This window comes from Heloderma suspectum, chromosome 16 (genome assembly GCF_057233095.1).
Source record: "Heloderma suspectum isolate Gila_16-S chromosome 16, 16-S_ref, whole genome shotgun sequence".
NCBI lineage: Eukaryota > Metazoa > Chordata > Lepidosauria > Squamata > Helodermatidae > Heloderma > Heloderma suspectum.
In genome coordinates this window covers 19,633,593-19,755,211 of record NC_139473.1, presented here as the reverse complement: position 1 = coordinate 19,755,211, position 121,619 = coordinate 19,633,593, and the positions used below count along the sequence as shown (strand labels likewise).

The window sequence follows — 121,619 nt, the reverse complement described above, 5'->3', positions numbered from 1 at the left end:
GTGCCGAAAAGATGACAATGTCGGCATGAATCAAGGGGCCACCACCGAGAAGGCAAACTTTGTAATTTCCCTGTGATAGTTCTCTTTTTCTCAGGAGGGGGGAAAAAAACAGGATAAAGGTTAAAGAACATGGCCTTGTGAGCCAGTATTCAGGTTGTCGAGTACTAAAGGGGCAGGGCGGTGGAGGTCAAATGAAGTACAGCTAGCCCAGGCGTTAAGAGATGTGTATATATGCTGTGTATGCCTTTTGCTAGGATGATGCCAAAGACTACGAGAGTACCAGAAGCATAGGAGCAATGTAGACCTGAAAATGTGGTGGTAGTTGTGGCAAGGCAGGAGGATGACGGCACCGTCATTTTGACGTGGTCTACAAAGAACCTGCTTGATGCTACGATCTCTCCTGGAATTGTTCAAAGCCCCCTTGTAAAGCTAACGTTCCCAGGGTTCTTTGACAGTCTAGAAGAAAATGTAAAGACACAGAGACATTAAACACACACACACACACACACACACACATAGTAGACACACACACAGAGACAAAGACACACACACACAAAGATGCGTGCATGCACACACAGAAAGACACACATGGAAAGACACACACAAAAAGACACACAGAAAGACACGCGCGCGCACAGAAAGACATAGCTGAACACACGCACACAGAAAGACACACACACACAAAGACACATACACACACACACGGACACACAGAGAAAGAAACACACAGAAAGATGCACACGCACACAGACACAATATCACCATTATTGAGCACAGCGTTTACAAAGTACTGGAGTAAAGGCCTTTGCCGCAGGGGGCTTCCAATCTATACTTTTATTCCAATTATTTATTATTTTAAAACCTTATACAGCCACGTATTTCTGAAAAAGAACTCAAGGTGGCTTACAACAGCACAAGATCCTAAGAATATATAAACCATAAAAGTCAATGTTACATAAAACAGTCAACATGAGAAAGCAGCAGTTCACCTAACAAGCCCAGATCAAGTAACGGGGTGGGGGTGGGTGATGGGGAGACGTTAATAATGCAGCAATCAAAACTGGATACTCCGGGGTTTGTAAGAGACAAGAGCAAAGGGAATAGGAAGAAAATGCGCATCCCAAAGCCTTCCTCAATGGCCAAGTTTTGAACAAATGTTTGAAGATGAACTGTGATGGGGTTGGGCGGGTCTTGTGTGGAAGGGAGGCCTTGTGGGAGCCAACATGGAGAAGGCTCCAGCTTTCCCAACCTGTATTTCCCAACTGCCAACATCCTACTGCCCCTATACAAATCTGTGGTGCGACCACACTTGGAATACTGTGTACGGTTCTGGGCACCACACCTAAAAAAAGGATATTATACAGTTGGAAAAAGTGCAGGAAAGGGCAACCAAAAAGATCAAGGGGCTGGAGCATCCCCCCTATGAGAGAAGGTTGCAACAGCTGGGATTGTGTAGCTTGGAAAAAAGGGACGGTAAGGGGAGATATGATAGAGGTGTACTGAATTATGCATGGTGTGGAGAATGTGGAGAGGGAGACCTTTATCTCCCTCTCTCAAAATACTAGAACCCGGGGTCATCCCATGAAGCTGATTGGTGGGAGATTCAGGACAGATCAAAGGACTTCTTCACACAGCGCATAAACTGTAGAATTCTCTACCACACGATGTAGTGATGGCCACCCATTTGGATGGCTTTAAAAGAGGGTTGGACAAATTCCTGAAGGCTATCGATGGCTACTAGTCCTGATGGCTATGTGCTCCCTCCAGTACCAGAGGCAGTGAGCATATGTACACCAGTTGCTGGGGAACATGGGCGGGAGGGTGCTGTTGCGCTCATGCCCTGCTTGTGGGCCAACAGCTGGTTGGCCACTGTGCGAACAGGATGCTGGGCTAGATGGACCCTTGGTCTGATCCAGCAGAGCTCTTCTTATGTTCTTATGTTCTTATCACTCCCATAACCTCCGCAGCCACGACTCTTCCTTGGCCAACAGCTGATTCTCCTGCAGGCTCATTTGAGACTGAGCTTCTGATGGGATTTCCTCCACATTTCATTGGTAGCTGTGGAGCTAGGACTCCTTGGGGCAGATTTGGCCCAGGGGCCTGGAGTGACCAACCCCTTTCCTGCCAGCCCCAGAAAACAACACAGTTGAGATTTGACCCCTCCTGTCCCTGATCCTCATCCAACCCTCTGACTCAGGGGTCCCCAACTTGATGCCCTCCAGATCTCTTGGCCAGCCTGGCTGGGAATGATGGGAGCTGTAGTCCAACACCAGGTTGAGGATGGATGCTCCAGCCACACACCTCGCACACTCAGAAGCTTTAAGGGTAAAATCCCACATGAGTCCTACGTAGAGTAGACCAACTGAAATGAGTGGGACTTCAGTTAGTCATGACTAACTTAAGTCCTATTAATCTCAATGAGTCTACTCTAAGTAGGACATGTTGGATTTTACCCTAAGCACCTTTCTCCTAAGTTGAAGGTGAGTTCAGAGGTTTGAGAAGGTAGATTAACTGCTTTGGGAAAGACATATCCCAAATCCCGGGAAGTACTAGTTCCCCTCTACTCAGCACTGGTTAGGCCTCATCTGGAGTACTGCGTCCAGTTCTGGGCACCACACTTTAAGAAGGATGCAGACAAGCCGGAGAGGGTTCAGAGGAGGGCAACAAAGATGATCAGGGGACTTGAAACAAAGCCCTGTGAAGAGAGACTGAAAGGACTGGGCACGTTTAGCCTTGAGAAGAGAAGACTGAGGGGAGATAGGATAGCATCTTCAAGTGCCTGAAAGATTGTTCCAGAGAGGAAGGCCAGGATCTCTTCTCGATCGTCCCAGAGTGCACGACACGGAAGAATGGGCGCAAGTGACAGGAAGCTGGATTCTGGATGGACATCAGGACAAACGTCCTGACTGTTAGAGCAATGCGACAATGGAGCCAATTCTCTAGGGAGGCGGGGGGGCTCTCCCACACTGGAGGCATTCAAGTCAAGGCTGGACAGCCACCTGTCAGGGATGCTGTGACTTGGATTCCTGCACTGAGCAGGGGGTTGGACTTGATAGCCTTGTAGGTCCCCTCCAACCCCACTCTTCTATGATTCTATGATACACCAAGGGGTGCATAACCACTTTCAGATTGAGGGCCGCATGCCAGGTCAGGAAAGCTCTCAGGGGCCGCCTTCCAGTCGTGGATGGGGCTCAAGGTAAAGGGGCGGAGCTAAAGGCAAAATGGGGGTGGCCCAAAATGGCAGCGTATTTTGGCTTCAGGCTCTTGCATCAAGTCACTCAGCCTTAGGAGAGGCGTCTTAACCCTTTAGAATGGGGATGAAATGGTGCCGGAGCCAGGAAAGCACCAAATAAAAGGTCTGGAGCCAGGGGAAGAGAGCCGCAGGCAGGCCGAATTTGTCCTCAGGTTCTTCCCCCTCATGTGCCCCATCCTTTGGGAGCCTCACAGCCAGTGGAGGCTGGTGGCTCTGGCGCCAGTGGGGTGGTGAGTCCGCTCCAGGTTTCAGTCACAACCAGTCAGACCTCTAAAGGAGCTCTCCAGGGTGCTTCCACACCTTTAGAGTTCTGACTGGTTGTGACTGAAACCCGGTGTAGATTCACTGTCCCACCAACACGGGAGCCCCCAGTGCTCACAGCACCAGCCGCCTCTCCATAACAGTGCTGGCATAGCATACCCCACAGAGCACACACACAATCTTCGGCGTCTTATCACAACCCCTTAGCGCACGCTGAGAAAGATCAAGTGAGCAGCTCAGGCAGAAGGCCTTGCCACACAACCCCTGTGTTTCCATTGGCTGTCCTAGTTGGGGCTGATGGGACTTGTTCCTCACTAGGGAACTCTGCAAACTGTAGTTCCATGACTGGGCCAGGGAAGGGGGGGGGGCATATTCCAAGAACTAGGGATGTCCATCGCTAGGAAATCTGGCTCTTTTTTGGCGTGATGGAGTTCCACAGCATGTACAACTCACTTTGTGTCTGTGAGCCAAGCTGTGGCCTGTTCCCCAAAGTCCAGGAACGTCTTTGTGCATTTGGGGCAGGGTGGGGGGAGGTTCTGTGTTTTGCGCAAATTACAGCTGAAGTTGTACAAATTGTGGCTGTATTTTGGCAAATTACGCAAATTAGGCCTCAATTTGCAGAATGTGGGTGAATTCGGCTGTAATTGGGGCAAATTTGGTGGTAATTTGTGCAAATTGCTCAGAAATTAGTGCAAATTGCAGAACCTTCCAGAAATAAAATGCAAAATTCCCAATCACTGCAGAACGCCACACGGGAACCAAAACAAAGTCTGGGGGGCCGAGCATGGGAAAACTTGTCACTCCCCGCCCCCCTCAGATGGATTCCCACATCCCTAGCTAGAACAGACTAAGAGAGAATTCTTAGCAGCTTTGGTGAACTACAGTTCCCAGAATCCTTCAGAGAGCTCTGGCTATTGGGCAGTATAGAAATGAAATAAATAAGCCATGACAGTTAAAGTGATATAAAACCTGTATGGATTGGTTGTGTAGACAGGGCCTGAGAGAAACCGGCTGAGTTAGGGTGGCCACTGATGAATTACCGACACAGAGGAAACGTATCACCCAAAAAGAGGACAAAGGAGGACCTCAATTTGCATAATGCTTAGGCAAATATCTAGGTGCCAATTTAACAATAATTGCTATCATTTAATTAGAAATACAATTTATATTAAAATAGTGTGGAAGACTTGTAGCCAGGTGACCTTTTTGACTGCTCCATCTTTTGTCCGCCTGCTAACTTTTGCTGGGCTGCTTCAAGGCCCCTGTCCTCCCACCGTCTGGTTCTTTGACTTCAAACTATACTTGGACTGGACAGTCCTTCAGACAGAGGACACCTTTAAAGAGAGGACTATCCTCTCCAGAATAGAGGGCTGTCTTCTTGTAAAGGACACCTGTTGTGACTCAAACTAGGGTGACCAATTTTGAATTGCTGAAAAAGAAGACACGCCCCACCAAAAAGGAAAAGAAAAGAAAAGCGGAACATATTTGCGTAAAATGTGCATATGTTGATGTATATGTACAGCTGCAAATCTAGACACCGTTATTATAATTTAAATAGAAAGACAGTTCATCTCACCACAGTGTGGGAAGACTGTGACCAGGTGATTTGCGGACCTGCCTGTTCAGGCTGCTGTCCAAGTGCTGTTCATGGGCAAGACCAAAGGCCAAATCTTCCATCTGATGGTTCGGTATCGTTGAACTGGACTTGGCCTGGACAGCCCTTCAAATATAGGGTGGTCCTCTGCAGAAGGGGACATAAGGCTATCCTAGATCAGACGCAGAATGCCATGGCTTTGCAACTGTTAAGGCTCAATCCTATGCATGTTTGGACATAAAAAGTTATATAATCCTATGCATGTTTAGACACGGAAAAGTTCTACAATCCTATGCATGTTTAGACACGGGAAAGTTCTACAATCCTATGCATGTTTAGACATGGGAAAGTTCTACAATCCTATGCATGTTTAGACACGGGAAAGTCCTACAGTCCTATGCATGCTTGGACAGAAAAGAAGTCCTGCAAATCCCAGCATTCTCCAGCCACCTCTGCTGGCTGGGGAATGCTGGGAGTCGTAGGGCTTTTTTTCTGTCTAAACATGCATAGGATTGTGCCCTTAGTTTCTCAGTTGTTTGGAGATCCTGCCTGGCCAACAAACATCTCTTTGTACAGGGATATGGGAAATTCTGCTTTTTACCACCGTTTAGTCCGATCGCCCTGACTGTATGATGGTGTGGTTAAAGGGGATTAACAGTGGGTAACGAATCTGTGTTAAATGATCCCCCACCCTCGGATATGGGCTCTTTGGTACTGCCGAGGAAAAGGGAGATTCTTGGAGCTGTCGAGAGACTGGTGGATTGATGGAGGAGTGAAGAGCTGGTTAGAGAGCTCATTCCAGTGGCCTCCTAAATTAACATATCGCTGACTTGATTACATCGGAAAGATCCGTACAAGCAGATTACATTAGACACGCAAAGCAATGATATAACAGAGGGTTTCATTAACTTCAGCCACGCTTGTGTTTATTGATGAAAAACCAGCCGTTGCTCAGTGAAAATGAGTTGAGAGGGAAGGAGTTGGGTTGCCAACTTTTTCTCTGCTAGTGCTCCTGTACCTTGAAGAACAGGCAGATATTCCACAGGTGATGTTTACCCTAGAGACGCACCAAAGGGAGGGGCTTCCAGTTTGCTTTTTGCCTGTCTGGCTGCTGCTAACGGCATGGGCGCTCTGGCAGAAAGGAGAGGGAGGAAAAACTTCTCCGTGGTTTCTTCCAGAGTTTCATCTGCAAGTTTCTCAAGAACCAACTGCTAACTGTTCAGGCCGTTGGCAAAATAACATCGCCTCCCTTTCTTTGTTGCTGTTCTGTGTGTGTCTGCGTGCATGCTCTTTCTTACCCCAGCCTTTGGACAGATCCATTTCCCTTGCATGGACCACCACGGGTGTCTTTTAAAGTAATAATGTTATCTGCGTGGCCCCACTTTCAAGTGGTGAGAGGTTTCAGGGGTTCCTGCACTTTCTCAGGGTTCAGTCTCCTTGGAAGGCAATCCCTGGAGAAGTATGGTGTTTATCTGATATAAGGTTTATTTACACATATATACAGGCTGAGCATAAGTTCACAACATTTGCTCTCCAAGACATTCCTGCTCCCCAACAGGTGTCTAACACAACCCCAAGTAAGGATGTGCACATTTTGTAAACTCCGTTCTCTCTGCATTTCGTGGATTGTCAGCTGCCTTTTGTTCCGTTGTCCACTCATTGACGGAATTGGATTTTTCCCAATTTCCCAAATTTGCGCAAATTTGCATTTCTACAAGTTCACACGTATGAAAATGCGCAAATCCCCCCCCAAAATGTGCAAATCCCTCCCAGCACATGTTTATGCTTTAACCTAGGGGGGAAATGCACATTTTTGGTCAGTGTTTTTTATTTCATGCATTTTTCTATGACTAAATTTGCATAAAGTTCTGTAAAGTTAAAAAAAAAAAAAAAGGTCCACTGCGGAATCTGTGGGTTGGGTTCATAGAAATCCAAAGTCATTTGATTCTGTTGCAGATTTCTCCTACATCCCTAACCCCTAATGCCAGAGGATTTCTTGCAGAGAGCAAAGTCAGCTCTCTGCCTCCTTTTCAGACCCAGTGTAGTGGTAAATTGAAGCACAGCTGCTCGTCATGACACTCCCCCTAGCCACTGGGACTTGGTCTCCCAGTGACAGACCCCCAAAGAAAGCCCCCCAAATCCAGGCAGCAGTGTTGATCCACATGAACAAACCAGTTCTAGCAGTTTCCATCTACACCAGGAGCTGGTCTTTTGTAAATCAGACAGGTCTTAATTGCCCACTCAAAACCAAGCCACCCCAAAATGCCACAGGCTTAGCTCGCAACAATGAACAATCTCTCTCTCCCCGCAAGCCCCCCAAATCCAGCAACTGTGAGGATTGCAGCTAAACTCAGAGGAAACAAGGTATTCTGCCCTTATACAAATCTATGGTGCGACTATGCTTGGAATACTGTGTAGAGTTCTGGTCTCCGCACCGAAAAAAGGGTTATTGTACAGTCGGAAAAAGTGCAGAAAAGGGCAACTAAAATGATCAAGGGGCTGGAGCATCTCCCCTATAAGGGAAGGGAAGGTTACAACAGCTGGGATTGTTTAGCTTAGAGAAAAGGTGAGTGAGGAGAGACATGAATCAAAGAGGTGTACAAAATGATTCATGGTGTGGAGACTGTGGGTAGGGAGACATTTGTCTTCCTCTCAATACTCGAACCTAGATGGGTCATCCCATGCAGCTGATTGGTGGGACAGATAAAAGGAAGGACGTCTTCACCCAGCACAGAGTTAAACTATGGAATTCTCTACCACAGGATATCGTGATGGCCACCGATTTGGATGGCTTTAAAAGGGGGTTGGACAAATCCATGGAGGAAAAGGCTATCAATGGCTACTAGTCCTGATGGCTATGTGCTCCCTCCAGTACCAGAGGCAGTGAGCCTATGCACACCAGTGCCCAGGGAACGTGGGCAGGAGGGTGCTGTTGCGCTCACGCCCTGCTTGCAGGTTCCTGCTCAACAGCTGGTGGAATGTGTGAACAGAGTGCTGGACCAGATGGACCCTGGTCTGATCCATCGGGGCTCTGCTGATGTTCTCCCCTTTTGACACGATTTCTCTTGGTCTCCCAGTGACAGGCCGAGCCGGTGAGGAAATGGTTCCTGACTGTGGCTGAAACCGCCGCTGCTGGAATATGCAGCCGGGCAGCCTTCCTGGCAGTGCAAAGGCAGCGGGCTGCGGCGAGAAGCCGATCGCCACGTCGCGCAGGGGGCCCGCGGCCGGGAGGCATGGTGACAACTTTCAAGATTGCCGTGCTGGGTGCTCAAGGGGTCGGGAAGAGCGCCATTGTCCGCCAGTTCCTCTACAACGACTTCAGCGAGGCCTGTGCCCCCACCAAAGCCCGCCGCGTCCACCTGCCCGCCGTGGTCATGAATGGCCACGTCCACGACCTACAGATCATGGACTTTCCGCCCATCACCTCTTTCCCAGTAAATACCTTGCAGGTAGGTGCCTCCAGCTTGGGCCGCCGACGCTCCCGAAGACCTCCTCTGAGCAACGGGGCTGAGCAACAGGGCGGCACTGTTTGCTCTGCAGCCCTCCAGCTGGTTGTCTTTGTATGCGCCGAGTTCGGGAAAAAGCTGTGCCTGCTCTCTTCCAGTGCTAGATTAAAAGCTGCCATTGACCCATTGTCCACGATAAGAACATCGGAAGAGCCCTGCTGGATCAGACCAGGGTCCGTCTAGTCCAGCATTCTGTTCCCACAGTGGCCATCCAGCTGTCGACCGGGAACCCACAAGGAGTGCAACAGCACCCTCCTGCCCATGTTCCCCAGCAACTGGTGCACATAGGCTCACTGCCTCTGACACTGGAGGTAGCACATAGCCATCAGGACTAGTAGCCACCGATAGCCTTCTCCTCCTCCAGGAATGTGTCCAATCGCCTTTTAAAGCCATCCAAATTGGCGGCCATCACTACATCTTGGGGTACCCAGCTCCATAGTTTAACTCTGTGCTGGGTGAAGAAGCCCTCCTTTTGTCTGTCCTGAATCTCCCACCGATCAGCTCCGTGGGAGGACCCCGCTGGGTTCTAGTGTCATGAGAGAGGGATCAGTCTGTCCCTGGGTTTCTGTGCGGAAAGCTATTCAAGTAGGTATGCAGGCATTGGGTGTGTGGGGAGGGTCACATCTTCTGCCCCCCCCCAGTCCCCCAATTTCCATGTTCATCAGAAGGTCAGAATCAATCCCTATACATGTAAGCCAAGACCGTAGGAAGAGCCACCAGCAACCAGCTCCCTGGGACGGCCACGTTGGGTTCTAGTATTATGAGAAAGGGAGAAAAACCTCTCCCTATCCCCCTTTCTCCACGCCAAGCAGCGTTTTCTTTTTATTTATTCTTTACTGATTTTAAGGAGGAAATATTCCAAAGGAAAAAAGATCAACAACGGCGTACTCAGCAGCCCAATTATACTAAAGCTTCCTCTTCCGTACATCAACAAAAATGGGTTCCCAATCAGTATAATTGGTCCAAAATGGTTTAAGCAGTTTCCAGCGTTGCATAAGGCCTCCCTCCCCGACTAGCGCTAATAATTCAAGTTAATTTATTTTGAACTGCCAAATCCCATAGCTTAATATGCTGCTCTCTAAGGGCACCATCTTGTGCATGTTTAGACAGAAAGAAGTCCTACAACGCCCAGCGTGCCCCAGCCAGCTGGGAGGTTTAGAACTCTTTCCTGTCTAAACATGCACAGGATTGCAGCCTAATTTTTAGGATTTGGTTAGATTTCCAGTGCTTCGCATGTACTACATAGGAAGCTGCTTTACACTGAGCCAGATGAAGGGACTTGGTGCTTTCTCCAGGAGGCCAACAACGTCACCTTTCCCAATTAAAATCCCTCTCCAATGCAGTCTTGCCATCCTGATGCCCTCCAGATGTTTGGGACTTCAACTCCCATCAGCCCCAGCCAGCATGGTCAATGGCAGGGAGTGCTGAGGAGTATAGTCCAAAACATCTGGGAGGCACCAGGCTGGGGAGGGAATATGGGAACTGCCTTATACTGAATCATACCCTTGGTCCATCTAGCCCAGTATTGTCGACGCTGACCTCATTCATGCAACATGATAAGCCAGGATATAGTTTGGGTGTGGGTTGTCACTGAATTGTGGGTTGTAGTGTTGTGTGAACCCAGGCACCCTAACAAACCATGGCTGGCTGGGGAATGCTGCGAGTTGTAGGACATTTTTCTGTCTAAACATGCATCGGATTGTAGGATTTTTTTCCGGTCTAAACATGCACAGAATTGTAGGATTTTTTCCTGTCTAAACATGCATAGGATTGCAGGACTTTTTCCTGTCTAACCATGCATAGGATTGCAGGACTTTTTTCTGTCTAAACATGTAGAGGATTGTAGGATTTTTCCCTGTCTAACCATGCATAGGATTGCAGGACTTTTTCCTATGTAAACATGCATTGGATTGTAGGATTTTTTCGAGTCTAAACATGCACAGAATTGTAGGATTTTTTCCTGTCAAAAGATGCATAGAATTGTAGGATTTTTTCCTGTCTAAACATGCATAGGATTGCAGGACTATTTTCCTTTCTAACCATGCATAGGATTGCAGGACTTTTTTCTCTCTAAACATGTAGAGGATTGTAGGATTTTTTCCTGTCTAAACATGCATAGGATTGTGCCCTACATATGACTTCACCATTGGCTGCCCTTTCATGACACCTAAAATCAGATGCCTCAGGCAGCCCACTCACTCTGCCTAATGGTAGGACCAGCCCTATTGCAGTGTGGCGGCAAACATCTTTGTTGCTAGGCTGGCTTTGTGGGCTGAAGGGTGAAGATCTGGAGGTCTGTTACTCTCCTCTGCCAAGGCTCTGCAAAGGAGAGAAGGCCGCCACATCCCCCGGAATGGAGGAGGGCGACAGTGAGGGCTTGCGTGCGGAGAAGAAAGGCCAGCAACCGAGGCAGGTGGAAATCCAGCAGGGGATACATGATCCAGGAAGGCATACGGCAGCGGCTGGCTCTGCCTCGAGATGCAAACCGAGGAGATGGGGGGGGGAGCAGATGGAGGCCTCTTGGGGAGGGAGAAGCTTCCCTAGAGATGCAGAAGTTGTCAGGAAGGATCCTCAAGAGAGACACAGAGAAAGAAGGGGGGGAAGTCCTTCACGTGGATCGACTGACTGTATTTGTATCCTTCCTCACAAAGCTCTCAGGGCCCTTTAGTACCCAACCTGCCTGCCGGAAGCATGGGCTAATCGGCAGAGGGCAGTTACCGCTTTGTGCTCACAACAACCCTGAAGAGTAGGCTGTGTCAGGGCTGGCGCCAAGGGCAGCATGGCGGGCACCCGCTAAAGCTTGCTCCCCCGCCTCTCGCTGTGGCCCAGGCAGTAGGGGAGGCGAAAGGAGAGCCGGAGAGGCGGCAGCCCGGTTGCTCGCTGGCTCTCTGCATGTCCGGCAAGCGAGTGGGAGCCACGAGGAGAAAGAGGAGGAGGAGGCCGGAGCACTGAGGGAGGGGCCCATGGGAGGGTGTTGCCCAAGGGCCCCCCAAACCTACCGGGTGAGTTGTGGGCTTGGGAGAAGATCTGAACCCAGGGCTCCCTGGTCCGCTGCCCAAACACAGGCCTACCCTCCCTTTCTCCCCACAACGTTATTCATATATCCAGACGCTCCCTATCTGCACTGTGATTGTGTATTGGTTTCCTACCACATTAACTGCATCGCCACCACCCCAAACCTTGGGATCTCTAGTACGGTGGAGTGCTGATAACTTTCTGTCCAAGATTCCCTGTCACAGCAGCTCACAGAGCGACGGAACCCGGGCTTCTCCAGGACGAAGGCACGGCTGTGCCCAAACAGTCGGGTTTTAGGGGCGGCTTTGCTTTGTTTGTTTGATTGGCTACTAGCACTCCTTCCCCAGCCTGGTGCCCTCCAGATGTTTGGGACTCCAACCCCCATCAGCCCCAGACAGCCTGACCAATTGCTCAGGAGTGCTGGGCCCTGCAGTCCCAAACATCTGGAGGGCTAGCAACAGCAGAGGGTGATGGCTTCGATGTCACTGGGGTGAGGAATCCGCTCAGGTTTGGGTCAGAACCAGTCAGAGCTCCAAAGGAGCTCTCCAAGGTGGGAAGCTTTAGAGTCCTGACTGGTTCTGACTGAAAGCTGGAGTGGATTCAGTACCCCACTGGCACCGAGCCACCAGCCTCCACCGGCTAGCAAGTCAGCTGGGCATCGTCGTGGGACTTCAATTGGGGAGATCTGGGCTCAAATCCTGGGGCAGCCTCAAAGATCACTGGGTGACAGTGTAGCAGGAAGGATCAGGGCCAGTTTTCCTCAACCCGGCACCCTCCAGATGCATGGGACTCCAACTGCCACCAGCCCTGGGGGCGATGGGAGTTGTAGTCCAAGGCATCTTGAGGGAAATGGGTTGGGAGAAGCCTGAGTTATGCAGCTGGGATGGGAACCTGGCAGAGGGATACGGCCCCTTTGCCCTGTAAACAGGGGCAAAGCCGGCCAGCTTTTCCAGCCTCTGCCTTCTGCTGGGCATAACTCCCCAAGTATCTTTCCAGCAGCTTGAGAGAAAGAGGCCCTTGCTTTGCCTCATTCTGCATTGTTCTCATCCACTGGGTTCTACCATGACAGAAGAAAGCTATAGCTGTTAGCAGGCTCAGGAGAAGCAATGGGGCCGTTCTTGAGAATCCCAACGTTCATTGTAAACAAACAAATCAAGTGTCTAGCCCTTATGGCTGCACAGATGTGCTTGTAAGCATTTGATGCAATGCAAGCTGAAATCGCAGAAGCCGGAGAAATGGCTGAAATAGACATACAATGCTGGGTTTTAGAGGGGGTGGTGGAGCTAGACACCTGACTTCTACCAGGGCAGGCCATCGGTCCATTTAGGCTAGTACTATTTATTGTGACTGGTGGAGGTTGTCCAGCGACTCAGGCAGAGAAGGCACAAGGACAGGATGGGGAAAACATGCCTTGGCAGCAGTGCATGTAAATAGGACCTAGGTGTCTGGCTGGATCACAAGCTGAATATGAGCCAGCAATTGTGATGCAGCAGCTAAGAAAGCGAATGCAATCCTAGACTGTATTAACAGACACATACAGTCCAGGTCATAGGAAGTAATCATTCTACTCTATTCTGCATTAGGCAGGCCACATGTGGAGGGCTGTTTGGCAGTCTCAGGAGGTGGTGGGTTCTCCTGAGCAGGCGACACTTGAGCAGAGGCTGCCTCACAGAGCCTGCATCAAGCAGGGGGTTGGATTAGATGATCTCCAAAGTCTTTTCCACCTCTGTGATTCTATGACTGAACCTGGCTTCACGCAAAGCAGGGGCTCCATCAGTGAGCTACAGCCCCTCTCACTGCCCTGCAGAGCTCCTCCCCATCAGCACAAGATTCAGTTTTGCAAAATAAGGAAGACGATGCATATTTCCCCGACCCCCCGCCGCCACACTCCCAGTCTGAACCATGTATACAGGCCACATAATAATGAATTTGCATTTTCCTGGGTGCAGAATTATGGGCTTGTTTTTTGTTGTTTAAAAGTACAGAGTGCGTAGCACAAAATGACTTGCTAAACTCTAGGACTTTTATTGAACCTCAGACCTGGCACCCCCGGAGTCCTAATCTGGCCTTCTAGAGTGCTCCATAGGCCACGCCCTCCCTTTAGCTCCTCCCCTCTCCTCCCCTCAGCCCCACCCCCTTCCCCCAGTCACCGATTGTGGGTTTCCCGGCTTTTGTGCAGTTTTTTCCCCATTCTAAAAGGTCGAAACGCCTTTCCAAGGGTTGCTGGCAGGAAGAGCTTTAAGCAAAAATATGCTGGTCTTTTGGGGGTTTGGCCCTGCACCCTTTGCCTTTGGCCACACCCCCTTTTGTATTCACCCCCCCCCCCCCGAGAGCATCTTCGAAATTGAATTTGGCCCTAGGGATGGATGAAAGAGGTTTGACGTTCCTGTTCTAAATGATCCTGTTCTAAATGAAAGAGCGGGCTCTTTTAACTATCTAATTAATTAATTAGAATGAAATGTTCCTGGTACGGCTGAATTGACACCTACAGACTCCAACCCTGGGGCTATTGCAGCTTAAAAACGTTATCGATGGAGTGGGTCTGCTACTGGGGTCAGCAAGACAAGTTTCAGAGGCTTGTAAGTGGACATACATTTTCCACTGCTGAGCTGGGCTCCTGTGTTTCCCACCTTCACCTGCTTCATCAGTGGTGCCAAAGGGCCCTTTCGGCAGGCGTTCCAATGCTGCTTTCTTCCCCAGGTCACAAGCAATCAAATGCAAACGCGCCTCGATGGAGCCACTCATGAGCGCCACAGGCATATGCTCATGTCTAGTTCCGTTGGCATGGTCCGTCTCTCCTGGGAGTGATTACCGGCACAAATCAAAGTCTCCCTGTTTTAAAGGAATAAATGCAAATCATGGAATCACAGAATCATAGAATAGTAGGGTTGGAAGGGGCCTGTAAGACCATCAAGTCCAACCCCCTGCTCAGTGCAGGAATCCAAGACAGAGCATCCCTGACAGGTGGCTATCCAGCCTCGTCTTGAATGCCTCCAGCATGGGAGAGCCCGCCACCTCCCCAGGCAACTGGTTCCATTGTCGTATTGGACAGTCGGGAAGTTTCTCCTGATGTCCAGCCGGAATCTGGCTTCCCGTCACTTGAGCCCATTCTTCCGTGTCCTACATTCTGGGATGATCGAGAAGAGATCCTGGCCTTCCTCTCTGGGACCACCTTTCAAGGAGTTGAAGAGCACTATCATACCTCCCCTCAGTCTTCTCTTCTCAAGGCTAAACATGCCCAGTTCTTTCCGTCTCTCCTCACAGGGCTTTGTTTCCAGTCCTCTGATCATCTTTGTTGCCCTCCTCTGAACCCTGTCCAGTTTGTCTGCATCCTTCTTCAAGTGTGGTGCCCAGAACTGGACACAGTACTCCAGATGAGGCCTAACCAGTGCAGAGTAGAGGGGAACTAGTACTTCCCGGAATTTGGAAGCTATGCTTCTATTAATGCAGCCCAAAATAGTATTTGCCTTTTTTGCAGCCACATCACATTGTTGGCTCATATTCAGCTTGTGATCTACCACAATTCCAAGATCCTTCTCGCTTGTAGTGTTGTTGAGCCAAGTTACCCATCTTGTAACTGTGCATTTGGTTTCTTTTTCCTAGGTGCAGAACTTGGCATTTCTCCCTATTAAATGTCATTCTGTTGTTTTCTGCCCAGCGCTCCAGCCTATCAAGATCACTGTGAATTCTGTTTCTGTCTTCCAGGGTATTAGCTATCCCGCCCAATTTTGTCTCATCTGCACATTTGATCAGCATTCCCTCCACCTCCTCCTCCACGTCATTAATAAAAATATTGAAGAGCACTGGGCCCAGGACTGAGCCCTGCGGTACCCCACTCGTTACCTCTCCCCAGCTTGAGAAGGTCCCATTGATAAGCACTCTTTGAGTCCGATTCTGTAGCCAACTGTGGATCCACCGGATCGTTGTTTCATCTAGCTCCCTTTGAGCTAGTTTGCTGATCAGGATCAAGCTTCACTGACCTTCTTGGAAACTGTGGGGAGTAGGGATGGCGGAGAATTCCGCCACAGATTTCAGTGAAGCTGAATGCACTGGCATTCGGCCCCCCGAAAACCGTGGCGGAATGGCCTCCCACCCCCCGCCACCTTGTGGAATAGCCCCAGAACAAAACTTACCTGGGGCTCCGGCGGCAGCAGCGGCGGCGGCTGGTCTTTTGACCGGCCGCCGCAGCCGCCATTTGCGTCTGGCGAGGCTGCGGTGATAGGCTACGTAAGTATTTACGTAGCCTATCGCGGCAAAGAGCAGGGACACAAACGGCAGCCGCTATGCCATTTGCGCCGCTGCTCTTTCCGTGATAGGCTATGTAAGTATTTAGTAGCCTATCACAGTAAAGGCACCTACGCAAATGGCAGCCACTATGCCATTTGCGTGGCTGCCTTTACCATGATAGGCTACGTAAATACTTACGTAGCCTATCACGGAAAGAGCAGCGGCACAAACGGCGTAGCGGACGCCGTTTGCGTCCCTGCTCTTTGCCGTGATAGGCTACGTAAATACTTACGTAGCCTATCACGGCAGCCTCGCGGGATGCAAATGGCGGCCACTACAGCGGCTGCCATTTGCATCTGCAGCAGCCCGTTCGCGGCTGGAACTCCGGCTGCGGACAGCCCTGGCCAGCGGCTCCACGGAGCCACCGCGGAGCAGAGCTGGCCAGGGAGGATTCTGGCGGGAGGGACAGAGCACCTCTCCCCCCACCGCGAGTCACATCTGTGAAAAGGTAAGTGACTTTCGTACATCCCTAGTGGGGAGGGGGGAACCTGCATGGCCTAATATCAGGGTTTATTGAGATGTAGGGATTTGCTCCTGCATATTTCTGTTTACTTATTTATTTATTTAAAATGTTTTTTAGGCCGCCTTTAATGGTAGAACCCTCTCAAGGCAGCAAACAAGATAACATCAATCCAAAATTATGTGAAACAAATGCAATAGAAAAGTGATAAATAAATATTCAAGAACATATGCATATGTTAACATATATATATATATATATATATATATATGTGTGTGTGTGTGTGTGTGTGTGTGTGTGTGTGTGTAGGGATGTAAGGACTTTGTAAAATCTGTTCCATCTGCATTTTGTGGATGGTCAGGGGCTTTCCATGCTGTTTGCTCATTGGTGGAATCCAATTTTTTCCAATTTCCCGCATTTGTGCAAATTTGCATTTGCGCAAATTTGCACTTGCGAAAATACGAATATCTCTGCAGATGTGCAAATCCTCCCCCAAATATGCAAATCCCCCCCCAAATGTGCATGTTCATGCTTTAGTCTATGGGGGAAATGTGCATTTTCAGCCAGTGTTTTTTTTTATTTTCCATATTTGTCTACAACTAAACTGATGTAAAATTCCGGAAAATTAAAAAAAACAAAAACATGCTCCACAAGTCCATGGAAATCCATTTGATGTGGGAAAAGCCAATCCACTGTGGAATCCATGGGTCAGATTCATAGAAATCCAAACTCATTTGGTTCTGTTGTGGATTTCTGCGACATGTATATATATATAAAACATATGTGAATATGTGTGTGTGTGTGCCTATATATACATATGTAATATAATTTTCAAATTAAAGAGATAAAATTGGTGGTGGGGGACCTTAAAATATAACCCAAAGTCGCTTACATCCAAACATCACACACAAAAAACCCTTCACATTAAAATGCACAAGATCAAGTTTCAAGACTAAAAACCAAAACATCTTAGACAAGCAATTCCATCACAGAATTGAGGAGAAAAAACAATGGACCAGGCAGGTCCATTGATATCAAATTGTATTGCTTCAAAAGCCTTCCTGGAAGAGCCTAGATTTAATTTGGTATATGATGGTCCAGAGTGGCCCTGCATTGTCCTGTAGGAAATGGAAGGAAGGAGAGGGAGGGAGGGAGGGAGGGAGGGAGGGAGGGAGGGTGTGAAAGATAGTAAACAAGAAGGGAGGGAAGGAGGGAGGGAGGGAGGGAGGAGAAAGATAGACAGGAAACAAGGAAGGAAGGAAGAAAGGAAAGGAAAGGAAAGGAAAGGAAAGGAAAGGAAAGGAAAGGAAAGGAAAGGAAAGGAAAGGAGCATTAACCACTAGAAGTAACATAGTTACTCTGATTTTCCATTTTGGACAAGCTCCACCCTAGTTTTGCTCTCGTCATCTCTACTATGTTCTCATTGTAAGATATTAGTTGAGTTCCAACAGTGATTGGCTGATTTCCCCTGATGCCACAGTGTCTTTCTGCCATTGGCTTACCTTCTCTGATGTCACAGATGAGGCAGAGAGGCAGCCTAGGGACCGGCAAGGGCGTGCTGGGAGAAGCAGAGCCAGCAAGCTCAGATGGTGGCCTGAGCAACCAGCTGGCTGGCCGTAAGGCCTTTTGCCTCCCACCTTGCCTCCGAGAAACAGCTGTTGAGCCAAGGAGCCAAAAAACAGAGCAGATGGGGAGGGCGCCATCCCCCTCTGACACATGGAATTGAGATCTTGCTGAATTGGGAAACCCCTGGCTGTTTGCCAAATGTTCTTTCTGCAAATTAAAAATGAAATGCAGCTTATGAAACAGGAGTGTGCAAGAACGGTGTTCCTCATGTCCAATGAGCCATGCTTGAGATGTGATGGCCACCCTGAAGCCAGCAAGGGTGGCCATAGTGAGAACACCTGCCTGCAGCACAGAAAGACCAGAGGCAGAAGCAGAAGAACTCGCTTCTCCTGGCCACAGCCCCACCCAGGCGCTGGGTTTCACCTGTGTGGCACTCTCCTTTGCTGAACCAGAATTATTGCTGGCTCGGGTGCAGGCAGGGCTGACTTCTGACACTGGCATCTTCCAAAGCCAGCAAAAAGTCTGCCACAATTCTGTCTGAAGCTGGGAAGGTCAGCGACAGCTCGAGATGGCGGAGAAATCCACAACGGGATCAAAGGCATTCGGATTTCTATGAATCCAACCCACAGATCCTGTAGTGGACCGGCTTTTCCCGAGTTGTACGGATCCCAAGGAATTGCAGATTGTCCCCCCCCCCCAGAATTTTACGCAAATTTAGTTGTAGAAAAATAGGTAAAATTAAAAAACAACAACCAAAAATGCACATTCCCCCCATAGGCAAAAGCATGAAAATGTGCCTGGGGGGGTTGCACATTTTGGGATGGATTTGCGCATTTTGGCCAGTGTGAATTTACACAAACCTGGGAAATTGAAAAAAAACTCAGTTCCACTAATGAGCAAAGAACAGAACAAAAGGCACCTGATAATCCGCAAAATGCAGACGGAATGTATTTCACAAAATCTGCACACCCCTAGTGACAGCATAGGCAAATTCTCAGGTTGTTCACTCCAGGTTAGGTGAGAACCCATGGTGGGACTAGGGGTTGGGGAGAAATTTGTTTGGTTTGCCATTTAATGCAAAAATACCTAATTTTTCATTTTCAAACCAATGCACAAACTGTCTTTTGAAATTCACACTTCTTCAGATTTTGCAATGGAGATCTCCAGTAGAAGAGGAAAAAAGTGTGCACAAAATGCATATATCAGGGGGAAAGTGAATGCAATAAAGCATATATTTAAAAATTACATCCAAAAATGCATTCTGTTAAGAACACTGCATGCCAAAATTGTGTATATTAGGCAACATTATGTACAAAATGCATGTGTGCGTAATTTTAGGAGAAAAGAAAATTTTTAGGAGAAAGTGTTAGGAGAAAAGTGCACCAAAATGCATGCCAGTTTTCATGCAATCTTTTTTAAAAACAACAACAACAACATTCTCAAAGTTTGGGGCAAACCAAATTTAAGACTAGAAAAATGAGAATCTGAGAGAAACTGAAATTGACGGATTTGATGGGGTGTTCACAGGAGGAACCCCAAAATTTTGATCTTGTCCTGTGTATGGGTTGAGGCCAGTTCAAGCAGCTCTGGGGCTTTCAGCAGGGCAGCTCACCAGGGCTCTACAGCCCCTGCTATCATCCCTAGGGGATTATGGGATGCTTCCACCACATCTGGTGGTATGAAAATGTCTTGACAAATAGAACCACATATGATAGCTCTCAGTATAGTCTACCATGAGCCCCGTCACATCAAAAGTAGATCAGATTTGGTTCCCGGAAGTACTAGTTCCCCTCTACTCTGCACTGGTTAGGCCTCATCTGGAGTACTGTGTCCAGTTCTGGGCACCACATTTTAAGAAGGATGCAGACAAGCTGGAGAGGGTTCAGAGGAGGGCAACAGGGATGATCAGGGGACTGGAAACAAGGCCCTATGAAGAGAGACGGAAAGAACTGGGCATGTTTAGCCTTGAGAAGAGAAGACTGAGGGGAGATAGGGTAGCGCTCTTCAAGTCCTTGAATGGTTGTCCCAGAGAGGAAGGCCAGGATCTCTTCTCCATCATCCCAGAGTGCAGGACACAGAATGATGGGCTCAAGTGACAGGAAGCCAGATTCTGGCTGAACATCAGGAAAAACTTCCTGACTCTTAGAGCAATACGACAATGAAACCAATCACCTAGGGAGGCGGTGGGCTCTCCCATGCTGGAGGCATTCAAGATGAGGCTGGACAGCCATCTGCCGGGGATGCTCTGACTTGGATTCCTGCATTGAGACAGAGGGTTGGACTCGAGGGTCTTATAGGCCCCTTCCAACCCTACTGTTCTATGATTCTATGTAGGTTCTGTTTAGGTGTTCTAAACACTAAGAAGGATGCAGACAAGCCGGAGAGGGTTCAGAGGAGGGCAACAAAGATGATCAGGGGACTGGAAACAAAGCCCTGTGAGGAGAGACTGAAAGGTCTGGGCATGAGAAGAGAAGACTGAGGGGAGATGGGATAGCATCTTCAAGTGCCTGAAAGGTTGTTCCAGAGAGGAAGGCCAGGATCTCTTCTCCATCATCCCAGAGTGCAGGATACGAAATAATGGGCTGAAGTGACTGGAGGCCAGATTCCGGCTGGACATCAGGAAAAGTTTCCTGACTGTTAGAGCAATACGACAATGGAGCCAATTCCCTAGGGAGGCAGTGGGCTCTCCCACACTGGAGGCATCCAAGATGAGGCTGGACAGCCACCTGTCAGGGATGCTCTGACTTGGACTCCTGCACTGAGCAGGGGGTTGGACTCGATGGTCTTGCAGGCCCCTTCCGACCCTACTATTCTATAATTCTATGATTCTGCGAGATCAGGGATGGGTCAGGGTCATTTCTGTGGCGACTTCAGCACTGTGGAACAATTTGCCAGTTGAGATCCACCTGAGCCCCCTACAGGATTTGAGAACGGAGCTTAAAATGGTCCTTTGTGAATATGGTGCCATCCACTATGTGTGCATTTCTAAGGGAGCAATCGTATGGCCCCCAGAAAGGGGGGGTAGGATATTTTGGATTCCTGGATCCGAGGCCAGAGATAGCACTCTGACATTGGACCCAGGAATCCGAGCTCCCCTCCCCCTCGGAGCCAGCATGGAGAGAACTGAGCCAGCTGCCTCTCTGAGGTCACAACAGCAACCTCGGAGAGGGGCTAAAGGGGGGCGTTCCTGTGGACGGGGAGGGCAGGGAACCGGAGAGGCCAGGTTCCGCTGTGTCCCCAGGCCTCTGCAGCCTTCTTCTCTCCCCCTCCGCGAAGCCTCAGCTAGATGGGCAAAAAACCCCTCCCAGTCTGCACTGGGTATTTGGAAGCCTCTGAGTTTGGAGGCTTAAGGATCAAGGGCGGATCACATAGGATTGTGCCCTAATGTTATTTCCACCTGGATCCACTGTGAATTCTGAAGATAGTTATTGTATCTTGTTGAACTATTGCTGAGTGCCCCCCCCCCCGCCATGGGCAACTTCGTTTCATTTCTATACCTCCCAATATCGGAGGCATTTTGGGCAGTTCCCAAAAGTTATAAACCATCAAATACAATGACATGATAAAACATAATATAAAACTTTGAAAAGCTTGAAAACTATAATATAAAACCAAGGTAAAAATCGGCAGCGATGCAAATATTAAAAAAATGCAATACCACCTTTCAGAACAACGCCAACTGAAGGAGTAAAATAAGGATGTGCAAGAAAACGTTGCACGAAGCAAGCCTCCCTAGGACAGCATTCCCACAACTGGGTTGGTTCTCTTTTCTGTGCTATACTTTTCATGGGCGGTTTTGGATCTTAAAGAAATGGGATAGGAATATGAAGACAGATGAACTGTGTGTGCGTCTGTGAGTGAGTCAGTTCCTGAGTTTTGTCTCTTGGTCACTTCCCAACATGACCCGGAATGGGAACTCAGGGCAGGGCATTATATGGGACAATCTGGTAACCTAGGGAGTTACTGTGGTGTCACCAGGGGCAGGATGGGGTGGCGTCCTGACTCTAGAGCTGACTTTTCCCAAAGCACATCCTTTATCTTCTCCCAGAAAAGTAGATTGCTCCAGCCATCGTTACGGGAAAACACAAAAGCACTGCATTTCAGGACACTACTGCAACATGAGCAAAGTCCATCACCTGGACTACCGTGTGGCAAGGTGACCCTAATTCTGCGTCAGGGAAAGCTGGATTCTGTGACCTGTATTAAGTTCTGCACTTTTGCGTCATTCCCTTATCTCACAGAATATTATCCTGCCATTCTTCCAGTTTTGTTTTTCATAACTGATTGTGCCCCAACCGACGGAAATTTTATCCCCCCCTGGCTTCTGAGAGATTTTAGCACACATTGCCCTCACACTGTCAATCCTGGCTTGGCAATCATAGGGACCAGAAACTTATTTTGCAAGCAAATGTAAAGCTTAATCCTGCAGCCAGTGTCGTGCTCTGTAGTTTATTCTGTGCAGTTCTTCAGTACCAGCTCCAGGTTCTGGAGGGCCCTTGGTCAAGACACCCTCAATGGGCCCCCTCCCTCAATTAATCTGCTTTCTCACCACCATTGCCACCAGCTGATATTGCTCCTTCCCCTCTTTTGTTTATATTATTGTTGTCGTTGTTACATGTATATACTGCCTTTGCCCGAATATACCTGCCCTTGACACTGGCCCTGGGTTCTCTGACCTGGCATCCACCGAGAGAGACGTACAGCATCTCCTTAGGCTGTCTCCCACACATCTCTTGCTGCTTCCTCTGAGCCCCTGAGCACAGGCACAATTGAGCCACTCAGTGGGAGTGAGCATCACCCCTCCTCGGACCACGCTGCGGGTGTGTGGGCGGGCTGGGTGGCACCAGTGTGGCTCTGTGTGCTGCGTGTTCCCTGATCCGTCCCTCTCTCTGTCTGTCTTACAGGAGTGGGCGGACGTTTGCTGCAGAGGCCTCCGGAGTGTTCATGCTTACATCTTGGTCTATGACATCTGTTGTTTTGACAGCTTTGAGTATGTCAAAACCATTAGGCAGCAGATCCTAGAAACAAGGTAAAAATATGCCTCCGCTTCATCCCACCTGCGACCTGACTGTAGAAGGAAGGAAAAGGGAAATCCAGAGGTGGATTACAGGACCCTTGAAAGCAGCATGGCTCCCGTGGATATCGAACACGCAGTCCACCTGTCGCTCTTGCCCAGATTGGATTCATGGCTGGTTAATTGGAGCCCCCCCCCTTTTAGAGCACTTATTTATTTATTTATTATTACATTTATATTCTGCCTTCCCCCCTGCCCCTCTTGCAAGCAACCCAAGGCAGCTCACGTGGTCCTTCTCCTCTGCTCCGTTTGATCCTCGCAAAACCCTGTGAGGTCGGTTAGGCTGAGAGTCAGTAACTGGCCCAAAATCACCCAGTGAGCTTCAAGGACAAATGGGGACTAGAACCCAGATCTCCTGAGTCCCAGTCCAACACTCTAACCACTAGGGACGTCAGCGGAATCCGCAACAGATTCAAATGAGTTCAGTTTTTGATGAATCCAACCTGTGGATTCCACAGCAAACCGGCTTCTTTGGAGTCACGCAGACTTGCAGATGGTCTTTTCACTTTGAGGGGGGGGATTCACGCTAATGCAAATTAGCAGTAATGCGCATTTGCAGAAGTGCACGTTTACGCTCATGTGCAGTTGCGCTGATGCACACTTGCACTAATGCACATTAGCTAACGCAAATTGGCACAAGCAGAACCAAATCCTGCTTTAAAAAATCCAGTTCCATCAATGAATGGATGACAGAATGAAAGACGCCTGACATTCCGCGAAACACAGACGGAATGGATTTGACAAATTCCGTTTGTCCCTACTAACCACTATCCCACACTGGCTGTCTTGTGAAAAGCAATGGCGCTGGTCCAACAACATGCATCAAAGCAAGTAGCACTGAATGTACAGAGCCCTTTTGAAAAATACCGGCGTCCTGCCAATCAGCAGCCAGTCAGGAGAGTGAATAGCTGATCAGCAGCGTCCTGGTTTCAAGAGCCTTTTTCTGTGCAACGTTCATTTGCTGGATGGGCGAGGGAGCGGTGTGCGGCGCCTGGGTACTCAGTGGCACAGCACGCGCTTTGCGGGTGCAAATCTGCGGTGCAGCCGCATTTGGCGTACCGTGTGCCATTCTGGCCGCCTCGCCGCAAAAAGCCTGTGGTGGAGGAAAAGGTACGGAAAAGGCCGACACAAGTGATCGTGGGAGCAGAGAGGACCTTCCCTATTGCATTGAGGGCATGGTGCTGCCCCCTCCAGGATGCCTTGGATGACAGGTCCCATCATCCCTGGCCATTGTGGCAGGGGATGATGGAGGTTGTACTCCAACATGCCTGGGGGGCACCAGGGGCATTGGTGTAAATGGCCACTGCCTGAAACCTGGGGAACCCCCGTCTGGCAAGGTTGGCCCCGTGAAACCAGCACTGCTTGCTCTGACTGGCAGCTGTGGGTTTTTGGTTTGTTTCTTAATGGGCCCGATCTGGGCAGCTGGTTTAGAACCAACGTTCCCACAGCAGTGCTGGCTCCAGGATTGTGAAGGCCCTTGGGTAAGCTTGGGGCCGCTCCCTCGGTGAGCCCACCTTGCCACCACCATTGTCATCAGCTGCTCTTCCTCGTCTTCGTCCTCCTGCTCCGCCTCTTCATCATTGCTACCAGTTGCTCTTGGCAGGCCAAGAGCCCAGCAGCAAGGAGGCCACGGCATCTCCTCCTCCTCACCACCACCGTTGTCCGGGCCGGAGCGAGAGGCAGGTGAACGAACAGGTGGCCATGGGGCAGGGGAGGGGCCTCTCCTAGAGGCTCTTGTCAGTGGGCCCCTGTGGGGTGCGGGCCCTTGGCAGGTGCCCAGCAATGCTTACCCCTGACGCCAACCTTGGCCCACAGTTGTACCGGGTTATGACAGGGCCTCATGACAGGAGTGGAGAGAGGTGAGCTCTTAGGCTGGCTGATGTGCTCAGCCTCTTGGAACAGCATCTGTGTATCCAGCGTTCCCAGCGCAGGCGCATCTCACACGTTGACAGCAGGCTGATGCTACTTTGAACTGTGACGGCTTCCCTCGAAGTATCCTGGGGATTTTCATGAGGGGAGGATTCCTGGACTCCTCTCCCCTGTCTCTGCACCACCACAGATCACAACTGAGAACAGAAGAAGGCCCCTTCCGGACTAGACTGAAGGTCCATCTGGTCCAGCCGTCCCACCAGTGCTAAACCAGATACCTCAGGGAAGGCCACAAGCAGGATGTGAAGGCAACAGCCTTCTCCTGATGTTCCCTTCCAAACCATTAGGACTTGGAGGTAGACTGCTTCTGTACCTGGAGCTTCCACTTGGCTTCCATGGCTGATAACCGTTGCTAGACCTCCTCCTTGGACTTGTCAAATCCCCCATTAAAGTGATGTGGCCATCACTGCCTCTAGGGGCAAGAGATGTGATCATCGTACGGGCATTTCCAAAGGATCTGACCGGCTACCACTGGAAACAGAATGAACCCTGGGTGTAACTGAGTAGGTCTCTTCTCGTCATCCCATGACAGAAGTTGCGAAGCATTCCACGGTTGCAGGGGTCCCCAGGGCTCAAATTATCTTTTGCGGTGGCCCCTTTGCCTATTGTTTTGGGAAGTATGGAGGGCATAATTTGGCCCCATGCCTTTTTATTCATTCATTCATTCATTCATTTCATTTCTATACTGCCCGATAGCCGACGCTCTCTGGGCGGTTCACAAAAATTAAAACCACAAAGCGCAGCATAAAACAATATCAGACACGGATGCTTAAAACCACAATAGAACAGCACAACCAGAATAAAACCCAGCAGCAATGCCGAGATGTAAAATACAGATTTAGAACACCAAAGCTGAAAGACTAGGAAGCTAAAATGCTAAAATGCCTGGGAGAATAAAAAGGTCTTTGCCCGACACTGCAAGGAGCATGATGCAGGCACCAGGCGAACCACTCTAGAACCTCCCTCTTTGAGGCCAGCCTGCCTGGATCTCTGCCTTGTCTCCTGGTGGCTCGAGGCCTGAGTGGTCTCCAGCCCTGCCTGGCTTCCTTTGCTTCATCCGGCTATCCAGATCCACCCAGGTCCAGTGCTTGGATTACAACTGGAGGCCAGGGGGGGCCTGGTTGGCCCTTTTGCAATGGCCCCCTCTACTTTTTTTCACAAGGCTACAGGGGAGCTATTTGGAGGAGAAGGCTATCAGTGGCTACTAGTCACGATGGCTACCTGCTCCCTCCAGGTTCAGAAGCACGAGGCCTGTGTCTACCAGCTGCTGTGGGACCCGCGCGGGAGGGCGCGGCTGCCCTCGCGTCTTGCCTGTGGGTTTCCCAAGGTCAGCTGCTTGGCCGCCGTGCAAACAGAATCCTGGACTAGGTAAGCAGGGCTCTTCCGATGTTCGTATTATGATGAGCTGCTTAGGTGGACCCCCAAAGGGTTGTGCAAATCAACTCCCAAACCTCCCACCACAATCAATCTGCTAGTCCTTAACAAGCCATAAGATCCAGCGGAGGCAGGTGGTGCCGATTTCCGTGGGGCTGTGGATCCATTCTGGGTTCCAGTCAGAACCAGCCAGGACTCTAACGGAACTATCCAAGGTGCTGAAGCCTCCCCCCCCCCGAACAGGTTCATGCCCCGAATAGGCCAACAGGTCCGCCCCCAAGGAGTAGCTCTGTGACTTCTGCACACGGCGCCCAGTGTCTTTAGGGCACCTTCAGAAATAACAAGGATGTGATAACAAGCCACTCAAGAGGGTCAAAATGGCTGACACGCGCCATGGAAAGAATTTGGGGTAACCATCTCTGGAGGTTCAGGGACTGCCGTGTCCCTTGCCAAAGCCCCCAAATAGAGGATCCGGGTCCACAACGAGAAGGAGATGGGAGGCTGAGCAGGGAGGGAACCCCCTGAGAAAGGAGAGTCCCAAATGCAGTCTTCCCTCACCAGGGTCAAAATTAAGCCATCTGTCCCAGGAGACTAATAATGAGAAGAAATCACTCGGGCTACGTGGCAGTCGAACACGAGGAGCCAGGAAGCCAAACCCTACCGAGGGCTGGGCCACAATCCACAGTGACCTTGAACGAGAGGAAATGAGCCGGTTTGTGTTTACCAGACAGTGTGGTGTAGTGGTTAGAGTGTCGGACTGGGACTTGGGAGGCCCGGGTTCTAGTTCCCCACTCAGTCGTAAAGCCCAATGGGTGGCTTTGGGCCAGTCACTGACCTTAACCCACCTCACAGGGTTGTTGTGAGGATAAAATGGAGAGGAAGGTCATAGGGATGCTCTGACTTGGATTCCAGCATTGAGCAGGGGGTTGGACTCCAGGGTATATAGGGCCCTTCCAACACCACTATTCTATCATTCTGTGATCTATTTTGCCACGGTGGTGAACTTCGTGGGGGTTGGCAGACAAAATGCCCCCATCTCACTGCCTGCAAACGGGACAGTGACATTGGGGTGGCTGGGTCATTTCACCTCACCACTCGTTTTGGTATTCTTTCTTTTAGAAAAGGTGTGTCCTGCCTTTCTTGTACAAGAGCACTCAAAGCAGGCAACAACGTCAATTTTTAAAATGATCCTAGAATACCAATAAAACCATCAGATAGCAATCAGGAAAACACAGAGGTATACCCCGCACAAATCCCATAGGATTGCGGTTTTTTCAATATGGGGCCAATGAACGCCAAGGCGCCCGAGGAGGCCTAGAGCAATATGACCATGGAACTGATTCCCTAGGGAGGTGGTGGGCTCTCCCCCACTGGAGGCATTCAAGACGAGGCTGGACAGCCGCCTGTCGGGGATGCTGTGGCTTGGACTCCTGCACTGAGCAGGGGTTGGACTTGATGGCCTTGTAGGCCCCTCCCAACCCTACTATTCTATCATTCTATGATTCTGTGTGCCACCTTGAGCTTCTTGCAAGAACAAAGGCAGGATATGAATGTGACAATGAGAATGATACTAAAGATGATAGTAATGAAGGTCATAATAGGAATAAATCCACCAGTCTCTCTGTCTCTGTCCTTCCCGGCAGGGTGATCGGCACCTCAGACACGCCCATCATCATCGTGGGGAACAAGCGGGACCTCCAGCGAGGCCGGGTCATCCCACGCTGGAACGTCTCCAACCTGGTGAAGAAGAGCTGGAAGTGTGGCTACGTGGAGTGCTCAGCCAAGTACAACTGGCACATCCTTTTGCTCTTCAGCGAACTCCTCAAGAGCGTGGGCTGCGCCCGCTGCAAGCACATGCACACCGCCATCCGCTTCCAGGGGGCCTTGCGGAGGAACCGATGTACCGTTATGTGAGGCCCTTACTGACAAGGCCCCGCCCCGTTCTGCCCCCTCCATCTCGATGGGTGTTCTTCCTCCACCCACCCACCCACCGATCTGCCATGTGTACAGGAGTCTCCTCTCGATTCGGGGAGGGGGGGGAGCCAGAGATCACAGGCAACCCTGTTTTCAAACAAAGCCGCCCCACCGAGGCGGCCTAGTCTTCTGTTTTTGTGTTGTGTCCTGCCGTGTCCTTGGAGCGCTGGATTCCAAGAGAAGGCTGGGCTCTTCCCGATGCAAGACGCCTTCTCCTGGCTTGGGCCGTGAACCGGAAGGCGCCGTTATCTGCTGTCAAGGCAGGAGCTGCTGAGAGTTGTTGGAGTTGGAGCCTGAAAAGGGGCGGCGGGGGCAGGGGGGGGGATCTGTTGGCCCGGAGCAGCCAAGTGTGGGATTTTGGTGATGACTCTGTGGATAGTGGGAAAGATGGTTGCAAATCAAGGTGGGATGCCGCCCACTCGACCATATAGGAGGGCCGCCCCGCTGAATCGAAATCCCTGTGGTTTGCGGTCGCTTGCATCCTGGCTCGGGGCCACCTGGGGGTGTTGGAGGAGGAGGAGGAGGTGGTAGCAGGAGCCAGGATGGAAATGAGAAACTGGGAGGAGCTGGGTGACGGGCGACCTCGCCAGAGGTTGGGTGGAGCTGGGAGTGCGCAGTAAGAACAAGGCTGGGAAGAACGGACAAGGGCAACAGATGTGAAAGCATGAGAGAAGTTGCACGTGCGTCTGCTGGACATGTCTGCAGAGGCACCCTGGGCTCCATCAACCCGGACAAGCCCAAACCTGAGCTGAAGCTCAATGGGGCCCCACCACCGGTTCCACGATATGCATACATGTACAAGGCATGTGTGGGCTGCATTCACATGTTCCATTTCCAGACACGCGCAAAACATCTTTGGTGTGCACCTCAAATCCATGATGAGTGAAGTGGCCTTGGTCCCGGAGGACTCCCCATCTGTCTGTGGGGCACTAGGAGATTATCCACAGATCAGCACAGGATGTTTAGTTTATACGACCTTTGGGATGAGGAGTTCCTCTTGGGTGGGGGGGTCCCTTTCCCATGCTCCTAGCTTCTTGATTAATTTTATTTCATGCATAGCTCATCCTGTCCCAAGGGCTTCAGGTCGTTAACAATACATTCACTGCAAAACCTTCAGTTATAACATTGTGAGCTCCTTCTGGCTCAGACATACCTTATCCCTGGCCACCAAAAGTGAACTGGATTACTTGGCCCTCTTCCAGATGTTGTATGGGTTCAGCTGTTGGCTAGGGTGGCCATGGGTCTGACTTTACAGAGGACATTCCTCTATTCCAGGGGTGCAGTTTAGCCTGGGAGCCAAATGCTGTTTTGGAGATGCTCTTGGGGGCTGCATTCCAGTGGTGGCTGGGGCCATTGGCAAAAGGGCTGGAGTCAAACGTTATGCCTATGCCCGCTTAAAGCTCTTGCTGCTCGGCAGTAAGCCAATTCAACTTTTTAGAATGGAGAAAAAACGGCACGAAAGGAAGGACACCAGCCAACCATCACCAGCTGGGGGAAAGGGGGCTGTCTGCAGAACCCCTTTCCCTGGGTTCATTACCTGGGGAGGTGGTGGGCTCTCCCACACTGGAGGCCTTCAAGACGAGGCTGGACAGCCACCTGCCAGGGATGCTCTGACTTGGACTCCTGCATTGAGCAGGGGGTTGGACTCGATGGCCTTGTAGGCCCCTTCCAACCCTACTATTCTATGATTCTATGATTCTAACCCAAGAGGGTTGGATTGGAATGCCAGGCAGGCCGGATTTCGTTCTGTACCCTTGCTTTATTCGAAGGGCCCCTAGTCCTCTCTTTGAAGGCATCTTCTGTTTGAAGGGCTGTCCAGTCCAAATCCGGTTTCAAGATCAAGAATCATAAGGAGGGGAGAGCAACAGGGGCTTTGAGGTTGCCCATCTCCAGTTAGCACCTGGGCGACAAACCAAGCAGGTACACAGCGTACCTGGTCTCTGTCCTCCCCGCTAGAGGCGAGAGGTATTGTGTTTCTATTTAGATTATAGCAACAATGTCTACATGTCCACCTACAGCTGAACATGAGCTTACCCCAGTTTCACTTAAACCGGTGTCTTTTTTGCGTCTCCTCTTTTGCTTTTGCGGATGCATTTCCTCTTACTCCCAAGTGGCCACTTAGCAAGGGTTACTCTCCTGGGAGGGGGAAAAAATTCCCAAGGTTGAAGGGCAGCCTGTCAGGATTCTTCCATAAGCACACACTTGGAGCCTAGGGGGTAAGCTTAAGAAGGTGTACCTAGTCCATCTTAAACGGTGTAATGATGGAACGTAGTTACAGATGGGGCACGCTACGACCCCTGTCTTCTCACTGGAGTCACAAACTTGCTTCTGGGGCTCTACCACTTCAGACTTTGGGGTGTGGGTCTCATGAGGGAGTGCTCCTCTATATAAAAAGAATTCCTTGTGCATAGAAAACCAGCTTATCAGGAGGAGAAGGGTTCTAGCCTAGAGCACAATACCTGCTAACTTTCTATGTGCGTGGATATACCTATTTTTTAAAAGTCAGAGCATTCTATCACGTAAGTTGCCACTTGCCCTCAGAAATGGTGCAGTCCAGGCATGCAGCTTTACTAGTGAAGGCTTTGACCACTACAGACTGACTTACCTGGCTCATATCTCTTTAAAGAAAGCAACCTGGTTGGACTCATGCTAACTTACAGAGGGGTTATTTTCCAGCCAAATAAAGATGGCGAGTGGTTTTGTGATTGGCTTCCTGTTACTGGATTCCAGTGTTTTGAGAGTTGTGCTAAAATCCTCCTAGGGCAAGAATAATCTGAATTATTTTGGATTCTTTCTCCTCCCCCCGCCCTGCTTTCTTTGGGACTGGAACGGCTCATCTAACATGAAATATTTCCTACCAATCCATTCCTTTAAAGCAAGATTAATTCAGATATGCTGGGCACAGACTGTTTAGGATAAAGCCATTCCTTTATATCTCCATGCAGACAAAAGCCTGCTAAGTCTCTCTAGCTGGCTTCTTTTTCAAATAGATGTTTGACTCACCCACAAGAGTAGCATGTTGCTAGCGCTATAAACAAAGGCCGGAAGTTGTTAATTCACACATTACTTTTTTAAGGTGCACAACAAAGTTGTTTTCAGTGTACAATTGAACATGTGAGGCCTGTACAACAGGGGTGCCAAACCTCAGGACAAGTCCAGCCCACCTGGGTTAACAATTTGGCCCTGTGGTTTATCCAGATGGCCCTGCCCCCTCTCACTGGCCCCACCCACTTCCCCCCAACCACCAATCGTTTGGTGTTTCCCCAGCTTTTGCAGTCTTTCCCCGATTCTAAAAGGTTGAACTGCCTCTCCTAAGGCTTGGTTGCTGGCAATAAGACCTGTAAGCTAAAATAGGCTGGCATTTGTTATATTTATGGCCCTGCCCCTTTTGCTTTAGCCCCACCCACCACTGGGATGCGGCCCCCTCGTGCTGAAAGAGGTTCCTCACCCTTGTTTTAAAGACGAGCACTTTTATCCTGGCGGAAGCTTGCGAAGCCTCACGGTCCGCTTGATCGGACGCAAGGGACTGTGTCTGATAATGCAGGCAGTGTCCACGAAAGCTGATGCCGTAATAAAAGCGTGAAATCTTTAAGGTGCCACAAGACGCTTTGCTGCTTTTGCCGCAACAGACCAACCCATGGCTACCCCCCACCCGCCCCAGAAGTTGCAAACTTAACTGCCGTTCGGAATGTCATCTGCTCAGAAAGGTAGAACGCAGAAGGAGGTCATTTGCTAGTAACACAAAGGAGGGCGAGATATGCCCCTTGTTCTTCCTACAGTGGCTGTTGAGGTCTCTAATTCTCAGATGCAAGGGAAAGGACGTGGTGCAATTCTCAGGTTGGGCTTACAATTCCGTCTCTGCCACCATTATCCAAACTCTTCCGCTTCCAGGCTGTTGTTCCTGCACCATAGGCTCTGCCCAGGTATGGGTGGACGTTGCCTCCATCCTGGTCCCCCCACACACATGCTTGTCCTGCCTTTCCACCATAAGGAGAGATAATGATGGTGCCAGGACAGAGATCTGATCTTGACCCCGTCTATTGCTCCAAGCCTGATCTTTTTCCCACGAGAGAAGGCAAACATGGGAAGGGGGGCAGGTAGCGCCCACACAGCTTTCTGCCAGATCGGCAGATCGGCCTTTTCCTGAACCCAGTGCCCTTTGGAGGTGTTGGGAGTACAGCTCCCATCATACCCAGGCCGTGCTGGCTGAGGATGATGGCAGTTTTAGTCCAACAGCTCCAGGGCAGGAAAAGGCAGCAGGGAATGATGCAAAAGATATGTTTGTTCCTTGTGCCCATGAAACAGCTGTCTACACGAACCTCTGTGCCATAGCAATTCTTTTTCAGGGAATGGATGGAGAGTGTGGCCAGTAAATTGTTACAGGGAAGGGCGCGTCTTTGTTTCAAATGAGGGTTCCCAAGGACCTGACAATTTGGAAAGGATGTTAATAATTTTATAGACCTACTGAGCAACCCTATACGCGACTCCTCCAAAGTAAGTCCCCTCGAGTTCAAGGAGGTTTACTCCTTGGTCAGCGAGTCGAGGGTTGCAGCCTCAATTATTCTGTTTCATACTGGGTTTTGTTTCTTTCTGGGAGTTCCCGGAGGCCTCCGCCAATCTTGTAAAACACCCCCTGTTATGAGATGGAGATAAAATTCAAAGACAAATCAGGCCTGTTTCCCTTTGTTCTGCAATTCCGTCTCTGTGTTGTTCTTCCCCACGACCCATTTTGGGGACCACACCTCAGCGGGCTGCTGATGGGCAGGCTGGCCCCTGAGCAACCGCCCTTCTCCCTCGTGAAATCTCCCCCTGCCAAGACATCCAGCCGGCGGTGTAGTGGAAGCAGGGCTCGGAGGGCTGAAACACCAGAACTCTTTTATTAGCAGGGCTGCTGATGTCCCGCTGATGTTTTCTTGGCAGGGACATCTTTATTAGCAGGGTGTCAGGAGCACCCTAGCTGCCTCTTGCAGTCCCCTCCAATAGCCAACTCAGGACACAGACAACAAGGAATTCTTTCCGAGACTTTATTCCTTTATTACTTTATGACTCTTTCAGATACTAATCACTAGTGACAAAGCAAGGAACAGCACTGGGGAGAGATAGCAGAGTAGCCTAAGCTCCAAGTAAGGCAGTTGGTCCCCGTTTGAAGGAGAACCATGGGAAGACTCTGAACTTATGGGCTAGGGAGAGATCCTCCCTCTTTCCCTTGGGTCCTTGGGACGTGACTGTTGTTTGCACACCAAACGAGCAGAGCACCTCCTCTCGGCACCCTCCATCTGTCGTCGCTCCCTGCGTCTGCGCCGAGCATCCAGCAAGTCCCCCTCCAGCACTCTCTCGCTGCCAGGGTCACTATCTATCCCAGGAATGCTGGCAGGAGGAATCTCTGCCAGCTGCTGTGCTTGTGAGAGATGAGCGAGCTCCTCTCCCACGGATTGCTGTTCCTCCTCAGAATCAGAACTGCTCTGGGGCTCTATGGGCTCAGTTTCCACCCTGACACAGGGTTGCTGGATTGCCTGTTCCCTGTAAGTTTAGCTGCAGTCCTCAAAGCAGCTAGGAGGGAAATGAATTTTTGCAGCAGCAATATCTTGTTCCCTCTTGTAATGCAAAGTATTTGGGGGTGGCTTGGTCCTGAAGGGGCCATTGAGACCCATTTGCTTTACCAAAGACCTGCTCCTGGTGGAGATGAAAACTGCAAGAACTGGTTGGTTAAGGTGGACCAACACAGCGGCCTGCATTTTTGGACTCCCCTTGGGCGTGCAGCTAGGGGTATTGCCATGATGAGCACCTGCACATCAATATTTACCACGACACCACTGTATCCTTCCACGGCGGCTGCCCCACCCCAAGTCAGGGACATGGACCCTGCAATCTCTTTCGAAGGATGCCCTCTCCTGTCATTCATACAAACCAATAGAGATGCTCTTGTAACATCCACATCTTATCCCAGTTGCTGTTCAAACCGTCTGTCATCCATAACTTCTCTGTTCCCCCAAGCTCGTGCCCTTCAAATGTTTGGGGTTGCAACTCCCATCAGCCCCAGCCAGCATGGCCATGTCTGGGGGTGATGGTGTTTGTAGTCAAACACATCTATAGGGCTGCAAGTGGGAGAAGGCTGAGTTCAGATAAAGAGGGTTTGGGAAATGTCCCTAGAGCTCACTGGAGGCAAACCACTCCTTGTGCGTGCTGCTTATTTATTTGTTTGTTTTATACCCCCCCCTTTCCAGCCAAAAATGGCAGTCAAGGCGGATATGTAGAGGAAATGGTGCCACCAGAAGGATCAACTGGCTCATGGGAACCCCAAGGGTTGCAGAAGCACAAAAACATCTTTAGAGGAAAAAAAACAACTAAGTGGGAGGTAGAACTTTAAAAACAGCCCAGTGGAGACTGACTGTGCTCAGAGGCCAGATAATGTTGACAGTTGGGGGGTGGGGGATGGAAAGCAAGGTGGGAGGAATGGAATAGAGTATCCGGAAGAAGTGCAGTGAACAGGAACACTCCTCATACTGCAACATTTTGTTGCAGGTCACACTTGTTCTCGCTATTTCCAACGTTCAGGCATGTGTGCCAATGGCTATGTAGCCAAAACAGCACCACGCAGGTACAAGAGGGAGGGATCAGCCCGCTCAGGGGGAACCCCAAGTTTAGCAGAAGTACAACAAAAAAAATGGGGGGGGGGAAATATCTAATTGTGAGTGGAACCTAAACAACCCAATGAGGCCAGAACATGCCTTGTGGCCATGGAATTGCTGACTGGCTCTTGGGGAAAAACTGGGTAGGGGAGAGAGAATCGAATGGAGGGTCTGGAATAGGAACAATTCTATGCTGCAATATTTTGTTGCAGGTCCAAACTTGTTCTGCTTTTATAAGCAGAAAATACAGGCATGAACCCCTCATTAGAAACCCTCCCCTGCTCCTGTTTCCACTAACACCTTTATTCAAGAAATTAGCCCAGGCATGGAGAGTGGTGCAGGACAGAGCTCTCTTAAGCCAACCCACTTTCAGGCTGGATCCCTCCCAGCCAGGATGCTGTCGCCCATTAATTAATTAACTACATTTCTATCCTGCCTTTTCTGCTCCTGAAGGAATCCCAGGCAGCGTACATATTCCTCCCCCTCTCCGTTTTATCCTCACAACAGCAACCCTGCGAGGCAGACTGGGCTGAGAGTCTGCCACAGGCCCAAAGTCACCCTGTGAGCTTCCATGGCCGAGTGGGGACTCGGACCCGGATCTCCCAGCTCCCGGTCCAACACTCTAGCTGCTACACCACACCGGCTCTCGGAGCCCTTTCCCCCAGAATGTGGACCGTGGAGAGTTCCTCATCATGAGGAAGAGAGTTCCTCTTCCTCATCATGGCTCCCTCTTGCTTGCTGGACAGGCAGAGAGGCGGTGAGCAAGCAGGCCGCAGCATCTCCTGCTCCTCCTCATCCCCACCGTTGTCTGGGCCAGAGCGAGAGGCAGGGGAACAAGCAGGAGGCCATGGGGACGAGGGGGAATGGCTCTCCTCAGTGGGCCCCACCTTTGATGCCGGCCCTGTCCACAGAATGCCTCCTTTGAGTCCCCAGTGCCTCTCCCCTCACTGAATGGGGAGTCTGAAGGACGGTGGTGGGGGTAGAAAACATGAGTTTGGGCAGCCGTGGCACATGGACTGCTAGTTGCACAAGCCCAAGGTCAGTCTTCCATGGTGCCCTCCAGAGGGGTTGGACTACAACACCCATCACTCCCTGCCAACCCCACTCGGGCAAGGCTCAGGGCCTGCGCACGGCTCCCGCTTCTCGGAATTCCAGATGACGTCGTCTCCATCGCCAAGCTCACATCTGTGCCAGCCCCCATTTTCCGCCGTCCCCCTCCGAAACGGCTTCATCCTTTTTCCCGCTTGGAAACTATCGTTAAATTATGGCTTGGACGTGCTCCCTACCGAGAGGGGCTGCGCTACCCTTTCTGGAGGAGGAGGAGGAGGCTGGCAGAAGGAGAAACAGCAATGATGACTCATGGAGAATTACTGCTTTCAAAGTTCCCCGTTTCAAGACACATCGCAGCGGCAATTATAGAAATCAGAGCAGGCTGTTGAAACTGCAGATAGGAGTGCTGAGTGCTCTGAGCAAAAATCTCGAGTCCTGTATCCCGACACACACATCCTCAAATAGTATCCTTTCTCCGCTGCTACCCTCTACCTTTGGAATTCTGTCCCAGAATACCGCAGCTGGGGCAGGGGATAGATTGGAAGCTACCGGTAGATCTCTGGGTGATCTGGAGATCTGTAAGGGTCTCTCTCTGAGTCCCGCTTGTCTAACAATAGCATCAATTAAAATCCTTCCTAAATTAGGTTGCAGGGAGTGGGAAACCGTTTGGGATGTGGGGGAAACAAGAGTGATGTTTTGTCTGGAAAGACGTGTGGGCTTGGTTCTGGTGCCAACCACAAATCCCTGGGCTGAGCGTATGCTCAGAGGCACCCTGTTCCTTAATTCTTAATGGATGTCCACCCACCGGAGCCGCTCTTTTGCACTCGGCTGTGGTCGGTGGACTTGGGGTTCTAGTCAAAACCGATGTGACTTGGCGGGCTCAAAGTCTCTGGCCAGTTTAAAGAGAAAGCATCATCAGAGGGGGGAGAAGGCAGATGGGTCTTGAAGTTGCCCATCCATATTTAGCACCTGGGCGGCAGACTGAGCGAGGCACGCAGCTCACCTGGTCACCGTCTCCCCTTCTAGGATGAAATGCGTTATACTGCTATTGAAACGAGATAAATTATTTCAGTTTTGCATCTCTAGATCTATATTAGCATATAGATTAGCAACTTGTATGCACATTTCTGTCCTCTTTAGTCCTTTTGGGGGTGAGGCATTCCCTCTTTTTTGGTGACCCATCCCACTAAAGGGTTTTCCCTGAATGGCAGCTTATGAAACTTTCAAGCATTTAAAAAAAAAAGGCTCCAGGTTTCTCTCTTCCTTCAAATCCCTCCTCAAAAACCACCTTTCCCCAGAAGGCTTTGACTTAAGCCAACCTTCTCCAACCCGGATCCCTCCAAATGTGTCTGACTACAACTCCCACCATCCCCAGCCAGCGCAAACAACGGACCGCCCTGCTTTGTATCGGCTGTTCGACATCCTGAGAACGTCAGCTTTCATTTAAAACAGGTGGCCGTCCAGCCCTCTGCTTAAATTCCTCCAGCCAAGGAGAACCGGCCACCTCCTAAAACTATCTGTTCCGCAGATGAACACCAGTGTAATGGAGCCGGGGCTCACTGGGCTGCAGCCCCAACACTTTTTTTATTAGCAGGGACCCCAATGTTATCTGCCCTTCTCTGTTCCCTCTGAGCTTAGCCCAAATCCTCACAGGGGCTGGGGGGAATGAATCCTCCCAGCCACAATATATCCTCGTTGTCATGCGAAGCACTCTGGGGTGGCTTGGTCTGGAATGGGCAATTGAGACCCAGTAGCTTTACCAAAGTCCTTCTCCTGGTGGAAATGAAAACTCCTAGAAATGGTTTGCTGATACGGATCCACACAACTGCTTGCAATTTTGGACTCTCCTTGGGGGTGTAGCTAGAGAGACTTGCCGGGATGAGCACCTGTCCTTCAAAATGTACAACTACACCACAGATGATGAACAGCTCTTACGGTTAAGAAGTTTCCCCTAATGTTTAGCCGAAATATGCTTCCCTGCGACTTCCAGCTGCCGGTTCCAGTCGCGCCGGCTGGAGCAACAGAGAGCAACTCCACCCCATCATCTCCGTAACCGCTGTTTGGATATTTGACAACCTCTATCGCGTCTCTCTAAATCTTTTGAATGGAACATGCCAGGGACTTTACAAACCTGGGTTTCTTCTGCATGCCCTCGCATCTAATTTATTTGGCCCTCTGCTTCCATTTCAAAAGTCAAGTTTCTAGTGCTGTGGGGAGTGGAGAAAAGCAGGAAGACACGCGGTCAGCATTTGCTAAAAGTGCAGGGACCCCCATGGCCTCTGACAAGGATCAGTTTCTCTGTCTCCGAAAACTGGATCCCTGAAACTGTTTTAATAACGTCCCTATGTGTAATAACTTGTCCAGTACAGATCCCACTCCAAACCATATCCCACACGCTGTGACATCAATACGCATTTTAAGATCAGCAATGTAAAATTCTCATTTATTCCATGTACAGAAGGTCTTTTTATTGACAAACATAGAAAATTCACTGAGTAAGACTTCCAGACTTGATTATGTTCTTCCTCCTTTTCATTGATCATGAGACAGTAAGTTTCTAGACCTCATGGTTAGAAGTGAAACACTTGAAATGAAATCAGTTCCTGTCAGGGCTTTGTATATTTTTTTCACTGAATATACAGGTTCTGCACCAAGACAACCCTAGTCTGCACCCTGAACCGAGAGAGAGAGAGAGAGAGAGAGAGATCTGCATATCATGCCAATCTGCAAATAGATTTTCTTCTACCAAGTAAGGGCAGAGTGACATACATGCTGTCATTCCATTAACATGCTGAAAACCTGCAGCATTTTGTATCAGCTGCTCAACATTCTGGAAATCTCAGCATTCATTTAAAACAACCTAAGTTTCCAGCCCTTATGAAATTGTGAAGAAAGTTTCCTCACCCTCCCCCACCCCCTGTTCTAAAGTGAAACCTGAAAATCCAGAGAGGGTGAGGCCTAGTAAGATTGCCAGTGGTCAGAGGCTTGGAGCAAACCTATGAAGCTTTGGTTCATTTGCCAGGTTGCCAAATCAGGGCAGAGAATGGTGAAGTCCAGCATTTGCCAGGGCCCCAAGAGGTTCAGAGATAAACAGAGAAGGGTGGGCTCTAGCAGCCTTCCCCCCTTAGAGATATTTCAGGGACTTCTCTGAATTAATGTTTTAATTTTTAAAAAAGTTTCTCGTCCCTTTATGTGTAGAAATACAAGGAAAAGCATACAGGCAGTATTCCGCCCAATTGCTAACTGAGGAGCAAACTTGCTCCCGCCTTCAAATGTCCTTCTGGCCAATGAATGCAAAGGGACTGGGATAACTGACAAGATAGAGGCCCCTTTTTCTTGAATTTTCAGAAAAATAAGCTTTATTGTGTTAATATTTAGTAACACTCAATCATGTTAAACTGGTCATGCCACCTGTATTTACGTCCTGTCTGTTCTGCTTTCATCCCCCAACTCCTCATTGCCCCCTGCCCAGAAAGTTTCTCACTACGGGCCCAGCAAGAGCATTCTCCGGTTGCACACCTCACCTCTTTCAGGTGAAGTGGGAATTTATAGAGCAGGGGTGCACAACCGCAGGCCTGAAGACCAAATGCAGCCCTCCGGTGGTTCCAATCCAGCCCTCCAGGGTTCCCCAGAAGGCCACACCCCTCCCTTTGGCCCCACCCCTTTCCAACCACCAATCGTTTGGTGTTTCCCAGCGTTTGTGCAGCTTTTCCCCAATTCCAAATGGTTGGAAAAGCCTCTCATAAGGCTTAGTTTTTGGCAGTAAAAGCCTTGAGCTATAATATGCTGGTATGTTTGGCCCTGCCCCTTTTACCACCACTGGAATGTGGCCCCCGAGAGTTTCTCCAAAATGGAATATGGCCCTCCAGCTGAAAGAAGTTCTCCACCCTTGCCATATAGTCACGATAGTCACCTTACATGGAATCCCATATACTTGAGCTCCCAGTTTCTAAAGAATGCAAGGTTCTAGTCCTCATGGATACAAACACACACTCACACACACACACACCCCTGAAATCAGATTCTGCTCTTTTTTTAAAGTCCTGACCTCCACACAACTGGTGCAGAACGTAGTTTTCTTGGTGTAGGTCATGCAGGACTAGAATTTTGAAGATTGGATGTCTGAAGGAGTAATCACTCGGCTGCACCCTTGCTTTGTCCTGCCATATACTCTGTGCCTAGCTGAGCAGCCAAGAATAAGTCTGATAGCAGTTTGCGGGGGGTGAGACAAATGGCGCAACCAAGAGTTGCCCGATTTAGCATAACCATGAAACCAGACCCACCTCCCACCTTCATTTAGACTGCAATCCGATATGTACCCTTACCTGGAAGTAAGGTCTTTGAACACACTGGGGCTTACTTCTGAGTAGACACATACAGAATCACACTGTTAGTGCACCAAGACACGACAAACGGACATGCCCCCACCTACCCTGCCCAGCACCTGTAGCTTCTTCCCGGAAAGTCTTATTTTGCAGACGCCGCAATCAACAGCCACAAGACTTTCTTGTCCACCTTTTCTGCTGGTGCAACATCTAAGGCTCAGCAGAACCACAGAGGTATGGCTCACCCATATGGGATCCTGAGGACCTGAGCTTTAATTTGGGAAAGGTTTCTAGCCCTCGTGGATGTCAAGCGAAGCGCCTGGGGCCCATTTTGGCTAAGTGTTTAGGAAACCAAGGGAACAGAAGGGGGGATCCTCCCCCCTTCATACAACATACCCTGCAGCTGGCACACAAGTGTAAATTCATCCGATGCAAATCTCCTGGATACGTCTCTATAACAGAGATCGAGGTTGCTGGTTGCAAAGTTCGGAGAAGGGCCCATCAACAGATTAGAAGTGGATCTCTAGGAAATGTCACACCCAGGATTCCTCATCATCCGAAGTCCCCATTTCCCCCGCTGTCGTGGCCATTTCCCCATCCTGCACGGAGGCCGGGCTGCACTGTCCTTCAGCCCTGGGTTTCCCTGTGCTCTTCTGTCTCACGCTAGCCAGGGTACTGTCAATTGAGCCTCTGGTGCTGTGGGACTTCCCCCGGCCTTTGACACTGGACGTTTTTGGAGCACGTCTGTGGGCTACTGGCCTGGGAATCTTCGAAGGTCTCTTCTCAGGCCTGTTGTCCCTGCGGGGTCGGATCTTGGGGCGCAACTTGAGCTTGTAAATGGACGGCACACGCTCCGGTTTTTTCAGCGAGCGTCTCGGTTTACTCGGAGGCAGTCTCGCGTTCTCTAGAGCAGTGGAACTCTCCGAGGGATCGGAGGCTTCACTCAGTGTCGCTTGAGAGGTGTCACCATTCACGCTGACCTCTGCGGGTTCTCCGTGGGTTGCACCACATGGCTTGTCACTTGCCATTTCGGGGGCAACAGGCTTCTCTTCGTGACAAGTGGCATCTTGCTCCAGAAACTTATTTTGGGTCTGGTTTCCGTTCACAAGGGATGAATTCAGCAGAGGTGGACTACCCTCTGTCCCTCTGTGCTCCCGATGGAGAGTCATGGAGAGCTCTTGGATAACGTTGTCATAGTGCAGTCCGGCTGGCTGCCATCTTGTCTCTCTTTCGGGCACATAGACACCACTCCGGGGCACACCTTTGCTGTAGGCCAAGGCCGTTTTGGTGCTCTGCAAAAAGGACGGGGTTAGCGTGGACACCCTTGGTGTGTTACAGCCCAAGGCCACCGTATCTCTTCCTAACTCACAGCCCATTCTAAACACTTCCAGCTGGTGGGTGCCATCCAGATCAGACTCCAGCTCCTTGATGTTGGACAAAATCTCATCCTCCAGACTCCGATACAGAGCTTGTTCTTCAGCCAAGTTAATAGGCAGTGGTGTGTAGATGCGCTCCTTCTCCACAACTGGTTCCTTGGTATCTCTGGGACTCCTTTGGCCATTTTTGCAAGGGTTTCTTGGGGCATCCTTTCCCCCCAGAAATGCCAGGCATTCCTTTGTTTTCTTTTGTGAGTCGAACCAGCTGCTTCCAACCCCAGTGCTATCGAGGAAACTGCTAGCGGATGCTTCCTCGTTGACTGCCTTACTCCATTCCTTCTCACGACCAACCCTATCTTTGAGCACCACTTTGCTTTGCAAGGGGGCTCGGTCTTTGGCCGAGGCACTACCCCTATTTGTACAATGAAGGGCTTCTTGATAGCTCCTAGTAGGGGTCGGGGGCCTGTAGAAAGTCGGGCCAACCCTGCCTGAGGTTTTCATGCTGCTGTCCTCCTTGCGAACCTGGCAGGGGTGTTTTCCCGGGCACGGGGATCCCTGCGCTATCAGGTCCTTTCTCTGGCTGTGCTCAGTTACCCGTTCTTGCAGCCCCACTGGGCGTTCCATTGGGGCCTTGGTGACCTGTTGATAGGAGGCCCGAAAGGCCTTGGCTGGACTGGAAGAACGTGCCTTTGGGCAGGCCTTGGCTTCTTGCTGGACACTCTCTCGTGGCTGAGAAGCTCCATCCCTTGGTGTGGCTGTTCCAGGGGGTGTTGGCCTCTCTGCTTTCTCTTTCGGAGATGCTGGTGTTGCCTGGATTCTATCAGTTGTTTGTCCATGCTGTGACCCCAGGAGACCTTTCGAACTCTCAGAGATGCTCTCTGCATTTCCATTGGGCTGTGAGGAGAACGAGACGCGGGACATCTCCCTTCCGCTCCGTGCAGAGGCAGTCTGCTTGGACCCAGGCCCCTCTCCCGGAGTAGCCGACCGCTCTCTCACCCTGAAAGAGAAAAAAATGCACTGATGTGACAGCGGGAGCATTTAGTACATATGTAACACAATGCTGAACGCTGCCGTCTACCGGCCCCTTAAAGCTGGGGGGGGGGTCTTTCAGCCCGAGGGCCATATTGCATTTCAGAGACACTCTCAGGGGTCAAGTGGTGGGTGAGATGAAAGGCAAAAGGGGCAGGGCCAAAATGCAAAAAATATCAGCATATTGTAGCTCAAAGCTCCTACCGCCAGTATATATCAAAAAATATCAGCATATTGTAGCTCGAAGCTCCTACCACCAGACATTTTAACTAGGGATGTACGAAAGTGACTTACCTTTCGCAGATTATGTTGATGGTGGGGGGGAGGCGCTCCGTTCCTCCCCCCGGAATCCTCGAACGGCCGGCTGTGCTCTGCGGCAGCTCTGCGGAGCAGCCGGCCAGGCCAGAGCCGTCTGCAGCTGGATTTCCAGCTGCGGAGGGCTCTGGGTAAAAAAAACACAAAAACCAACCACGTTCGCAAACCAACCGTAGCTGCCATTTGCATTCCTTCTTTTTGGCCGTCTTAATCTACTTAAATATTTATGTAGACTATGACGGCAAAAATAAAGGGGAACGCAAATAGCGTAGCGGGCGCTATTTGCATCCCTTTTTCATTCACTGTTTTAGCCTACGCGGTGGCTTAGTGGTTAAGACGCTGAACTGCAGACTGGAAGGTCTGCAGGTCAGCAGTTCTAGACCCAAGTGCCGCGTGACGGAGTGAGCTCCCGTCTCCAGTCCCAGCTTCTGCCAACCTAGCAGTTCGAAAGCAAGAAATTGCAAGTAGATAAATAGGTACCGCCTCGGCAGGAAAGGTGACAGCGTTCCGTGCACCTCGGTGTTCAGTCATGCCGGCCACATGACCACGGAAGCATCTTCGGACAGCACTGGCTCTTCGGCTTAGAAATGGGGATGAGCACCGCACCCTAGAGTCGGACACGACTGGTTGGGGACACCTTTACCTTACTTTACCTTTTAAATCTTTACGTAGGCTAAAATGGCAAATCAAAAGGGGACGCAAATAGCTCCTGCTACGCTATTTGCGTTCCCCTTTATTTTCGCCGTCATAGTCTATGTAAATATTTATGTAGATTAAGACAGTAAAAAGAAGGAACGCAAATGGTGGCGGCCGTAGCCGCCGCCATTTGCGTACATGGATTTATTTTTTTTTAACCCACCCAACCATGATAGGCTATGTAAAAATTTACGTAGCCTATCATGTCTTTTTTTTTTTTTACACAAGCCTGCCTGGAAATGGCGGCAGTGGCAGCCGGTGGGAAGACTGGCTGCCGCCGCCGCCACCTGGAAGATCCGCCCCAGGTGAGTCTCGTCCTGGGGGGGATCCGCGGGGGGGGGGGCAGGGTGGTGGCAGGCCATTCCACCACAGAGTTCGGGGGGCCGAATGCACTGGCATTCGGCCTCACGGAGATCCATGGCGGAATTCTCTGACATCCCTAATTTTAACCTTTTAAAATTGGGGCAAAACTGCACATGAGCCAAGAAACCACCAAAGGATCAGCGGCTGTGGGAAAGGACATGAAGACCTGTTGAACCCCAGAGGGCTGCAGGCCTGAGGTTCAACATCCTTTCCTTAATGTTGCAGCTTTCTTTCCAGATATTCGTGGGAAGCCTGCGAGCAGATGACGAAGGCCACAGACCTCCTCCGGTTGTTGTCCCCACTACTTCTTTACTTGGAGATACACTGCCCCTGAATGTGGAGGTTCTGGTGACAGGGTAGGACTCCTTTCAGGAAGAATGGAATGCCAATGACATCCTAAACAAAACTGGCTTGTATTTCAAGTACTTAAGCATTGCAGTGCTCCAGTTAAACTGAGCTCCAAATTTCAGCAGGTTTGGTCAGAAGCGTGAATGAGAAATGCTCTGGCGGGGGCGGCGGCGGGGAGCAGGGAGAGACAACCTGCCCATCTCTCCACAGCAGGGGTCCCTGACCTCATATCTGGGAATGTGAGAAACTGCTGTGGGCGCCTCCACAAAATGGCTCCCATGGTGGATGCGGCTAGTCACATAATGGCTACCATGAGGGGCTGGCTAGTCAGAAGTGAGCGGAAGTGGCAGGGTGGGGAGAGAAATAGCCAAGCTAGCAGGCAACCTCAGCTCCACAAGTTCTCTTTCATTACCTGACTGAAGGGACCCTCCTGGGCTCTGAATGGCCCCGGGAGATCGGTCGGCCAGCAGTTTTCCTGCCACCCCCGTCATCTGGCGGCACCGCTGACAGAGCCTTCCAGCCGGCGCCAAGGCAGTGGGGCGAGTAAGTCCTCCACTCCACCGGGGGCAGCGGGCTTTGGCATCTGCTCACCAGCAAGGCAGGCTGGGGCTTGTTGGGGTTGTCCGTCCTGGGCGTTAAGCGTGCTGTGATCTCGTGCTGGACCTGTGCGGCTTGCGTCCTCTGGGGACTGGCCATCTTCAAGACCTGCTTGTGAGCTGCAGAAAGGATTGCGGGGGGGGGACAACAACAAAGAGGGGAGCTCCAGGTTTTGGAGGGCCCTTGGACAAGACACCCCCCAGGGGTGCCCTTCTTCAGTGAGCCTGCATTCGCACCAGCATGGTTGCCAGCTGCTCTTTCTCATCTTGGCTCCCGCTTGCCCGACAGGCAGAAAGCCCGGGGGCCAGGCGGCCGCGGCATCTCCTGCTCCTCCTCCTCGCCACCACCGTGGTCTGGGCCAGAGCGAGAGGCAGGGGAACAAGGGGAAGAGGAGGAGCAGGTCCAGGGGGCTCTGGTCATGGGCCACTGCTGCGGAGTAGGCCCTGGGCAGGCACCCAACCATGCCTGCCCTTGATGCCAGCCTCACAAAGGGTCTTGTGACAGCTTAAAATAGGGGCGGGCAACTTGTGTCCCTCCAGATGTTTCAGCCTACAACTCCCATGACCCCTCACTAGGGATGTACAGATTCCCCACCATTCGTTCTGGTGAGGAATCTGCCCGGGGGGGAGGGAGGCGATCCGTTCCTCCCCCTCCCTCCCCCGGAATCCTCTGGACCGGCTCCACTCCGCAAGGATTCTGCGGAGCTGCTCAGCTTTGGCGATCGGCAGGAAGTGCCCATAGACTTCTATAGAGCCGTGAAACTTGTGTATAAGCCTATGGATCAACGCAGAGGAGAATGGCTCTGGTGGAACAAGCAGCTGAGTGCCATCCTGCGCGGAATCCTCCTGGAGCGGAGGTAAGTGGGGCCGATCCACCGCGGATTCTGGAGGCCAAATTCCAAAGAATCCAGCCTCATTTGAATCCGCAGCGGATTTCTACATCCCTACCCCTCACCATTGGCTCTGCTGACTAGGACATAGACATAGAAGCATAGGGTTGGAAGGGGCCTGCAAGACCATCGAGTCCAACCCCCTGCTCAATGCAGGAAGCCTGATTCCCAGGCGGTCTCCCACCCAAGTACTAACCAGGCCTGACCCTGCCTAGCTTCCAAGATCAGGCGCATTATGGGAGTCGTAGGCCACAACATCTGGAGAGCCACAAGCTTCCCACTCTTGTCTCAAAAACTAACCCATTTCTTACGGCATCATCATAGGCTTTCACGGACTAGACTCTACTTCAACAAATATATGAACTGATTAAGGAACTCCCTTCTTTGCCTAGCTAGTGGGAGCATTGTCCCCCTGTCATGACAGGCTGAAAATCCACAGGTGAAGCTATCCTCAACTTTGTTCCTCCATGTCAGAAAAAGCTTCACCTGTGGGATTTTCTGCCTTTTGTGAGTCTGTTGAAGGCAGAGTCTTGGTATACCAGTTTCTGGGGAACATGGGTGGGTGGGTGGGTGCTGTCGCACTCATGTCCTACTTTGTGGGTTTCTGTCGGCAGCCGGTTGGCCACTGTGGGAACAGAATGCTGGATGAGATGGACCCTTGGTCTGACCCAGCAGGGCTCTTCTTATCTGGCTGGGAATTATGGGAGGTGTAGTCTGACCAGTGGCAGCTGTGAACTCCAGTTCTGGAGGGGTGGTGACTCCATGCAAGGTTTTAGTTACCATCAGCCAAAACTCTAAAGGTGCTATCCAAGGTGCTGAAGACATTCTAAGGATAGGCTCCAGCACCTTGGATAGCACCTTTAGAGTTTTGGCTGGTGGTAACTAAAACCCTGCATGGAGTCACCACCCCTCCAGAACTGGACTGCCACCGGGTCCAACAGATCTGGAGGGCACCGGGTTGGCAAGACTGCCTTATGTAAACGGTGGCACCTCCCCTATCTGCGGTCTAAAGTGATACAGTCCTTCCTATCACCATAAGACTCTACCACCTCACGCTGCCTCAGTTCGGCCTAAACCATTCCATCTCCGTTCTGCTTAGATGCGTGATGTGGTTGCGCTACAAACATGCAGAGAATGAGAAGAAGTAAAATGTTGTTTTAACCCCCCCCCCCAAATGGAAAAGTACATTCTGGGTGGTGGCGCAGAAACATCTGTGTTGAAATGAACATGTCAAAAACGCTGTGGCAGGATGTGCCCCATCCTGGGGCCCATGGAAGCTACTCACTCATCCGCCTGACTCACCATAACACCAAGAATCCGTGGCTGGCACAACTTACAGACAAATACACCCTTCCTGTGCCAGTTATTGGCAAGGTACAGTCCAGATCAGCTTGAATGCAGTGAAGTCCTAGTCCAGTCCACCCCGCTTGCTATCTGCAGAACTAGATTGACCTCTAGTGGACAGCACCACCATTACAATCACCCTCCATCACTTGCTTTATGTTATGGGTGTCGAACCTCTGCCCAGACAGAAGGCCATATCCGCCACCCCCCACCGCCCGGGTTGCCATATGACCCCACCTCTTTTCCTCTGACTGCTGATCATTTGCTGCTTTCTTGTCTTTTCCGCAGTTGTTTCCCCCTATTCTCAAAGGTTGAAATGCCACTCTTAAGGCTCAGGGGCTGGCAGTGAGATCTTGACGCTACAATAGGCTGGTATTGTTTTGTGGTTTTGCCCTGCCCTCTTTGCTTTTGGCTCCGCCCACCACTGGAGTGTGGCCCCCGAGAGCTTCTCCAAAATGGAATGCAGCCCTTGGGCTGGAAGAGGTGTGATACCCTTGCCACACGTTGTCTCTTAGGCAGCATCATTCCAGCACTGGGGGCTCTGCCCCCACACTTTTTGACAAAGGTCTTTTCTCTGCGTGAGACCCTAGCCTTCCCCAACCTGGGCCCTCCAGATGTTTTAGATGGCAACTCCCAGCAGCTCCAGCCAGCAGGGGCAGGAATCCTGGGCATTGTAGCCTAAAAAATCTGGAGGTTACCATAAGAACGTAAGAAGAGCCCTGCTGGATCAGACCCAGGGTCCATCTAGTCCAGCGTTCTGTTCACACAGTGGCTGACCAGCTGTCGACCAGTAACCCACAAGAACGGCATGAGCGCAACAGCACCCTCCGGCCCATGTTCCCCAGCAACTGCTTTACGTAGGCTCACTGCCTCTGGTACTGGAGGTAGCACAGAGCCATCAGGACTAGTAACCATTGATAGCCTTTTCCTCCAGGAATTTGTCTACTCCCCTCCCTTAAAGCCATCTAAATTGGTGGCCATCACCACATCTTGTGGAAGCGAATTCCATACTTTAAATCTGCCCTGTGTGAAGACATCTTTCCCTTGATCTGTCCTGAATCTCGCACCTGTCAGCTTCATGGGATGACCCCATTGGGTTCTAGTATTTTGAGAGAGGGAGAGCCTCTCCACATTCTCCACACCATGCATAATTTTATACACCTCTATCATGGCTCCCCTTACCCTCCTTTTTTCCAGGCTAATCCCAGCTGTTGTAACCTTCCCTCATAGGGGGGATGCTCCAGCCCCTTGATAATTTTAGTTGCCCTTTTCTGCACTTTTTCCAGTTCTACAAAATCTATTTTTAGGGGTGGTGACCAGAACTGCACACAGTATTCTAAGTGTGGTTGCATCATAGATTTGTATGAGGGCAGTATGATCTTGGCAGTTTTATTCTCAATTCCTTTTCTAATTATGCCTAATGTGAAATTTGCCTTTTTCACAGCGGCCACACACTGGGCTGACATTTTCATCCAGCTGTCCACCACAACCCCAAGATCTCTTTCCTGGTCGGTCCCCGCTAGCTCAGATCCCATCAGGTTATACTTGAAGGTGGGATTTTTTGCCCCAACGTGCATCACTTTTCCCTTGCTTACGGTGAACCGCATTTGCCATCTAGATGCCCATTCCCCCAGTTTGGAGAGATGCTTTGGGAGCTCCTCGCAAACCCATTTTGTTTGAACCATCCTAAATAATTTGGTGTCATCAGCAAACTTGGCCACTTCACTGCCCACACCAGGTTGGGGAAAGCTGGAATAAATCCTTGGATTTAACATTCCAGATGCAGACACCACTCAGCTTGACAGTTAACATGTGCGAGGAGACCTACATAGGGAAGTACACCGGCACGGGTCGTGCTTGTCCAGGTAGTGCTCTAGGGTGTCCCATCCTCCACCAACTCGGACCATCACATGATTCCGCAGGATCTAGAATAAACAAGTAGCGCATATGAGCAAAAGATGCCCTCTTCTTTGCTCCATCTGAGAGCCCCCATCCATGAGAGCCCCCCTCCAGCTACCAACTGAAGCCATCGAAAGGAGAGGTCGAGCTCTGTGACCTGCCGAACTATGTAACTAAGTATTTAGTGCCAGAGTTTGCTTTTTTCCCCCTCCTCCCTCCAAATCTCCTCTCCTCTCACGTAGTGTATTTTAGCTGGGAAGCCTGCAGGCAGGGAACCTTTTTTTTTTTTCTGGCTGAAAAGCAGGGTGAAATGCTCCAAATAAATAAATAAGCCTCCCCCCGCCCATTACCCCAAGTCAGAAAAACTCCAAAATAGCAATCTCATCCTTTGAATGGGTGGAGGAATAACTTCTGAAGCGGGAAAAACATGGTGATGGTCGTGGCGTTAAAGAGGATAAGACAAATTCGTGCAGGGTCAATCTGTCTGTCCCCAGCTATTACTCGTGATAGCTAGATGGAAACTCTAAGCTCAGATGCAGTCTATCTTTGCATATGAGTTGCAGGGATCGCTCTTGCACTCATGTCCTGCTTAGGGGATTCCAAGAAGCCCCTGATGAGGCCACTGGGGAGAACGGGATGGTGGCCTAGATGGACTTTTGGTCTGACCTGGCACTGTTCTTCTTACATTCTGCTGATTGTTTTATTCATATAGAAATATATGCAAATGCAGCTGATTCATCCAGTTGACAGATGAAAGTAACCCAATTAGGAAGCCATCCTCTACTCACTCCGCCGGGAGTAATTCTTACTGAACGCAGTGAGACCTACTTATGAACAGACACAAAAAACTTGCAGAGCAACTCTATATGCGTCTACTCAGAGATAACCCCACTGAGTTCAGTGGCAAGTCAATGTTGTCTCCTAGGCAGCATCATTCCAGCATTGGGGGCTCTCCCCCCCCCACTTTTTGACAAAGGTCTTTTCTTTGCATGAGACCCTAGCCTTCCCCAACCTGGGTCCAGAATCAGCCCTCCACATGAGGAGAGATCCGAGTTGGGGGGGATCCCCCCTTCCTCCCACAACAAATCTCTCCCCATTTAGCAAGGCTCCCAATTCTCTCTCTAGCATTTTCAGGGGGTCTGGCCCGGTCGGAAAGTCTGCTTCCACCAAATGCGGTGGAACCAGCCCTGGATCCAAGCTTAGGATTGCAGCTTTACCGTGTCTACTCAAAAGCAAACTCCATTGAGTGCAATGGAGCTGATCCCCAAACACGTGGTTATAAGGTTGCAGGCTTAATGCACTAACATTTCTGTAATCCGAGGACAATCCTGTTTCTCTTGTTTCAGCGCCAGCAGTTGAAGGACGTTTCTAGGCGTCCCCCGGAGTCAGAAATGCAGAAATGTTGACTTTGTGGAGGGAGGGAGCTCTGGACTTTGAAGGTGGTTTGCTTCTGGCATAACATGGATCCTGCCTGTTCAGCACAGGGATGATGAACACAAAACCAGGTACATTGAAAATACAAAAAAGATACCAGATGACTCACCCTGACGAAAATGAGAGTGCTGGAATCACCCACACGGTATTTTCCCTCTGACACTTTGATCATGGAGAACTGAACTGGACAGGTGCAACGGCTAACGAGGTGCTGAACCTTAATAATAATAATAATAATAACAACAACAACAACAACAACAACAGCCAGTGTGGTGTAGTGGTTAGTTTTGGTCCAGGACTCGGGAGATCTGGGTTTCAGTCCCCCCTGCTCAGCCATGAAGCTCAGTGGGTGACTTTGGGCCAGTCGCAGACTCTCAGCCTAACCTACCTCACAGGGCTGTTGTGAGGATAAAAGGGAGAGGAGGAGGGGGCGGACCATAAACGCTGCCTTGGGCTCCTTGCAAGAGGAAAAACAGTAGGATATAAATGTAATTAATAAAAACAACAGCAAAGATAGGGGCATAACTCCATTAAAGAAATCTTGAAGGTCTTAACAGTAAAACGTATTGGTTAAATTTGTATCATATGAATAAAAACCATCATGTATTTTCTCTGTTTTCAGATTGCATGTGGGCGAGGGGCACTTACACACACACACACCCCCAAGGCAAAAGAGGATGCGGAGTTTCATAAAATGTGCATAAGCTAATTTAGATATACAGATACAGATCTGGAAAGGATAGAAATTATTAAAGAGAACCGAAATGTGGTCCCTGCCACCCCAGTGGGCAAGACTGCGACCAGGTGAGTCTGCTGTCCAGGTGTGAACAACTGTTAGTGAGCACTTATTTTATTTTATTATTTATTCCTTGTATTGGTATGCCGTTTTCCAACACTAAACTGTGCCCAAAGTGGCCCTCAACAAACATTAACTGCTCGAAAGCCAACATTTGGAAGAAAATAACAATTTTGTTACAAAACGTATCAATAAACAATCCAAATATGAAAACAATTCAGTATAAGAGAAATTCAGTCTTACTATTAAACTTGAAGGCCCCTGGGTTTTCCTTTCTGAAGGCGCAATCCTATGCATGTTTAGATAGAAAAAAGTCCTACAACTCCCAGCATTCCCCAGACAGTATGGGAGTTGTTGGACTTTTTTCTGTCTAAACATGCATAGGATTGTAGGACTTTTTCTGGCTAGACATTCATAGGATTGTAGGACTTTTCCCTCTCTAAACATGCATAGGTTTGTAGGACTTTTTTGTCTAAACATGCATAGGATTGTAGGACTTTTTCCTATCTAGACATGCATAGGATTCTAGGGCTTTTTTCTGGCTAGACATGCATAGGATGGTAGGACTTTTCCCTCTCTAAACATGCATAGGTTTGTAGGACTTTTTTGTCTAAACATGCATAGGATTGTAGGCCTTTTTCCTACCTAGACATGCATAGGATTCTAGGGCTTTTTTCTGGCTAGACATGCATAGGTTTGTAGGACATGGTGTACACCAGGGTGGTGTAGTGGTTACAGTGTTGGACTGGGACACCAGAGACTTGGGTTCTAGCTGCTGCTCAACCATGAAGCTCACAGGGTGACTTTAGGCCAGTCCCTGATTCTCCGCCTAACCTACCCCACAGGGTTGTTGTGAGGATAAAACAGAGAAGAGGAGGCTCAACTAAGCACCTCGAGGTCCTTTGAGGATAATAATAATTAATGATAATGTAATAAGACAAGAAGAAGAAGGGGATGGAGACAGAGGAGGAGAAAGAGGAGAAGGAGGAGAGGAGGAGGAGATGGAGATGGAGGACAACAACAACAACAACAACAACAACAGGTGTATAACTCCATTAAAGAAATCTTGAAGACCTTAACAGTAAAAGAAATTGGTTAGATTTGCATAAATGCATATGCGTAAAAACCATCTGTGTGCAGCAGGGATGCTGCTTTGGGCTCCTTGTGGGGGATATAAATGTATCACATAAATAAAAAAAATATTTCTAACATTGCCTCTCTCTAAATTGGCACTTGCACATTTTATGCAAATTTTGCCCTCTTTGGGGGCAGTGCGTTAAGTGGCCACCTATTCTCCCATTCTCCGCCTGCTCCCCCGGGTTCTCTGCTACAGCTGTTTTTCTGGGGTTGGAGTCCACCTGGCTGGAGGTGGGATTATGGGAATGGGGAAACAAGAAATAGAAAGGGGAGATGGGGCAGGGCGGGGGAGATTGTTAATCACAACCCTCCTGCAGTGGAGGCTGGTGGCTCTGACGTCAGTGGGGTGGCGAAACTGCTCCGGGTTTTCATCAGAACCGGTCAGAACTCTAAAGAAGCTCTCCAAGGCGTGGAGCTATCCAAGGTGTGAAGCTCTCCTTTAGAGTTCTGGCTGGTTCTGATGGAAGCCTGGAGCAGATCACCACCCCACCGACATCAGAGCCCCCCTTTCCACTGCTCTCCTGCCCACTGCTTCTCCCCCTGCGAACAGCCCTCTTTGCACGTGTTGCGTGGCGTTCAGGCAGCCTGTGTGGGCCACGCAACGCACTGCTTCTCTCCCCACCCTGCCCTAAAGAAGAGGTTTGTACTATCTGGTCCAGGTTCTTGAAGTCGGCGGGCTTCCTCTGGGGCTTCGGGAGGGGGGTTTCCTCGGGTGGCAGGTTCATGTCCCCCCGGATCTCGTCCTCGATCTCTTCCTCCATCTGGATGAGGGTGGGGGCGCTCATGCCAAAGCGGGAGGCCCGCCGTGCCACCTCCAGCAGGCACAGGACGAAGTTCTTCTCGTTCTTGCGCAGTACCAAGTCCTCGGTCTCAAACATCACGACTTCTGGAAGACACGGCAGAGAATGAGGTGTGGACCAAGGCCCTGGGCTGCCTGGGGCAGAGCAGCCAAGTTCCTCTGCCCCCACAGGTCAAGGTGCGTGGCGCGGCCGGGATCACGAGTCGGCACCTGCCGAGGGCCCACACCCCGGCTGGGGCCCGCCGAGAGGAGCCCCCTGGACTCGCGCCTTCTCTTCCCCACTGCATCCTGCTGGTCAACCTGCCTCTCGCTCGGGCCCAGACAACCGTGGCGGTGGGGAGAAGGACCAGCAGGTGCCACCCCGGCCTCCGTGCTCCCTGGCTGTCACCCCTGCCAGCACACAAGCGCCAGCAATGGCAACAGTGAGGAGGGCAAGGAGTAAGGGCAGCTGGAGACAGTGGTGGGGAGAAGGCAGACTAACCGAGGGAGGGGGGTGCACAGAGGATGTCTTGCCCAAAGGCCCCGGGAAACGTGGAGCTGGCCCTGCTGTGGGCGCTGTGGTTACACAGAAGCTGCCCAGATTGGGCATATTAAGAAAGGAAACCCACAGCTGCCGGTCAGAGTAAGCAGCACGGCGTGCACCGGGCCAGCCTTGACGGGCGGGGCTCTCCGGGTTCCCAGCAGTGGCCATTTACACCAACACCCCTGATGCCGCCCGCCCCCTTGCTGGCATGTTGGAGTACAACCTCCATCCTCCCCAGTCATAGTGGCTGGGGATGATGGACCTGTAGTCCAAGACATCCGGGGGGCCCCCACCATGCCCTTTATTCATCAGGCCCTCCGAAGGCTGGAGTGGGCACTGCAAGGTATCCAGGGCCGGCCAAGCTGCCAAACTGTCTTGGCCCCTGAGGCCAAAGGCCCCTGCAGACACCCCTCCCTCTTGCCCTCCCTGCCACTAAAAGCACAATAATAACAAATGGAAGAACTAGCGATTTGCTGCCCTTTTCATGACACCCCAGATCATAGAATCATAGAATCATAGAAGAGTAGGGCTGGAAGGGGCCTACAAGGCCATCGAGTCCAACCCCCTGCTCAGTGCAAGAATCCAAGTCAGAGCATCCCTGACAGGTGGCTGTCCAGCCTCGTCTTGAATGCCTCCAGCATGGGAGAGCCCACCGCCTCCCTAGGGAATGGGCTCCATCGTCGTATTGCTCTGACAGTCAGGAAGATCAGCTTCCTGAGGCAGCCGCCTCACTCTGCCTAATGCGAGGGCTGGCCCTGACAGAGATCGAAAGGGAGGCAGGGAAACACGTCGGTGTGAGATGCCGTCGTGCTCACCGCTCTGTCTGCCGCCAATGCCAGACAGGTAGGCAGGGTCGCTGGACCCACGTCTCATTTTCGAGCAGGTCACCGAGTCCAGGGACTTCAGGTTTAAAAATATGAGCAGAAACCAGCTGAACTGCCTAGTCCCCTCTTCACCAACAGGATGCCCTGCAAATGTGTTGCACTACAACTGCCATCATCCTTGACCACCAGCTGTGCTGCCCGGGGCTGGTGGGTGTTGAAGTCCAACATCTAGAGGGCACCAGGTCAGGGAAGGCTGTATCTCTAATCCATCTAATCTTGGGGTGGGGAACAAAATTAGGGCGGGAGTCAGATCACACCCCTGCCAGCCCTGCATGGGCCTTGTGTCCGACAGAGATAGGAATATCTGTCTTCATGCTAAACTTCGGTAACTGTTTTGATTGTACGTGTGCATATGTGTATTTCTTTTCAGTTTTGTTCTGGTTACTGTATTTAATTCTGTTTTGTGAATCTGCAGAACAGTTTTCCCAATAAATATAGTAAATGGACAAAGAAAGAGATAAAGAATGGCAAAGGAGAAAACTGGGGTTCACATTCTAATTAATCAATCATTTTGGGTGCGATCCTATGCATGTTTAGTTAGAAAAAAGTCCTACAATCCTATGCATGTTTAGACAGAAGAGTCCTACAATCCTATGCATGTTTAGACAGAAAAGTCCGACAATCCTATGCATGTTTAGACAAAAGGTCCTGAAATCTTATGCATAGTTAGGCCAAAAAAGTCCTACAATCCTATGCATGTTTAGACAAAAGGTCCTGAAGTCTTATGCATGGTTAGGCCAAAAAAGTCCTACAATCCTATGCATGTTTAGACAGAAAAAAGTCCTGCAACTTCCAAACTGGCTGGGGAATGCCAGGAGTCGTAGGACTTCTTTCTGTCTAAACATGTATAGGATTGAACCCTTAACATGTTTAGCAATTCCGTCTTACAAAATAGACTCCGCCCATTTGCCTTTGCTGCACCTTCTTTCTGAAGCTACCTCCCTGAACTCCTCTGTGTGGCCACTTTCTGTATTTCTTTAAATCCCTCCTCAAAACTCAGCTTTTCTGAAAGCCTTTAGATCATCCCCCTAGAGAAATGTGTGGTAGTCCAGATGCTGTTGGACTTCAGCTCCCTCCAGTCTGCCCTAGCCTGTATAGTCAGTGGTGACTTATAGTCCAACAAGATCAGGAAACCACATTTGAAGGGCCACATGTTCGCCACCCCTGCCATAGCCCCTGTACCTTACTGTAACTAAGCCAAAGTATGTCTCATGGAAGTAATCACATCTGTTTTAAGAGCTGGTGTGGTACAGTGGTTAGAATGTTGGGCTGGGATGCAGGAGATCCGGGTTCGAGTCCCCACTCAGCCATGAGGCTCACTGGGAGACTCTGGGCCAGTCACTGACTCGCAGCCTAACCTACCTCACAAGGTTGTTGTGAGGATAAAATGGAGAGGAGGAGGGCCACGTAAGCTGCCTTGAGTTCCTTAATAATAAATGTAAGAATAAATCATAAATAAGAATAAATAAAATAAACCGCATCCTCTTCCCCCACACCCCCATGCCTCCATTTCTCCCTCTTCTGTTGTTTCCCATTGTCTATTTTAGATCATAGAATCATGGAATAGTAGGGCTGGAAGGGGCCTGCAAGGCCATCGAGTCCAACCCCCTGCTCAATGCAGGAATCCAAGACAGAGCACCCCCGACAGATGGCTGTCCAGCCGCATCTTGAACGCCTCCAGGGTGGGAGTGCCCACCACCTCCCTAGGGAATGGGCTCCATAGTGGTATTGGTCTAACAGTCAGGAAGTTTTTCCTGATGTTCAGCCGGAATCTGGCTGCCTGTAACTTGAGCCCATGATTCCATGTCCTGCACTCTGGGATGATAGAGAAGAGATCCTGGCCTTCCTCTCTGTGACAGCCTTTCAAGGACTTGAAGAGTGTCTCCCCTCAGTCTTCTCGTCTCAAGGCTAAACATGCCCAGTTCTTCCAGTCTCTCCTCATAGGGCTTTGTTTCCAGTCCCCTGATCATCTTCCTTGCCCTCCTCTGAACCCTCTCCAGTTTGTCTGCATCCTTCTTAAAGTGTGGTGCCCAGAACTGGACACAGTACTCCAGAGGTGGCCTAACCAGTGCTGAGTAGAGGGGAACTAGCACTTCCTGGGATTTGGAAGCTATGCTTCTATTAATGCAGCCCAAAATAGCATTTGCCTTTTTTGCAGCCAGATTATAAGCCTCACGAGACCTGTCAGACTCTTCTTTGGAAGTGTCAGGTACATAGATGATGTAATAATCATCTCTATATCTCTATGTCTGTCTCTCTGTCTGTCTGTCTGTCTGTCTGTCTATCTATCTGATTCAACTCTGTGTACCTTTAATATCCATCTCCTTCCGGCACCACTGAATGAAGTTGGACACGTTATCTCGGGCTTGGAATGTCCTGGGCTGAGCAAAGTCATTACAGGTCACTCCACACGTGGGTAGTTGGAGCTTCTTGGCCAAACCTGGGTACTCCTGGCTGAGGTCTCTGGCCACTTGGGTGATGCTGTTGGCATGGTGACAAAGCAAAGTGCCTGTCTCCAGTACCTCCAGGAAGGATGCCACATGGATGTCCAGATCGTAGAGTTCCTTAAGCCACTCCGCCAGGTCCTCCTTCATGGCATACAGGTACTGTTCACTCGTCTTGTATGGACGGATGCTCCTCATGGTTGCTTCCTGGATCCCTGCCATCTTCCTGGATGGAGATTCTGTTCGAAATCTGCTGGAGTTTTCTTCAGAATTCCCTCTTTCTCCTTTTGGCATTCATCAACCCATCCACCGAGGAGTTCCCGACCATCTATGGCCTCAAAAAGTTAATATTTGTAAAGATGAGCCTTACCACCTCATCTCCCTCCACCCCATTCTCCACCAGCTCTCCCGGAACCAGAGTAGATGCGATGCATTCAGTTCCTGAAGCCAAGTCGACCTGGTCTACCGACAGATTTCTGGCTGATCTGGAGTGGATCGGCAAGAATTTTCTGACTCCCAATTGTTTCACGACAGCAGCAACAAAACGCTCCCTTCCCACCCTAAATTCTATGTGATAGGAAGAAAGTATGGGGTAACCAGAAGTGGACTTTTGTGCGGAAGGACTGTGAGTCCCGTTCAAGTTCAGCTGCTCCAAACAAAACCCTGGGTTCAGAATTGTTTCATTCCAAGTGTTTGTCTTTTCCACCATGCTCCAGTTGGTGGATCTCAGAGTCTGGTAAACAACAACATCACGTCAATTCTGCAAGCCTGACATCTGCACGCCCTGATCCTTAGCGGCGTGATCGGATCACCTAGCAAAATAATCCAGAGACCAGAGCTTTTTCGGAGAGACCTTCTCAAGATGATCTCTGTCTCGTGACCTGGTTGTCCTCATCTGTCATGCTGGCTGTCAGCTACTTGACAGAACTTGCCCCTCGGAAATCCTGTATCTCGTTGGCCTGCTGATGCTTCATGAGGCAACTTTTGCATTCTCCTGAAACCGCGAGCTCGAGATGTCCTCCCTTTTGATGCGCAGCCCTCGGAAAGGTTCAAAACGACGAGTGCAACGTCCAGGAAAAGAGGGAATCTCCTTGTCAGGGCCTGGCCAATGTTTTGTCATGTTTTGTTGTGTTTCCTCTTCCAAGCCCTGTTCTCTTCTCCTTGGAGACAGGCGCTCTCTACAAAACACTCCCCGTTAACTCGGCTAGATCAAATGTCACTCTGCCTCAGCTGGAACCGACAACCTTCACTCCTTTATCAGCCTGAGCAAATGAGATGGTGTGAATGCAAAACTGGGTAGGGAGGAGCTCTGGAAATATGGGAGAAAGGGGACACTAATCATTCATTCAATCATTCATAGCATTTTTACTCTACTCTTCACCTGAAAATGTCTCCCAGAGTGGCTTACACAGATTAATAATATCACAGCCCCTGCCTTCTGGATTACAATTTAAAAGACATGACACAAAAGGAAAAGGGATTGGGAAGGAGGAGGAAAAAAAACAAAACTCGGACACCAGCTCTTAGTTCCAAAATATTAGTTGGTAAATTGTCTTGCTTTCAATGGAATTTCTAAGATATGACATGCAGGTGTTTTATACCTCAATGGGCCGGCCCAACTTCAGTAGCTTTAGAAACAGAGAGACCCATACCTTGGATTGTTTTGGGCCCGCCACTCCCTAGGGGTGTATGAGAAATTCATTTCAGTTTGGTTTTCATCAGAATTTACCCAGTTCACACCTCCCAGGATCGAACATGGACCCAAATACAAACTGCAGTCAAATTCAATACATTTCCAAGCTTGTGATGTGATTCGTGGATCCATTTTTTAAAAAATATGCATGAAAAAATGCATACTTTTGAAAACTGCAAATAAGCACATTTTAATCAATGGGGAAAAAAATCTGTATGTTTCAAAAATGCACACAACTGGTGCATACGTTTGGAAAAGAACATGGACAAATTGTTCATGAGAAAAGAAAAGAAAAAGCTTGCACCCTGATAGAGATAGGACGCGGAACAAGCTTTGAGGTGGGATTCAGAGAGCCACGCCCAATCTGGAGGTTGCTGATTCGCACATCCCGGCCACTTTGGAAGCAAGTGCATGCTGCAGAGGATGCTTCCTGTCACGGCCATATTACCTCAGTTGAAACCAGTCAGGGTCTGTATTCCAGTGGTGGACGGGGCCAGGGACAAAAATGGGCAGAATCACGGGCATTTGCTTCCAGACATTCTCCTTCATTTTCATTTCGTTTCATGAATTTCATTTCTGTATCGCCCAAGCACCAAAGCTCTCTGGACGGTTCACAAAAATAACAATCCCCAAATACATCACAATATAAAATCTTGTGCAATTTGTGCAAAGTTCCGTCCACTTGGGATACAGAGTAATTAATATCGATAGCCCTGAGCAAGGCCCATGAAGCAGGCTTAGAGAGAATGGGCATGGCCTGCAGGGAACCCAGTTTGAGTGGGGCCATATTTGGCCCACAGTCAGGAAATTCCCCACCCTAGGGCCATCGTTCTAGGGCCATTGTTAACACAGAGAAGGGCTATGGGATGTGGAAATCACACGAGAATAGGGATGAGCGAACGAATGATGTTCGACCTCAGCAAGATTCTCTGAACATCAGCTTGCTGCTGATAGACAACAATTGCTCCTCTTCAATTTGCGCTCACATCTGTACTCACTTTTTGTTTTGTGAGAATGGGAAAATCACGCAAAAAGAGCAGCTATCGCATGTGAAAGTTGCACACAAATACCACCCAATTTTCCCCATAGACTAAAGTGTGGGTACTTTAAAAGTTGCACGTCGTGAGAAAGCTGTGCATTTTTCAACATTCATGTAGTGTGAGAAACGTGTGCATTCTGAGAAAGTGGTGCATTCTGAGAAAAGTGCGCATTTTGACAAGGTGATGCATTTTTCAAGTCCACATTTTGCAAATGCAGGTTTGGGAACTTGCAAACATTTTCAGAGGAGATGAGCTCCTGTTTGGGATTGCACACTGGGTGTTTCCGAGTGATTTCAAATGATTTGCAAACTGAAATGAAATTCTCATACATCTACACAAGAGAAAGGTCCCATTTTCAAATATTTTCAAATTGATCCATATCAACCAACCAGTCCTAGGAGTTTTCCTCTCCACCAGGAGCAGGTCTTTTGTACAGCTCATGGGTCTTAACTGCCCGTTCCAGACCAGGCCGCCCCAAATTCCTTGCATGACAACAGGGAATACTATATTGTTGCCAGTGGAGGCCGGTGGCTCTGATTTTAGTGGGGCTGCGAATCCATTCTGGCTATTAGTCAAAACCAACCAGAATTCCAAAGGAGCTATCCAAGGTGTTGAACCCTAGCTGCAAAATATGTTCAGCATCTTGGATAGCCCCTTTAGGGTTCTGGCTGGTTCCAACTAAAACCCAGATTGGATCCACAGCACCACCAAAATCGGAGCCACTGGGCCTGCACGGATTGTTCCTTGGAAGATTCATTCCCCCCCCCCCCGCTACTTTGAGGATTGCAGCTAAGCTCAGAAGGAACAGGGGCATCTGAGTAGGGTGGCAAATGAGGTCAGCGCCCCTGCTGATAAAAAAAAGTGTGTCCCTGTCAGCCCTGGTGGCACTGTACCAGTGAGTGGAACTATCGTGGGCTTCCCCACTCCCCAAGGCAGTTCAGGAACTTCAGATTGTGGACAGAACCAGAGGGAGTCCGTGCCAATCCCGAGCATGCATCCGCCTGTGAACACTGGCGCTCAGACATACAACACCCACACTGCTCACCGCTCCACAAGACTGCCAGATAAATAAAAGGGGCTGGGCCAACATCCTTCTTCTCCATCTCACAGGATTCACCGGAGCCAGTTTGAGAGGCCGAGAAGGGATCTTGCAACAATAAAGTGTGCCACTGAGCATGCACAAAGTGCCGTGTAACATCGTTGAATGTTCCGTTGAATGTTCCGCCTTGTTCCTATAGATCTGAAATGAGATGAAAGGGTTTTCTGGGGGCCAAAAAACAGGTCTGAATGTCATTTTACGTCCTTTCAGAAAGTACAGGCGCTCAGCTCTGCTCACTCCGGGACTGGTGCATTGCCCCGCCAGAACTCGCCACAAGAGCATCAGCGTGACGTCACAATGGCTGAAGTCGGTTGGCCTCGGTTCAGCCAGCTGACCTGTGGCTTTGTGGGAGATCTCCTGGTGAGTCTGGGGGATCCTCCGGCAAAAGGGGTAACTCATGATCCCCTCTTCGTTTGTGCTGAAGACGGGGCAGCGGGGTGTACACAAAACACGGGACAGGTAGAAGAAAAACACCTTCTCTGAGCAGATATTGAACATCCAACTTTGGCCAATGGAGGGTCAGGTAGGCAGTTTGTCAGGCTTCGGTGTCATGGTGGGAATCATGTGAGTATGTGATGGTTGAGGCAGAAGGTCCTCAAATAACCTCTCCTTCTCCTGGCCCCTTTCCCTTTCCTCCAGTCACAAATTATTTGGTGGTTTCACGGCTTTGGTTCAGTTTTTCCCCCCATTCTAAAAGGTTGAAACACCTCTCCTAAGGCTTTCCGTACCGGCAGTGAGAGCTTTAGGCTAAAATATGCTGGAATTCTGTGGTTCCACCCACTTTTGCCTTTGTCCCTTGTCCCCACCCACTACTGGAATGCCCCCCCCCCCAAGAGCTTCTCTGAAATGGAACCAAATCTGCACCCCGGCTCACAGACACAGTTTTACAGCCCTCTCCTTTGCTTTCCAGTAGGGGGTACAGATTGCACGAATGTGCGAATGTCTTGGAAGATGCGCTTTCAGTACATATGTCCTGGTGCCCAGTTTGGGGGCCCATCTGCACTCTCTTGTTTTGCAGCATGGTGCTTTGAGAAGGCACAAAGCGCCAGGCTCAAACCCAGCCAGCTCCTTCCTGGATACTGCTCTAGATTTCTTGATGAAATAAGTTCAACACCCCTGCCTTGGAGTATTGAGGATTCATATTGCACTTTTGAGAGTCCACGTCACACACGCTATCTTTTTGAACTCCTTACAACAACCCTGTAAGGTAGGCCGGTATTATTACCCTCATATATATTGCAAGGAGCAAAGGGTTTCTCGCAGACCACCTTGCAACGGCATCATGCTAAATTTTGAAGTAGCCACTCCCCAGTAGAGAGTCAAAAACTCCAGGCAGCTTTGTTGATCCATATCAACGAACTAGCTCTAGCTGCTTTCATCTCAACCAGGAGCAGGTCTTTTGTTATGGGTCTTAATTGCCCATTCAAGACCAGGCCATCCCAAAAGACTCCACATTACAACAGGGATAGCTCACAGCCATATATTTTTGCAGGGAAAATCCCTCCTCCCTCCCCTCCACCAGCTACTTTGAGGATTGCAGCTACGCTCAAAGGGAACAGAGAAGTCTGAGGGGAGCGGCATCCCTGCTAATAAAAGCGTCGAGGGGCTTTGACCCTGTGAGCCCTGACTCCACAACTCCACTGCCACCGAGGGCGTTTCATGGCATGGAAGGAATGTGACGCTCAGCCTCTCAGCCCTGGCTGTTATCACTGCCCCTTTTTGTTTATTTGTGTTTTGCCCAGGGCTTCAATCACTTCGGATGTCCCAAAGCAGGCAAGGAGAGGAAGGGAGTGAGCCAGAGGAAAACCGCCACCCAGAGCCAGAAACAGCGGAGAAGGAGCCGGAGGCTGAGGCAGAAGAACCCAGTTCTAGCCCTTCCTCCTGTCCTCTGATATCGCGCACGGAGCAAGCCCAGAAGCAAGACACCTGGCTTTGGGGCTGGCTACCTTTCCCCCTCCTCTCCGGGCTGACCTGGCTGGGAGACAGGTAGCACGGCCAGCAGACCCTCTTTAAAACTAGGCCTCTCCTGCTACCGGTGGGGAAGGGTTGAAAGATCTATGTTACGTTTCCTATTTTACAAATCATGCAGTCATAGAACTGGAGGGGCCTCTGAAGGCCATCTAGGCTGACCCCCTGCTCGATGCAGGAAATATCCAACAGGTGGCTGCCCAGACTCTGCTTGAAGACATACAGGACAGGAGAGAGCCCTCCCTTCCCCGATTCCTGGTCGACAGCTGGTTGGCCACAGAATGCTGGATTAGATGGACGTTTGGTCTGATCCAGCAGGGCTCTTCTTATGTTCTTATGTAATTGGTTCCATCGTGAACTGCTCTTAACTTCAGGAAGTTCTTTCCACTGTTTGTCAAAGGACTTGGTATTATGAGAGAGAGAGAAAAAAAGTCTCCCTATCCATTTTAACCACACCGTGCATAATTTTGTATGCCTCCATCTTGTCTCCTTTTACTCACCTTTTCCTAAGCTAAGTCCCAGCTGTTGTAACCTTCTCCCAGAGGGGAGTTGCTCCAGCTAGGGGTGTATGGATTCCTCACCGTCCGTTCCAGCGGAGAATCCGCCCGGGGGGGGGGGGGAAGCGATCCGTTCCTCCCCCCCGCCATAATCCTCCGGTGTGGCTCCGCTCCGCAAGAATTCTGCAGAGCTGCCCGGCTTGAGGGCCACTTACTTCCTGGACCCGTCCCGTTCGCCTCCACACGGATCGCCATTTTTTTTAAAAAAGGCAATCGGCAGGATGTGCCCATAGACTTATACACAAAATAGAGCTGTGAATCCTGCCGATCGCCATTTTTTTAAAAAAAAAAATGGTGATTGACGCGGAGGGGAACAGCTCCGGTTGAGCAAGCTGCTGAGTGCCATTCCACGTGGAATCCTCTTGGACTGGAGGTAAGTGGGGCTGAACTGCTGCGGATTCCGGAGGCCGAATTCCAAAGAATCTGGCCTCATTTGAATCCGCAGCAGATTTCTCTAACATCCCTAGCTCCAGCCCCTTGATCCTTTGTGTTGCCCTGTTCTGCACATTTCCCAGCTCTTCCATATCCATTTTTAGGCGCGGCAACCAGATCTGTACGCAGTATTCCATGATTGCACAGATTTGTACAAGAGCACTTTTATTTTCGAGTCCGTCTCTAATTATGGAATTCGGAAACATGGCATTTGCAAGCAGGTGCCTGGTGGAGCAGCGAATGAACCTCAGTGAGATCCTTTGGCCAGGTCGGAGTGTGTCACGCGGCCCGCCCTATGCCCCCGAAGTGGGCTTCTTCCCTTGTGTACATTGGAGGATGCTACCCCCTTGGCTGTGTTGAGTAAGACGTAACGGCCAGCCCACTTGGCATCTGTATGTGGAATGGGGAGGGGGGCACCCTCTTGCCTTTTGCTTTAGTCAGCAAAACATCTTGGGCCGGCCCTACCATTGGTGCCTGGTCTGCAAAATCTTTTTTGACATTCTGAATTGGCAAAGACCATTTGTGTGTGTGTGGGTGGGTGGGTGCTCAGTCCATAATATGAATCAAGCCAAAAGTGTTGTGCTCTGGACAAAAAAGTTGAAATGCCTGTCCTAAGGCTCAGGGCCTGGCAGTAAGAGGTTGGAGCTACATGATGCTGGCATCTTCTGTATTTTGGCCACGCCCACCGTTGGAATGCGGCCCCCGAGAGCTGCTTGGAAACTGGATTTGACCTTCAGGCTGACAGAGGTTCAACACCCCCATTTTAGAGAAAGGGCTCCAGCCCCTTGATCAATTTAATTGCCCGTCTTCCGTTCCCCCCCCCCCCCCCCAGGAACAGGCCTCTCCAAGAGCCAGTTTGTTGCCAGCTAGAGAGAAAAAGATCCTCCGGCAAGATGTGCCCAGAGTGCGAGATTACGTTCTGCAAGAAGTGTGAGACGCTGCATTACAGCCGGGCCTTCATTGAGCATGGGCTCCTGGGACACAGCGCTGAAAGCCTGCCGGAGATTCTGAGCCCAGCACTGAGCACAGGCAAGGAATAATGAGGACTGGCGTGTTGATGGCAACATGCTGCCTTTCCTAACCAGGCAGACTCCTATGGCACAGCTGCCCCCTTTTCGGTGACTGAGGCCCGGCGCCATTAATGGCTGCATGATGGGTAGGGAAAAAAATATATGCAGTGTTCTCCTGATACTCTGTACCCATTAAGGGAAAACGTCGGTCTCCACTGCCAAAAATATGGAAGCCACTTTTTTTTTCCTATTAAAGGGTGAACTTCAGAATAGACTAACTTAAAAGAGAACTGATTTGGGTTCTGATTTAGGGAATACATAATTAGCTCATTTAAAGCTAAGCCCTTCTGATTTCCAGGTCTCACCCACTATTTCTCAGGGTCCTGGATTTATTTCCCAGAGCCCCAAGTATCCATTGGTGTCAATTGAAGGTGTTTTCTCTCAGCTTAATTCCCATGCAGGAGGGTAATTTTCAAGGGGGATTTTAGCTGGGGAGGGAAGGGTTAACTCCCCCCTTCCCACATGCTGCAACCCCCCCCCCCAAAAAAAAACCTTCCCTGGCAATTAATCTTTAAAAAAAACTTCTTTCCATTGGTTTGGGATGATTTGGGTCAGGGTGCAAATTAATTGGAGGATTTATTTTATTTGAGATGATTTGGGTCAGGGTGCAAATTAATTGGAGGATTTATTTTATTTGAGATTATTTGGATGAATAATGGAATTTCAAGCCATCCTATGTTTGCACATGCATATGTAGATCTAAATTAGCATATGCAGAGTCTGAGCAGATTTCTGTCCTATGGGCCTGGGATCTTTTAAGTGCCTAGCCACACTCCTGGTTCTTTTTGTACCGATGGCCATGTTAAGAGGTTTGGCTTTTAGTCTTATTGACTAAATAGAACCTCTTAACATGGTTAAGGATTGTTCCAATCCAGCAGCACTGTTCTTAGGCTTAAAAACACAAGAGTAGACAAATTCATGGAAATAGGTCTACCCATGGGCATTACAGCATGCTCCATGGAACATCCTTGGTTAGTGGCAATAATATACCTCTGAGGACAAAGAGCATTCCCAAGGAGTCCCAGAAGTATCTAGCTGACCCCTGTTGGAAACAGGAGGCTGGGCCAGATGAATGTTGGTTCAAGCAAGGCAACATGGCCTCGTTCTTTACTCCAGGTTCCATAGACTTGGCTGCAGCTCCAGAGGAGGCAGAAGATGAGGAGATAAGGAGGCAGTGACAGGGAGGGAGGGAGGATTTACTTCTTGACAGTCCGCAGGCAATGGTAGCCATCTGATTCATCTACTGACTGAAGGAGCTGTGTGATCAGGGCTGAAGGTTGCCCACGTCCACCTGACTGGCTACTAAATGCAGCGTGTGCGCACGTGTGCTTTTAAACTGCAGAGTTTTACCAACTGTGTTATATTCTGAATAAAATGCAGTGGGCTTCTAGGTTTCATTGATTTATTTAACAATATTGATTCATTGTTGTATTGATTTATTTAACAATATTGATGCATGAGAGAAATGTCGGAGCAATGTACAAAATCAAGTCTTCAGAGGACGAGGTTACCTTCCCGGGAATGCCTGTTGGAAAAGGTATATTTTCAGTAGGTGCCGAAAACCCAGATGGGTCGGGGCCTGCCTCGTTTGTAGTGGCCGGGAGTCCCAGAGAATGGACGTTATGACACTAAAGGCCACCACAGATGGGACCTCCAAAATCTTGGCTACCACCAGGAGGGGATCTTCTGATCAGTGAAGCAACCGAGCAGGCCGGTAGGAGATCCGGCGATCTCTTAGTACCCTGGTCCTGAGTTGTTTGGGGCTTTGTAAACAAGGACCAAACCCAGAAGGCAGCTCGTACAATTTCCCTCCACGTAGGGGTAACATAGCAACAAAAAGCCGCTCCCATTACCAGCCTGGCTGTGGCATTCTCCACCATGCGCAGCTTCCAGGCCAAGCTCAAAGGCAGCTCCACGTAAATTGCATTACAGTGATTCAATTCTGAGGTGATCAATGCACGGGCCGCAGTGGCCAAGCTATCCTTGTTCTGGAATGTCTTTACCTGGATGTCTTTTACCTGGAGCTGGTAAAAGACACTCCTAGGTTCAGAAGACACCTGTGCCTCCAAGAGGCAGTGCTGGATCAGTGACTGCCCCCCCCCCAGTATGCACCTGCCCATTCTGGGGGGAATCTAACCCCATACAGAGAAGGCAACTGACCCAATTCTGGTTCAGAATTCAAAATTCTCAGTTTGGCTCTGAGCCCTAAGTCCTACTCAGGCATTCAAATCACACGCATTTGGAGACAAATATTTGGAGCTGAAAGCCATGGAACACTGGAAACTCACACGAATAATCTGAACACCTCAATAGCAGGGATGCAGAACCTCCCGCACGTGGGCCTAATTAGGCCTGTGGAGGTTATGCTTCCAGCCTGGGAATCTCCTTGGGTTCCTCCAGGGGGTGGGACTTGGCCTCCAAGCCCTGCCCCAGAAGAATTCCCATTGTTATCTGAGATCAAAAATGTGTGTAATTACTTCAGTAATTTGAACACTTCCATAGGGACCTACAGCATGGATGTGGCACCTCACCTGCAGCCTGTGGAGCTTCAGGTTCTGGCTTGCAATATCCTTGAGTTCCTCCTTGGTCTACAAGTCCCCGCTGCCTCCGCTCTGAGGAATCCCAAGTGTTATCTCTGAACTGAGGTTGGAGATAACATCAGGGAGGAGGTTGTGGAGGGGTCCAAGGGGAACACTGGCCAAGTGACTTCGTGCACTGTGTGCTGCCCCCATGGGGGATTGGCATGAAGCAGGGATTGGGCTGGCACTGGTGAATCCCTTCCTCTGCGCTGAGAAAGGCATGGAACTCCGCACCTCGCTCAGCACGGAGAAAGGCAAAATGGGCGCGGGGGGGGGGTGCTGGCTTCCATGGGCGTGGCCACACCCTCTGATGTCATCTGGCCCACGGAGGGGCTGGTGGGGGGCAATTCAGTGGACGCCCACGGAACCACCCCTCCAGCCTTTGCCTCCTCGCCCGTTGGAAAATTGCTCAGGGTGTGTGTGTCTTTCCAGTGGCAAAGAAATTTCCGGTCCTAGGAAGCGGGCCACTGCAAGGTCAGCAGTTTGTCAACACGAAGCTGACGAGGGTCAGCGTTGCACGTTGCAACATGACGAAGGAACAAAGGCTGGCAAATGCCCTTTTTCATTCTTGGAGCAGGGAAGCAGAACAGCCTCGCAGTGAGAACTAAAGACGAGCACAGCGACCTGGGGCCAGGCCTCGGATGCCAACAGACGGAAGCACTGCAGTAACGCTTGGCTGCATGCTGGCTGGGATGGGTCACTGGATGCCCATGGCACCAGCTGCATGAAGCGTGGTGCTTTTCAGCCCGTCTAGTGAGGGCACTTTGGAGGGGGACAGAAGGATCCTGCCCTCTCCAGTTTCCTCCCCCCCGCTGCCCATACCATGACCCCTTTTGATCCTCTCTGAGGTTGACTTTCCAACCTCGGAGGGCAGCCGGTGCGGTTCTTTCCATGCTGGCTGCAAGGGGTCAGGTCTACGACTACCCCTTCCAAGGTTGAAGCGCTGTCTCCAACTGCAAAAGGGATTTTTTGAGCCATCCTACAGTCCCTGGGATGCTCTCCTAGGAACTACATCTCTACGTCTGCTAGCCTTTAACAGGACACAGGATTTTCTCTTGCCTTTGCTGCAACCTTCGGGAACTTGTCACCACAGGCATAGATAATCATGTTCCCTTATGGATAAAGTGGAGGCCATGCAAACCACCAATTACCTGGGGAGGCGGGGGGCTCTCCCACACTGGAGGTGTTCAAGACGAGGCTAGACAACCACCTATAAGGGATGCACTGACCTGGATTCCTGCATTGAGCAGGGGGTTGGACTGGATGGCCTTGTAGGCCCCTTCCAACCCTACTATTCGATGATGCTATGATTCTAAGAATGCAAAGTTGGGGGCATGGACATTTTAACATTGGGGGCTTTACCTGGGAGTAGGTCCCATTGAACTCAGTGGGACTTACTTCTGAGTAGATATGCACAGGATTGCATATGCACAGGATTGTGAATCTGTCCCCCTTCTTCGCCTTAAGGTGCCATCTCCTATCAGAGGTTAGCTACCATTACAGCGCTGCTCTGAATACTTGTACAGAAGTCAGCTGAACCATTCCCTCAGATCCTCTAACCAAGACGTTTGCCTTCTTCCTACTGATTTTTTCCCTTCCTTTTCCCCTTGTATAATGCATTGGAGCATGGCTATTTTTCACCTCGGATAATATGACCAAGGTATTGTAACTTTCTTCTCTTCATGGTCTTTACCAAATTCAGTTTGTTTGCTTACTCTGCATAGTACGTTCTCATGCATTACTCGATCAGTCCATGGTATTTTCAGCATGTGTCGTCGGTATATCCACATTTCGAAGGATTCGATTTTCTACCTCAGAAAGGTAGAATTCAACTGCCATAAACTTTGTCTTGCCCAGCCACCCCCTGAGGAGTCCCAAGGATCTTGGCATTGTTGTAGATCACAAGCTGAATATGAGCCAGCAATGTGATGTGGCTGCAAAAAAGGCAAATGCTATTTTGGTATTACTAGAAGCATAGCTTCCAAATCCCGGGAAGTACTAGTTCCCCTCTACTCAGCACTGGTTAGGCCTCATCTGGAGTACCGTGTCCAGTTCTTGGCACCACACTTTAAGAAGGATGCAGACAAACTGGAGAGGATTCAGAGGAGGGCAACAAAGATGATCAGGGGACTGGAAACAAAGCCCTATGAAGAGAGACGGAAAGAACTGGGCATGTTTAGCCTTGAGGGGAGACAGGAGAGCGCTCTTCAAGTCCTTGAAAGGTTGTCCCAGAGAGGAAGGCCAGGATCTCTTCTCAATCATCCCAGGGTGCAGGTCACAGAAGAATGGGCTCAAGTGACAGGAAGCCGGATTCCAGCTGGACATCAGGGAAAACTTCCTGACTGTCAGAGCAATAGGGCAATGGAACCCATTCCCTGGGGAGGTGGTAGGCTCTCCCACCCTGGAGGCATCCAAGACGAGGCTGGACAGCCACCTGTCAGGGCTGCTCTGACTTGGATTCCTGCACTGAGCAGGGGGTTGGACTCAATGGCCTTGTAGGCCCCTTCCAACCCTACTATTCTATGATTCTATGATATTATGAAGCCAATTTCTTGATGTAAAATTATCCAAAATGACTTTATGCTTTCCAGGGCTGTATATCACACATGGAGGTGAAACAGCCAGAGATCCTGAAGGGTGCCAGTCACCCAGGACTATTTTTCACTGTGCCCGAAAAATGTGTCTGGGTTCACATGACTGAATGAACAGTGATTCACACACAGATACACACAATACAATTCAATAAAAAATATATGAATCCCTGTAGAAATCCAGCCTGTCAGGGACAAACATTCTTGCTTTGCCTTCTCCCTGACATGCTAGCTTTCTGTGCAGGGTTATGGAGGGGTACTGCATGGTGTCTGCCCCTGCCTACAGTCTGAGGTGGTACAGCCCAGATGCAACACCTCAGTGGTAAATGTTTCCCTAGGTTATTCAAAGAATGCATTCCTATGATTTGACCAAAGTTACTCTTATGGGCTCAATCCCTGTAAAACACAGTGCCAGCCAGTGGAGGCTGGTGGCTCCTATTTCAGTGGGGCTGTGGATCCATTCTGGATTTCAGTCAGAACCAGCCAGAATTCTAAAGGAGCTATCCAAGGTGTTGGACCTATTTTGGAGGCAGGGCGCAGCACCTTGGAGAGCTCCTTCAGAGTTCTGGCTGGTTCTGGCTGGAACAGCCCCACCGAAATCAGAGCCACCAGTCTCCGCTGATGCTGGCTGAGCTCACTCCTCCAGGAAAACGGAGTCTGAGGGATAGACTGGCTTGTTGGAGACACAGCCTCTTCAGGTGCTGTGTAGTTGTACATTTCCCAGCCCAAGGCATTCTGGGATACTATCTGGTGTGTTGTTGACCTTGCTGAAGCCTGGAGATGTAATCTTGGGAGCAACGTAGCCACTGCAGAAATTCAGGCCCAAATCGAGCCAGCCTGGAGTTCCAATCCAGCGTTAAGTTTCCTCAGCTGGCCAGACCCCTTCCCCTGGCCTCACCCCGTCTCCTGACCACCGGTTGTTTGGTGGTTTCCTGGCTGTTGTGCAGTTTCCCCCCATTACAAAAGGTTGAAATGCCTCTACGAAGGCTTTGTTCCTGGAAGGAAGAGCTTGAAGCTGCAACAGGCTGGTCTTTTTCCTCTTCTGGGCCCCGCCCCATTTGCCTTGGCCCCGCCCACCACCGGAATGCAGCCCCCAAGAGCTTCTCTGAAATGGAATGCGGCCCTGAAGCTGAGAGGTTCAACACCCCTGGGCTGGAATTTCCAAACATGCACATACGTTGGAAACAGAAGCGCCACACTCCATCTTGTAGGTGTATCCACGAAAGTGTTACATCGGAACTGCCCGAGGCATCAAAGTGCCAGGAGGGCTTTTGAGGTATTGGGTGAAAAACAGTGCGGTGGCAGTGGCACCAAGGCAGAGTTTCCACAGGGAGTCCTCCGATTCGACTCCTTGTTCCGCTGCGATCCTTGTGCTTCCCGATTGTGTCACTGTCCCTTGTCTTTTCCCTGTACAATTGTTGCAAGACCATGGCGAGATTACAAAACACGTTGCGCGCAGAAAAGTATGTAGGATAGGAACGCTAAACAATAACGCTGATGTTCTTCAACATGGCCACCCACGTCTCGGTGGGAGACCAGGGAGACGAGGTCACCCACTTAGCAGTTGTAGCCAAAGGCCAGAGGAGGTAAGGAGTACAACCACTCAAGTTCTGCACAGAAGACGTAGCCAATGAACAGAGACCCAAGAACCTGAGACAGGAGTTCAAGTATATGGTCGATCAGCAGTAACCCGGCGATGGTTCAACTGCAGAGAAGAACCTGGCCGCTGAAGACAAGGCCCTCCATTTTGTCTTCTCCAAGGGAAACCATCTCTGGGACAAAGATGGAAGACAGAACACAAAAGGCTCCAAGTTGAATTGGTGGTTGTCGCAGTAGGGTTGGCCTCCATTGGGAGGTGTAGCCAATGGCCAGAAAAGATTAATGTTCCCTCCTCTTGACTGGCTAGGAGGCAGAAGGTCAACTGGCCCTCTTCCAATCAGTGCTATTTCTGGGTCCCACCGACTTCTTGACTTAATTTTTAGCCCTCGGAATATACAGGGCAAACCTATATACCTATAATAATAAAAAAGGATGTGTGTCTGTCCATCTTTCAGCACCATAGCACCAAGACCATGAAACTTAGGCACCTGAAACTTGGCATGCATACTAAGGGGACGCTGGGGTGTGCATCCTGGGGTTAGTTGGTTTTTAAAACGTGTTAATTAATTTTAATTAATTTAAAGGTGTCCACATGATTGACACCTACATCTTCAGCTCCCGGGGGCTGAACTAGTGCATAGTTCTGCAGTCCATATGGGTTGAAGCGTGCGGCGTTTAGTAGGTTGAGGGACACAGTTATATCCCTGCCCCCTCCCCTGCTGTGGGGCAGACCTCCCCTCAGGGGAACGTGGACAGGCCCATCTCTCAGGGGGCTATAGGGTACACCGCAGCAAGGACAGTGCCTAGGGTTGTCAGCTGGCATGCCTGCACTCAGACAAGGGGGATCCAACTCTGTAAGTTTGCTTGAAGTCTTCACTGTATTAAACAAAGAGCAATTCCAATCTGTGTGAAGCCAGGTCCATTTGCTACGTTTTGCTCCACAAGGCTTTACCTTTTTTTCTCCAGCAACTGCAAAGCTGACTTAGGCCTCGTTGATGCCTTTCTTTCTTTCTTTTTTATAAATCTGCTTGTTGACCAAATTAAAGGCAAACTTCAGTACTGCCCCACCAGGACACCGTCCACGTTCCAACAAGTCCTGGACTTCTGGAGGGTCACTGCGAAGATGTGCAACAAATCCAGCGTTTCTAAGGAAGTTCAGACAACGGCCTGGTTCAGCTCTGCATCCTGACAGCCGAGCCACCGTAGCTGGGGGGCCCATTTCCCCGTTTCCACCACCTGCAGCCTCTCCGGGTCAAATTTCCAGAACTGGTCGCTTCGGAAGAAGTACACGAAGCCGTCCGGATGGGTGAGAGCACCGTTGGCCATGGCTGGGGCCCCTCCCCAGTCTCGTAGGCTCCTGGGGTAGTACGGTTCCACTTGGAGGGACTCCTCATTGACCACGTAGTACTTGGGGCCTTTGAAAAGGACCAGGTGGTGGAGCGGCTGGAAATAGAGGGCCACGTCCGGGTGTCGGGGAAGGTCGCCCGTGCTGCTGCACTTCCGGGGGAAGCCCACGTCCAGGGAGGACCCTTTGTAGCGCCAGCATCGGCCACCTAAAAGGGACGACAGAGAGAAGGGTGATAAGCACATCAGAAGAGCCAAGCTGCTCAGACCAAGGGTCCATCGAGTCAGGGCCGGCGTCATGGGTTGGCATGGTCAGGCACCGGCCGAGGGCCCACGCTCCAGCAGGGGCCCCTTGACAGGAGCCCCCTGGAATTTCTCTTCCTCTTTCCCATTGCAAACTGCGTGTTCACCTGCCTCTTGCTCTGGCCCAGACAAGGGTGGTGGCAAGAAGAAGGAGCAGCAGATATGCGATACTGAACTGTCTTCTTTTTGTATAGTAAGTCACCTTGGGAGGACCATGGTCTTGAAAGGTGGCTAAGAAATATTATTTATTTATTCATTCATTATTTTATTTACAACATTTGTATACCACTCCCCATCCCAACAGATTCCAGAGCAGTACACAAGAAGTACAATAGTAAAACAAGATAAAAGATTAAAACACCGTATTAAAATTATTAAAAAACAGAATGCCAATAAAAGCCATGGCTGGTCATCTAAAGAATGCTTCCTGGAACAGAACTGTTTTCAGGAGGCACCAGAAGCAACAGTGTTGGTGCCTGCCTGGCCTCCAGGGGCAGGGAGTTCCAAAGAAAGGGGGCCACCACACTGAAGGCTCTTCTCCTGGTGGACTCCAGTCGGGCCATAGGTCCATGTGGAACCACCATGCGCAAGCCCTGCGATGACCTCAGTGGCCAGGCGGGTTGGTAAAGAAGAAGGTGCTCTCTCAGGTATCCTGGCCCCAAGTCGTGTAGGGCCTTGTACACTAGTACCAAAACTTTAAACCTGGCCCGGTAGCGAAAGGGCAGCCAGTGCAGTTCCCTCAGCAAAGGAGTTGCATGCTGAAATACACTAAAGGTGACGATCATCGAGGTGACAATCATAACTGATCAACAGCTGAAGCATGGCCAATATCCCCAGGGATATCTTCCATGGTTTTTTAAGGTGATTTTCTCTCTGCACAATAAGGAAATATTGATCCATCTATGTCATTGCTCCTGACTGACACTGAAAACAGGTGCCGGGTCAAAGCCATGTCTTAGAATATGCCCAGGGACTGAATAAAAGTGAGTCGACTCAAGTTGTACGCAGGTCCAAAGAAGCAAAGGAAGTGAGAGCATGTTTTTCTAGTGACAACCAGCAGGAGGCAACAGAGTTCACTTTGCGACCTTAACACATTTACTTGGAGGGAAGTCCTGGGCATTCAGAAATGACACTTTTTGAGCAAAGCAGGGCACAAGCCAATGAACGGCAGAGCTCCCATCTCAAATTCAGACAACATAATAGGGTAAGAAGCCTGAGTTACTAGGAAACAGCAAGTAGCGATGTATGGGTTTTTGTAAAATCCGTTCCGACTGTATTTTGCAGATTGCTAGGTGCCTTTCGTTCCATTCGCTCACTGATGGAATCAGATTTTTTCCAATTTTCCAAATTTGTGCAAATTCACATTTGTGCAAATGCACAAATCCCCCAAATGTGTATTTTCATGCTTTAAGCTATAGGGGAAATGTTCATTTTTGGCCGGTGTTATTTTATTTCACATATTTTTCTATGACTAATTTGGGATAAAATTCTAGAAAGTAAAAAAAAATGTTCCACAAGTCCGCAGAATCCGTGCAACTCGGGAAAAGCCGGTCCGATTGTGGGATCTGTGGGTTGAATTCATAGAAACCCGAACTCATTTGATTCCATTCCAGATTTCCCTGACATCCCTAGCAGCAAGTCCTGAGTCTGAATCTCACTCATGTGCTCACTAGATGGCTTTGGGCTAGGGATGTACGAAAATCACTTACCTTTTCGAAGGGTGACACTGACGGTGGGAGGGAGGCGCTCCGTCCCACCCCCCTCCATCCCTCCCCCCGAAATTCTCTCCGGCTGACTACGCTCCTAATTTGGCGTCCCTGCCTTAGCCGTGATAGGCTACGTAATTATTTATGTAGCCTATCACGGCTATAATGAGGAAGCGAATGGCAGCCGCAGACGCGGCCACCATTCACAAGTCAGTGCGGACGGCAGCAGGTAAGTGCTCTGTTTCGCGTGCCTTTCGTGGGGTGGGGTGCTTCGTTCCGCCATGGATTTCAGGGGGCCGAATGCACTGGCATTTGGCCTCACCGAGATCCATGGCAGAATTCTCTTGACATCCCTAATTTGGGCAAGCCATACTCCCTTAGCCTCTGCTTTCCCAATCTGCAAAATGGGGTCAATAATGCTGACCGACTTCTATGGGTCTGATACAAAGATCACTGAGATAATGTGTTTGAAACACTTTCAAAGCTCTAAAGCGTTATATGTACGTGCAAGGTGTTATCACTGAACATTCAATAAGGATAAACTAGAACAGAACGAGTGTGCCTTGACCAAACCAGTCCTGTTTTGGTTCACAGTTTAGAGGAGGAGGAAGATTTGTACACAGGAACATGATCCATCAAAAGTAAAACACTTCTAATCCCATCAGGTTTCTGAAGGAACATTGCACATATGCTGAAATCTGTCCTGATGAAATCAACGGGACTTAACCTTAAAAAGTGCTGCACTTCAGATGGATCATGGCCATTGTGTTTTTAGCCTGAATATTACAGGCATTCCCCTGACAGGCTATCCCAAGCCTTCCCCAGCCTGGTGCCTTCCAGAACTGCCATTATCTTCACTTAACATGACCATGGCCTAGCATGGTTACCCCATCACCAAATTTAAGCAACCATTTGTGGTAGACAATCTGGCATACCAAACAGCAACCAGAGATGACCACAGCGCCTCCTAGTGGAGGGGTGGGCAGAGGGCAGATCTCCAGATGTTTGGGATTTCAAATCCCAGAAGCCCCTGCCAGCACGGTCAGGAATGCTGGGAGTTGAAGTCCAAAATACCTAGAGATCTACTTTCTGCCCACCTAGGAGACCATGTTCCTGGAATCTTTAAAACTGCAGGGATGTCCATTTGGATTTATACCACATCATCACAACACCAACACCGCTTTGCATTTATACAGTGCTTTTGAACTATCCAAAGCCCTTCAGAAACTATGGGCAGCATCCAACTGCATCATTCTGTTTGCACAAATGACGTGGCGCTGGCGGACACCAGGTTCTAAACTAGGTGCAAGAGAAGAATCCAACTAAAGTTACATTTGTACAAGCATGTTGTGCAAGCAATTGTGCGTTATTCTTGTGCAACACATTGTGCAGAATGCTCTCTTTGCACAACTGGCTTCACAACTCCTTGCACAACAGTTTGCACAGGCATAACGGGCAACCGCTTGCACAATGGAAACATTCAGCGGAGTGCTTGCGGAACGGCACTGTTAGATACTGCCCACTATCTTGACAATTCGCCACCTTGAGCACCGTTCTTTGGTAGAAAGGTAGAGAACGAGTCAAATAAATAAACAGATAGAGTAACCACCCAATTACGTCCAAATTGCATATGGAAAAGTGGAGGCCGAGGGACAGTGGCTTAACCTGAGGCCTCTTGGCGAGTTCATGGCTGGTGTCAGATTTGAACTGGGGAGATGCCTCATCTCACAAACATCTACCCATCAAGCGTAACCACCTTTGAAGAAATAGAATTTCCCGTCTTCCTCTGAGAAGGCCGCAGCATCGAGGGTGGATGGTAGTCCTGGCCACAGTGCCCGGAGCTGGCGTGGACTGGTGGCCTTTCCTTCTTTGGATACAATCCAGTAATAGCCGCCTTTGAAGATATAAAGGTTGCCTTGCAAATCTGTATAGAAGAAAGGGATGCATGGGATTACGGAGCTCTCTTGGGCAGACTGGGGTGTGGCATCTTCCCACGGTCAGCCCTTCCAAACATTGTATTCAGTAAGAGCCACTCAGGATGCTCCTTATTTATTTACTAAACTAAACATGGAGCTTTGGACTGGCAGGGCCAAAAAAAAAGAATAAGAACAGTAAAATCAACCCTCAAGCAGAAAAGCGGGGCTGATGAAACTCAGGCCGGGGACGAAATCTGGCCATCCCGGGTTCCCCAGGGGGCCATGCCCTCTCCCCCTGGCCCCACCCTGTTCCCCCAAACACCAATCATTTGGTGGTTTTCTGGCTTCTGTGCAGTTTTTTCCTCATTCTAAAAGGTTGAAATGCCTCTCCAAAGGCTGAGATCCTGGCAGGAAGAGCTTTGAGTCAAATATGCTGGCGTTTTTGGTATTTTGCCCCTCCCTTTGCCTTTGGCCCTGCCTCCTTTTTACTTAGGCCCCACCCACACCCGGAAGGAGGCCCCCAAAAGCTTCTCCAAATGAAATTCAGACTTGGGGTTGAAAGAGTTGCTCCCTAGAAGGTCCCAACTGCTTTACTGCTGACATTTAAAGCCATGTTTAAAGCAATTAAAAGTAAAACAGCAGCAAGAGAGTTTTCCCACAGCAGTCCAGCCGCTAAAAACCCATTGTCCTTCAAACACCTTCCTAAAAACAGGTATGTTTTGAACATGCCACTGAATATCAGCAGCAGGTGAAACTGGTGGGCTGAAGGAAATATGAGGGAGAGGTTGTATGAAAGATGTACTCCCCAAGGTATCCTGGTCCAGGAGCATCAGAAGCATTAAAAGTAAGAACCAGAGCCTTGATTTATGCTGATAAGCTGACTGGAGGCAACCGTGGATTTCTATTAATACTGGTGTAATAGGTTCCTAGCGGATCGCTCTAATTGTTAAGCAGCTGTATTTTATAACAATTGCAGTTTCAAGGGCAGCCCCATGAAGAGCGGCTAAGATGTCACAACTAGGGATGTATGAGAAATTTGGTTCAGTTTGTTTCTGATCAGGATTTTACCCAGTCTGAACCTTCCAGACAGAACATGGACTCAGACACAATCTGCAGTCGAACTTCATATGTTCCTGAGCTCGCAATGCAATTTGCAGACAGAAACAAAAAACGTGTTCGCTATCATGCATACATTTCAAAATGAGTACATTTCAAAAATCTGCGCAAAGGCACTTTAATCACGGGGGAAGAATGCGTACATTTCAAAATGCGTGCATTTCAAAATGAGGACATTTCAAAAAATGTGTGTTGTGAAAGTTTGAGGCCTACAGAGGCAAAAGGGGAAAAAGTCAGGCTTAGAGGCCTGGGGTTTTTTTTGCTGGGAGGGGGTATCCCTGAGAGGAGTAGTTTCATTTCCCCAGTTAGGTTTCAGTTTGATTTCCCCAGTTAAGTTTCATTTCTTCAGGTCTGAAATAGTAGTTTTGGTTTTGAGGGAGGAGGGTATAAGAAGAGAGAGTCAGAAAGACCAGAGCAGGAAGAGCAGGGTCAGGAAGAGCAGAGTCTGAAGAGAAAGCAGGAAGAAGCAGCCTGGAGAAGTCTAAGCACAGCTAGGGTAGATGTACACAGACCTTCTAGGAAGCTGGAGGTTGGCTCTTTTCTCTCTATGACCGTTGTTGCCATTGCTGCTGTGGTGTACATTTTTAACATGCAATAAATCTTTATCTAGAAATCGTCTCGGTGCAGCAGCAGTAGTGATGGTGATGTTGAGACTGCTGGCAATCAAATGCTGCCATGCCCTATCCACTATTGCATGTCAAAGATCCACAATTAAATACAACATTCTGAAACTGAGCCCAGTGGGTATAGCATACAAACAACCGGGAAAGCACAAATATTTGTGAGGCCCTGTTTCAGACGTCGCATTCAAATCTATTTTGTGCCTTTTCTGACCCTCTTCAAAACGGATGCAAGGTGGAGACAGTCATCACACTTGAATTGCAGAATGGAGTTGTGAATAGGTATACCAACTTTCACTCCGATAACTCAAGTTCCAGGGCAAGCAACAATATATTTGGATTTTTCCTCCCCACTTTGAAAACAGGTGTGAGTTGTGGGGAGGGGGTTGAGCTGATATTCAGACTTTATTGTGTTCTGAATGTGTGTATCAAATGTTGTTCTGGTATCTCCACATTCAGCAGAATTTTCTGCTTATGAACAAACTCACCCCCCGTGAAGAAATGCCACAAGTATCACCATTTATGTCGGGTCATGTTTGAATGCTTTGTGTGACCTCAGTGTGGCTATAATGTGCCTGAGTAAAGGTCCAGTGCTTCATGTGCATGACCTTGTTGTGATCCTCCATACAACAACCCTGTAAGGCCAACCGGAATTATCACAGGAGAAGAAAGCTGCGACCAAACGAATGAGCAAAGGGCTGGATGTGCCCGATCTTGGAAGCAAAGCAGGGTCAGCCCTGGTTAGTACATGGGAGACCGCCTGGGAATCAGGCTTCCTGCATTGAGCAGGGGTTGGACTCGAGGGTCTTGCAGGCCCCTTCCAACCCTAGGATTCTATGATCTATGATCTAAGCTGACTACTGAATTTGCGGCAAAGGGGGAGGTTCAAATCTGAACCATTTCCTGATCTGTAGCTCAGTCTCTTTGCCACTGCCCTGCACCAGCCCTCTAGCAGACGTAGCAGTGCTTACCTATGGTTATGGCATCAAAAAACGACCAGCAGTAATGGGAACTGAGGTTCCGCTCCTGGTGTTCATGGCCGTCGAGATCCTGGCTCCAATCCTGGAAGCGAGCAAATAATTTGCCGGGGAGCTGGACCACGGAACCCCGGGGAGGTTTCCCTGCCAAAAAGAAACCACACGGTCCACTCAGAAGAAAAACAGGGCGTATGCGTTGTCACGTTCCTTTGTCCGCCCCTTCGCAATCAACACACTCCCGGAAACAAGGCTTCAGGCTACACTACTTTATTAGTAAAGGACTAGCTTCTTTACAAAAGCAGACTCTAGGAAACTCTCAGACTGCAGTGAAGCAGCTAATCCATGCATCTATGAATATCAATAGAGGAGACGAAGTGGAAGTTAGAGATGTTGCCAGCAGTCTGGGCAAGAACTTCTCGGCCAGACTTGCTTCGCAGGGATGCCCCTCCCTTAGGGTAGCTCCCTTCTACGTTGGCTTCCACGCGTGGCCAGCCTGCTGGAGCATCTGAGCCCTGCCCCTAACTGTTCCTGCTTCACTCTGCGACAGACCCCAGCATCCCTCACATCACTCTCCTCCTCCCCCTGGGTTCTCGTGGGGGAGGAATGGGGGAGCCATTCAGGCTGGGCCATCTGTGTGTCAAGGTCTTGCGAAGGAAGTCTTGCTGTATCTGGGCTCACTAGGGAGGCTGGCTGTTCCCCTTCTGAATCTGAATCTGAGCTGCCAGACATCTCCACATGCTCAGATTCATTCCTGACATGCGTATTCTCTGTGCTGATGCACAGAGGGTAGTTCAAACACGGAACCTACATGTGCAGAAGTACTCTACCACTATGCCTGAAATCCAGAATTCTGGGGGCCGGAAAAGCTAAATTCAGCAATCTGAAAAAGGGCGCAATCCTATTGGGATGCCCATCGGCCTCCGAACTCAGAGGCAGATGGGCATCTTATACAGACTGGGAGGAGCGTAGAGGCAATCTTCACCTCCGTGCTCCTCCCACTCTGCATGTTTGGTAGAAAGGCTTTTCTGCCCTTCTAGCCAGGGCTCTGCAAAGCAGGAGAGAGGAAAGCCAGAGGATTCTTTGTAAGCCTGCCTCCCCAGTCCCCTCCCTGCCTGCAGAACCACCCCTTTCCCTCCTCTCTGAGGTCGCCTTTGCAACCTCAGAGAGGCAGCCAGCGCAGTTCTCTCCATGCTGGCTGTGAGGGGGAGGGCACTTGGACTCCTGGGTCCGAGGTCAGCGCATTCTCCAGGAATCCAAACTATCCTATGCGCCCTCCTCCAGACACTGTCTAGTGGCCATAGGACTGCTCTCTAAAGCATGCAGATGCATTTATTCAGATCAGGGGTGTAAAATGTCAGGCCCGTGGGCCAAATCCGGGCTGGCTGGAGTCTTAATATGGCTCCCCAGGGTTCCTCATATGGCCACACCCTTTCCCCCTGGCCCCACCCCCTTTCCACCAACCGTCTTATTGTCTGGTGGCTTCCCCACTTTTGCTGGTTCTAAAAGGCTGAAATGCCTCTCTGAAGGCTGAGCTCCTGGCAGGAAGAGGTTGGTTTATTTGGTATTTTTGCCCTGCCCCTTTGCCTTTGGCCCCACCTGCCACTGGCCCCCAAAATCTTATCCAAAATGGAATTCAACCCCCAGACTGAAAGAAGTTCAACAGCCTTGATTTAGATTTGCAGCCTCTCTCACACGGAGGGCTCCAAGTGACGTAACCGATTCTCTCCTCATCCCACGCCGGTTAGCAAAACAAAATAGAATTTATCGAAGCAAAGAATTTATTGAAGCAAACCCGGCATTTCTTCGGGTTTTCCCCAGCTGACCCTGAGACCCAAAGACCAGCCCTAGCAGTCTTTGGAAATTTTGTTGGAAATGTTACATTTCCAAGACAAGTGTGGACTTCTCCAAGTCTCCCGTGGGCAGTGGTGCCTGCGAGGTAGGATGCTGGGGCAGAGGTCCAGAGGCCCCAAACATGACAGGGCAGCATCATGCCACATTTTGAAGAAAGCGAAGTAATACACATTGCCATCTGGGGGGGGGGGATGGGAGGCAAGACTTCTAAGTCCAGAGCCCAAAATGTTTTAATGATAAAATCTTAATGATTAAAATTTAACAATTAAATTGTAATGATTAAATGATGTAATTGCACCATTGCTTGGAGTGCAATTATCCATCAGCTGTGAGCCTGATGGATTCATTGAACCACCTTGTACAGGGGCAGTATACCTTTGAATAAGACGTAGGGAGGACACACCGCAGGGCAGGGTTGCGTGAAAAAGCTCGGAGGGCAATTTTAGGTGGAAAAACGGCAGGCGGAGCTGAACTCGTCCTCCCGCTGCCACTCCCCCTCCTTCCCACTGCCGACAGCTCCTCCCCCAGCTGTGCATTAAGCCCAGAACCCTCCATTTTACAGCTGTGTGAAAGCAACGGATGTCTGAAGGCAGGGTTTTGCAAACCTTCCTTTTTTAGAACAGCCTGAGGGGATGACGGGACTTGTGGAAGAGGGGCAGGGATGGACACCATTTGTAAAATCCATTCCATCCGTGTTTTGTGGATCGTCGGGTGCCTTTCATTCCGTTGTCCGCTGATTGATGGATTTTTCCCAATTTCCTGAATTAGTGCAAATTCGCATTGGCGCAAATTCGCATTGGCGCAAACTCGCACTTGCAAAAATGCACAAATCCCCCCTCCGTGTGCATCTTCTTACTTTAGCCTATGGGGGAAATGCGCATTTTCAGCTAGTTTTTTTTTTTTTTAATTGACATATTTTTCTATGACTGAGTTTGCGTAAAATTCTGAAAAGTAAAAAAAAACAGTTTGCAAGTCCGTGGAATCCGTGCAGCTTCGGAAAAGCTGCTCCGCTGAGGAATCCACAGGTTGGTTTCATAGAAATCCAAACTCATTTGATTCTGTTGCGGATTTCTAGGACATCCCTACTGGGGGCTGATGGGACTTGTGGTCCAACCTATCTAGAGGGCGCCCAATCAAGCATAGAAAGTGCAAGCTACGAGAAAACCACATTTATTGTTGCTTTAGAAAAATCTTTAACACTTACAAACACCCGTGTGCTTTCCAATTATACACCCGTGATGCAGGACTAAGAAATGGAGGGAGAAAGCGGATTCCGAGAGCCCTTCTAGCTGCAACGAGACTTATACTGCAAGCTTGAAAGGATAAACACCACCACCTATCATTCAACGGCCTGTGGATCTTATGGCTCTCTTTACATTCAAACACATATCCCATAGCTGTCAATTTCATTGGGATACCTATTCAGATGTAAGGACTGTTTATTCTAATGAATATATGACTAAGATATGAGTGTAGAATTTCTGCTGAGGTTACTGTGAACTGACCCTGGTGTTGGTGTTGGTGTTTTTCTTTTGGTTATTTCTTTTTCTTTGTTGTATTTGCAAATTAAAAATAAAAGAAAGAAAGGAAGGAAGGAAGGAAGGAAGGAAGGAAGGAAGGAAGGCAGGCAGGCAGGCAGGCAGGCAGGCAGGCAGGCAGGCAGGCAGGCAGGCAGGCAGGCACATTTACCGTATAAGTTTTGGATAGCAAGGATGTCGTCCCAGCTGAGGACAAAATCCTTGCCCAGCTTCTTGTAGTAGGGGGACATGAGGGCGTTATGCACTGGCGAGTGCTCCAGGCCCAGCGTGTGTCCAATCTCATGCGCCACCACCACGAAGAGGTTCCGGCCCTTCCCGCTGTCCAGTGACCATCTCTCGTCATTGTCGAAATGCGCCTCGCCCCGGCGTGGAAAGAAGGCATGCGCCAGCGCACCCCCTGGCGAGAGGGGAGGGAAGAGAGCAGATGACGTTAGAACCCACAAGAGCAGCTGCATTCAGACAGCTAGTTTGGGCTTTCATGGTTCTGCTTCCGGCACTTTCCCGGGAGGATGTGCAATGTTTGAACGCAGTGTGGGTTGGGCTGATCATGCACGTGCTCAGACTGCATGTGCTCCTCCCTAAACCCTCTCCCTAGTTCCTTACCCATTCTGCATCCGACATATGCTCCTTATTCTTACCTGCAATATGGATGTCCATGCTGGGAATATCTGTACCGATTGAGTTTGGGAAGTGCATCTGGACGAGAATTTCAGTTCAGTTCATTTGGGGGAAGAATTTACCAAAATTTGCAAAGTTCTTCATCTTCAGGAGAGAAAGAACTTGCTATATAAATGTTTGATGGCAAGGCAAAGTGGAACTGACAGATTTAGCCACCCCTAAAAACAGGTGTTCTCTGCCACTGGGTTACAACTAGGGATATCAGAGAAATCTGTTTAGGGGATGCAGTTTGATGGGTTTTCCTAGGTTTGGCCCCCCAGACTCCAATTTGGGCCCTACTGCAGCACCCAACTCATTCTGCAGAGATTCAGGCCAGTTTGTAGATTTTCTGGGCATTTTGGTTACTTTTTTTTTCACAGGTTCCACAACTTGTGCAAATTCCCATGCAATCTGTGCAAATTTCTGAGCAATTTGTGCCAATTCAGCCATAATTTGTGCAGATTTGGTCGTAATTTGCTCAAATTGTTCAGAAATTGGTGCAAACTGCTCAGAAATTTTAACCAATTGCAGAACCTGCCAACAAATGCAAAAATGTTGCTGGGAAAAGCTTGCAGCTCAGTTCACAAACACAAATAGAGCCGTACATGCCAAAGAACTCCATCAAGTAAAAAAAGAACCAGATTTCCCAGAGACAGACTTCCCTAGTTACAACCCTTCCCCTATAAAGCCTTATGAACCAAGGACGGAATCAGCACCTGGTCCATCAAAGGCGTTGTCCACACCATCGTTGTGGTCTCCATGGAAGAAGGTCAGGCGAATGTCGGCAGGATCCCCTGACGCCTCCCAGAAAACCAAGGCGGAGACATTGCTCCAGAGCTCAAAGGCCGCTTTCACCGCCAGGCGGACTTGCTGCTGGGGCAAGTACCAGGGCCAGTTGACGAGACGGTACGTCAAGTGCCGTTTGTACCATTTGCCACCTACGAAAAGAGAGAGAAGATCGAAGCGTGGGCCAGTGAAAACGCAAGAAGAGACCTAAGGGCTACCTGCAGCATCCAGCCGCAAACAGGGCATGACATTTACCTGCCAGGCTGGTATTTAGAAGTAGACTGCACCTGAACCTGGTGGCTCAAATTCTTTATTTATTTGGAATACTGCTCTTCAGTCACAAAGGCTCCCGGAGCGGCTTACATATATAATCAGTACAACACAACAGTCCCTCCCTGCAGGTTTCCAATCGTAAAAAAGCATGAACACAAGGAAAGAGCAATGGGGAAGGAAGAGGGGGAAAAATGCATTATTTCAGCATAGCTGGTGGAATGGCCCCTTTCCCCAATCTCATCACCCTCAGTACAGCCTGCTGGGATGGCTGCTGCTGGTGCATTCACAGCCAACAAGCATTGATAAGACCTGGCCAACGTGCATTTATCGACCCCTTTATGCTAATTCTACAGAGCATCCTGGCTTGGAATAGCCCTGACTTTGATACGGCAAAGCTTTCAAGTAAAGTTACGCAGCTGTCAGAGCTGGACACATTCTGCCTGCCCCATCTGAGTGTGGCCATGCCCCCTGGCATTCCTAGGCATGGCCCATGACATGGTGCACTCCTACAGCCCTCTGAGGGGGGCGGGGTTGCCCACAGCAGGGGGCAAGGGGGCAGGGATATCCCTGTGTCCCTTGGACTACTCCCCCCAGTTTCAAACAGTCTGGACTGCAACACTATGTGCTGATTAGAGAAGCTTGCCACCTAGTGACTGTAGATGTTACCGCAGGCTTCAAACACATGGACACAGTCAAATTAATCTAAATTATGTGTTCTAACAACCAAATCACCCCATGGTCCACAACCCCTGGGACCAATTTGTAAGCATGCCAATGTTCAGATGGCTAGGTTTCACGGTCTTGGCGCTATGATGCAGACAGACAGACATCCTCTTTTTATCATCATCATTATTATTATTATTATTATTATTATTATTATTATTATTTTATTCTCAGTCCACCTGCTCCTGCAAACTGCGCCCTAGAGTGGCCAGCCAAATGTCTCTGAAGTCCACAAGCAGGGTGTGAAGGTAATACAAAGGAGAGCCAGTGTGGCATAGTGCGTAGAGATCCGGGCTGGGGAGATCCAGGTTGTAATTCCTGCTCGGCCATGAGGCTCGCTGGGGTGACTTTGGGCCAGTCACTGACTCTCAGCCTAGCCTACCCCACAGGGTTGTCGTGAAGATAAAATGGAAGACGAGGAGGATCATGTCAGCCACTTTGGGTCCTTGCAAGAGGAAATAAGGCGGTGTATAAATGTAATAAATAAGATTCTTCCTCCATGGTTGTCCCCCAGGTATTCAGAGGTATACTGTCTCTGATCCTGGAGGCTTCACTTGGCTACTATGGCTAAAAGCAACTGAGTGACCTGTCTTCCATCAACTGGTCTGCTCTAAAAGGAGAGCCATTAAGCCAGTGGTCAACCCCTCTTGGAGCAATGAATTCCATCAATGAATTATGCATTGTGTGAAGGAGGGCGTTGGCATGATTGGCTTGGCATTTGGATCCCTGAGAGACAGAACCTTAATTTTGGGGTGCAGGGATTTAAAACAAAAAATCACATTATTTATTTATTTATTTATTTATTTATTGAGGTTTATTGCTTTCAGGTTTCTTGAGACCTGAAACCAAATTTGGCACTTCCGGGAAATACCCCTTAACACAGTCTGAGATGCATAAACATCTCCACGTCTTGCTTGTGCCAGCTCCCAGTTTGCTTCTGAGCCCAGTTCAAAGTGCCAGCTCTTCGTGACTTGGGACCTGACGACATGCCTCCTCCCACATGTGCCTACTGACGCCTTCCTCCAAGGGCCCCCTACATTCAGAAGCTCAGAGGCTGGCTACTAGACAGAGGGCCTTCTTGGTGGTGGCCCCTCTGGTCATGGAATGCTCCCCCCAGGAAAATTCACCAGGTGCAGCCTTCGCTTTCTTCCCGTAGCCAGGTTTCAAGTTTTTGTTGTTGCTAGGCCTCTTACATCTTTACTGTTTCAATCCGTAGGAAACGCTGGTGGTTCTAACTCCCGTGTTACTTCTCGGTTGATTTGAGCTCCTCGTTTGTTTGTTTTTACCATATCCTATCAGGTTGTCTCTGCATTGTACTTTTTATCGCGTCGGCTTTTGTGACCTGCGCCTGCATTTTGATCGCGTCGGCTTTGCATTTGTCATGTCCTCAGATCTCTGTTTGCGTTTTGTTGTATTAGTGCCTGCTTTTAAAAGAATTGCAGGTTGCCAAGAGAACCTGTTTTATAGGCGTCTTATACATACAAATAATTTTAAAAATAACAGTAAACAAACACACCCCGCCCACTCCAAAGACTGCAGCTGAGCACTGAGCTGCAAACAAAGAGACACGGATCTCTTCCCACCGCTCGCAAGCCTCTCACAAAAATACTTCCTTTCTGAAGGCGAAGAAAAAAAGCCAGTAAGGGGTTCCAAATGAGCGTCTTCCTGCTCAGACACCAGATAAACAATGAGCTCGGCAGAATGATCAAGGGAGATATCAAGGGAGCCTAGACTGGGCCCCAGGACTTCCGCTTAGGGGTTTCTCCAGGAGGGCAAGAATGTCAGTCCACCCCATCAAAATTACTCTGTAATGCAGCCTTCTCCATCACAATGCCCCCCGGATGTTTGGGACTTCAACTCCCATCAGCTCCAGCCAGCATGGTCAATGGTCAGGAATGCTGGGAATTGTAGTCCAAAACGTCTGGAGGGCACGAAGTTGGGGAAGGAAGATAGGAACATAAGAAGATGCCTTGTACTGATCCAGACCCTAGATCCAGCTAGCCCAGTATTGTTGAAATTGACTGGCAGCTAGGGATGGCAGAGAATTCTGCCACGGATCTCGGTGAGGCCAAATGCCAGTGCATTCGGCCCCCCGAACTCCGTGGCGGAACAGCCTGCCACCCCCCACCCCCCCGGGACGAGACTTACCTGGGGCGGATCTTCCGGGCAGCAGCGGCTGCGGCCGGTCTTCTGACCGGCTGCCACGGCCGCCATTTCCAGTGTTAAAAAAAAAAAAAGATGTGATAGGCTACGTAAAGATTTACGTAGCCTATCACGGCTGACTACAGGGACGCAAACGGCGGCGGCTATGGCCGCCGCCGTTTGCGTCCCTGCTAGCCAGCGGCCGGATGTCCGGCTGCTGGCGGAGCCGGCCAGCGGCTCTGCGGAATCCCCGCGGAGCGGAGCCGGCCAGCCAGGATACCGGGGGGAGGGACGGAGCGCCTCCCCCCCCCAGCGGAACCCAGTGGAGCCAGGTAAGGCCAATTTCGTACATCCCTACTGGCAGCGACGGCTCTCCGGGATTTCAAGCAGGATTCTTTCCCAGCCCTACCTGTAGATGCTGGAGATCGAACCTGAGACCTTATCTATGCCAAGCAGGTGCTCTGCCATTGAGCGACGGCACCTCAGGCTGCATGCATCACCCACTCCTACGGGTGTCAGAGAAATCCGCAATGAATTCAAATGAATTCGGATTTCTATGAATCCAACCAGTGGATTCCACAGGAGACCAGCTTTTTTTTAGCGATGGACTGTGTAAAATCCGCTCCATCTGTGTTTTGCAGATTGTCAGGTGCCTTTCATTCCGTCATCCACCCACAGACAGATGAAAGGTTTTTTTTTGTCATGCAGAAAAATATGGAAATAATTACGTAAATATTTACGTAAGTATTTATGTAAGAGTTTATGTAAGTATTTACATAATTTACCCCAGTACGTAACGTTTAGTGTATTGTCCCTTATTCCATTCTATGTTTCCTCAGCAGAAACTTACGTATTTTTCTACAGATTTATATGCTTAAATTTCGGGAAACTAAAAAAATAATCCGAAAGTCCACAGACTCCGCAGGGCCTGAGGGGGTCGCTCCACAGTGGATTCCGCAGGTTGGATTCTTAGAAACCTGAGCTCATTTTAATCTGTCTCAAATTTCTACTGCATTCCTAGCTTTTTTCCAAGTTCTGTGGACTTGACCTTTTTTTAAAACTTTTGTGGGAGATTTGCACAACTCCACCCGTGCGCTAGTGCACACTTGCGCTAATGTGCATTAGTGTGCAGCAGCGCAAGTGGAACAAAATTCTTGTACATCCTCAAAAAAACCCCACACTGATTGTGGCGATGAGCGGATGACAGAAGAAAAGACACCTGACAATCTATGAAACACAGAACAGATTTAACAAAATCTGTTCTTCCCTGCTCACTCCTACCTCTGTCGAGTACACAACACTCTGCTTTAAGTGCCATTTTGTGGTAGAAAGGCAGGGTAGAAATAAATTAAAGAAATACAGCAAGGTCCCAGAACAGCCTTCCCCAACCTGGTACCCTCCAGATGTTTTGTACTACATTGCCCATTAGATGGTATGGCCAATGCTCAGGGATGATAGCAGTTGTTGTTCAAAACAGTTGGAGAGCACCAAGTTGGGGAAAGCTGCCTCAAAAAGTAGGCTGAAGATCCATGAACGGTGAAATGTCTAGGACTGTATTTCATCCGAGGGGAAAACAGGTTGACTGGAAGAAATCTGTAATAAATGTCAGAGCCCTGTTTCATAAAATGGGGCTATACATATACTAAGCAGGGCTCACAGGCACAGAGCACCGGCACTTTTTTTATTAGCAGGGACGCTGGCTTCACCTGCCACCCCCTCAGAATTCCCTGTTCCCTCTGAGCTGAGCTGCGATCCCCACAGGAGCTGGGGGGAAATGAATCTTCCCAGCAACAATATATTGTTCCCTGTTGTAATGCAAACTATTTGGAGTGGCTCAGTCTTGAATGGGCAATGAAGAGCCATCAGCTTGACAAAAGGCCTCCTCCTGGTGGAGGTGAAAACGGCTAGAACTGCCCTGTTCATATGGATCAATGCGGCTGCCCAAATTTTTGGACTCTCCTCGGGGCGTGGCTAGGGGGACGGTCACGATGAGCACTTCCAAATTTACTGGTAGACCATTGACACCAAGACGTCCATCGGGAGCTGTCCTTGCAGTTCTTCCGCCACCTGAGGTACAGCAGTTGGCTAACAGGAAAGGGGCCTTCTCAGTGGTGGCATCCTGATTGTGGAATTCTCTCTTCCAGGAGGCCCGCTGGAGGGATATGTGATTCCATCCCCGGCCCTTTTTAGTTCCTTGAGTCAATCTGATCCCTTTGGTCTTATTGGTAACTACATCTGACCGTGTTTTTAAGTATGTTTGGCATGTTTTCGATTTGTACGTTTAAAATTTGTTCTTCTGTGTTTTGATGTTTTCCAAACCACCCCGGGTTTTCATTGACGGGCAGAATCACAGTCCCTTAAATAGATGGGGAAATGGGAAAGCGCATCACTCCGCTTGAACAGATTTAGGTAGGTATTAGTGTGTAGGGTGGCCACCGACACATCACCAAAATGGGGGAAACGTATCAGCAAAAAAAGAGGACAAAAAAGAGCGCAAAGGTTTGCATAAAATGTGCAAATGTAGAAATCATGGCTATCATTTCAATAGAAATAGGACAATCTCACCCTAGTGGGAAAGATTGGGACCAAATGTCCTCCACGTCTGCTTCGTCTCCTGTCAAGGTGCTAACTGTGGCCGGAGATCTAAGAGCTACTGGGAAGTGGCACCAGCAGGAAGAACATCACGGCAAGGGGGAACCCAGCTTAGTCCCAGACATCGGCCAGAGGAGAAACAGCTGCAGGGAGCTCATCTCACCCTTCCCCGCCAGAAAGAACACCTCTAAGAACTTTGGAACTAAGAGCTGGTGCCTCCTCCTTGTTTTTTCCTCCTCCCTCCCAAGCCCTTTGCCTTTTGTGCCATGTCCTTTAGACTGTAAGCTGCTCTGGGGAGACTTTTTTGGCTGAAGAGCAGGATAAAAATGCTGCAAAGAAATAAATAAACTGTGGATGGGCAACTTCTAGGCCCCTGCTATTCCTTCTTAGGATTCCTTGACTTTAAACCAGACTTGGACCGGACAGCCTTTCAAAGAAAGGATTGTCTTCTGCAAAGTCAGCCACCTGGCCGCCCTACGGCCAGTTCCCCTCAGGTTCTGGAACTGGACTGCCAAGCCCTAGCAACCAGGTGTTGCCTGCGGTGATTTAAGAATCGATCCAGGTATAGTGTAGTGGTTAGAGTGTTGGACCGAAACTCAGGAGTTCTGGGTTCTAGTCCCCACTTGACCATGAAGTACTGGGTGACTTTGGGCCAGTGACTGCAGGGCAAACAAGACAAGTAAGCCATGGTTAAGGGCCTCATATTATGAGGGGCTTCTAAATATGTTGGACATAACTAAGATGGATAATAATTGAAACTGCTTTGGCTTAAATAAGTTGGAAAGTCTGCTGTGACTTACAGCAGAGTCGCCTTATATATAGAAAGTGTGGCAACGCAGCATTTAGTATTGGAAGCAATAAGCACAGACTAGAGCCAGTTTGAAAGAACTTCTAATCAATTTAGGGTGCAATCCTATGCATGTTTAGACAGAGAAAAGGCCTACAACTCCCAGCATGCCCCAGCCAGCACTGGCTGGGGCATGCTGGGAGTTGTAGGCCTTTTCTCTGTCTAAACATGCATAGGATTGCACCCTTACTTTATCAGTGCTTCTGTACATGTTTTCCGAGAGGGCAATCTAACGCTGTTTAACTACAAGTGCTGGGTGGTACCCTTTCATTACCCTTTCTATTATAATGTAATGCACCTTTTTCTCTTTATTTTTATGGTATGGGGCCTTTGAATCTTGATACGGCTTAGGGCCTCAGCATGTCTTAATGCCGCCCTGCTACTGATTGTTAAACGGGCTTAATAGTCATTCCTGCTTCCCAGAGAATAATAATTGGCTGTCAGGGGGTGGGATGGATTTCTAGGAAACTCTAACAGAATTCCCAACATCTCAGCAAATTACAGCATAAGCCGCCTTGGGTTCCTTGCACGAGGAAAAAAGGTGGGATGCAAATGTCATAAAATCAATCAATCACGCCATCGAGAAATACGTTTTTAAAAACCACAACAAACACTGGCCCTCGTTTTCCTAATCGGACTCAAATGACAAATATAGGCTAGCAACAACTTTTGTGGGAACCTGACCTGTTTATGAACATCTCACACACGGCTTTAATTATTACATTTCTATACCACCTAATAGCCGAAGCTGTCCGGGCAGTTCACAGCAATTAAAACCATAAAATACAACATAAGATGCATGAAGAAAAGTTTAAAAGTTTAAGACCACAGTATGAAACAGAACTAGAAACCGAAATCAAAAAATCAAAATAAAATCATTCAATCAGTCAACAAATAAGTTTTAAAAGCTGCAACGAACGCTGGGCCTTCTTTTCCTAATAGGACTCAAATGATAAATATAGGCGAGTTCCGTGCACACTCTCTCTCTCCCCCTGCCCCCGCCAGCTGCGGCAGACCCAAAGAACCGGGGGTGTGGGGCAAGCCTGTTCAGTTCCCCCCAAAGCGACACCCACAAAATGACAGCAGCGATTAAAATCGCATTCTTGAGCCATGGCTTCAGCATCGCAGTGCTGCCCTCGGGGATCTTTGGAACGGATTCAAGTTGCAGGCGTGTTCCTCGGGTAAAGGCAGAGGCCAGCGGGACCTCTACGCAGCAAAGGCCCAGAGGATTCCTGGCGCATTTCCTTGGTGGGGAGAGTTGGACGTCAGCGGAAGAGCCGCTAAAACGAGGCTGAAGTTGCCCAGGAAAAGTTATAGCCACATGCCTCCAATCTCACTGTTCCACCAGCAAAAAGGATTTAATTCAATCTTCTCCAACCTGGTGCCCTCCAGATGTGTTGAACCACAACTCCCAGAATCCCCCAGCTCATGGCGTAATGGAACCAGGGCTCAAAGGGACACAGCACTGACATGCTTTTATTAGCAGGGACGCTGAGGTCACCTCCCCCCCGCCCCCAGACTTCACTGTTTCCTCTGAGCTTAGCTGCAATCGTCACCATAGCTGGGGGCAAAATGGATTTTCCCAGCAACAATATGTTGTTCCTTGTTGTAATGTAAACTGTTTTGAGGCGGCTTGGTCTGGAATGGGCAATTCAGACCCATTGGGGCTGTTTGGACGTAGTGACGGCAAACCATAGGTTAATTAATTCAACAACCAACAGTTAACCTAACTACTAACTGTAGGTTAACTGCGGGTTGTTTAACCCACGATGAACCTATAGTGCCCGGGTTCAGACGTCACGTAGCACAATCGGGGTTGAATCGTCGGCCTGGTCGGGGACTGAATATTCAAAATGGACATAGAACGTGCCTGGCACACAGCGTGGCAAATTGTGGGTTAATTAATTAACCCATGATTTGCCACTGTTATGTGCAAACCGGGTCATCAGCTTCGCAAAAAGACTTGCTCCTGGTGGCTAGAACTGGTTTGTTGATATGGATCAATGCAACAGCCTACAGTTTTGGAGACTCCATGGGGGCGTGGCTAGGAGGACAGTCATGATGAGAGCTTGCACCTCAAAGCGTACCGCCACAACGCTGCTCCTCACGGCATGTTACCCTTCTCGCATGACAGCGGAATGGCCTGTTGAGAAGCCAGAAGGCTCCCCACGCTGACAAGCAGAGGGAGCTTAAGAGAACAGGAAAGGCATCTGGGTTGAAGCAGCAGCCTTTCTCCAACCTGTTTATTGACTCTTATCTCCTTGCAGCTTATTTGCCCTAGAGGCTGGGAGGGGGAAGGAGCAGACCCCACCCACTACACTTTATACATGAACAGGGGCAGTCGTGTGAAGGGCAACCTCATCTGGTATGGCTTTTTGCTGCCACAGACAAACACTGTTGCACCTCTAGAATTTGTCGCAGTGAAGGAGGAGCCTCTGGCGACCTCTCAAGCCCAGGGTTATCTCCTCTTATCTCTTTTTTCAAGCGGCTAATTTTCCCTACGAGTTAGGAGGGGGAGGAGAAGAGAAAATCAGCCCCTTGAGAAGAGTGATGAAGGGAGATTAACAATGGACATCAGTCAGTGGCTCCCCATCGCATGGGTGACTTCTACCTCAACCAGCTTTCACCGATTAAGCCTCCCAGGAGCACGGGTCTGCGTGGAAACAAGCTGCACGCTCCCCACGGGCCTTCTTCTTTCCCAGCGGATTTTTGTTGCTGCTGCAGCAGCAAATTCAGTGGCGGGGATAAGGTGCGGGCCCCAATCCCCAGATGTTGCCCGCTGCTGGTGTAAGGGGTCAAGAGAGACAAAACTCTCGGCTGGGGGGGGGGAGTAAGTGCCTCATCCAAGCAAGCTGTCGCTCTCGGAAGTAACCGTTATTAATAGACAGGTTTGTCTATTAATAACGGGCAGGTTTGCTTTCCGCGGGACTGCAAGCTAAAACTCAACGCGGCACTGACAAGACAGGAGGGGAAAGAGAAGCAGGTGAGGGTAGGCAGAAGAATATATATTGTTTCAGCAACACAGGCTTAGGCATAGACACAGGAGGGCACAGGGACCAGGGCCGAGGTCAGAAACCCGGGCCTGGAGGCCACATTATGCATTATGGCCTCTTGTACTGGGCTGGGTCTTTTCTGTGGGGGTTAGGGGCATAGGGCTTTTGTTAAATCTGTTCTGCGTGTGTTTCACAGACTGTCAGGCATCTTTCATTCTGTCATCCGCTCATTGATGGAATCAGAATCGTTTAAACCAGATTTTCATTCTACTTGCACTAATTTGCAAGTAGAATCACTGTTCGTTGCTGCCAACCGCTGGATCACTTTTGACATTATATGTACTGTTTATATGAAAGTTTGGCTGTTGTTGTACATGATGAATCTAGCTCCCCAGGGTTCCCCCAAAGGTCCCACCCCTTCCCCTGGCTCCACCCGTGTTCCCAACCACCACTCGTTCCGTGGTTTCCTGGCTTTTGTGCCGTTGTCCCGGGTCTAAAAGAATGACACACCTCTCCTAAGGCTTAGATAGCGGCAGTAAGAGCTTTGAGCGACAATATGCTGGTATTGGGTTTTTTCTGACCCCGCTCTTTTTGCCTTTCGCCCTGCCCACCACGGGAACGTGGCCGGGCCGGACCAAGACATTTTGCTGCCTGAAGCAGAGCAGCAAATGGTGCCCCCCACCCCCAAAATCAAGCTACATTGCACCCAGAGAGAGCCAATCCCATCAGCACCTCTCCCCAGCCCTGGCGGTAGAAACACAACTAAGTAAATAACTAACAATTTGCTGCCCTTGTAGGACACCCAGAATCTGAAGCGACTGCCTCACTCTGCCTCATGGTAGGGCCGGCCCTGGGACGCAGCCCCGCAAAGCTTCCTCAAAATGGAGTTTGGACCATGGGCTGAAAGAGGCCCTCCATCCCTGCACTGGAGAGCCGTGCCAAAAGAGCGCTCTGTTTCATGTCAGAAAAGATCGATGTGAGAAAACAACCCAAGGGAAAAACAGGCGGCAGCGTCTCGCTTTTTCTCCCCTGCGCCACTCCCTCAGCCATCAAGAACAGATGCTGCCTTGTCAGACAGACTTTCAGGCCTCCCCAAACAATTACCTAATCTCCCCATTAAACACTTCCCAGGGCTCGCCTCCGGCACAGCTGTTCCCTCATCTCTTTTTGCTCTTGCTGTCGAGGAAAGGTATTAACCCATTGGAGCTGGTAAATAGGGTAAGGCCAGGCCCCAACACTTTCTGAGCAAAATCTGTTAGGGTGACCATGTGTCCTTTTGTTTGTTTACCAGTCCTGTAGTTGAAGGGCTGTCCAGTCTAAATTCAGCTTCAAAATCAAGAAACTTGGAGGGGGGGGCAGAAGTTGCCCATCAATACACAGAGGCACAATCCAGAGAGACGCACACAATCAAATATTTTATATATGAATTCCAGACTGCAAGGCAGATATTCTCTTAGGTCCGTTTTTATGCATTATGGCCTCTTGCACTGGACTGGGTCATTTCTGTGGGTTTAGGGGCGTAGGGCTTTCGTTAAATCTGTTCTGCGTGTGTTTCACAGACTGTCAGGCGTCTTTCATTCTGTCACCCACTCACTGATGGAATCAGAATCGTTTAAACCAGATTTTCATTCTACTTGCACTATTGTAGATTGCACTAATTTGCAGTAGCGCTAATAATACTATTTGTGAACCGCCCAGAGAGCTTTGGCTATTGGGCGGTATAGAAATGAAATGAATGAATTAATGAATGAATAAATAAATAAATAATACGCACGTGCACAAATGTGCTAATCCCACATCAGTTAATGTGCCAAAATAGCACTAAAGCACATTAACAAATGTGGATTCACAGAAGCACACATTAACGCTAATATGCATTAGCATTAATGTGAATTAGTGCAAATCTCCCCCATAAGTGAAAATGTCCACAGGATCCACGTGACTTGGAAAAAGCCAGTCTGCTGCGGAATCTGCAAGACAAATTCCTAGAAATCCAAATTCCTTTGACTTCCGTTGCTGATTTCTCTGACATCCCTAGTGGGTGTGCTCTGAATTTCGGAAAACCCACCCCAGAAATTCTGATTTGGCAGCAAGTATTTAGGCACCAAATTTAAAACATTTCATTTTCTTGAGAATCTCATGGACGGCTGCTTTCTTATCACTGTTCGTTGCTGCCAACCGCTGGATCACTTTTGACATTATATGTACTGTTTATATGAAAGTTTGGCTGTCGTTGTACATGATGAACCAAACAAATGAAATACCATCTATCCATCTGGTGTGGCTACTTCCCTTCCATTGATTCCACAGTTGCACTGTTTTCTTTGATGGCTTAATTGGTGCTTATTGGTAATTGTTTTATTTTGGATTTTGTAAGCAGCATTGAACTCTTGGTATAAATAAATGAATCCTGAAGGCTCGATTTCAGAATCTATTTGATCCTTTTGTGTGGCTGTTTCTTTGTCCCAGACTGAACTGGGGAGGGGGTGTTTCTCAAGCCAGATGGTACCTTTAATTATGGATGTATGAACCAGTCTATATCTGGCCTGTCTCAGTTTTGCATGAATTCAATCACATCCATTCCCTCCAATTTCCGCCGCGCTCTGTGATTTTTTTTAAACCCTTGAACATTCACTCGTTTTTGGTCTGCAACGTCCCCTAACATACACATTTTGTACGCATCTTTCCATAATACACACATTTTAATACAACCCTTATCATTACAGGATTCCTGTTCCATAAGAGAGGCAGAGCAGTAAACATGTTTCGTTTTGTTTTCAAAATGCAACTAACTTTCCTGACCTTGTAATTCTCTGCTCCCCAAAACTAGGAGTGAGCACTCTGGTGAGTTAAAGAATGGCTTATGGATTTTTAAGGGTACATATTTACTGATCTGTGCAAAATCTTTAACATTACAAATAAAAAGATCGATAAAAGATTGCAAAATTCCTCTCTATTATGCAGGTTGTGTTAACTATGATATGAAGAAGAGGAGAAGCTGAACTCCATGGAAATTCTCCCTTTGGTGTCACGCCTATGGAAGGAGGATGCTAAGGGTTGCATTAAAGAGAGCATAGCAATAGCAACATTTGTTTTATATCCTGCTCCACTGCAATCACCGTCAGAGTGGCTTACAGGAAAAACATTTATAAATATACATAAGGTGCAGTTTAAAGATTGTAGCTAAAGATGGGATGTTTTGAGCCCCATATGGCAAAATTCCCCACTTTTTATAACCTTTAAAAAAATAAGCTGATGTTCAGAGACCACCTGGGCTTTTGTTTAGTTGTGTGTGGGGATTTCCACATACACGCAAAGCAGATGCTGGGGAAAGCCCCGAGGGAGAACCATCTTGGCAAAGCACTGCAGGACTTACTTTGATGCAAGTACCGTTTCCTGCGCCTTCTCCTGGCCTTCCGTCCTGAGAACAGGGCAACCATGCGCTCCTTCCATGAAGTGTGGCTCTCTGCGTCATTCACGCCGCATCGCGGGAGAGTCATGTGGTGCAGGGTGGAGGCATCAAGGGTGCCACTGAGGGGCAAATGGGATACCCATTGGAATTCCCTTGAAGAGAACAGAACAGGAGAGGGGCTTAATTTATGCATAATGTGCATTGGTATAAACTTCCCTTCCCTGCCACAGCTCAGTGGTAAAGCCTCTGCTTTGCATGCAGGAGGTCCCAGGTTCAATCTCCAGCTTCTCCAGGTAGGGACAGGAAGGAATCCTGCCTGAAACCCTGGAGAGCCATTGATGCCAGCCAGCATGAACAATACTGGGCTGGACGGACCAAGGGTATAAGGCAGCTTCCTATTTTCCTATGGCCCCGCACACCTGCTAGGGATACCAGAGAAATCTGGAACTGATTCAAATGAATTCGAATTTCAGTGCATTCAAGCAGCAAATTCCACAGCGGGCTGGGACTTTCCAAGTCATGCGGATTCTGTGGACCTGTCTTTCACCTTTGGGAGGGATTTGCAGCAATGTGTATTAGCACATTAGTGCAACTGTGCATTAGCGCATTAGCAGAAGTGTGCATTACGGCTAATGCTCAGTTGTAAAAGGTAAAGGTGTCCCCAACCAGTCGTGTCCGACTCTAGGGGGTGGTGGTCATCTCCATTTCCAGACCGAAGACTCAACGCTGTCCGAAGACGCTTCTGTGGCCATGTGGCCGGCATGACTGAACACCGAGGTGCACGGAGAGCTGTTTCCTTTCCCACTGAAGCGGTACCTATTTATCTACTTGCAATTCCTTGCTTTCGAGTTGTACACATGTACTAATGCGCAGTTGCACAAATGCACGTTCATTCATGCGAATTAGTGCAGTTGTGCTGATGCACATTAGTGCTAATGAGAACTAGCGCAAGTAGAAAAAAAACGGTTTAAACAATCTGATTCCGTCAATGCACGGATGATGGAACGAAAGGCACCTGGCAATCAGCAAAACGGAGACGGAATGGATTTAATAATCCCGTACATCCCTAAACGCTGCTCAGCTGATTGGGAAACAGCAGAACAGCAGCACAGAGGGCGCTTCTGTCAGAGTGGACACTGAGCCCATAGAATCCCAGAGTAGTTCTGATTCTGAGGAAGAGCAGTCGCTCCTGGGAGAGGGGCGCGCTCCTCTTTCCCGGGGCCCACAGCTGACGGAGATTCCGCCCACCGGCATTCCTAGCTTAGATAGCAGTCCTGGGAGTGACAGAGCGCGGGAAGCAGACTTGATGGACGTGCGACGCCGACGCAGAGAGCGGCGCCAAATGGAGGGCGCGGAAAGGAGGCGTAGTGCCCGGTTGGCGCGCAAACAATGGCTGCGCCCAGAGGATCCAAGGGAAAAGGGGAGGGACTCTCCCTAGTCCTTAAGTCCAGGGGTCTGCCAGTGATTCCCTTTCAAACGGGGACCAACTGTTCCCACTTAGGGCATAGGTACTCTGCTGCTCAGATCTAGTTGCTACCGGTAGAGTTGTTAAGTTGTAAAAGAAGACTAAAGCTTTGAAAATAATCCCTTTGTCTGTGTCTGGACTTGGCTACTGGATTAGACTGAGAGAGGCCTCTAAGGAGCCCTTGACAGCTTCTCTGCCAGGAACTGCTGCCCGAGGCGGTCCAGGTTCCTTGAGGCAGTGGCCACCAAGAGCGCAGAAATCCCTTTCCCTTCCTGAGGGGTGCGGCTGCCAGGAGGGGCCTCAACCGCAGCGTCAGCCGGCATGGTTTTCACTTCGGATGCAAGAAGATTTGGGTTCAAATCCTGAACAAGCCCATGCACCTGAGGGAAAAGGGGGCCATAACTTTTGGAGGGGGCCTGGGGCGCCTGCTTTGCGCGCAGCACTTCTCAGCTTGAGTCCACAACATTTCCAGCTGAACGCATCAGTCCTGGAGAGCTCAATGCATAATACTGGGGGCTTGGCAGACCAGCGGTGCGGTTCAGGTTAAGAGAGTTGACACGCACTACATTAGAACATCCAAACCAGCCAAGATCTTCATTCTGAATTGCACCTCCTTAACAGCGGCATCCATCTAAAGCAGGGATTGTGTTGCCACTTCCCCCAACCTCGCACCCCCCAGATGTGATGGACTACAATGCCCATCACCCCCAGCCAGCATGGTGGTGGTGCGCATTGTAGTCCAGCTGAAATGTACAGCTAAAATCACACACATACAGCAGAGGACTAGCTTTTCTGACAGCTGGCCCCAAACCAAACCCGGGGGCATTCTCTCACTTGGCAACCCTAATATAAAACAGCTCCCCCCGGTTTTGTAACAGACAAGAATCTGTCAGAGCGGGCCCCCGCTGGATGCCGGTGGTGGGGGAGGGAAGAAGGGAATTTTAAAAAGAAACACTGAGGGAGAGAGTCTGTGTGCAGATGGCCCACGTCCAGAACGCAGCGATGGCATTTGTGGAATCTTCCAGCTAGCCCCGAACCGCCGCCTTTCTCGACATCTCATTCTCCAGAGGAGACCAGGCCCATACAAGGGAAACCGCCGAGGGGAGACAGAGGCTGCTCCAGCGGGAGGACGCCAGCTCTGTGCTCCACGCCGACTGGCAAGGCTGAGCAAAAGGGCGAAACGAGGTATTTGGTGGAGCCCGAGGTCTGGGAAGCTGCGACTCCAGCGAACGTCTGATACGGGGGTGGGCGACCTTTGTTCTGCCGGGGGCCGCGTGTCACCTGTGAGCGGGCCAAAACCAGAAGTGGGAGAGGCCCAAGGCAAATTTAGGTGGTCACCCCTCTTTCCCTTTCTGCTCAGTGGGCCACGAGGGAAGGGACATATTGCTCCTGCCAGAGGTCTGAACTGATCGGACATGAATTAGGCAGAGGGCCACATACGGCCCTCAGGCCGCAGGTTGCCCACCACTCCTCTGAAAAGCAATGAGTGGGTGAGGGCAGGATTTGGAGGGAACAGGAGCATGGCACTGTTGCCGCTTCTCCCCGGCTATCCTCCCCAGTTGGTTTTCTCCTAGCTGGCGCCAACGTGTTCGGGAACTTCACCAGGGGGAAAGGAGAAGGCAGAGGAAGCCTTGGATGGGGCTAAACACCCCTAGCTCCCGCTCCGAATCATGTCCTCCCCCGCTGAAAATCCCTTATCTTTCATTTTTACCTTGGAGAGTTGGGCCAGACAAGATGACGGGGCTTACATGCAAAGCTGCCGAGAGGGAGCCGTCCCAAGGCCTTTGACCTTGTTGGCTAGAATGCTGAATGGCAGGAGCAGATTGTCTACTTATGAGCAATCTGGTGGAATACTTCCCTTATTTTATTTTACTTATTTATCCTTGCATTGACAGCCCGCCATTTCTCCTCTTGCGAGGAACCCAAGGCGGCTTATATGGTTCTCCTCTTCTCCTTTTCATCAGCACAACAACCCTGCGAGGGAGGTGAGAGCCAGTGACTGGCCCAAAGTCCCCCAGTGAGCTTCATGGCCAAGTGGGGACTAGAACCCAGAGCTTCCAAGTACCAATCCAACACTCAAAGCACTACACCACACTGGCTCTCGGGTATATCTATATCCTGCCTTGCTTCCACCATGGAACTCAAGGTGGTGTATAGGGGGGTTCTCTGGTAGTCGTCCATCCAGCCACTGCCCAGGTTGAAACCTGCTTAGCTTCAGCAAGACAGCTGTGTCATGTGTCCTCACTCCATGCAATGTATTATAGCATCCCTGTAAGGACTAGGGACATTAAAAAAAGAAAAAGAAAATGGACATTTAGAGAACAGGCCTGGAATATCTCTGCTGGGTCTGTTCTACAGGGAAAATCCTAGGAACAAGGCCAGATTAAAGATGTCACGCTCCAGCAGCCATTCCAGCAGGCTGTCGTGATGGAGAGGAGAGGGGGAAGCGGGGCCATTCCACCACCCCTGCTGAAAGATTAACTTCATTATTTGCTTCTTCCCTCCCCGTCCTTTTTCCTTGTGTGTCGTGTCTTTTTCAGATGGGAAGCCTGCAGGCCAGGGCCGTCTGGTTCAACAGATTGCTTGTAAGCCACCGAGGAGCAGGACAAAAAGACTTTTAAAAATGAAATAAAAATAAACAAACCCCAGAACAGTCGTCTTGCTTACCGAACGGCTTCTGAGAATTTGGATGAGCTCAATTCTTGATGGGTAGAGTTGAAGTAGCCATATTTTTCAAGGAATTTCTAAAATAAAACGGAGAGATTATTCAATACACACACACACGGTGCTTTTTGCTGGAGAAAAAGGTAGCACAACTCTTGGATTATGCTTCCTCGGGAGTAGATGGTGATTAAATTGTAATGAAAAGCATTAAAATAGTGGACAAACATGAGAGAGAGAGAGAGAGAAGCCAACTCACTCAGTTCCAGCGAGTTCCACCAGAAAAAAGCTCTGCCTGCCTGTCTGTGTCTATGAATGATTAGGTGAAAGTGTGTCTGTTTTATAATAATAATGGTAATAATAGTAATAGTGGTCTTATACACAGGTAGGATCTTAAATTTATGGCTGTTTTATCGATTCCTGTGCTGTTTATTGTTTTGCTTTACATTGTATTTTATTATTTTAAATATTTGTATTGTATTTTATATTTTTAACTGCTTTATGGTGTTTTAGGGGTTTTTTAACTGTCCGTAATCAGAGGACGTTAATTATTGGGCGGATAAGAAATGTAATAAATAAATAAATTCGTTGGATGCTGTTGGTGACTTTCAGGGGCTGGTGATGAAGCTGGAATGTCTTCTAAACGCCTCCTCAAGGAATACAGCACCTTGTATACAGGACACAGAACCAGCCTCGTAATTCAGAACCAGCCTCGTAACAGTCGCTTCATTGGCTCCTTGCGCACCTTCTGTTCCTGCCAAGAAGCTGTTTCTGTTCCACGGTGCAAAACGAACTTTTGGTTTGCAATCGGTTTGGCCTCCTCCCTTCCAAAGCGAGCTTCTGTACAGCTCTGTTCGCCCAGGCACTCCCTTGGCCTTATCAGCTCAGATTCCTAAAATAAACACCCGGTCACACAGTTTCACCACAGGCCAGAGGCAATCATCCCAGACGTCATGACCCTGCTGGATGAAATATTTGGAACCTGGAACGGCATCACAGAGGGAACGGCCTTTGTTGCTTCAATTCATTTGTCCGGTACGGATGCACGGATTCGGCTAAATCTGTACCACCTCTGTTTTGCAGACTGCCATCCAAAAAACCTGGATTTTTTCTTAGGGATGTATGAGAATTTCGTTCCACTTGCGCATTAGCGCTAATGCGCATTCGCACAAGTGCACATTTGTGCAAATCTGCCCCCCCCAATTAAAAAAAAAACTCGTCTGCAAGTCCACACAACTTGGAAAAAGTTGGTCCACATTAGAATCCACACGATGAATTCATAGAAAGCTGGACAAATTTGAATCCATTGTAGATTTCTCTGACATCCCTACCTGTTAGGACTCGGGGGGGGGGCGTCTTTGAGCCAGAGGGCCAAATTTCATTTCAGAGAAGCTGGGGGGGGCTGCATTTCAGTGGTAGGTGGAGCCAAAGGGGCAGGGCCACAATTGACAAATATACCATCATATTTTACCTTAAGGCTCTGCAGAAAGTAACTAAACCTTAGAAGAGGTGTTCCAAGTTTCAGAATTGGGGGGGGGGGATGCTACGCAAAGGCCGGGAAACCACCAAACAATCGGTGGTTGGGGAAAAGGGAACTGTAGTCCAGCACACCCACTTTGGGATTTTTCCAACAAATTTTTTTTTAAGAAAAGTGGTACAGAAATTCCTTGAAATACAATCAGTAAATAAATCTGGGGGCACCGGGCTGGGGGAACACTGGCCTACGTAATCTATCATTTTGGGTAAAAGCCGACATAAGTCATACTTAATGCAGACCCATTGGATGACTAAATCATGACTAAAATCCTATTCATTTCAATGAGTCTATTCTAAGTAGGACTGATGCTGGATTTTACCCTCAGTGGCCAACTGGGTGCTCTCCGTTGTGTTTTGCAGTTCTTCAGAGGCATTCTGCCTCCAATATTGCATGCATCAGTTGAAAGGTAGGTAAACACGGAATTGTTTATTATTAAAATCCAGACTGCATGCTGTTTGCTGTAGCATCAAAGTCTGCACATGGCCCACCTGAAACAATATTCATCAGGGAGATCAACACATCCCTGGGGGAAAGGAAACAGCTGGGGACAGGCCATTTTGAATGAAGAACTGGCCGGCAGGATAGTGCTCAGCACGCACACGCACACCCCCCACTCTGCATTTCTGCTCGAAGCGGCACCCTGGCCACGCTGTTTTCTGTTGTTGTTTTTAAATGGACAGTGGCAGTTTCTTACATAGTTTTCCATGTGTAGTTTACTCCTACCCAAACTTGGTGCATTCTAGATGTGGAATGCACAATTCCCACCATTCTCAGCCAGCACGAGCTGCTGGAAAGATGGTGGGACTCAGGGGGATTGGTAGGCCTGGGCCCACAAAGCCCAGTCCCGAAGCTATCTCCCAGGGCCCCCAAACCTTTTTCCCGAGGCCCCAAATCTATTTCCCAGAGCTCTGAGTGCCAATGATGAAATGTTTTTTTGCTTAGTAGGCCCCTTGTGGGCCCCTTCCAACCCTACTATTCTATGAGTCTATGGTCCTGGTTTAATTGCCATGCAGGAGGCAATTTTCAAGGGGGAGTGCAGCTGGACAGTGAAGGGTTAACAACCCCCACCCCACATGGTGTTTCCCCACACCCCAAAAAACCTCTGCTTGCATGGCAATTAATCTTAGGGAGAAAAAAGTCTCACTGGTTTGGGATGGTCTGGGGCAGGGTGGAAATTAATTGAAGAACTTATTTTATTTGAGACAATTTGGATGAGCAATTAATTGGCTTGTTTGGCCTCCCGCAACATTTAAATGAATCCTTGTAATGCATTCCTCATGTGTATATATAGATATAAAGCAACTGATGCAGATTTGATGCAGATTTGTGTCCTATGGGTCTGGGCCCACAATCTTTTAAAGTGCCTAGCGGTTATAGTCCAACACATCTAAAGGTTGGGAAAGGCCAGTGACGTCCATCACAGTGGGATGGGCGCACAGGTAACATAGGGCTTTTCTACATGAGGGTTTTAACCCGTCACTTTCTGCTTCTGGATTCATTGTGGGATTAAGAACAGCTCCTTTGCATGTGTTCTTTTCCGGGAGTGTCTTTCTCTGCCTGTCTATATGTTCCATTACACAACCACTAGGTAGTGTTGTGGCATCGTGGAACTGCACAAATACACTAGAGTTTCATGCTGCCAATCACAGAAATACCAGACTTTCCTCATTAGAAACCCCCTTCCCCCGCAAAAATGACTGCAAAGAATGGGAGAGGCCCTGGAGGGTGACGACATCATGTAAAGCACCCGCAAACTACCATGGGAGAAGAATTACAAGTGCACAGTAAGTGCCTCATGTAGAAAGGCTCCTAGAAAGGATGGGGGAGGGAGTTACAACTTCTTTGATTGTCACCAGCCAGCCACTGGAATCTGTTCCTTTCACAGGGTGCCCTCGATTTGGCTCTGACTTCCTTCTACCCCAGCACATCTGTGGGATGCCACAGTGTCCCAGCTGTTAACCAACACACAGAAGTGACAAGACGACTGGTGGCACTGACGCAATTTGTCAAAACATGCCCAACCCAAATTATAAAGGGGAAGGGAAATAACATGAAGACCAGGGTTGGGCAATCTCTGGCTCGGGGGACAGATCTGGCCCGGTGGTGTTCCTCAGGTAGCCACACCCCTTCCCCTGGCCTCACCCCCTTTCCTCCAACCACTGATAGTTTGGTGGGTTCCCAGCACAGTTTTTCTCCCATTCCAAAAGGTTGAAATGCCTCTCTTAAGGCTGAGTTACTGGCAGTGCGAGCTTGAAGCTAAACTAACTTGGCCTGTTTTATTTTGTTGGCACTGCCCCTTTTGCCTTCAGCTCCGCCCACCACTGGAATGTGGCCCCCGAGAGTTTCTCCAGTGCTGAATTTGGACCGCGGGCTGAAGGAGGTTCCCCACCACTGGTGAAGAGACTGATGGGTGTGAAAATGACTCCTGCACAGTGGAAGCTGTGGACATGAACGCGCCAGGTTCTGAGCAAGGACAGGTATACGTGCTCAGCTGCCTTGATGTTAAAATGCACCTGGATAACAATAGTGACTGCTGGCAGATGTCTTACTAGGAAGGGAGGCTATGAACACCAGTGTAAAGAAGGCTTTTTCTCAACTGTAACTAGCACACTTATGTTCTCCGCTCCAATGGTGGCTGGAGGTGCTACAAATTCCCCTATAACACCAAAGCATCCCCTTATTTTTTCAACGCTGTAATTTATCATATTTTATTTTGACTGCTATTTAACTTATATGCAGAGTACATCATGAGAAACGCTGGGTTGGATGAATCACAGGTCGGAATTAAGACTGCCGGGAGAATTATCAACAACCTCCGATATGCAGATGATACCACCCTAATGGAAGAAAGCGAAGAGGATCTCAAGAGCCTCTTGTTGAGGGTGAAAGAGGAGAGTGCAAAAGCTGGTTTGAAACTCAACATTAAAAAAACGAAGATCATGGCATCTGGCCCCATCACTTCCTGGCATATGGAAGGGGAAGAAATGGAAGCAGTGACAGATTTTATTTTCTTGGGCTCCAAGATCACCGCAGACGGTGACTGTAGCCATGAAATCAAAAGACGCTTGCTCCTTGGGAGGAAAGCTATGGCCAACCTAGACAGCATAGTAAGAAGCAGAGACATCACCTTGCCGACAAAGGTCCATATAATCAAAGCTATGGTTTTCCCAGTAGTAATGTATGGCTGTGAGAGCTGGACTATAAGGAAGGCTGAGTGCCGAAGAATTGATGCTTTCGAACTGTGGTGCTGGAGAAGACTCTCACGAGTGCCCTGGACTGCAAGGAGGTCAAACCCGTCCATACTAAAGAAAATCAACCCTGAGTGCTCATTGGAAGGACAGATACTGAAGCTGAAGCTCCAATATTCTGGCCACCTAATGCGAAGAGAAAACTCCCTGGAAAAGACCCTGATGCTGGGAAAGACTGAAGGCAAAAGGAGAAGGGGACGGCAGAGGATGAGATGGCTAGATAGCATCACGGATGCAATGAATATGGACTTGAGCACGCTCCGGGAGAGAGCGCAGGACAGGAAGGCCTGGCGTGCTATGGTCCACGGGGTCACGAAGAGTTGGACACGACTGAACAACAACAATGTTACCTTGCTTTTGTAAAATGGCCTGGAAGCATTGCTGACGGGGGGTATAGAAATCTTTTCCATCAAAAAAACAAACGATTATTTTCAAGAAAACATATCATGCTGAGATTGCACCCGGGTCTAATAGCACAGGGCACTCGGAGTCAGCATCTAGGACAGGCAAGTAGGAAGCTGCCTTCTTGGCCCCCAGTTGCTGGCCACATTTCGATCAGGAGAAGCAGAACTTAGGAACGGCAGTAGTACCCATTAACGCACACAGGCAGAAGGTTCCAGAGCGATCACTAAAGGGCTTGAAAACACAGGCAAGCGTGATTTCCGCCTAAGCGTGCTAAAAAGTAAACCCTTTTCAGGTGTAAGTGTGAAATTGTGCCTCCGGATTTGTGTGTCTTTCTCTGTGTGTCTCTCTCTGTGTGTGAATGTCTCTGTATATGTATGTGTGTGTGTGTTGTGTGAATGTCTGTGCGTGCGTGCATGCATATGTCTGTTTGCCTGCCTGGGTATGCATGTCTGTGTGTTTGCCCACATGTGTGTGTATCTGTGTGTCTGCCCGTGTGTGTGTATCTGTGTGCATGTCTGTTTGTCTGCCCACGTGCATGTTTGTCTGCCCGTGTGTGTCTATTTGTCTGCCCGTGTGCGTCTGTCTGCCCATATGTGTGTCTGCCCATGTGCGTCTGCGTGCGTGCATCCATGTGCATGTCTGCTTGTCTGCTGTATGTGTGTCTGCCCGTGTGCGTCTGTGCGTCTGCTGGCCTGCCTGTCTCTGGGTGTGTCTGGGTGTGATTCAGCTCTCATATGGTTGGGAAAACTGTGGCAAAATGTATTCAGTCCACAGCTATGGAAAGCAGACAGAAACGTACATCTCAGCTTCTTTCTCTCTCTCTTTTTGCACGCCAATTCCAAGTTAGAAGAAACTTGCCTAAGAAGAATCCACTCCCCCTCCCCCAACTCAAATTGGCTCTTCGGTGTAAGCAGAGAAAATGCTCATGCTTAGTTCCAAGCTCTCCAGATAACATCAGCTGCAGATCTGACGGAGGCGCCCAGCCCTGCTTAAAAACATCTCGTGAAGGCCCCCCCTTCAGCCTGAAGCCATAATCAGCTGCCTCTTAAGACTACTACAAGCTGACTACCCGCCCAACCCGCCCCAACCCTCAGAGCTTGCAGAGGAGGAAATGTTTTCTATAGAATATTCCAAAACAGCAGGAAATCAACAGCTGAGCATTATGGAAACACGTGTGCTGAGGGTTTCCCCCATTGCTCAGCCTCCCCCTGCCCGCTCCAATGGACAGGGTGGGAAGGAAACACGCAAGGCACTTTTCCAGCTGCTTGAGGCCAGTGGCTGCTCTCAGAAAGCCACAGGTCAAGGCATGTCGAGATAGGCTTCTTGGGCGTGCATTGGTGTCAGACTGCTACGCACGGACCAAGGGTTTTGGGGGGGGAGGGAGGTGGGGACGCACAAGGAACAGCCCATCACTTTTCACTCTGGCACGAACAAGCGTTTGCACGAACGACGTCCAGGCTCTTTTTAGAACCTCAAAATCTGACAGCCGAGGCGGCAGGGGTGGGACAAAAGATGCTCGGGCAGCCCAAATGGGGCGCACCATACCATCCGGCAGGAGTGCCCTGTCGGGAAGGCCAGCTCCACCGTTAGGCAGAGTGGGGCGGTGGATGCTAGAGGGCAATGAGTAGCAGCATGGTGTTAAGAACATAAGAACATAGGAAGAGCCCTGCTGGATCAGACCAAGGGTCCATCCCATCCAGCATTCTCTTCACATAGCGAAGAGAATGCAATAAATAAATAAATATTTGTTTGTTTGTTTATTTATTGCACATAAATGCAATAAATGAATGAATGAATAAATAAATAAATAGCGGCCAACCAGCTGCCCACGGGAAACCCACAAGCAAGCCATGCATGCAACAGCACCCTCCCACCCATGCTCCCCAGCTATTGGTGTACAGAGACATACTGCCTTTGATACTGGAGGTAGCATGGAGCCATCAGGACCAGTAGCCATTGAGAGCATCATCCTCCATGAATTTGTCCAATCCGCTTTGAATGCCATCCAAATGGGTGGCCATCACTACATCCTGTGGCAGCAAATTCCATAGTTTAAGTATGTTCAGTGTGAAGACGTCTTTCCCTTGATCTGCCCTGAATCTCCCACCCATCAGGTTCATGGGAGGACCCCCTTGGGTTCTAGTATGATGAGAGAGGGAGAAAAATGTCTCCCTGTCCACTTTCTCAGCACGAGGCATAATTTTCATGCACGCCACCACATGATACACCTCTATCATGTCTTTAGCAGCAGCTAAAGGTCCAGTTTGCCTGCCCATGTGATGGCTCCAGTCACTTGTCCAATCGGACAGTCCTTTAGTTCCACCGCTAAAGAGGTATAAACTGAATTTTTGTTTGTTGAGCCATAGAAAGGAAAGGATTAAGAGATCACCAAGCCCAACCAAATCTCCTAAAATAGATATCCTGTATTTAAATCACCCCACCCTCCATAAATGTCTTCATTTCAGTTGAGGGAGGGGTAGCCCTGAAACCCGTTCTCCATTTTTTTAAAGTTCACACTGCTGGAGGATGTGCTCTGTCTCATTTCGGCCTGCCTGCCTCCTTCTGAGCCAGGTTTAAAGCAGGGGTGCAGAACGTGAGGCCGCGGGCCACATCCAGCCCTCTGCAGGTACTTAGAAGGCCCCACCCTCTTTTCCTCCATCATTTGCTGGTTTCCCAACTTTTGCACATGTCCCGTCCCCCCCATTCTAAAATGTTGAAATGCTTCTCCTAAAGCTTCAATACTGGCAGTTAGTGCTTTAATATGCTGGTATTTTTTTATATTTTGACACACGCGCGGCTTGCCTTTGACACTGCCCACCACTGGAATGTGGCCCCCTGAGAGTTTCTCTACAACTGAATTCAGCCCTCAGACAGAAAGAAGTATGACATACACACACATCCGTAGTTTAAGGGGTGCATTTGCCCTAAATAAGTAGGGACTGTACCTATTTTCTGCTACATACACCTGATGGATGGCTGTTCCTGCTTTTTGTCTTGGGGGAATATTGGAGGGGGGCGTGTTTTGCTTACAATATTCGGTAAAGCAGGAGTAGGCAACCTATTCTCCCCACTATGTTTTGTTCTACACAATTGATTGATTGATTGATTACATTTCTATACCGCCCAATAGCTGAAGCTCTCTACTACCATTAGGCAGAGCGCAGCGGCTGATTTGGGGTTTTGTGAAAGGGCAGCAAATGGTCAGTTATTTAATGTATTGTTCGATTTTTACTGCCAGGAAACACTTGTGGGATTTTTCTGACACAGGGACCAAAATAATTTGATCGGCTTATACAACTTGACTCGGGGCAGGGGGGATAAGCACATTTGTTGATCTTCCTCGGGCACCAAAATGTCTTAGGACCAGCCCTACAACTATTGTACAAATGAATCGGCAGTAAATTCCAGACAGACAAAAAGGTGTACGAAGTTAGACGGGGACTGGTAAGGCATCGAGGGAGGCGAACCTGATGCTCACTGCACAAAATCCAGAGCTGCGTCATCCCCCAAAGACGGCTGTCCAGGTGTGTTAGGAGGCCTTCCTCAAAGGGGTGGCTCTCCCTCGCTGGAGGTTTCCTAGCAGAGGCTGGACAGGCATCCTGATGGAGATGCTGGAGCCTCGGATTTCTTGCATTGCGTAGGGCAGGGGTGCACAACTGCTTTGGTCCCGAGGGCCGCATGCGAAGCTGGCTTAGGGCCTGCGGGCTGCGTGCACACACGTATTACATACATACACATATCTATTGCAAGCATCCTAACGCACATTGCTGTTTTGAACCTGCTAGCAATGGCGGGGAAAGAGCGATCCGTTTCAGGATCGCTGGAGGAAGGAGCGAAGAGCTGGTGGTGACAGGGAGTCACGGGGCCCTTGGGGGCTGCAAGTGAGGCCTTGCCGGGCCGCATAGAGCCCCTGGGCTGCAGGTTGTACACCTCTAGAGTAGAGGGTGAGCCTAGATGGCCCGCAAGACCCCTCCAAAAAAAATGACCTGGTTCAAACGACAAACCAGAGTATGGGTTGAGTGTGGCTTGCTGTTGAACCATGGGTTGTTAGTGTCATGTGAACCCAGCCACGCTAACAAACCATGGTTTGTTAACCATGAACAACCCTCAGTTCACAACCCAACAACAAACCATGGCTTCTCTTCGTGGGTTATTCGTGGTTCACACAACACAACAACCCATGTTTCAACGACAACCTGTACTCAACCTGTACTCCAGCTTGTCGCGTTGCCTGAAACCAGCCAACTAGTAAAAGAGCCTTCCCCGGTGTGCATTTTTCCTTTTCCTTCTTTCCTTTTTATACACAGGTCATAAAATAGTTATGCCCCAAAATTAGGAGCTGCCGCAGCAGTCTCATGGGTGGGAAGCGGGGGCGGGGGGGATGGAATCTCCTCTTTGTCCTGCCCTCTTCTCTCTGTTCACTTGAAGTTCCTTGCAAGCCCCTGCTTGTTTTACTTAATTTACCTATTATATCTGCCAGTTTCCCCCAACCTGGTGCATGCTGGGAGTTGGAGTCCAGCCCACCCAGGGGAGGGGAGGCACCAGGTTGGGGAAATGGACAAAGGAAGCCTACCTCCCAAGTACCAGATGTTGGGAACGTGTAACTGGGGGTTGTTTATTTCTTTATTATTTATTTGTTCCGTCTATATTCTGCCTTCCTCCAAGGAGCCCAAGGCATATGATTCCCCTCTCTCCTTTTAATCCTCACAACACGCCTGTGAGGTAGGTTAGGCTGAGCGAGAGGCACTCCCAAGCTCACCCGGCAAGCTTCTCTAGCCGCTACACCACACTGCCTCTCCAGTTCACTTCATGCCCTGTGTGTGCGCTTCCAAAGGGCATCTGGCTGGCTGAGGGATGCTGGGATGTGTAGTCCAACACACCCGGAGGGCGGCAGGCTGGGGCAGGCTGAGACAGAGCCTTAAATCGGACCCAGAAAAACCAAGCTTGCGTTTTCATGTGCCCAGAATAGCAGCGAGCGAAGCAGGGTCAGCCCTGGTAGTGCTCGGATGGGCGACCGCCTGGGAATCAGGGCCCCTGCATGGAGCAGGGGTTGGGCTGGATGGTCTCGGAGGCCCCTTCCCGCCCCAGGATTCGAGGGTCTATGATCCGTCTCTGCCAGTGTGGGGGTGGGGGAAGCATCAACGCCAGTCCAGCCTTCCCCAATCTGCCGCCCTTCCAGGGGTTTGGGTCTACACCCCCCCCCGAGCCCCAGTCCACGTGCCCAGCGGACAGGGTGATGGGAGCTGTAGTCCAAAACGTAGGGGGTGGGTGGGAAAGGCTGCTCCGAAAACACACACACACCCCTTCCACGAGCGTCTGGGGCATCCCCAAGACTAACCGGGCCAGTGTTTCGGACCGTGCCTCTGAGCACGCACGGAGCGCTTCCGAAGAAGCCCAAGCTAAACCTCCCTCGCCAGAAGCTTCCCGGCGCCGAGCCCCGGCCCCTCTCCGGCGGGCGGGAGCCCCGGCCCGCCCGCCCGCCCGGCTGCGCCCGGCGCGGCGCGGCGCGGCTCACCTCTGCCGCCCGCGCGCGGCTGCCCGCGCGGGCCCCGGAGCAGGCGGGCGGGCGGCGCAGCGGCGGCGGCGGCGGCAGCAGCAGCAGCAGCAGCAGCCGCGCGAGCCGGGCGGCGGCCATCGCCGAGTCGGCGTTGCTCTGCCGCCGCGCCGCCCGGAGCCGGGAAGCCCGGCCCGGCCCCGCCCCGCCCGCCCATCCGGCGGGCTGGCTGAGGGCGCGCGGGCGGCGGGCGGCGGGCGAGGAGGCAGCCCGCGACCAGAGTCCGGCCTGGTGCTCTCCGGGTGGCTTGGACCGCAAGGCCCAGCATCCGCCAGCCAGCCCGCCCGCCCGCCAGGAGGCTACAAGTCCCAGCATCCCCCAGCCAGCCCGCCCGGCGCCCTCCAGATGGGTTGGGCTGCAACGCCCAGCATCCCCAACCTGATGCCCTCCGGAAGGGTCGGACTACAACGCCCAGCATCCCCAACCTGGTGCCCTCCGGAAGGGTTGGGCTGCAACGCCCAGCATCCCCAACCTGGTGCCCTCCGGAAGGGTTGGAATACAACACCCAGCATCCCCAACCTGGTGCCCTCCGGAAGGGCTGGACTACAACGCCCAGCATCCCCAACCTGGCGCCCTCCAGAAGGGTTGGCATACAACACCCAGCATCCCCAACCCGGCGCCCCCCAGAAGGGTTGGAATACAACACCCAGCATCCCCAACCCGGCGCCCTCCAGAAGGGTTGGCATACAACACCCAGCATCCCCAACCTGGCGCCCTCCAGAAGGGTTGGGCTACAACACCCAGCATCCCCAACCTGATGCCCTCCGGAAGGGTTGGGCTACAACTCCCAGCATCCCCCAGCCAGCCAACATGGCACCCTCAAGATGGGTTGGATTACAATGCCCAGCATCCCCAACCTGGCACCCTCCAGAAGGGTTGGGCCGCAATGCCCAGCATCCCCAAGCCAGCCAATCTGGTGCCCTCTGGTGGCTTGGACTACAATGCCCAGCATCCCCAACCTGGCACATCCAGCTGGGTTGGAATACAACGCCCAGCATCAGCAACCTGACCCTCTCCAGAAGGGTTGGGCTACAGCTCCCAGCATCCTCCAGCCAGCTGACCGAGGGATGCTGGGCATTGTAGTCCAGCCCATCCAGAGGGCACCAAGTTGGGGGACTATAGTGGACCTTGTAAGGTAGCTCCTCCTGTCCAGCAACAGGGCTCCTGTGCTTTAAAGAGCTCTACTGCAGGCAGAAATCCAGCAGGCAAAGCACACATCATTTCTACAAGATTTCCACTTATTCTCCAACTATGCCAACTTCCTGACTCCCTGAACGGAAGACCCCAAAAGAGCCTGTCTGGCTGCTGCATCGGACCCAAAGCTCAGACTGTAATATTCACAGAAATCGAGGGATACGGATAAAGAAGCTAAATCACTAGGTCTACAGGAGAAAAATTAGGATCCTGCCCACTGGGCTTTGGCTCGCCCCGGCACGGTGCCGCCCCCAACAGGTTCCCCAAAACAGAATGTGGCCTTGGACGGAAACAAGCCTCCCCCCACGCTGGCCCACCTGTTCAGAGGCACCTTCAGTCTAGAACAGCCTGCCCTAACCGAGTGCGCGTCAGCTGTGCAAGACCACAACTCCCATTGTCCCCAGCAGCGGAGGCCAGGCTCGCAGGGATGCAGCCCAGGCACTTTTTCATGAGCAGGGACTCTGACGTCATCTGCCACCCCGCTCAGAATCCCCCGTTCCCTCTGAGCTCAGCTGCGGCCCTCACCGTAGCTGTGGGGGGAAGGAATTTCCCAAGCAACAACGTCTTGTTCCATGTTGGAATGCAACGTATTTGGGATGACCTGGTCTGGAGTGGGCAGTTAAGACCTCTTCGCCTTACCAAAGACGGGCTCCTGGCGGAGAGGGAGACTCCTAGAACTGGTTTGTGGATATGGATCGACACAGCGGCCTGACATTTTTGGGCTGCCCTTGGAGACTGTCCCAATGAGCTCCTGCATTTCCAAATTCACCACGACACCACTGTGTGTGTGTGTGTGCGTGTTTCATTCCAGCTGGGTGTGTGGACGTTTCCGCTGCGGGACGGGAGAGATACAATGAAGGCGCTTAGGGAAGGCTCATGGGTAATGCTGGGGCGCTAAGGGAGTATGCAAGGGGGCTGTTTAAATGAGAAAGGATCTGTCCCCAAGGGCTGAGTTGAGGGGGTGAAGCTTCCATAGAGTACCATATTTTGAAAACCCCAAACGTTTGTGTTTGAGTGAGCGAGTGAAAAAGATTTTAACACCCCTGCATTTTTTCGCAGAGGTCCAATGGAAATCCCCCTGCCTTGCTCTCAACTGCCCTCTTTTGGGATCCCAGTTGAAGCTGTACATCTTACAAGGCTGCGCAATCTTAGAAGGGGGCGAGGCTGTGACTGTCACAAAGGGACCCTGTGCTTCTGAATTTGTCACTACACTGCTGGTCCCCAGTGGCCATGCTGGCTGGGGAGGATGGGTGTGGAGGTCCAAGACATCCACTGGAGTGTCTGTAGTTCTGTCTCGAAGCAGGAATTCCTTTGGAAGCAAACAATAAATCCTGCATCCGTGCTGAGAGACGTCTCTAGGAAATGAACAGAGCCAACGTTTGTTACACTTAAGAATACAGTTGGCATAAATCCACATATGCACGGCAGGGGATTCTATCATATCCCCCACTCCCACATTAAAAAGATGCAGCTGAATCTATGGGAACCGCTCTATGGATTAACTATGTCGTGCATTCGAGGTCATAACTGACCTCAAAGGGGTGTTTTTTTTAAGAGAGATAAAACTCCCCCCACTTCCAACCTGCCCCACTTTACGTTTCATGCATCCTCCCCTAAGAAAGGAGTCAATTGTTCTGCAGCATACTGTCACCATTCCCCACACACCTGTATGTGTTCATTTGAGAGCTTCACTAATGGCACTGGGGACAGTTAGACCCCAATTCAAGTTAAAGGAACAAAAAAAACATGCACATAAAAGGCATCAGGGGTCTAAGGGACCCCAACGGTCCAGGCCAGATTGAATGAGATCTCTCCCAATCCGGTCCAACATGTGGGGGAAGACGATGCACGCAGCATCTCTCTGCCCACTGATTTCATGCGGTGGCAGAACATCAGACTTGGTGCCTCGGCAAAATCACACGGCTGATTTCCTAATTGAAATCTGCGGGGGGGGGGTCAGGGCGGGGAGGAGAAATCAACCATGCCATTCTCGGGTACACGCACTGAATTTGCCACAAATGTGCATGCCTCAGCCAGTCCATCCCCATGTGTGCAGGAAAGGACAGAGGACGAGCTGTGTACACACGCCAAGAAGAAAGCATCGTCTGGTCTGGCCAGGCCAGTAATTAGCAGACACACAGGTGTTAATTCCATCGTTGTGATGTTGCTTTTAAAAATCTATCTTCAGGTGGTTTGGAGTTGAAGGGAAAAGGTATTGAGGAAGATATTAGGGATCTGTGAGATCCCACAGAAATTAATAGAGAGGATCATTACAGACCAAGGGACGGTTCCTGTAAAATTGTACTCCAGAGCTATAAATAATCCTTAATACATTTTTAATATTAAGTATAACTCGTTAAAAAAGCCTGTTACTTAAATGGACTTCATTGGATCCCAGTCGTGGAGGGTGGGGGCTCCAATGTCAGTGGAGCAGTGAATCCGCTCCGGGTTTCGGTCAGAACCTGTCAGAACTCTAAAGGAGCTCTCCAAGGTGCTTTGCACTGACCCCAATGTCTATTACACTTAATAGTAATGTAGACTACCATTCCTCAACCTGGTGCCCCCTAGATGTGTTGGACTACAAATCCCAGTATCCCCCAGCCAGGTTGGGGAAGGCTGCTACAAACAAATAAACCACCCCAACCAAGTATGCTACTCTGTGCTCATTGGAAAAGGATGGGATACAGAGGGCTGGATCGGGACCCTGCCAGGCCAGATTTGGTGAACAATCCTGAGGTTTTGCATGCCTGCCTTAGGACCTATCCATGAATCTCTCTAATGTTTTGTAAGAACAGCCTTGCTGGATCTCATCCCAGTATCCTGTTTCCGACAGCAGCAATCGAGTTGCCTCTGGGAAGTACCCAAGGAGGGCATCCTACCCGTGAGGAACTGATATTCAGAGATAAACTGCTCTTGAACATTCATGACCTTCTCCCTGAATTTGTCTAGTTCCCTTTTTTAAAGTCATCTCGGCCCTATTTTGTGCCGGTGGATTCCACCAATTATTTAATTGTTCTTTCATTCATGTTATCGAGAAACCACTTCATAGGGCCAAGCCCTCACAAAGCCACACACGCACACACAATGAAGGAAGCAACAGCACATGGGATGGAGCACGCATGTGTGCAGTAGATGTGCCCAAGAGGCGCACGAGAACACGGCTGTGGAACACACAGCCATCAGGCTGTTCTCTTTCAGGAAGGCAGCAGTAAAAAGTTATGTTCTTAAGGCCCTTTTAAAAGCCTGTGCCAAATGGGCCACGCGAACATCAAGCAGGAGTTCTGCAACTGCAGGGACACCACCATGAAGCCTCTGCCTCTTGTGCTTGCCAGCCTACATGATTTTCCGGCGGGTATAGGAGCAGTACCTCCAATGCAGCTCTTAGTTTATGGGCAGGAAAATACAGGTGAAGCCGGTCATTACAGTAACCTAACTCCAAATCATTTAGGGCAGGGGATTTTGAACCTCAGGCCAAATCTGGCCTAGGATCCCAAACCAATTGCCCCAACCACCAATCAATTAGTAGCTTTCCAGCTTCTGTGCAGTCCCCCGGCCCCCACATTTCTAAAAGGCTGAAATGCCTCTCCAAAGGGTTAGTTAATGTCAGGAAGAGATTTAAGCTGCAATCTGCTGATATCCCCCCCCCTTTACCTTTGTCCCTGCCCACCACTGGAATGCACTCCCCCTCGAACTTCTCCAAAATTGAATTTGGCCCTCATTTTGAACAAGGTTCAACACCCCTAGTTTAGGGCCTTAAAGGTGAACACCACCACATTGTATTGGGACCAGAAACCTACCGCTAGCCCGTGCAACAGACACAGAAGTGGTGTTACATGATCAGACTTTCTGGCCCCCACTAGCATCTGGTGCACTGCATTCTTTTTATCATGAAATTTTATTTTATTTTCAAAATAACATTAACAAAATAAAGGCAACAAAAAGAACGTACATAACAATACATTAAAATCACTAAAGAAACAAAAGAACTCGCTAATTATAAATCTTAGTCTATAATGGATATGCTTATGGAACATCTCAAGTAAAATGGCCTAAGTTGGAGCCCAGTACCTAATGAAAGTAAAAATACAAGTTATACAACATATAAAAGGACTGTGTACGCCGTTTTGTGCATATTAATCAGAAAAAATAGAGGCAACTGTACTTGGTTGGAATTTTATCAAAAGCTTGAAGAACTTCAAACAGGAAAGACATGCACAAGCATTTGTTTTTTTGCACCAGCTGAAGTTTCCAAGCCATCATCGGAGGCAGCCCCAAATTCATGTTGGGTGGTATAACTAACTCCTCTCTTTTCTCAGCTGCCAATCATTTTCATTGGACAACAATGCATTCGAGAGTTACAGGAGAGGAAGAAAAAAGCTCAAGCTCTCTCCGTTTTCTCTCTCTGTTCATAAAAGTGTCTTCAGGGGCCTTGTTATTTGCGAGTCCAAACAACCAGTGGGATGAAGATGTCAGAGGTTGTTTGAAGGAGGAGGAACGGCAGCAGAGGAAAGCCAAGTGAGAAGTGAGACACTGTCTGGATCCAGATGTAGGCGCCTGGCTCAGCGGTTTCCAAGCTCCCTAAGCTCCGTGGTGTGAATCGTTGTAGGCAACGCCTTCTGGAGCTTTTAAAGAGATGGAACGCCTAGAAAGGGCAATTTTGGTCGAGACAAGCATGGCCAAGCAACTCTAATTTAGGGGTATGGGCAATGCCATTTGCATGCTCCTGGCCACCACCGTCTAGACAAGAAGGCCTTTAGTGGCTCTTTGCCAACTAGGGAAGCAGGAGGGACCACCCTTGAGGCTGGGCCGAAGGTAGATCTGGACCTACTGGTAGAACTCTGGGTGATTTGCAGTAAATCGGCAAGAATTTCTGACCCCCAAACCTTTAAATAATAGCTGTGACAAAATTATCTCCACCCACCAGGCGATGAGAAGCCCACAACCAAGACATGAGCACGACAGCACCCTCCAGCCCATGTTCCCCAGCAACTGGTGTACACAGGCATACTGCCTCCGATCCTGGAGGCAGCATATAGCCATCATGGTAACATGAATTTGTCTTAATCCCCTTTTGAAGCTGTCCAAGTTGGTGGCCATCACAATGGTGTAACTTGCATGTAACGCGAGTAACCCAGAGTATGGGTTGTTGTTGAATCACGGCTTGTTGAACCATGGGTTGTTGTGTGTGAATCCCGCACTATGGTTTAATGATGGGTTGTTAACCATGAACAACTCAGGAAGAGAACCCATGGTTTGCTGTTGGGTTGTGTACTCTGGGTTGTTTGTGGTTAATGACCCATAGGTAAACTGTTGTGCAGGGTTCGCAGGCAACGACAACACACAATTCAATGTCAACCTGTACACTGGGTTGTTGTTATGTGCAAAACAAGTCTCTGTCTATATCTACACCTTCTCCAGCTCTGCAGAATCCCCGTTTTGAGACGGAGCGAGCAGGAGATATTCCAAATCATTTGTCTAAACCGTTTGGCATTTATATAAAGGCATTTATATAAAGGCACCATTTTATTTTCAATCCCTTTCCTATTCATTTTCGCCATGGAATTTGCCCTTGTTGGTTCCACCTCATTGTCAAGATCTGAGTCTAGCAGAAGACTTGGTTGAAATCAGAAAATGCAAATACTGCTGTGTGTAATCGGGTTATCCGACTTCTCATGCTAGCCAAAGAGCACCATCTGCAGGTCCACTTGCTAAAGGACAAGACTCAGCGCCTTGGCACAGAACCTTTAGGATTTCACACCCTCGCTGGCTGTGTCCTCATCCAGGAGCTGACCTTCAAGTCTTCCCAGCATTGGGAATGATGGGAATTGCAGTCCAACACATCTGGAGAGCACCAGTTTGGAGACAGCTGCCCTATACTATGATCTCAACTCACCCCCCTTGTTTCTTAAAATCTTCCTGTGAACAATGCAGATTTCTCCCACACGTCAGGTGTCGGACTTCCCTAGCCACCCCACAAAGGCTGACATGCATACAAAGCTCAGCACCTGCCCAAAAACGAAATAGTGGAAACCAAACTCCACAACTATAAAGCCTGGCTGTGTGATTTCCACCATGCACAGAAAAGCTGCAAAGCTTGTTATTTGCAGCAGTGTCCTAAGAATCTCAAGCTTTTGTTCTTATTCTCTCTGCCTTTCCCTAATACTTATTTATGGATTTGATTTGAACCCCCGCCATTCTACCAAGAAAAATGGTGCTCAAGGCAGCTTACAATCATGAACAAAACTTGATTAAAACAATAAAAAAATGCATTAAGGACAATTAAAAATGCAAGAATAGTGGAATTAGAGGAGTACCCAACCCAACAGACTTACACACCAAAGGTCCGCTTGAATAAAAAGGTCTTTGCCTGCGGTGGAAGGACAGGAAGAGAGGGAGCAAACCTCGCCTCCCTCGGCAGGGAGTTCCACAGGTTGGGAATGGTCACCGAGAAGGCCCTCTTTTGCATCGCCACCAAATGCACCTCTGAAGGCAGCAGTCTTGAAAGAAGGGCCTTTCTTGAAGACCTTAAACCCAGGCAGGCTCATATGGGTGAAGGCATGAAGTTTCTAGTTCTTATGGCTGCCAAGTGACTCATGCTCTAGTTATCTCCAGGCTGGATTACTGCAATGAGCTTTATGTGGGACTGCCTTTAAAGATGGTTTAGAAACTTCAATTAGTAGACAATGTGGCAGCAAGGATACTTATGGGAACGAGGCAAACAGAGCATGTTACATTTATTCTGTACCAGCAACAAAGGCTGGATATTTCTTTCTGGGCTCAATTTAGAAGGGCTGGTTTTAGCCTTGAAAGCCCCAGACACATAAGGTCCTGGCGGGTTCCGGTCAGCACAAGCAGCGGCAGATTTTATGGCTCCCCGGTTTGTTTGTTTTAAATTTTAATTGTTTTAAAATGTTTTGGCTGCTCCAAGGCTTAATCTGTTTAAGTTTTTATCAGCTGTGAGGAGGCAACGCGAGAGCTCTCAGTGTTTGGACGATGCTTTGAATTCTTCTGATAAAGACCTTGTATACACACACAGGCCGTAGAGGCATATGTGAATGCCTGCCTCATTGCCTTGCCAATTTTGCTGACTTCTGCAAGCAGTTATCAAGTGGAGGAGGTGGCGGCGTGGTGTTACTTGATTCTTCTACGCTCTGTTTGCAATGTGTAGCAAAAAGAGGCAGAGAGACCAACCAGAGTCTCCAACATTCCGTTTCAAAGCAATCTAAAATTGATAGCTTCATGCTCGGTGGCTCTGATAGCCCAGCTCTGCCAATCTTTACTACTAATCGATATTCAATCCTGGCCTCCCCTTTGGGGGAAAATGATGAGTACCAGGAAGGAAAAAATGACGAGCCCCAGGAATGGAGAAATGAGGAGAAGCAGGCAACTACCAGGCTGAAGCCTGAAGAGGCGAACATGGCAACTATTGATGCCATGGCAGAGCAGTGCTTGTTAATTGTTAAAACTCTAATTAATATTTTTGGGACAATCGGAGTTATAAATGATAAACTAACCCTTCTTGCTGGATATACAAAGTAACCTGAGATTATACAACTCCTCAAGGACCAGGAAACTGGAACAAAACAAGAAGTGAATCCAGAAGCAAATCAGAAAGACACGACACTTCCAGTTTTACAGCCTATTCAGGCTTTGGCTCCTTCAACTGCAACCCAATATTCGAACCTCTCGAACCTTGCAGTCTGTGGAGAACTTGTAGAACTGAAGAATTGGAACTTTAAGGGGAACTTAATTTTAGTCCCAGACCAAATGGCCTTTGAAATATCACCATTATCAAATGGGGTTCTGCCTAGTTGGTGGGGGGAAAACAGAGCTGTGTATAATCATAATGCACTGTTGAACTTAAGAATTCATATAAGAAATATTAGATCTGTACACACACTTTCAGGCTCTCTATACTTACAGAGATGTATAATAACTTTCAACTCACCAATCTTGGTTAA

The 121,619-nt window shown here is 49.6% G+C and overlaps 3 protein-coding genes across 3 annotated transcripts; 1 reads left to right on the top strand and 2 right to left on the bottom strand.

Moving 5' to 3' along the window:
• Positions 1-8,341: 8,341 nt before the first annotated feature.
• RASL10B (RAS like family 10 member B) lies at positions 8,342-28,233 on the top strand. Its single transcript, XM_084823301.1, has 3 exons — positions 8,342-8,557; positions 22,847-22,971; positions 27,963-28,233. The coding sequence occupies exons 1-3, from the start codon at positions 8,342-8,344 to the stop codon at positions 28,231-28,233; spliced, it is 612 nt and encodes a 203-aa protein (XP_084679427.1).
• Positions 28,234-40,830: 12,597 nt separating this feature from the next.
• On the bottom strand, positions 40,831-57,392 carry GAS2L2 (growth arrest specific 2 like 2). The gene is made up of 6 exons (XM_084822680.1): positions 57,035-57,392; positions 53,168-53,406; positions 50,697-50,804; positions 49,083-49,179; positions 44,837-45,140; positions 40,831-42,670 (listed from the first exon to the last, which is right to left on the bottom strand). The coding sequence occupies exons 1-6, from the start codon at positions 57,390-57,392 to the stop codon at positions 40,831-40,833; spliced, it is 2,946 nt and encodes a 981-aa protein (XP_084678806.1).
• Positions 57,393-70,167: 12,775 nt separating this feature from the next.
• MMP28 (matrix metallopeptidase 28) lies at positions 70,168-112,565 on the bottom strand. Its single transcript, XM_084822924.1, has 8 exons — positions 112,426-112,565; positions 101,727-101,803; positions 97,559-97,746; positions 84,543-84,764; positions 83,321-83,566; positions 79,775-79,924; positions 76,908-77,075; positions 70,168-73,351 (listed from the first exon to the last, which is right to left on the bottom strand). The coding sequence occupies exons 1-8, from the start codon at positions 112,543-112,545 to the stop codon at positions 72,954-72,956; spliced, it is 1,569 nt and encodes a 522-aa protein (XP_084679050.1). The 5' UTR covers positions 112,546-112,565; the 3' UTR covers positions 70,168-72,953.
• Positions 112,566-121,619: the final 9,054 nt, after the last annotated feature.

Coding starts and splice junctions, on each gene's coding strand:
- RASL10B (XM_084823301.1), top strand. CDS start 8,342: ATGGTGACAACTTTCAAGATTGCCGTGCTGGGTGCTCAAGGGGTCGGG. Junction 8,558..22,846: donor TCCCAGTAAATACCTTGCAG/GTAGGTGCCTCC, acceptor TCTGTCTTACAG/GAGTGGGCGGACGTTTGCTG. Junction 22,972..27,962: donor CAGCAGATCCTAGAAACAAG/GTAAAAATATGC, acceptor CCTTCCCGGCAG/GGTGATCGGCACCTCAGACA.
- GAS2L2 (XM_084822680.1), bottom strand. CDS start 57,392: ATGGCAGGGATCCAGGAAGCAACCATGAGGAGCATCCGTCCATACAAG. Junction 45,141..49,082: donor GTGCCGGTGTACTTCCCTAT/GTAGGTCTCCTC, acceptor TCCTTTCTGCAG/CTCACAAGCAGGTCTTGAAG. Junction 42,671..44,836: donor AGGAGGGTCCCTTCAGTCAG/GTAATGAAAGAG, acceptor TTTCTCTTTCAG/GGTGAGAGAGCGGTCGGCTA.
- MMP28 (XM_084822924.1), bottom strand. CDS start 112,545: ATGGCCGCCGCCCGGCTCGCGCGGCTGCTGCTGCTGCTGCTGCTGCCG. Junction 97,747..101,726: donor AAATTCTCAGAAGCCGTTCG/GTAAGCAAGACG, acceptor GTTCTCTTCAAG/GGAATTCCAATGGGTATCCC. Junction 73,352..76,907: donor GAAATTCTATTTCTTCAAAG/GTGGTTACGCTT, acceptor CGTCCCTTTTAG/GTGGCCGATGCTGGCGCTAC.